At 44.3% G+C, this 126,770-nt stretch overlaps 4 protein-coding genes and 1 long non-coding RNA gene across 9 annotated transcripts; 3 read left to right on the top strand and 2 right to left on the bottom strand.

The window, feature by feature from the left end:
- The first annotated feature begins 11,241 nt into the window (after positions 1–11,241).
- LOC116979867 (extracellular calcium-sensing receptor-like) lies at positions 11,242–22,820 on the top strand. The gene is made up of 5 exons (XM_033031769.1): positions 11,242–11,526; positions 15,240–16,043; positions 19,097–19,324; positions 20,171–20,294; positions 21,913–22,820. Exons 1-5 carry the CDS (start codon positions 11,269–11,271, stop codon positions 22,818–22,820), a joined length of 2,322 nt encoding a protein of 773 aa, XP_032887660.1. The 5' UTR covers positions 11,242–11,268.
- A 6,120-nt stretch (positions 22,821–28,940) lies between these two features.
- Positions 28,941–41,414, top strand: LOC116979485 (extracellular calcium-sensing receptor-like). Its single transcript, XM_033030998.1, has 7 exons — positions 28,941–29,161; positions 30,940–31,077; positions 32,737–33,114; positions 33,626–34,430; positions 36,300–36,524; positions 38,092–38,215; positions 40,194–41,414. Exons 1-7 carry the CDS (start codon positions 28,941–28,943, stop codon positions 41,096–41,098), a joined length of 2,796 nt encoding a protein of 931 aa, XP_032886889.1. The 3' UTR covers positions 41,099–41,414.
- A 3,451-nt stretch (positions 41,415–44,865) lies between these two features.
- LOC116979484 (matrix metalloproteinase-23-like) lies at positions 44,866–65,110 on the bottom strand. Its single transcript, XM_033030997.1, has 9 exons — positions 64,980–65,110; positions 63,540–63,558; positions 59,555–59,697; positions 57,974–58,110; positions 52,547–52,714; positions 50,623–50,787; positions 47,958–48,068; positions 45,932–46,061; positions 44,866–45,338 (listed from the first exon to the last, which is right to left on the bottom strand). Exons 1-9 carry the CDS (start codon positions 65,108–65,110, stop codon positions 45,089–45,091), a joined length of 1,254 nt encoding a protein of 417 aa, XP_032886888.1. The 3' UTR covers positions 44,866–45,088.
- A 644-nt stretch (positions 65,111–65,754) lies between these two features.
- Positions 65,755–68,010, top strand: LOC116979866. Its single transcript, XR_004413793.1, has 2 exons — positions 65,755–65,809; positions 67,668–68,010. It is a non-coding gene; the product is annotated as an uncharacterized LOC116979866 (long non-coding RNA).
- Positions 68,011–68,348: 338 nt separating this feature from the next.
- On the bottom strand, positions 68,349–125,747 carry ap2m1 (adaptor related protein complex 2 subunit mu 1). Of its 5 annotated transcripts, none has more exons than XM_033031764.1 (13): positions 125,627–125,747; positions 111,761–111,877; positions 98,301–98,566; positions 95,648–95,730; positions 92,597–92,602; positions 92,219–92,354; positions 86,866–87,007; positions 84,887–84,952; positions 83,206–83,325; positions 81,129–81,264; positions 76,237–76,334; positions 72,391–72,502; positions 68,349–69,566 (listed from the first exon to the last, which is right to left on the bottom strand). In XM_033031764.1, the coding sequence occupies exons 2-13, from the start codon at positions 111,832–111,834 to the stop codon at positions 69,432–69,434; spliced, it is 1,374 nt and encodes a 457-aa protein (XP_032887655.1). In that variant the 5' UTR covers positions 111,835–111,877; positions 125,627–125,747; the 3' UTR covers positions 68,349–69,431. The 5 variants fall into 5 exon arrangements, with proteins under 5 accessions (XP_032887655.1, XP_032887657.1, XP_032887658.1 ...); XM_033031766.1 differs by having other exon boundaries at positions 84,887–84,904; XM_033031767.1 differs by lacking the exon at positions 84,887–84,952.
- Between the last annotated feature and the right edge of the window lie 1,023 nt (positions 125,748–126,770).

The following is a 126,770-nucleotide window of genomic DNA, read 5'->3' as shown; positions in this document are numbered from 1 at the left end:
TCCTCAGAGGAGCATGGGTGAAGCTCAACAGACTTGGTACTGGAGTTGGGCGTTTCAATGCCAGCATGTGGAGATGGGGACTCCGCCAGAGCCCAGCCTGTGAATGTGGAGCAGAACAACAGATGTCATCTCTGGGTGCCCGCTCCACCACCCACCAAATGGAGCTCAGGGCCTGGCAGGCATTGACGCAGAGACAACAACCTGGCTGCTCAACACCAGGCTTGAGATCTAACTATTACTATTCCTTCTACCGCTGCACCACAGAGAGCATATTAACGTATGGCATCTCTGTGTGGTATCTCAGCTGCACGGAGGCGGAAAGGAGAGCTCTTCAGCGCGTCGTCCACAGAGCGCAGAGGATTATTGGGACACTGCTATCAGCCTTGGAGGGCATCTACCACACACGGTGCCTCAGGAAGGCCGTCAGCATCCATAAAGACTCCTCACACCCTTGTAATGGACTGTTCGAACTACTTCCCTCTGGCAGACGTTACAAGGCCTTCTACGCCCGAACCTCCAGACTCAGAAACAGCTTCATTCCCAGAGCTATAGCGGCTCTGAACCGGCCCTGCTGAGTGCCCCCCATCCCACCTGGACTGTCACCCGCAGATGGTCACGTCGCACAGTTTATTTATTTATTTATTTTTTTGACATCGGTTGGAAGCTGCATACAAAATCTCGTTGCACTGATGTGCAATGACAATAAAATATATTATTATTATTATTACTATGTTTCATTCGCAAGAAGAAGAAGAAGGAGATCACAGGACTCAAAAATTAAGCTTTGCTGAATCTCTCTGCCGAATGTATCCTTTCTTAGGTTTGGAAACCAAAATTGCACACCAGATATGTCCAGTGCAATTGCAGCAAGGCCGTTTATGATTGTAGCAAGACACCCTTGCTCCTCTCTTGTTGTGAAGGCCAACATACCACCAATTGCCTTAACTACCTGCACCGCCTCAAGAAGGTGGCATCGATCATTAAGGATCTATACTATAGAGGCCATGCCCTCTTCTCCTTCCTACCATCAGGCAGGAGGTACAGAAGCCTGAAGTCCCACACCACCAGGTTCAAATAACCCTGTGCTGATCAATGGAGTAGCTGTTAAGATGATCCGAGGCATCCATATCACTAGCAACCTATCTAGGTCCCTTCAAGTGGTGTTCTCTTCGACATCTGAGAAGATTCAGCATGTCCATGAAGATTCCTTCAAACCTCCACAGATGTGCAACAGAAAGTATTCTGGTGGAATGCATCTCAGCCTACATGGCAACTGCCCTGCTCTTGACCTCCTGAACCAGCAGAGAGTGGTGAACACAGCCCATCACTGGCTTGTCACTTCCTTCCAACTGGTCCATCTCCACGGTGCAATACATCAGGAAGGCTGGAAGTATCGTCAAGGATGCCTGCCACCCTGGCCATTCCCTTCTCCCTCCTCTTCCTTCTGGGAGAAAATACAGGAGCTTGATGGCTCAGACGACCAGACTGACTGTTATCTGACCCTTGTACCAATCACCTCTTTCATACCTCTGCCTTTAAACTTTACACTTTAGATTTTAGAATTTAGATATACATCATGGAAACAGGCCCTTCAGCCCACTGAGTCCGCGCCCATCTGCGTTCACCCCGTATACTAACACTATCCTGCACGCTAGGGACAATTTTACAACTTTTCCAAAATCAACTAACCTACAAACCTGCATGTCTTTGGAGTGTGGGAGGAAAGTGGAGCACTGGGAGAAAACCCACATGGTCACAGGGAGAACGTACAAACTCCGTACAGACAACACCAGTGGTCAAAATCGACCCCGGGTCTCTGGCGCTGTAAGACAGCAGCTCTACCCGCTGCATCACTGTGCACTCCCAGAGATGCTGCCACATACTATTACTCGTAACTCTACCTCATCCATTTATTGCACCTAATATTTGTATGCACCACTCTGATTTTGCACTGTAATCCTGCACCATTCTATAATTTTGCACTCATCATTGTATTTTTTGTTGTATCTATCATTACCATATGTCCTGTGTACTCTGTAAACTTCATGTGAACAAGCAATTTCATTGCACCTTGATGTGTACGATGATAAAGTATTCTGATCTGATCTGATCTATTCGCCCCCTATGCTTATTAGTGAGTTATCCCATGTGTGCATTAAAACTATTCAGAGACTCTGCTTCCACCACCCTTTGAGGAAGAGTCCTAAAGAGTCACAACATCTAAAATAAAATAAATAGCCTCTTCTCCATCTCACATGGCAAACTCCCGAGACCTTTGAACTATGTTTAATCAGACTTTATCTTGCACTAAATGTTGAATCCTGTATCTGTACACTGTGGACGACTTGATTGTAATCGTGTGCGGTCTTTTCTTTGGCGGAATAGCACGCAACAAAAGCTTTTCACTGTACCTCGGTACAATTGATGATAATAAACTAAACCAAAATGAACTAAACAGTGACCCTGAGTTCTAGAAATTCTCACCTCTTCCACTTCTATCCCCCAGGATCTTTCCAATAAGTCAACAGGTGACGTAAAAGCAAGATTTGGAGAGAAAGATTGTTCTCAGAGTGACAGTTTGCAAGATGAGGGGATAAGATCAACAGTGCACAAGGACTGTGGCCATGAGGATTTGTGCGGAACTGCAAAGAAAAAGGGTGCCCAATCAATTGATCAGGATATCAAAGAAGCCACTTGGTAAGTAAGTGCTAATAAAATAAATCAATAAAATCGCAAAATCTAGGACCCTATCTTTATGCGTTAGGTATCAGCAACTAGGGCATTATTGCTCCGTAGGTATCAAGTCCTAGCCATGTATTCAAGTCAAGTCGAGTTTATTGTCATTTGCAGAAGTACAGTGAGGTACAGATACAATGATAACCTCGCTTGCAGCAACATCATGGACACAGGTATCGTCCAAAAACATCAATTATCCAAGACAACTAAAAGAAAAAGACACTGAAGAGTCTCAATCCGAAACATCAAATTATTCCTTTTCTCCAGAGATGTTGCCTGACCCGTTGAGTTACTCCAGTTTTTTGTGTCTATCTTCAAAATAAAAAGACAGTTGGCTGTAAATAGGGTGTTTTTGTTACAGGTTCAATTTAGCATCTCCTCTGAAAGGCAGTAGTGTTCTGAAATTGAAACATGTAATTATTGCAGCACTAAAATGTCCACATAAGAAGGATTGAAGAAGTCCAACAAAATGTGCCTGTCAATTCCCTCCACAGATGCTGTCTGACCAGCTGGGTTACTCCAGCATTTAGTGTTTTGCTCAAGATTGCAGCATCTGCTGTTCGTTGTGGGTCCGTATAGGCAATCAAAAAGGTTTTAAATTAATTATTTTCTCACAGTACTTTTGTTTTAATGGCAGTGCTTAATCTCGTTTCCAGGTTTCTCCCACCTCTACTCCATCAGTCCGAAGAAGAGTCCCGAAATATCAAACACAGACTGAAAGCGCACCTCATATTCCACTTTAGTAGTCTGAAACCCAATGGTATGATTACAATCGAGCCATCCACAGTGTACAGATACAGGATGAAGGGAGTTGACATTGGGTTTTCCAGTTTCAGGTAACCTCCATCTCCTGTGTTTTTTTAATCTACCTGTCCACCTGGGTTCTCTCTCCCTCTAATTTACCTTTTCCACACCCACTCTCCCCATTACAAAGATTTGTTACCCATCTGCTCCCACTTGTCCATAATCCCCCCCCCCCCCCCCTTTTCATGCTCCACAAATCACTTTCCAATCTCTGTCTCCACCATCCACCCCTCTCCTTTCCCCCTACCTGACTCCAACTTCCCATTGCCTCCATTTCACCTGGTTCCACGTATTACCTACCAGTCCCTGCCTCACACCTCCCTCTCATCTCTTCATACTGGCTATCTTCTGTCCAGTTTAGTTTAGTTTAGTTTAGTTCAGTTTAGTTGTTTAGTTGAGTTTATTGTCACATTAATGACAAACATAATTACAATCGAGCCATCCACAGTGTACAGATACAGGATGAAGGGAGTTGACAGATCTGTGAGGAGATGAAGAAGTGCACAGATAAGAAATGCTGTTGTTGGAGTAGAGGTTTAAAAGAGTGAAGTAATTGAAATGTGATTGCAGATCCACTTCTGGAACCAGCACGCAGACAATCCTGCAGGGTCTTGATCCAAAATATCCACATCCATTCCCTCCACAGATGCTGCCTGATCCACCGAGTTCTTCCAGAAGCGTACAAATTAGCTAGAAAAAGCAGCCTACCAGAGGACTGGGAGAAATTCAGAGTCCAGCAGAGGAGGACAAAAGGCTTAATGAGGAAAGGGAAAATAGATTATGAAAGAAAACTGGCAGGAAGGAAGGAAGACATAAATAATCTGCCGGAAATAGCAAGGGACCGGGGGTTAAATGAGATGGAGGAACTGAGTGAAATCCAGGTTAGCCGGTGTTAGGTAAATTGAATGGATTAAAGGCCAATAAATCCCCAGGGCCAGATAAGTTGCATCCCAGAGTACTTAAGGAAGTAGCCGCAGAAATAGTGGATTTGTGATAATTTTTCAAAACTCTTTAGATTCTGGAGTAGTTCCTGAGGACTGGAGGGTAGCTAATGTAACCCCACTTTTTAAAAAGGGAGGGAGAGAGAAAACGGGGAATTACAGACCAGTAAGTCTAACATCGGTGGTGGGGAAAATTCTGGAGTCAGTTATTAAAGATGGGATAGTAGCACATTTGGAAAGTCGTGAATTCATTGGACAAAGTCAGCACGGATTTATGAAAGGTAAATCATGTCTGACGAATCTTATAGAAATTTTTGAGGATGTAACTAGTAGAGTGGAAAAGGGAGAACCAGTGGATGTGTTATATGTGGACTTTCAGAAGGCTTTTGACAAGGTTCCACATAAGAGATTAGTATGCAAACTTAAAGCACACGGTATTGGGGGTTCAGTATTAATGTGGATAGAGAACTGGCTGGCAGACAGGAAGCAAAGAGTAGGAGTAAGCGGGTCCTTTTCAGAATGGCAGGCAGTGACTAGTGGGGTACCGCAAGGCTCAGTGCTGGGATCCCAGCTATTTACAATATATATTAATGATCTGGATGAGGGAATTGAATGCAACATCTCCAAGTTTGCGGATGACACAAAGCTGGGGGGCAGTATTAGCTGTGAGGAGGATGCTAGGAGGCTGCAAGGTGACTTGGATGGGTTGGGTGAGTGGGCAAATGCATGGCAGATGCAGTATAATGTGGATAAATGTGAGGTTATCCACTTTGGTGTCAAAAACAGGAAAGTAGACTATTATCTGAATGGTGGCCGATTAGGAAAAGGGGAGATGCAATGAGACCCGGGTGTCATGGTACACCAGTCATTGAAAGTAGGCATGCAGGTGCAGCAGGCAGTGAAGAAAGCAAATGGTATGTTAGCATTCATAGCAAAAGGATTTGAGTATAAGAGCAGGGAGGTTCTACTGCAGTTGTACAGGGTCTTGGTGAGACCACACCTGGAGTATTGCGTACAGTTTTGATCTCCTAATCTGAGGAAAGACATTCTTGCCATAGAGGGAGTACAGAGAAGGTTCACCAGACTGATTCCTGGGATGGCAGGACTTTCATATGAAGAAAGACTGGATAGACTCGGCTTGTACATGCTAGAATTTAGAAGATTGAGGGGGGATCTTATAGAAACTTACAAAATTCTTAAGGGATTGGACAGGCTAGATGCAGGAAGATTATTCCCGATGTTGAGGAAGTCCAGAACTAGGTGTCACAGTTTAAGGATAAGAGGGAAGTCTTTTAGGACCGAGATGAGAAAATCATATTTTACACAGAGAGTTTTGAATCTGTGGAATTCTCTGCCACAGAAGGTAGTTGAGGCCAGTTCATTGGCTATATTTAAGAGGGAGTTAGATGTGGCCCTTGTAGCTAAAGGGATCAGGGGGTATGGAGAGAAGGCAGAGATGGAATATTGAGTTGGATGAACAACCATGATCATATTGAATGGCGGCGCAGGCTCGAAGGGCCGAATGGCCTGTTCCTGCACCTATTTTCTATGTTTCTATGTTTCTATCTTTGTGTTTTGCTCAAGATTCCAACATCTGCAGTCTCTTACATCTCTCTTACCCAGTCTGCCAGTACGTGACTCCAGATCCCACTAATATAGCCTTCAATCTTAGCCAGTGTCCACGATCGAGGTGAGAACTAACAGGTGTGTTAGACAGAGACACAGGGAACTACAGATGCTGGAATCTTGAGCAAAAATACAAAATACTGGAGGAACTTAGCTGGTCAGGCATCATCTGTGGAGGGAATGGAAGGGCCTCGTTTTGGGTTGGTACCCATCTTCAGAATGTTCTGAAAGATTCAATGTGTTTGTTTAAGGCAAAGGGATCCTTCAGTGTATGGATGTCTTCTGAGCGGCTGTAATTGTTGTGTACCATTGTACTAATTAGTTAATTTATTGTCATGTGTACCGAGAAGGTTCACCAGACTGATTCCTGGGATGTCAGGACTTTCATATGAAGAAAGACTGGATAGACTCGGCTTGTATTCGCTAGAATTTAGAAGATTGAGGGGGGATCTTATAGAAACTTACAAAATTCTTAAGGGGTTGGACAGGCTAGATGCAGGAAGATTGTTCCAGATGTTGGGGAAGTCCAGAACAAGGGGTCACAGTTTAAGGATAAGGGGGAAATCTTTTAGGACCGAGATGAGAAAAACATTTTTCACACAGAGAGTGGTGAATCTCTGGAATTCTCTGCCACAGAAGGTAGTTGAGGCCAGTTCATTGGCTATATTTAAGAGGGAGTTAGATGTGGCCGTTGTGGGTATCAGGGGGTATGGAGAGAAGGCAGGTACAGGATTCTGAGTTGGATGATCAGCCATGATCATATTGAATGGCGGTGCAGGCTCGAAGGGCCAAATGGCCTACTCCTGCACCTATTTTCTATGTTTCGATGTTTCTATGTACAGTGAAAAGCGTTGCATGCGATCCACTCAAAGACTATACATGATTACAATCAGGACGCCCACAGTGCACAGATGCACAGGTGATGTTTCGGGTTGGGATCCTTCTCCAGCCCGAAGAGGTAGTTGAGGCAGGTACTATTACAACATTTAAAAGCCATTAGGGCAGGTGCATGGATAGGAAAGGGTTAGAGTGAAAGGGACCAAATGCAGGACCAACGTACTGTATAATTAGTTCCAATTTACATGAACCACAATAAGACTAACGTGAGTCCACCTGTAAATGTACACCGCCATTGGGATTTCTAGTTACTTTCCTAAAATATCCAGGCAATTTGAAAATCGCCAGTGGGAGCCCGGAATGATGTTACAGAACGGTGGCCCTTTACGCGTGGTTGCCAAGTAACATGTTTAAGGCTGGGCCCACATATGGACCCAATGCTCCCCAAGTTGTGCTGCCCACGAAGGAATATGTGCAAATCTCCTCGGGAGACGGTGGCAGAATCTTGTACTAATTCTCTTGGAATTGTTCCAGTTCCCTGATATTTTAATCAATTCATGGCAATGTTGGCCAAATATGCTGTCATTTGCGCATCTGTGGAGCCTACAAGGATACATATATTGAGCAATCCAGGAACTACGTTCCACCAGCTCTTGGCAACCGCTCTCTGCAATGGTCCGCTATCTGTATCTCATTCCCCTCTTGCCTGCCCTCATCCTGGGCCAGAATGATTCGCTCTGTCGGCTTCGAGGAAAGTTTGACCTGCCTCGGATATCAAAGGACGGAGATATCGTGGTCGGTGGGTCCTTCAACATCCACTACTACCGAGAAGAACAAGTTCTCGACTTCCGATCTCCTCCCGGGCCGCCCGAATGCAAAAGGTTAGTCCTTGCACCCAAACGAGTAACGGAACATGGTCTCCTTAGAATGTAGAAACAAGAAACTGCAGATGCTCGTTTACAAAACACAAAGTACTGGAGTAACTCAGCGGGCCAGGCAGCATCTGTGGAGGGAATAGAGAAGCGGCTGATTGGTACAGAGGAGTTTTGCTATTCTGATACAGTACCATACTCTACTTGTCTAAGCTCCGTGTGAAAATTGAGGGAGGTGGATATATGGAATGAGTTGCAAGAGGAAGACACAACGTGCTGGGATAACTCGGCGGGTGAGGCAGCGTCTGTGGAGAACATGGACAGGTGATGTTTCGGGTAAGGACCCTTCTCCAACCCGAAGAGGTAGTTGAGGCAGGTATTATCACAACATTTAAAAGGCATTAGGACAGGTGCATGGATAGGAAAGGGTTAGAGTGATATGGACCAAATACGGGCCATCTGCAGATGCCGGTGTACAAACAAAGTAGCAAGTGCTGGAGTAACTCAGCGCGTCAGGCGCGCAAATGCGACTAGCTCAGATGGGGCAGACAAAATGTATAGGAAGGATCTGCCGATGCCGGTTTACACCGAAGTTAGACACGAAAAGCTGGAGCAACTCAGCAGGTCAGGCAACATTTCTGGAGAAAAGCTTCGCGTCGAGACATTTCTTCAGACTGAGAGACAGGGGAAAGGGAAACTAGAGGTGTGAAAAGGTACAGATCCAGGTGGGGCATCTTGATCGGCATGGAGCAGTTGGGCCGAAGGGCCTGTTTTGTGCTGTATGATTCTATGGCTCTATTTCGTAAGAAAAGGCTTGTGCTGTTTCAATGTTGAACCCTTCAGGCCCGAATCGGATACTCTACAAAGTATGTGGCGTGGAATTGGAAGAGGCGCTGGAGCGCCAGACCCAAGCTGGTCATTATAAGTTTTGTCCAGCATTTGGTTATGTGGCTTTATTAGCCCTGAACACCCCCACACTGTCTGCCTCTGTTAATTCTACTCCATATGTCCTCTCACTTAAAGCTGACTCAAAACCCCACGCAACCGGGTGCTTCGCCGAGTTTCCGAAGGTTTGGCCAGTTCGTGTATTGGAAACGAATGACACGGCGGCGCAGGTGGTAGAGCCCCTGCCTCACAACGCCAGAGAAATGGGTTCGATCCTGACCTCGGGCACTCTCTGGTGTGTGGAGTTTGTACGTTCTCCCTGTGACCGCGTGGGTTTACTCCAGGTGCTCCTGTTTCTCCCCCCATATCCCAAAGACGTGAGGGTTTGTAAGTTAATTGGCCTTCGGTAAATTGCCCTTCGGTAAATTGCCCTCAGCATGCAGGGAGTGGATGAGAAAGTGGGAGCTAGTGTGTACGGGTGATCGATAATCGGCGTGGACTTGGTGGGACGAAGAGGAAGGCGAAGGGAAAGGGAACGTACAAACTCCACATACACAGACAGCGCCCGAGGTCAGGATCGAACCCAGTTCTCTGGCGCTGTATTGGGACGAAGGGGCCGTTTCCACGCTGTATCTGGAAAATTAAACTAAATTAAACTAAATTAAATTAAATTAAGACTCGACATTTTGCGTCCACCCTTCGCTCCAAGGAAGTGTCTGCAGTCTCGGGTCATTTTACTCTCGTCTTTTGATTTCCTTCCAACTGAAATCAGAATATACTAACATCAGTATATCTAACTCGTTATTGTAACGGGTATCATCTTGGTAAGAAGAATGTCTTCGTTGCTTTAATATTGCGTAAATCCAATCGTTTTGATTTAGAGAGGCAGCGCGGAAACAGACCCTTCGGCCCATCGAGTCCATGCCGACCATCCATCACCCGTTCACACTAGTTCTATGTTATCCCGCTTTCTCATCCACTCCCTTCACGCTCGGACCAATCTACATAAGTCCAATTAACTCGTAAACCCATACGTCCTTTGGACGTGGGTGGAAACCGGAGCACCCAGAGGAAACCCACGAGGTAACGGGAAAACGTACAAACTCCACAAAGACTTTGTCGGGATCGAACCCGGGTCTCTGGCGCTGTGAGGCAGCGCTCCACTAGCTGAGCCATCGTGCCGTCGCAAGATGTTCACGTTTGCTGCCTCATTCATATATACTGTATTGGTATAGTTTCTGAAAATCGAACTAACCCCAGAATTTGGAAATGTGAAATGTTTAAAACAAAAGCGGAAAATGCCAGAACGTCTCCGCTGATCAATCCGCATCTGTGTTCCAAGATTCCAAGGACGTTACTCAGAATTGGGAAAGATAGTTCAAATCAGTCTGAAGAAGGGCCCCAACCCGAGGCGTCGCCTGCCCATCCCCTTCTCAGATGCTGCCAGACCTGCTGAAATCCTCCAGCACTTTGTGATTTTGCCCAAGATTCCAGCATCTGCAGTTCCTTGTGTCTCGATCTAATACACCTGTTAGTTCTCACCTCGATCGTGGACACTGGCTCGGGTAACGAGAAGGTCGCACTTGTTCCTTCTTGGCAACAGACGTGGCCCCTTGATCCTCTCTTAATTTAAATCTTCATGGAGAAATAACGCGGTAGAAATTTGGTGAAAGAAGCGGGGAATATTTGGTGAGGTCATGTGTAGGAAAATACTAACTGAACGAATAAATGCTCGCTTTAGATCGATATCTCAATCGAAACAGCACATCGTGTAAACCAGGACACAAGTGCTGGGGTAACTCAACGGGACAGGCAGCATCCATAGAGGACGTGGATAGTTGACGTTTCGGGTCGCGACGCATCTTCAGACTCCCCGAACGGTCTCGACCAGAAACGTCACCTATCTATGTTCTCTTGAGATGCTGTCTGACCTGCTGAGTTACTCCAGCACTTTGTGTCCTTTTGTGTATTAACCAGCATCTACAGTTCCTTGTTTCTGACAAACCGTGTCCTTATTAAGCAGGGATCTGCATGAATTATTGCCACCCCGTTTTCATTAAGAGTCACCCCAATTTTCCTTGTTCGTGAGATATCCTACAGGTCTGAAGAAGGGTCCCGACCACGAACATCGTCTGCCATTCCCACCACAGATGCTGTCTGGCCCGCTGAGTTAGTTACCTTGCAAAAAGAAAAGGCACGAAGTAACTCAGCGGGTCAGGCAGTATCTTTGGAGAACGTGGACGGTTGAGGTTTCAGGTCGGGGACCTTCTTCAGACTAGTCAAAAGTCTGAAGAAAGGTCTCGGCTCGAAACGTCGCGTATCTATGTTATCCGAAGATGCTGGCTGACCCGCTGAGTAATACCCCAGCACTTCGTGTCTTATTTTGTAAACCAGTATCTGTTCAGTTCCTCGTGCCTGAGTTGTGTTTTGCTCAAGATTCCAGTGTCTGGAAGTTCCTCGTGTCTCCTTTCTCCTGAAAATCGCTTCTGTTTGCAACGGACAACTTCTAACCCCGTCTCACATTGTCTCCCAGTTTTGATTTCACGCAGTTTCAGTTCGCTCAGACCATGATTTTCACCATCGAGGAGATCAACAGGAAGCAGATTCTGCTGCCCAACATCACCCTGGGTTACCAGATCCACGATGGCTGCGGAGATCCGGCCATGTCCACCAAAGTGACCACTTTGCTAATCAGCGGGCAGGAAGCGACGCTGGCTGACCCCAAGTGCAAGACCACCACCAACATCCCGATCATCGTCACGGACGCGGAGTCCATGCAGTCGGTAGCTGTGGCGAGAGTCATCACCCCTTTCAATGTCACCATGGTAGGGCGCTCAGTAACATCCCTCCCCATCATATCAACTCCCACCGTCTAGATACGCGTCCATTCGGTTGCTCTACATGGCCGCTTCATCTCCTAAATCAGTTTCTTTCGTATCGTGGCTGGCAATGGTTGAGAGCGACACGGTTAATTCGGCAGCTAGGGTCCTGAAATTGAATAAAGGAGACTCTTAAGATATGAGACGGGAATTGGCTAGGATAGACTCGCAAATTATACCTAAAGGGTTGACAGTGGAGATGCAATGGCAAAGATTTAAAGACCGCATGGATGAACTCCAGAAATTGTTCATCCCTGTCTGATAAAAATGAAACTGAGAAGGCGGCTCAACCGTCACTGACGAGGGAAGCCAAGGATAGTGTTAAATCCAAGGAAGAGGCATTTAAATTGGCCAGAAGAAGCGGCAAACCAGAGGACTGGGAGAAATTTAGAACTCAACAGAGGAGGACAAATGGGTTCATTAAGAGGGGGGGGAAAGAGCATGAAAGAAAGCTTGCGGGATATAAAAACTGACCGTAAAAGATTCTATAGGTATGTAAACAGGTAAAGATTAGTGAAGACAATGTACGTCCCATACAGTCAGAGACAGGTGAATATATATTGGAAAATAAAGAAATGGCAGAACAGTTAAACGAATATTTTGGGTCTGTCTTCACTAAGGAAGACACAAATAATCTCCCGGAAATACTAGGGGACCGAGGATCATTCAATGGGTGGGAGGAACTGAAGGGAACCCACATTAGTCAGAAAATGGTGTTAGGTAAACTGTTGGGACTGAAGGCAGATAAATCCCCAGGGCTTGATGGTCTGCATCAAGGAGGTGGCCCGAGAAATAGTGGATACATTGGTGATCATTTTCCATTGATCTCTTGACTTTGGATCAGTTCCTGTGGACTGGTGGGTAGCCAATGTAACACCACTTATTAAAAAAGGAGGGAGAGAGAAAATGGGAAATTATAGACCAGTTAGCCCTACATCGGTAGAGGGGAAGCTGCTGGAGTCGAATATTAAAGATGCAATAGCGGCGCATTTGGAAAGCAGTGATGGGATCGGTCAAAGTCAGTACGGATTTATGAAGGGGAAATCATGCATGACTAATCTTTTGGAATTTTTTGAGGATGTAACAAGTAGAATGGATAAGGGAGAGTCAGTGGATGTGGTGTATCTGGACTTTCAAAAAGCCTTTGACAAGGTCCCACACAAGAGATTAGTGTGCAAAATTTGAGCACGTGGTATTGGGGGTAGGGTATTGACATGGATAGAGAACTGGTTGGAAGACAGGAAGCAAAGAGTAGGAATTAACAGGTCCTTTTCAGAATGGCAGGCAGTGACTAGTGGGGGTGCTGCAAGGGTCAATGCTGGGACCCCAGTTGTTTAAAATGTATATTAACAATTTAGACGAGGGAATTAAATGTAACAACTCTAAAAGTTTGCGGATGTCACAAAGCTGGGTGGCAGTGTGAGCTGCGTGGAGGATGCGATGAGGCTGCAGGGTGACTTGGATAGGTTGGATGCTATGAGCTGCAGGGTGACTTGGATAGGTTGGGTGAGTGGGCAGAAGCATGGCAGATGCAGTATAATGTGGATAAAGGTGAGGTTATCCACTTTGGTGGCAAGAATATGATGGGAGATTATTATCTGAATGGTGTCAGAATAGGAGAATGGGAGGAGCAACGAGACTGGGTGTGCTTGTACATCAGTCAAGGAAAGTTAGCATGCAGGTACAGCAGGCAGTGAAGAAAGCCAATGACATACATAGAAATGTTGATACATAGAAAATAGGTGCAGGAGTAGGCCATTCGGCCCTTCGAGCCAGCACCGCAATTCAATGTGATCATGGCTGATCATCCACAATCAGTACCCCGTTCCTGCCTTCTCCGCACATCCCTTGATTCCGCGAGCCCTAAGAGCTCTATATAACTCAATTTTGAATGCATCCAGTGAATCGGCCTCCACTGCCTTCTGAGGCAGAGAATTCCACAAATTCACAACTCTCCGGGTGATTTTTTTTCCCTTATCTCAGTTCTAAATTGCCTACCCTTTATTCTTAAACTGTGGTCCCTGGTTCTGGACTCCCCCAACGTCGGGAATATGTTTCCTGCATCTAGCGTGTCCAATCCCTTAATAATTTTATATGTTTCTATAAGATCCCCACTCATCCTTCTATATTTCAGTGAATCCAAACCCAGTCGCTCCATTCTTTCATCATATGAGAGTCCAGCCATCCGGGGATTTACCTTGTGAACCTACGCTGCACTCCTTCAATAGCAATGTCCTTCCTCAAATTAGGAGACCAAAATTGCGCACAATACTCCAGGGCCTGGTATAACTGCAGAAGGGCCTCTTTGCTCCTATATTCAAATCCCCTCGTTATGAAGGCCAACATGCCATTAGCTTTCTTCACTGCCTGCTGTACCTGCATGCTTACGAACCAACATACCCCATCAACACTAGTACCACTTGCCTGCATTTGGCTTATATCCCTCTAAACATATCCTATCCATGCACCTGTCCAAATGTTTCTCATTTTCCCCTGCACTTTGTGGTTGGGGAAACTACTGGGATAAACCATCCTTTTGTGTAAATAAGTTGCCCCACAGTTTTCCATTAAATCTTTCTCCCCTCACCTTGGACCTATGCCCTCTGGTTCTTGGTTCCCCTACGCTGAGTAAAATTTTCTGTGCATTTACCCAATCTATGCCTCACATAATTTTGTACACCTCTAATAGGATTCATTTAACTTGGTATCAAGGACACTACAGGCAGCGCGGGCAGAAGGGTCCTGTTCCTCACCGCTGGAGGCTACAGACCATGTGTGATGTTATATTTATAAATTTATATTTTACATGTAAATTATTTATTCTTGAGTATTCCCTGCCTCAAAGATTTTCTATGAGGGACCAGTGAAGTTGGAGAATGGGGACTGCTTATTTTATATACTGCATATAATGTATATTGTTATATAATTAAACATTTAGTGCTTTAATTATATATAAAAGGTTATATCATTCGTGAAAATCTTCATAGATGGGTCTGATAATCCATTTTAGCAGAGTTGGTAAATATACATAAAATCACATTGTTTCAAAAGATGTGCAAAGGTTGAACGGTTTGTCGTTGCTTTATTTGTCACATGTATGAAGTGTTAACACACAGTGGCATTCTCTTCTTACAAACAGTCCAGGGAGGATTGCCACACCCGAGCACATCCCGATTAACAAATGGTGCAGAAATAGCCGATGGATCCCGCATGTAAGAGGCATGTAGGAAGAAGAAACTGGGTCGATATTTTATGAAATTATATGGCATTAAATAACTTTATGCCATTGAAGTTGATGGTAACTCCTTCCCTGTTCTTCACCCACTTCCTCGTGCGACCAGAAAGTCAGTCATAAAGCACAAAAACAGGCCCTTTGGCACAACTCGGTCATGCCATCCCCAAGTTAGTCCATATCCATCTAAACCTATGCTATCCACGTACCTGTTTAAATGTTCTCAAATGTTGCAATAGTACCTGCGTCAACCACCTCCTACGGTAGCTCGTTCCATACACCTACCCAAGTTTTTCATTTATTTTATATACCCTTAGGTTGAAATCCTTCTCAGCGGGCACTTGGTTTATGGATATCCTCACCGTGTCAGGGTTCAAATCCAACTTCCAATCACAATTTCTAATCTTGCTTCTGTTCACTCTCCCAGTTTAGTTACTCCGCCGCATATGACTATCTCAACAACATGTATGAGTTCCCAACGTTCTTCCGAACCATTCCCAATGACTACCACCAGGTCGATGGTTTAGCCCAGCTTGTCCAGTATTTTGGATGGAATTGGATCGGGACCATCAGGAGCAACACCACGTACGGAGCCCTGGCAATGGACGAGATCATCAAGAGTATGAAGAGCTTCGGTATCTGCATCGCCTTCTCGGAGGCGGTCCATAAAACTGACTCCAAAGACAAGCTCCTGGATCTCATCAACACCATCAAGCGGGCCACCACGAGGATCGTCGTTGCCTTTGTCGCCCAGGCCGACATGGCAGTACTGCTCAAAGAGATTGTCCGCCAGAATGTGACGGGGATCCAGTGGGTCGGCAGCGAGTCCTGGGTCACAATGCCCAACCTCTCCCCCAAAGAAGCAGCCAGATTCCTGGCCGGGACGGTAGGCTTTGCCGTTCCCAGGGCAACGCTGCCAGGATTGAAGGAATTCCTTCTCGAGGTCCATCCCTCAAAATATCCAGAGAATGATTTTGTGGCCGAATTTTGGGAAACTACATTTGAGTGTTCATTTGAGAAGCCAGTGAACTTCAGTCAAGAGAACGGAGGGACTCGGGGAAAAATATGTTCTGGTGCAGAAAGGTTGGAAAATATACATAATCAGTACACGGATGTGTCGCAGTTGAGGATAGCTTACAACGTCTACAAGGCAGTGTATGCCATAGCACATTCACTCAACAGCATGCTAATAAAAACCAACTTCACCTACTCACAACTCGACCTTTGGGAGGTAGGTGCTTTGATTTCCCAATGATTTCTTGTCATTTTATTTCAGTAAGTTGACCTTTGTTCCCCGAGAGAATTTAGGGTCCAAAGCATTTCTGAAAATATTACTCATCTAATTTGGAATAGAATACTTTATTGTTACTTGTTTGTAATACCTAAGGTAAGCACATAGCGGCCACCCACAGCGCTGACCAAGTTACCAAGTACACCGGCTCCTCCTTTGTTCTCCCCCCCCCCCCCCCCCCCCCCCCCCCATGCCGGATCTCCATTGTCCATTGTTCTTCACTTCCTGATCCTCCAATGTTCTTCCCTTCCCCCCTCATCACGGTTCCCCCACGCTCTCTCATCGACCGCCGACCGTGGTTCGACCCGCAGTGCTTCACTGCCGCCGCTGCGGTCCCACCGCCGCAAGGCTTCACCGCTGACGAGGCCCCACTGCCATGCTAATAATTGATGCATTCGTTTTTTGTTTGTATTTTGTGTTAGAGTCGTCGTTTGAAATAATTGCACTTCGTTGGAGATAGACACAAAATGTTGGAGTAACTTAACGGGTCAGGAGGCAACTCTGGAGAAAAGGAATAGGTGACATCTCTGCTCTAGACCCTTCTTCAGACTCTTGAAGACCTTCACATCTTGACCTGAAACGTCATCTATTTCGTTTTTCCACAGATGCTATCTAACCCGTTGAGTTACTCCAGTATTTTGTGTCTATCTGCCGTATAAACCCGCATCTGCAGTTCCTTCCTACACAAGTTAGCCCCGGACTTAGATGACCTTGAACTTTCCTAGTCTCTGGGGAGGAAGTTTGTGTTCTCAGTTTTAGCATTAGTGCCAAAAGACTGCTCTAGTTAAGGATGTCAACAGTTTGGAAGGGGAGCAGAAGAGATTCACCAGGACGTTACCTGGGCTTGCGGGCTTGAGTTATAGGGAGAGGTAGGTTAAGTAGTGACTTTTTTCTTTGGAGTGTAGGGGGCTGAGGTGTGACCTTATTAGGGTGTACAAGATCACTAGGGACAAAGATAAAGTAAACGCTCAGAATCTTTTTTCCAGGGTAAAGGATTAGAAAACTAGGGGGCATAGGCCGAAGGTGAGAGGGGAGAGATTTAAGAGAAAGCTTTGGGGTTCTGTTGCTCGTTTAGAAGGCCACCCCAGATCACAATGCTTTTAAAATAAAAAGTAATACTCATTCTAAATTAGTATTGGCCTTCTAATTTGCTGAAGGTTCTTATACCGTATCTTTTGATTGAGGAATTTTATTTAAATTTTTATGTTAATCATCAGCTGCAGAACCAGTTCTGTTACCCATAAAGTCATGGAGTTGTCCAGCATAGAAACAGGCCCTTTTGCCCAACATGCCCACACCAGCCAACATGCCCCATCTACACTAGTCCCACCTGCCTGCGTTTGGCTCATATCTCTCTAAACCTATCCTAACCATGTACCTGTCTAAATGTTTCTCAAACATTGCAACAGCACCTGCCTCGACTACCTCCTCCGGCAGCTCATTCCATACACCCACCACACTTTGTGTTAAACAGTTACCCCTCAGGTTCCTATGAATTCTTCCTCGCCTCACCTGAAACCCAGTGACTAGTGGGGTACCACAAGGCTCGGTGCTGGGACCGCAGCTATTTGCAATATATATTAATGATTTAGATGAAGGGATTACAAGTAACATTACCAAATTTGCAGATGTCACAAACCTGGATGGCAGTGTGAACTGTGAGGAGGATGTTATGAGAATGCAGAGTGACATGTAGGGTGAGTGGGCCGATGCATGGCAGATGCAGTTTGATGTGGATAAATATGAGGTTATCCACTTTGGAAGCAAAAACAGGAAGGCAGATTAGTATCTAAATGGTGTCAAGTTGGAAAAAGAGGAAGTACAACGGGATCTGGGGGTCCTTGTTCATCAGTCAATTAAAGTAAGCATGCAGGTACAGCAGGCAAGAAAGCGAATGGCATGTTGGCCTTCATAACAAGAGTAGTTGGAGGCCAAATCACTGGATGGATTTAAGAGAGAGTTCGATAGAGCTCTAGGGGCTAGTGGAATCAAGGGATATGGGGAGAAGGCAGGCAAGGGTTATTGATTGGTGACGATCAGCCATGATCGCAATGAATGGAGTGCTGGCTGGAAGGGCCGAATGGCCTCCTCCTGCACCTATTTTCTATGAGTTGAATATAGGAGCAAAGAGGTCCTGCAGTTGTACAAAGCCCTAGTGAGACCACACCTGGAATATTGTGAGCAGTTTTGGTCTCCAAATTTGAGGTAGGACATTCTTGCAATTGAGGGACTGCAGCGTAGGATCACAATCACAAGGTTAATTCCCGGGATGGCGGGACTGTCATATCCTGAGAGAATGGAGCAGCTGGGCTTGTACACTCTGGAATTTAGAAGGATGGGAGGGGATCTTATTGAAACATATAAGATTATTACGGGTTTGGACACGCTAGAGGCAGGAAACATATTCCCGATGATGGGGGAGTCCAGAACCAGGGGCCACAGTGGATATGGGGAGAAGGCAGGAATGGGGTACTGATTGTGGATGATCACATTGAATGGCGGGGCTGGCTCGAAGAGCCGAATGGCCTACTCTTGCACCGATTGTCTATTGTCTATGTCCTCTGGTTCTTAATTCCCCTACTCTGGGCAAGAGCTTCTGAGGTTTACCCGATATATTCCTCTCATGATTTTATCCACATCTTTAAGATCACCCCTCATTCTCCTGCACTCCTAGAAATATAGTCCCAGTCTGCTCATCCTCTCCCTATAGCTCAGGCCCTTGAGTACTGGCAACAACCTTGAAAATCATCTCGGCACCCTTTCCAGTTTGACAACTTCTTTCCAATATCATTGTGCCAAAAACTGACCACAATACTCTAAATGTGGCCTCATCAGTGTTTTATATAACTGCAACATGACCTCCCAACTTCCATACTCAATACTCTGACTGTCGAAGGCCAATGTGCCGAAAGCCTTTTTGACCACACTATCTACCTGTGTAAATGGAGTTCTCACCAGTAATATATTCTCTTATATTTCTCCATTTTTTCAAGCTACTTCATCATATGTATGCAATAAACTTCACAGCTAAGAATGGGGAGTACATATATTTCGACGAAAACCTGGATACAGTCCCGTTGTACGAACTGGTAAACTGGCAGTCAAATTCTGAAGGAGTGGGTCACATTGTTACAATTGGAAACTATGATGGACTTCTAGAATTTGAGAAAAGACTGCACATAAGCAAAGAGGATATTATTTGGATTGATGGAAAGAAAGAGGTAAGTTCATGTTTACCAATAAACAGGTAATAATCCATAATGGTCTTGGAATGACTTCATCATTTTTTTTAATTTTTAGAGATGCAGTGAGATACTGTGTGTGTCTGTTTGTTTGTGTGTGTCTGTGTGTGTCTGTGTGTGTCTGGGTGTCTGTATCTGTCGGTGTCTGCCTGTGTCTATGTCTGTCTGTCTTAAAACCGTAGATTTCTCTATTCCAATTACAACCAATTCAACCATTTTGTGGGTAGATGCAATGAAGTTGACCAAAGGAAAATCTGTATTTTGATCATTTTAGTTTTCCTTGATTGTAATTATTATAATGAAGCTACAATTACAGTCGGGGGGTAAATTTGTAATTAAGATTTACCCTCTATTTATGATTGAAATTTTATTATGCTAATTGTAATTAATGAAGGCTCAAAACATAAAATATAGATCTTTCATTGGTCGCCGTTATTGTACATTATACATAATCATGTGCAAGACAACCAACATTAGAATTTAAACTTTAGAGATACAGCGCGGAAACAGGACTTTCGGACCACCGAGTCCACGCCGACCAGTGATCACCCCGTCCACACTAGGGAAAATGTACCATTTTTTACCTAAGCCAATTAACCGACAAACCTGTACATCTTTGGAGTGTTGGAGGAAATCAGAGGTTACAGGGAGAATGTACAAACTCCTTATAGACCGCACCCATAGTCAGACTTGAACCCGGGTATCTGGTGCTGTGAGGCAGCAACTCTACCATTGTGCCATTATGGCACCCTGCAAAAGCAGATGTTCTGCTTTCAACTTGTAAAGCTCACTGGACTGAGCTGACTATTGTTGCTTTGATCCCAGGTTCCACGTGGAGTTTGCTCTGACAGCTGCCTTCCCGGCACATGGAAAACGGTCAAAAAGGAAATGCCATTGTGTTGTTTCATCTGCATCCCATGTGCTGATGGGGAGATCAGCAATGTGACAGGTTTGTAAGCATGCATTGTGTATGGTTGAGAGATCGCCATTGTGATAGGTGTGTGTGCATGCCTTGTGTGTGATAGAGAGATCGCCATTGAGATGGGTGTGTGTCCATGCAATGTGTCGATAGATCACCAATATGATGCATGTGTGTGCTTATCATATCAGAGTCATAGTCATACAGCACAGAAACAGCCCCTTCGGCCCAATTCGTCCATGCCGACCAAGATGCCCCATCTAAGCTACTCCCACCTGCCATTGATTGGCCCATATCCCTCGAAACCTTTCCTATTCATTTACCTGTCAGGTTGTCTGAAATGTAGTTATACCTTTCCTGTCAAAACCTTTCATGTCCATGTACTGTCCAAATGTCTTTAAATGTTGTACCTACCTCAATTACATCATCTGCTAGCTCATTGCACACACTCACCACCCTTTGTGTGAAAACGTTACCCCTGAGTTCTCTATGAAATCTTGCCGACCTCACACTAAAGCTATGTCCTCTTGTTCTTGATTCCCCTTCTCTGGGTAAAAGACTCTGTGCATTCACCCTATCTATGCCCCTCTGTGTTGGTAGAAAAATCACAATCGGATAAATGTGTGCCCGTGCATTGTGTTGATAGCAAGGTCACCAATGTGTTAGGTGTGTGTGAAGACTTGCCCAGAGTTTGCCAATGAGCATCAAGGTAGACCATGATGCTCATTGGCTCATCCGCGATAGAGAGAGGGTAAAGAAAGTTATCAAAATCATGTCAGTTCACAAACTTTCAAATCACTTTAAGTTGGAATGCAATCATCTTAAATATTTAGCAAAACACAAAGTGCTGGACCAATTCAGCGGGTCAGGCAACATCTGTTGATGGAATGGATAGGCCACGTTTTGAGTTGGGTCTAGACCCGGAAACATATCCCTCTACAGATGCCGCTGAGTTTCTTCAGCACTTTTGTGTTTTGCTCAAGATTCAGGCATCTGCAGTTCCTTGTGTCTCTATCCTAAATATTAACTCCTCCTTCGCACACACTCATCTCAATATTGCATATCTGAGCCTGAGATACAAAATTATCCTTTGGTTGCTTTGGTGACAGCGACTGCCCTTGATACGCCAATAGATGTTGTCAAGTTGGAAAGGGGACAGAGAAGATTGACAAAGATGTTGCCAGAACCCGAGGGTCTGAGCTATAGGGAGAGGTTGAGCAGGATGGGATTCTATTCCCTGGAGCACAGGAGGATGAGGGGTGATCTTATAGAGGTGTGTAAAATCATGACAGGAATAGATCGGATAGAAGCACAGAGTCTCTACCCAGAGTAGGGGAATTGAGAAACAGAGGGCATAAGTTTTAAGATGAAGGGCAAAGATTTAATAGGAAATTGAGGGGTTACTTTTTCACACAAAGTGTGGTGGGTGTGTGGCAAGGTCTGACAGAGGAGGTAGTTGAGGCAGGGACTATTGCGATGTTTAAGAAACAATTAGACAGCTACATGGATGGGACAAGTTTAGAGGGATATGGGGCAAACGGAGGCAGGTGGGTCTAGTTAGTCATTGTGGGCAAGTTGGGCTAAAGGTCCTGTTTCCAGGCTGTATGACTATGACTCTATAATAACATGTCCCATTGTTTTCTCTTAGATTCAGTGTCTTGCCTGAAGTGTTCTCCAGAGTTCTGGTCCAATGAGCTGAAAACCCAGTGCGTGCCCAAGAGAGTCGAATTCCTTTCCTTTGATGATGAGATGGGAAGTTCGCTTGTGACCCTGGCAGTAATCGGAGCCTTCTTAACCATGGCAACGGCTGTCGTTTTTTACAAACACAAAAGCACGCCTCTTGTCAAAGCCAATAACTCGGAGCTGAGCTTCCTTCTTCTCTTTGCATTGACCCTATGCTTTCTCTGTTCCCTCACCTTTATCGATCGCCCTTCCACCTGGTCCTGCATGTTACGCCACACGGTTTTCAGTATCTCATTCGTCCTTTGCCTCTCTTGTATTCTGGGCAAAACCGTTGTGGTGTTGATGGCCTTCAAAACCAGACTCCCCAACCGCAAGAAGATTAAATGGTTTAACCCCATGCACCAACGGCTGAATGTCTTTAGTCTTACCTCTGTTCAAACCGTCATCTGCATCATTTGGCTCACCTCCTCACCTCCGTTCCCTGTCAACAGCACAAAGTACTACAAGGCTATCATCATACTGGAGTGTAATGTTGGCTCCATGGTCTACTTCTGCTGCGTGTTCAGCTACATTGGTGCCCTTGCATGTCTCTGTTGTGCCCTTGCATTTTTAGCTAGGAAACTGCCCAACAACTTTAATGAAGCCACCTTCATAACCTTCAGCATGCTGATATTCTGTGCCGTGTGGATCACCTTCATCCCCGCGTATGTCAGTTCCCCAGGGAAGTACTCAGTGGCCGTGGAGGTTTTTGCAATCTTGGCGTCCAGCTTTGGTCTGCTCTTCTGCATTTTTGCTCCCAAGTGCTACATCATCTTGCTCCAGCCGGAAAAAAACACCAGAAAATATTTAATGCAGAGAGGGATAAAACAATGAGCGGCCGACGGGATTGGTGTCGGCTGCCGTTTGTGGCGACCCTCTCCATTGCTTTGAACCAGTTAAACCTGTGGCGGCAATATCTGTCTCAGTGCAACATTCAGGAAAGATCTGGGAAACATTCATCAGGTCAGGCAGCATCTGTGGAGAGAGAAACCAAAAAAGGACACAAAGTGCTGGAATAAGCCAGCAAGTCAGGCTGCATCTCATGAAGGGGGTGACGGTTCGAGTCAGGAGCCTCTTCTTTGATAATTGGTAGTGGGGGGGGGGGGGGGGGGGGGGGAAAGGAAGTAGGGAGATAAGAAAGGCAGGACAAAGCCTGGCAGGTAAAAGGTGGATCCAGGTGAGAGGGTTGGTGGGGTTCATAGGCAGATGGTTGGACAATGGACAGACATGAAAAGACAGAAGGTGTGCAATAAAAGGATTGAAGTGTTGCGAATTGTGAAGCTAAGGAGAGGAACATAGGTGGAAGAGAGGGGGGAGGGAGAAATAAATATGAGTAAACCAAGTTAGTATTTCAGGTTTCAGACCCTTTGAGAGAAGTAATCTAAAAGGTTAATCTCCTGCTAAACATTTCTCTGTCCACAGATGCTGAGTATTTTAAACATCCAGTTCTTATTTCAGTTGCCTTATTTTGATTAAGTGTCAAATTAAGATAATTTTTAAAATAATATACATCAGTGAAGAAACACAAGATTCCACATACAGTTTTGAGAAAAGAGAAAAGATGCAGTCTCATTCTACAATTACATTACCCATGTATTTCCAACACTGCAGTTTATACACTCCAATTGAAACTGAGTGTTACACTTTTCAAGCAGCTTTATATTTTTCCTGATGGCAGGAGTGAAATGAGTGTGTGGCCAGGGTGGTGTGGGTCTCTGATGATGTTGGCTGCTGTTAAAGTTAGTAATACATTTGTGAAATGCTCCATGGCTCTAGCTGCTTTATCCCTGTTAAAATATTTGTTGTTGTGGATGTTGAGATCTTGTAAATAAAGTGGTTGTGATTAAAGTTTTATGCTCATCTTTTAACTTATTCTAGTTTAGTTTATTGTCACATGGACCGAGGTACAGTGACATTTTTGTTGTTGTGTGCTATCCAGTCAGCGGAAAGACTATACATGATTACAATCGAGCTGTCCACAGTGTACAGATACATAATAAAGGAAATAATGTTTAGTGCAAGATAAAGTCTAGTAAAATCCGAATAAAGATAGTCCAAGGTTCTTTAATGAGGTAGATAGTAGGTCACGACTTCTCTCTAGTTGTTGGTAGGATGGTTCAGTTGCCTGATAACAGCTGGGAAGAAACTGTCTCTGAATCTGGAAGTAGTCATTTTCATGCTATCTCTTGCCTGATGGGAGAGGGGAGAAGAGGGAAAGACCGGGGTGAGACCGGTCCTTGAATATGCTGGTGACCTTGCCCAGACTGCATGAGGTGTAAATAGAGCTAAATAGCCTTCAGCAAACTGGAGGTAGAGAATATCCCGCTTTCCTTACACAGTAAAATTAATTGGCTGTAAATCACGTTGACAATAACATAAGTTGTCAATCATCGTTAACTGCCTTTGAATTAAGACACTTGCAAAGTCATTTCAAGAGTCATGGAGACATAGAGTATGGAAACAGGCCCTTAAGACCAACCATCTATGTTAGTCCATATTTCACCCATAACATTCTAAAGCTTTCCTATCCATGTACATGTCCATTTAGGTTTAGGTTTATGGTTGTCGTGTGTATCGAGGTACAGTGAAAAGCATTGTTTTGCATGCTATCCAAATAAATCAGGTAATACTCCACATAAATGCAATCGTAGTTTTTTCATTCGGATTGGATAGGCCAGGATTTATTATTGTCACGTATACCAAGGTCAAATTAAAAGCTTTGTTTTGCAAACAGATCAGATAATACCATTAATAATTACAATCAAATCAATCTCAAGTACAACAGGCAGAGCAGAGGGGAAGATACCTGATGCACAAATGTCTTCATATGTTAGTTACTGAAAACAAAAATGCAGGTTCAGTGGTCAGTTAAGAAGGAAAATAGCACTGAGTCTAAAGGGCCTGTCCCTTTACAGGTGACTGCCGGCACCCCTGATATACCCGGCAGTTTCAGCGGCGACCAGAAAGATGCTACGACTCTTTGGAGACCTCTCACGACCATAGGAGACCTCTCACGGCCATAGGAGACCTCTCACGGCCATACAGGCTGTATGGTCGTGAGAGGTCTCCTATTCTACTGCATGTTGTAAATGTTCTACTGCAGTTGTACAGGGTCTTGGTGAGACCACACCTGGAGTATTGCATACAGTTTTGGTCTCCTAATCTGAGGAAAGACATTCTTGCCATAGAGGGAGTACAGAGAAGGTTCACCAGACTGATTCCTGGGATGTCAGGACTTTCATATGAAGAAAGACTGGATGGACTTGGCTTGTACTCGCTAGAATTTAGAAGATTGAGGGGGGATCTTATAGAAACTTACAAAATTCTTAAGGGGTTGGACAGGCTAGATGCAGGAAGATTATTCCTGATGTAGGGGAAGTCCAGAACAAGGGGTCACAGTTTAAGGATAAGGGGGAAATATTTTAGGACCGAGATGAGAAATACATTTTTCACACAGAGAGTGGTGAATCTGTGGAATTCTCTGCCACAGAAGGTAGTTGAGGCCAGTTCATTGGCCATATTTAAGAGGGAGTTAGATGTGGCCCTTGTGGCTAAAGGGATCAGGGGGTATGGAGAGAAGGCAGGTACAGGATACTGAGTTGGATGATCAGCCATGATCATATTGAATAGCGGTGCAGGCTCGAAGGGCCGAATGGCCTACACCTGCACCTATTTTCTATGTTTCCATGGTCATGAGAGATCACCTGCGACATGTCGCCAGGCCTCATCTATTTGGTCGTGAGAGGTCTCCTATGGTCGTGAGAGGTCTCCAAAGAGTCGTAGCATCTTTCTGGTCGCCGCTGAATTTTCAACATGTTGAAAATTTTGGCGACCTATCACGGGTGCCAGCAGTCGCCTGTAAATGTCTCGTAAGTGGGACAGGCCCTTTAGTCACACCACAAAAAAACAGGCACTTTAGCCCAACTTGTCTCCTTTGCAGAATTTCACCCATGTCCCTCTGAACCATTCCTATTCATGCACCTATCCAAATGTCTTTCATAAAAGTTGCTATTGTACCTACCTTTAATGTATAATCAAACAGGACCCTGGCGGAAACACCTGGAGTATTCTGTGTGGTTTGATGACCTTGCCTGAGAAACAATGCACTTTTCATGCAGGGGCGACAGTGGCGGGGTGCTGTGTGAGGGGCATCTTTTTCACACAGAGGGTGATGGTTATATTGAAAGATCGGCCAGAGGAGGTACTTGAGACAGGCACTATAACAAAATTTAAAGATATATGGACAGGGACATGGATAGGAAAGGTTTAGAGGGATATGGGCCAAATGCAGGCAGGTGAGACGAGTGTACATGGGGCATCTTGTTCAGCATGGGCGAGTTGGGCCAAAAGGTCTGTTTCTATGGTCTATGACCCCATGACTGTTGGACTGCAGAGTGGCGCAGCTGGTAGGGCCGCTGCCTCACTGTGCCAGAGACCCAGATTTGATTCTGACCTCAGGAGTTGTCTATGTGGAGTTTGCACGTTCTCTCTGTGATCGCGTGGGTTTCCTCCGGGTGTTCTGGTACCTCCCACATCCCAAAGATGTGCAGATTTGTATATTAATTGGCCTTCTGTAAATTAGCCTTCCTGCGTAGGTAGTGGATACGAAAGTGATAACATAGAACTGTTATCACATTTCCTAACGGTCCTTCCATAAGCTAAAGGTACTGTCCCATTCACCTCTACCCCTCTACTCTCTGCAGACATTGGATTTTGCCTCTGAACTAATGATCTCCAATGCTGAGAACTATATTCTGCCTTCTGTATCTTCCCCTTTGTCTCTATCTATTGTGTTTGATTGTACTTATGTGTACTATTATCTAATCTGTTTGGGTAACATGCAAAACAAAGCTTTTCATTGTACCACCGTACGTGTGACAATAATAAATCTAATCCCAAAAGAAACAAAGCTTTTCACTGTAACTTGGTACATGTGACAATAAAAATACTAAACCTGAACCTAAACCTAGTTTGAACGGTGATCGAATGTCAGCGTGGACTCGGTGGGCCGATGGGCCTGTTTCCATGCGTAGGAAGGAACTGCAAATGCTGGTTTACACCGTAGATACAAAATGCTGGAGCAACTCAGCGGGTCAGGCAGCATCTCTGGAGAAAAACAATAGGTGATGTTTCTGGATGGAGCCTTTTTCAGACTGAAAGTAGAGGTTTTGGGGGGTGGGGGGGGGGGGGGGGGGGGGGGGTGGGGGGAGGGGGGGGGGTTAAACTGGCGATAAGGAAAGGCCAGAACAAACCACGGCGGCCGGCAACAGATGACCAAGGAATGGTAGAGGACATAATGGTTCATTGTTGTCTGGGGAAGGTGTGATAAGGAGACAGATACACGGATGTGAACAGTGGAATTGGTAGGATAACTAGGGTGGAGGAGGGGGAGGGGAGGGGAGGGGGAAGCAGGAGTTACTTGAAATGAAAGAAATCAGCGTTCATAGGACTGGGTTGTAAGCTGCCGAAGCAAAATGAGCAGAGGTAGTGTTGCTGCCTTACAGCGCCAGAGACCTGGGTTCAATCCTGACTACGGGTTCTGTCTGCATGGAGTTTGTACGTTCTCCCTGTGACCTCATGGGTTTTCTCTGAGTGGACCAGTTTCCTCCCACACTCCAAAGACGACTATTGTAAATTGTCCCTGGTGTGTAGAATAATGCCAGTGTACAGGGTGATTGCTGGCCGGCGTGGATTCGGTGAGCCGAAGGACCTGTTTCCGCACTGTATCTCTGAAAAAATGTCTTTTAAATTACGTAGTGTTTCTCCAATTTGCGTGTGGCCTCACTCTGATAATGGAAGAGGCTCAGGACAGAAAGGTCAGTATGGGAAAAGGAGTTAAAATGTTTGGCAAATGGGAGACCACATTGGCCAAGGCGGACAGAAGGTGTGTCTGCGCTGTGTCTTGCAATCGATAATGGCAAGCAGTGTCTAGTGAGTGGACGGCTCAATGTCAAAGGCAGAGGCTAATGAGTTTAGTTTATTGTCACATGTACAAAGTCAAGTCGTCAAGAGAGTTTATTGTCATGTGTCCCAGATAGGACAATGAAATTCTTGCTTGCTGCAGCACAACAGAATATTGTAGGCAGATCAGATCAGTGTGTCCATATACCATAGACTATATATATACAAACATAAATAAACAGATAAAGTGCAATAGGCTGTTATAGTTCAGAGTTTGTCTGAAGTTGTGTTTAATAGTCTGATGGCTGTGGGGAAGCAGCTGTTCCTGAACCTGGATGTTGCAGATTTCAGGCTCCTGTACCTTCTACCTGATGGCAGCAGAGAGATGAGTGAGTGGCTAGGATGGTGTGGGTCCTTGGTGATGCTGGCAGCCAAGGTACAATGAAAAGCTTTTATGTTGCCATCGATCCATCCACAGTGTACAGGTACAGGATAATGCAAGATAAAGTCCAGTAAAGTCTGAACAAAGATAGTACGAGGGCCACCAATGAGGTAGATAGTCGCTCAGAACCGCTCTGCCTCTGTGCTGTCAGAAATTCAATGGGGTGATCACGTATTCAGCCTTCACCGACCAAAGTGTGATCCTACAGCTGTGTAAACTAACCCCCCCCCCCCTCCCCCCCCCCCCCCCCCCCCCCCCCCCCCCCCCCCCCCCCCCCCCCCCCCCCCCCCCCCCCCCCCCCCCCCCCTCTCCCCCCCCCCCCCCCCCAAGAGTGTGGTTCTGGGGCCAAGTTTATAATTAATTGTACCTAGGTGCAGCTCTGTTCACGGGGCGGATTTGGTTGGTTTTACCTGTTACTTGTTTTTTTCCCCAGATACCCAGTTATCCTCGTTGTTTTTGTGCAGTTGGAATCGATCCAACACCTCTCCCATTGCTCATCTCCTTCCTCGTCACAGCGTTGCCCAACTATTTTCTGGGAAAAAGATACATAAGCGAGCTGGCGAGCGGTGGCGGAGACTAGAGGCTACTTAGTCCCTGCCTGCGCTACGGGGATGTGGGGCATGTTGCTGTTGGGATGGGGTTGGCTCGTCTTTGTCCCCAGACCCGCAATAAATCAGGCCAGCTGTAGACCTCGCCAGATCTTTGACATTCCGGGCTTGGCGCAAGACGGGGACCTTATCATCGGCGGGATCTTCCATTTCCACAGCCACGCGGCCAAGCAATCCCAACCTCACCCCTTCACAACTCAGCCTCGATCACCGGACTGCGGGAAGTGAGTAGTGGTATCAGAGGGACAGAGCTAACCAGCGTCGTGTGCCCAGAGATTATATTGTTGGTGTACAAGAAAAAAGGCACAAAGTGCTGGAGTAACTAAACAGGTCAGGCAGCATCTCTGGAGAACATGGATAGGTGAAATTACGGTCACGACCCTACTTCAAACTGAAGTTACTCCAACACTTTGTGTCTATTTTTGTAAACCATTATCTGCATTTCCTTGTAGAAGCATAGAACTGCAGATGCTGGTTTATAACAGCGACAGACACAAAATGCTGGAGAAACGCAGCGGATCAGGCAGCATCTCTGGAGAACATGGACGGGTATGGTTTCGGTTCGGGACCCTTCGTCAAATTGAAGTTACTCCAGCACTTTGTGTCTATTCTGTAAAGCAGCATCTGCAGTTCCTTGTGCCTCTAAAAAAAATGCTTAAACGAAGACACAAGGAACTGTCAATGCTGCTGCAAGTGGGAATGGCATTGTTCCGTTGTCAGTGTATTTGACTCGGAAACATTGGGGATTTGAATGTTTCAGTAGTGCGTGTGTGTGTGTGTATGCGTGTGTGTGCGTGTGCGTGTGCGTGTGCGTGTGCGTGTGCGTGTGTGCGTGCGTGTGCGCGCGTGTGCGCGCCTATGTGTGTGTGAGAGTGTGTGTGTGTGTGTGTGTGTGTGTGAGCCTATGTGTGTGTGAGAGTGTGTGTGTGTGTGTGTGAGCGTGTGTGTGTGAGCGTGTGTGTGAGTGTGTGAGTGTGTGTGTGTGTGTGTTTGTGAGTGTGTGTGTGAGCCTATGTGTGTGTGTGTGAGAGAGTGTGTGTGTGAGCGTGTGTGTGTGAGCGTGTGTGTGTTTGAGTGTGAGTGTGTGTTTGTGACAGTCTGTGTGTTTGAGTGAGTATGTGTGAGAGTATGTGAGTGTGTGTGTGTGTGTCTGTGTGTATGTCTGCCTGTGCAGTCTGAAGAAGGGTCTCGACCCGAAACATCGCCCATTCCTTCTCTCCAGAGTTGCTGCCTGTCGCGCTGACTTACTCCAGCATTTTGTGTTTATCTTCGGTTTAAACCTGTTTCTTCTTACACATTTTGAAAATACTCGCCCGTCCGGGCAGCGTCGGTGGAGCGGGAAGAAATTAACTGCAGATGGACACAATGTGCTGGAGTAACTCAGCGGGTCAAGCAGCATCACTCGAGAATGTCGTTCATCAAGTGTCACATCATACAGATCCACTTAACAGCTCTGTTCTATGTTCTAGGCGTGTGTTGGGACCAAGTTCTCGATAAGATTGCAATTCCAAAGTGTTTTGTGTATAACATTATGATAGGAATAGATTTGATAGACAGTCAGAAACCTTATTTTTTCCAGGATGGAAAAATCAAATACCAGAGGACAAAGTTTTAAGGTGAAACGAGCAAAGTTTAAATGAGATGTGGGGGGGAAGTTTTGTTTTACACAGATGGTGGTGAGTGCCTGGAAAATTCTGCCACGGATGGTGGTGGTGGTAGAGGCAGATATGATAGTGGCTTTTAAAAGAGTTTTTAGTAAAGGTCTACCTTGAAGAATTTACATCGGATGATTAGGTGGGGTTATCTCAGAGCAGCTGTGTAAAGTGGCTGTTGTGTCAAAGTGTAGGAAGGAACTGCAGATGCTGAATCTGAATCAGACTCAGGTGTGAGCCTGAAGAAGGGTCCCGACCCGAAACGTCGCCTATTCCTTTTCTCCAGAGATGCCGCCTGACTCGCTGCATTACTCAAACATTTTGTCTATCTTTGCTGTTGTCAATCTCAGGTTTAAAGCGCTGACAGGAATACTCAGGCAGGCAGTGCCCATGGTCCTAGTGTGGGATGGGCTCATCTCACTGGAATATGAGCCGGCCCTCGGCACTTGGGTTCGAGGCTTCCAGGCCACTGGTTCATCTTGGATCCAGTAACCAAGCTAAGAGCATGTTAGAGACGGTGACACACGGAACTGATGGAATTTGAAGCAAAACACAAAGCACTGGAGTAGCACGGTGGGGCAGAGGTAGAGCTGCCGCCTCACAGCGCCAGCGACCCGGGTGAGATCCTGACCTCGGGTGCTGTCTGGACGGGGTTTATAAGTTCTCACTGTGACCGTGTGGGTTTTCTCTGGGGCTCCGGTTAGTAGGTTAATCGACCTCTGTAAATTGTCCCGAGTGTGTGGGATAGAACTAGTGTGGTCGGTGGTCGGTGCGGACTCGGTGGGCCTGTTTCCACGCTGTATCTCCAAACTAAACTAAACTAAACTAATCTCGGATTCACCTCGGAGCCGGTAAGCGATCTGAGAGCATGTCAGAGATGGACACACAAGGACCTCCAGATGCTGGAACCTTGAACAGAACGTATAGTACTGCAGAAACTCAGCGGGTCAGGCAGCATCGATGGAGAGAAATGGACAGGCTACGGGACCAGTTCGGGTCAGGACCCTTCTTCTGGCCGATGGAATAGTGGTTAGGAAGTTGTTAGAGAGAATTAGGGGAAAGAGCTGGCTAATTAACTAATTATTTTTTTAAAACGCCGCACAACTTTGGGACTCGACCCAAAACGTCGCTTGTACGTTCCCTCCACAGATGCTACCTGGCCCATTGAGACCCTCCAGAACTTTGTGTAGTGTTTAAACTTACGAAACTCAGTTTCGTGCAAGTGAACTCGCAGTTTCACAAACATGTGTTGGAGGAACAATTCCCGGGCACATTTCACGTAACACGAATATGCCATAAATGTAAAGCTTTGTAATTGAAGGCGTGATGATCAGAGTACAGATCCAGTCATAGCTTTAGGGTGAGAGGGGAGAAAGTTTCAAGGAGATGTGCGGGCCAAGTTTGTTTTACAGAGAGTGGGGGGGGGGGGGGGGGGGGGGGGGGGGGGCTCGAATGCGCTGCCACTGGTGATGATAGAGGAGGCACGATAGTGGGCGTTAAGGGACATTTTAGATAGGCAATTGGATGTGCAGGGAATGAGAGGGATATGGATTATGTGCAGGCAGGTGAGGGTTGTTGGTATCGGATTGGGTACGGACATTGTGGGCCGAAGGACCTGTTCTTGTGCTATAAAGTTCTAAGTTATTAATTATATATATATAAAAATTATAATAGTCATTAGAATATATATATAATTTTTCTTTTAAGCATCGACGTCCGAGTATTCCGGTCAACACTTTGAACCAGAGACGGAGAAAGCATCTTTTTTACAAAGTCACTTTAACATGACTCCACAATAATAACATAGATCTGTTCATATATATATATATATGTGTGTGTGTGTGTGTGTGTGTGTGTGTGCGCGCGCGCGTGTGTGTGTGTGTGTGTGTGTGTGTGTCTGTGTATAACAGCAGAATATAATTATATACTATATATATACGAATAAACAAACAGTAATAGTTCAAATACAAAATTATGCCCCAAGTCTATGTAGCTCGGAGCTTATTTGGAGGATGCAGTGTTTAATAGCCTATTCGTTGTTGGGAAGCTTTAATGCTCTGTTTGATTTTGAAAGAGACGTGGAAGACGCTGTATAACATTATTTTCTCTCTCCCTCTGGTAACGATTTGCCTCTGTACTTCTCACAGCTTTGACCTGAAAGAATTTCAGCTGGCGCAGTCCATGATCTTTGCCATTGAAGAAATCAACAGCAGTAACAGGCTGCTGCCGAACGTCACCCTGGGCTATCGGATCTACGACGGCTGCCGCAGTGAGACGCTGTCGGTGAAGGCGGTGATGGCTCTCATCAGTCTCCAGGAGGAGGATGTGGTTGAGTCGCCGTGTACAAGCGCCCCCCGAATGCCCGCTCTACTGGCCGACGCTGGTTTCATCAGCTCGCTCGCCGAGACTATCCTGACCGCCCCCTTTAACATCCCGACAGTACGTACCACAGTGACAAATCCTATCTTAAATTCCCTCTCATGTGGTGTTGCTCTATTTGTTTTCGGGTTGGGACAAACTGAGGAGTAACTGTGACGAGGAGGGTACTCGTATGTGGTCTCTTTCTAAAACACACACACACACACACACAGGCATATATACAATTACACACACACAGGCATACATACAATTACACACACACACACACGGGCATACATACAATTACACACACACGGGCATACATACAATTACACACACACACACAGGCATACATACATTTACACACACACACAGGCATATATACAATTACACACACACACACACACAGGCATACATACAATTACACACACACACACACACACGTGTACAGCGGGTCTTTAAATAGTGGTGGACACAGAATGCTATAGCAACTCAGTGGATCAGACAGGCATCTCTGGAGAACATGCTGGTTTTTAATCAAGGGTCCCAAACGAAACGCCGCCAATCCGTTCTCCAGAGATGCTGCCTGGTCTGCTGAATTACTCCAGCACGTTGTGCCTTTGTTCTTCTTTGGATTCCACTAACGTGGTGTTCTTTTATCTTGTGCCTCCAGGTCAGTTTCTCTGCCATATGCGAATGCTTCGGCGACAGGGATGTCCCCACGCTGTTCGAAATGGTCCCCAGCGATTCCTATCAAATCCGAGCCATCTCGTTACTGGTGGAGTATCTCGGGTGGAACTGGGTGGGACTCATTCAAAGCAATTCCACCTACGTCGCCATGGAGAGCGAACATATTGTCCACAACTTCCAAAAATCTGGTATCTGCATCGCCTATCGGGCCTCCGTCTCAGAGACTGACCCCCCCGAGAAAATCCGCGAGGTGGTCAACACAATGAAGAAGGCTCCCACCAAGATTGTCATCGTGTTCGCTGCCCTGGCCGATATGGAAGTCTTACTACACGAGGTGGTGCGGCAGAATGTGACAGGGATCCAGTGGGTCGGGAGTGAATCTTGGGTTACCAACCCAATCTTGAGTCCGGAGCAGAGCGCACGGTTCCTGACAGGGGCTTTGGGTTTCGTGGTTCCCGATAGAAATGTGCCGGGCTTGAATGAGTTCTTGCTACGGGTCAGTCCTCTCCGGTCCCCGCGGAACCCCCTGGTGGATGCGTTCTGGGAGAAATCGTTCGGATGCGCCATGCCAAGGCCGCAAGATGTAGCGGGTAAAGACACATCGTCTCCGCTTGGACAATGCACAGGGACGGAGCGCTTACAGGACATTACCAACCAATACACCGATACCTCGCACCTACATGTTTCCTTCCGAGTGTTCAACGCCATGTTCGCCATAGCTCAGGCACTTCACGATATGTTATCCTGTGAGAAGAACGGGTGTGCCGAGACACAGGACTTCCTATCCCACCAGGTAGGAGGACTTTGGAGGTGGCCTGATCTGTAGAACATGGATCAGCAGAGAAGATAGACACAAAATGCTGGAGTAATTCAGCGGGTCATGCAGCATCTCTGGAGAAAGGGTGTAGGTGACGTATCGGGTCGGAACCCTTCTTCAAACTGAAAGGTAGATGTGGTGAGTTAGAAGAAGGGCTCCAATCCGAAACGGCACCTATTCCTTTTCTCCAGAGATGCTGCATGATCCGCTAAGGTACTTCAGCGCTTTGTGTCCATTTTCTGTGTGAATCAGCACCTACATTTCTTTCCTACACATAGATCAGTACAGCACAGGAACAGGCCCTTCGGCCCACAATGTCCGTGTCCAACATGATGTCAAGTTAAACTGATCTCGCCTGCCTGCACGTGATCCATATCTCTCCAGTCGTGTTTTCTCTCAGCCTCCACCTTCCAGAGAAAACATAGAAAACCCAACAATCCACGTTTGTCCAACCTCTCTTTATAGGTAATGCCCTCTAATCAAGGCAGCATTGGGGTAAACCTCCTCCACACCCTCTCCAAAGCCGCCACATCTTTATAGTAATGGGGCACCAGAACTGTATGTAATACTTCAAACCAAACACGCAACTCCAAATGTATTTAGTTACATGTTAAGAAGTTTAGGGTGGCACAGGGACACAGCAGTAGAGTTGCTGCCTTACAGCACCAGAGACCTGGGTTAGATCCGGATCTGTCTGTGTGGAGTTTGCACGCTCTCGTTGTGACCGCGTGGGTTTCCTCCAGGTGCTCCAGTTTCCTCCCACATCCCAAAGACGGATTTGTAGGTTAATTGGCTTCTGTAAATTGTCCCTATTGTGTAGGGAGTAGATGAGAAAGTCGGACAACATAGAACCAGTGTGAACGGGTGATCGATGGTCGGCGTGAACTCGGTAGACCGATGGGCCTGTTTCCACACTGTATCGTTTAATCAATCGATCAAGGAGTGTTTATTTGTTTATATGCACCAGACGTCAACCAGAACAATGAGATTTTAACTTACTACAGCTTTCCAGACACATTGGACCCATCAGCAACAATAAATAGAGGACAGTCCTGACCTCCCATCTACCTCACTGGAGATCCTTGGACTATCTTTAATCGGACTTTACTGGAATTTATCTTGCACTAAACATTATTCCCTTTATTGTGTATCTGTACACAGGGCACCGTACAAAGTTACACCTCAGTCCCCAATTGTCCTTTTTGTTCTCTCGACGGCACGTCCTCAATGGAATTAGGGGGGTTGCACGTAAGGTCATCGGGTCAAAGGCCATGATGCACTTGAGAACCATGGGCGATTTTTAAATTTTACACCCAGATTTATCACTTCAGAAACTTTTTAGATACCAAAGGAATCAAGAAAAAACACGAATAATGCCTTCTGTTAATGAATGCAGTGAGCAAACGCGATAATTCCCAATATTTTCAATCTTGATATCTGCACGGCCAATGTTCGCCAAGCACTTTAGCTGTTGTTGTCCCTTCAGCTGTTGCTTCTCTCTACCATCATTTCTCCTCACCTTTGGAATTCTGAAGTAGGATAAATGTTTCCCATGCTTATCCCAATTTCCACAAGTTTTTACAGCGCAAAAAATGACCTATTCAGCGGTTTTTAATGGCCCCGCTACACTGGAAATAATGGTAAGTGCTTACCTGCAGTTCATGGCGTGTACTCCAGATGGCGTAGCGTGGCAACAGTACGGGTCATGGGTCGTGACCCCACTGCCATGCAACCTCCCTATAGATGGACATTTAATAGGATGAACGTGATGGGCTGAAGAGCCTATTCCTTAGCAGCATGAATTATTATTCTGAGTTGTACCTCTTTTTCTCACCTTTCTCAAAGCTGCTGTATTATTTGGAAACATTGAACACCACGGTGATTAATGGTAGCAGCATGCACTCTCATCAAGATGGAAGCTGGGTCCCAAAATATGACCTAATAAACTGGCAAGAAAGCGCCAGTGGTTATGCTGCCATAATGACCGTCGGGAAATATGATGGCTCTGCGACCTTTGGCAACGAGTTGACGATAAATGACCAGGCTATTGTCTGGAGCTACGGCAGAGAGGCAAGTCTGAGCCGTGAATCGCTGTGTTAGTGAATGATTAGTCAGGGTGTCAGGGGTTATGGGGAAAAGGCAGGAGAATCGGGTTGAGAGGAAAAGATAGATCAGCCACGATTGAATGGTGGAGTAGACTTGAAGGGCCGAATGGCCTAATTCTGTTCCTAGAACTTATGAACTACGGAAGATAGAAACATGGAAACATAGAAAAATAGGTGTAAGAGTAGGCCATTCAACCCTTGGAGCCAGCACCGCCATTCAATATGATCATGGCTGATCATCCAAAATTGATTCCTTTGGCCCGAAGAGCTAAATCTAACTCTCTTGAAAAAATCCAGTGAATTGGCCTCCACTGCCTTCAGTGGCAAAGAGTTCCACAGATTCACAACTCTCTGCATGAAAAAGATTTTCCTCATCTTAGTGCTAAATGGCCTACCACTTATTCTTAAACTGTGACCCCTGGTTCTGGACTCCACCAACATGGGGAACATTTTTCCTGCATCTAGCCTGTCCAATCCTTTAAGAATTTTATGTTTCTATAAAATTCCCTCTCATCCTTCTAAATTCCAGTGAAAACAAGCCCAGTCGTCTCATTCTTTCGTCGTGTATCAGTCCCGCCATGCCGGGAATTAACCTGATGAACCTACGCTGCACTCCTCAATAGCAAAAATGTCCTTCCTCAAATTAGTAGACCAAAATTGCACACAATACTCCAGGTGAGGTCTCGCCAGGGCTCTGTACAACTGCAGGGTCCTAAACCTTCTTGCTCCTAAACTCACATCCTCTCGCAATGAAGGCCAACATGTCATTAGCTTTCTTCACTGTCTGCTGTACCTGCATGCTTACTTTCAGTGAATGATGTACAAGCACACCCAGGTCTCGTTGCACCTCCCCCTTTTGTAACCTGACTCCATTCAGATAATCGAAGGTGGACACATAATGCTGGAGTAATTCTCTGGAGAGAAGGAGAGTGACGTTTTGATTCAAGACCCTTCTTCAGACCTCTCGACCTGAAACTTCACCTATTCCTTCTCTCCAGAGATCCTGCCTGTCCCACTGAGATACTCCAGCATTCTGTCTACATTTGATTTAAACCAGCATCGGCAGTTCTTTCCTACACCATTCAGTTAATAAACTGCATTCCTGTTCTAGCCACCAAAGTGGATAACCTCACATTTACCCACATTATACTGCATCTGCCATGTATCTGCCCACTCATCCAACCTATCCTATAATTGGCAACGGTAAAACATTGTAAATTTGTCCCTAGTGTGTATGCAGTGGCAGTATATAGGGATAGCTGGTCGGCGTGGACTCGGTGGGTCGAACGGCCTTCTTCCACGCTCCATCTCTAAACTAAACTAAACTAAAAAATTAAACCTCCAGTAGCAGTAGCACGTTCTAGGACTGAAGATGGAGGGGTCGTATCAAACTGAGGAGTTGGTGGACAAGAGAGAGAATGTCCATAAAAAATGTTTTGGAGCGCATTTATAACTTACCCAAATATTCACTTTTTAGTAGACAAGACACTTGATCTAATAGGAAGACTAACCATTTTTACTTGTTATGTAAGGCCCCTCGAGGAAGATGTTCAGACAGCTGCTTCCCTGGAACAAGGAAGGAGACAAGGCTTGGAGAACCCGCGTGTTGTTTTGACTGTGTACCGTGCCACGATGGTGAAATTAGTAACGTCACAGGTCTGTAGGAATATTTGTGGTTGATTTTTACGGGGCATTCTGCTCCTCAAACACATGCCCTTAGGTAATGGGCTGTTCCATATCTTAACCACATGTTAATGGAAGCTGAAAGACAACTTTATCACAGAAGAGAGCAGTATGTCCTTGCAATGATTAGTTTAGTTCAGTTTATGATTGCCCCGTGGACCAAGGTATAGTGAAGAGCTTTTTGAAGCCTGCTATCCAGTCAATGAAAAGACTATACATGATTACAATCAAGCCATCCACAGTATTCAGATGCAGGATAAAGGGGATGATGTTTAGTGCAAGATAAACTCCAGTAAAGTCTGGTTAAAGGTAGTTCTAAGGTCTCCAATGAGCTAGATGTGAGGCCAGCACCTCTCTCTCTAGTTTGTTATGAGGACAGTTCAGTTGCCGGATAACAGCTGGGAAGAAACTGATTTGGAATCTGGAGATGTGCGTCTTCAAACTACCGTACCTCAAAACCTGGTGGGATAGGGGAGAAGAGGGAGCGACCAGGTTGAAACCAGAATGAGCTGCCAGAGGAAGTGGTTGAGGCAGGTACAATAACAATTCATTAGATATTTTGAAAGTTAATAACTATTTTTAAGTTGTGGAGTAATTTACTAGTTCCAGCAGCATCTCAAGAGAATAAGATTTGAAGTGTCCTGATCCATGTCCTACAGAGATACTGCCTGACCCATTGAGTTACTCCAGCACTTGGTGTTGCACACAAGATTCTAGCATCTGCAGGTCCCTTTGTTAACATTTAAAAGACATTTGGACAGGTACATGGATAGGAAAGGCTTAGAAGGATTTAGGTCAAATGTGGGGAAAGATTAGCTAAGATAGGGCACTTAGTTGGCATGGACGAGTAGGGCCGAAGGGCCAGTTTCTGTGCTTTAAGGTTCTACAATTTCATTCCTTAACCATCATTGCCCTTGATTGGATCAACTCTGTCATTCTAAGTGTTTCCAAATTTTAATCTGTGCTTAGACTCAACAGTTTTGGGGAGAGTGTCCAGATATCTGTTACTTGTTCTGTACAAATGTTTTCCGATGCCCTCTTGAATAAACCGAGTTGGATTCTGTAATGTTATTTATTTTCATCTGGCATTTCTCAATGCATGTGCAGCTGATGTGACTTCATGTTACAGTAAATTGGGATACGAGCCATTGTCCAGGAAAACAGCCTCACCCCTCCCGTAATCCAGAGGGCAACTGTACCTTGTGTAGGAAGGAACTGCAGATGTTGGTTTGTACCAACGATAGACACAAAGTTTTTTAGAATGACTCAATAGGTCAGCAGAATCTCTGGAGAAAAAGGATAGGTGATGTTTCAGGTCGTGACCCTTCCTCAGACTGAAGAAGGGTCACCTGTACCTTGGTGGATGGGATGTCCACTGAGGAAAGGCTGGACAAAAGGCTGAAAGATTAAACTGGTTTTTGTTTAGTTTAGTTTAGTTTAGGGATACAGCATGGAAACAGGCCCTTCGGCCCACCAAATCCCTGCCGACCAGTGATCCCCCCCACACTAACACTATCCTACATACACTGTAGGAACAATTTACAATTTTCCAAGCCATTTAACCTACAAACCTGTATGCCTTTGGAGTGTGGGAGGAAACCAGAGCTCCCAGAGAAAACCCACTCAGGTCATGGAGAGAACATATAAGCTACTTACAGACAGCACCCATAGTCAGGATCGAAACCGTGTCTCTGGCGCTGTAGGGCAGCAACTCTACCTCTGCGCCACTCCTCATCAGGTAGTTGATAGTAAACTAGTATCTTGATTAGTAAGGGTGCAAAAGTCGTGGGGAGAAGGCAGGAGAATGGGGTTGAGAGGGAAAGAAAGATCAGCCATGACTGAATGGCGGAGTAGACCCAATCGGCTTAATTCTGCTCCTATGAAAATGAACCTAGAAACTTATGAACTTAGAAGCATTGGATCTAATATTATTGTGTTTTATTTTTAATAGATGCTATGTTTTGTACCAGTTGCCCATTGGAATACTGGCCCAATCAACCGAAGACTGAATGCCTACTGAAGGATCTCGAGTACCTCTCCTTCGAAGACACAATAGGTGCCACATTGGCCAGTTTTGCAGTTGGGGGTACCTGCCTGACCATAGCCACCATTGTGATATTCTACCACTACAGGCACAGCCCACTGGTCCGTGCCAATAACTCGGAGCTGAGCTTCATCATTCTTTTCTCCTTGGGACTCTGCTTCCTCTGTGCCCTGGCATTTATTTCCAGCCCGTCCCACTGGTCCTGCATTCTCCGTTTCACGGTGTTTGGGGTGACCTTCGCCATGTGTCTGGCAGGGGTCTTGGGCAAGACGATTGTTGTACTCATGGCCTTCAAGACCAGATCGCCCAAAAACCAGGCAATGAGATGGTTCAGCCCCAATCGCCAGCGGTTGGCCGTGTTAATCCTCACCTTTGTCCAATGTATCATCTGCATCTTTTGGATCATCCAGTCTCCTCCTTACCCGTTCAAAAGTTCAACCTACTACCCAAACGTGCTGAGCTTGGAATGCCAGGTTGGGTCCGATGCCTACTTCTGGGGGGTTTTCATTATCATCTTCCTCTTGACTGGGATAACTCTGTTCTTCGCTTTCCTCGCTCGGAAACTCCCCGATTCCTTCAATGAGGCGACGCACATAACCTTCAGTCTGCTCATCTTCTGCGCGGTCTGGATCACCTTCTTCCCCGTGTACGCAAGCGCCCCAGAGAAGTACGCTGCCTCCGTGCATGTCTTCGCGATCTTGGCCTCCAGCTTCAGCCTCCTGCTTTGTATCTTTGCCCCCAAGTGTTACATTATCTTGTTCAAGCCAGAACGTAACACTAAGAAGTGTCTCTTCACCTACTCATCCCCATGAATTAAACACTCCAGAAGGCTGGGTGCAGATAAATGGAATTAGCATGGATGGATTGGGCCGAAGGGCCTATTTCATAAGTTCATGAGTTCATGTTATAGGAACAGAATTAGGCCGTTCGGCCCATCATGTCCACTCTGTCATTCAATCATGGCTGATCTACCTTTCTCGCTCAACCCCATTCTCTTTTCCCCATAATCCTTGACACCCTTATTAATCAAGAATCTGTCACTTCCTGCCTTAACAATACCCAATGATCTCCTTCACCATCTGTGGCAATGCATTCCATGCTTTGGAGATACAGTATGGACACCGGTCCTGCGGCCCACCGAGTCCATGCAGACCATCCATCACATGTTCAAACCAGTTCTATGCTATCCCACTTTCTCATCCACTCCCTGCACACTAGGAGGAATTTTCAGGGGCCAATTAACTTACAAACGCGCATGTCTTTGGGATGTGGGATGAAACCGGAGCACCCGGAGGAAACCCACGTTGGACATAGGGAGAACGTGCAAGCTCCACATACAGACAGCTCCCAAGGTTAGGATCAAACACACGTCTCTGGCGCTGTGAAGTGTGGCTATACCAGCTGCACCACTGTGCCACCTCCCACATCCCAAAGATGTGCAGGTCAGTAAAGGAACAAGCCCTTCCACCCATGATGTCCGTGCTGAACTTGATGCCAAGAGAAGCTAATCTCCTGCACGTGATCTGTATCCTTCCATTACATATCCATGTCCTATCTAAAAGCCTCTTAAATGTCATTATCATGTATGCCTCCACCATCAGCCCTGGCAGCACGTTCCAGACACCCACCACCCTCTGTGTAAAAAACATACCCCGCACATCTCTTTTAATATTTGCCCTCTCACTTTTAAAGCAATGCCCTCTGGTCTTTTGGTATCTTACAACAAATCCATAATGCCAATCCATTACGCAAATCAACCTCCCTTCCATTAACTCCGTCTACACCACGCTGCCTCAGCAAGGATACCTCTTCTCCCCTCTCCATCAGACAAGAAGTACAAACATTTGAAAACGCACACCTCCATATTCAGGGCCAGTTTCTTCCTACTGCTCTCATCAACTGGAGAGCAGTCCTGACCCCCCATCTACCACATTGGCGACCTTCAAACTATCTTTAATCAGACTTTACTGAACTCTATCTTGCACTAAACCTTATTCCCTTTATCCTGTATCTGTGCACTGTGGAAGGCTTGATTGGAATCATGTGTGGTCTTTTGGCTGCCTTTGATAGCACACAACAACAATGCTTTTCACTGTACCTCTGTAAACGTGACAATAATAAACTAAGCTAAACTAATGTTTTCTCTCCCCATCAGTTTCTTTATTTCATCTTGAACTTTGTAGAGTTAGACTGGCCTTTTGGCCCACTATGTCTATACTAGCCATCAAGTATCTACCTATGCAACCCCATTTGCCAGCACTTGGTTCTTAGTCTTTGGGTGTCAATGTTGTGGATTTTTTCTGAACTGTTTTAAAGTGAAATCTAACTGTAACCCTGTATTGTTTTAACAAACTAAATCATTCAATGTTCAGCTCTCCCATTTTAGTGTAACAGATAATCGCAAACACACCCCTTTGCCTGTCACAAAATATATTGAACTGTGGGATTATTTTACCCCATTTGTCTAGAGCTTTCTTATAATGCCACAAAAGTACCAGAATAATTCTTCAAATTCAATAGGACTTGAATTGACAATTCAGCGCTTGAATTGTGTGAGGCTGCTGGAATTCAAGCATATACTCAATCTGTATTGTACCAAACTAATTGAACTGTATTTTGACTGCTAATGTAGATATTAATACACAATTAAAACAAACAAGGCTCTTGTGATTAAGTTTCTGTGCAGACACTGAAATTAGCAAGATGGAAATAATTAACGGAGAATTATTTTTAAGATTTAAACTGTGATTATATTGTTACTTAAACTTCCAATGTAGGTTTTCCTGCATTCCAAACCCAGGCTGGTTCTTTCAGTATTGGGTAGTGTTGTATTGTTGGGGATGCTGGCTTTACAAGAGACAACAGAGTTTGGGCGGCCTAGTGACGCAGAGGTAGAGTTGCTGCCTTACAGAGCAAGAGACCCAAGTTCAATCCTGACTACAGGTGCTATCTGTATGGAGTTTGTATGTTCTCCCCGTGGCCATGTGGGTTTCCCCCGGGAGCTCTGGTTTCCTCCCACACTCCAAAGACGTGCAGGTTTGTAGGTTAATTGGCTTCTGTAAAATTGTAAATTGTTCCTAGTGTGCAGGATAGAACTAGTGTACGGGATGATCATTGGTCGGTGTGGACTCAGTGGGCCGAAGGGCCTTGTACCACGCTGTATCTCTAAACTAAACTATCCACTACACAAGATGCATAAACAAATATTCTGACTTTGAAATGGCCTAGGATGTTTCTCTGTTTTAACAAACGATTAAACGGCTGATATCAAATGCTCCCATCCAGCCAACAAATCCAATAATGGTCTAATAATGCCCCATCACCTTGGGGCTCCTTGATTTTTCCTGATGGTCACTTCTGTCCGCTGACTATGTTGACCTTTACAAGAAATACATTGACGCTGGAAGTGGCTTTGACAGGTCGAAAGTATAATTGGCATCAATAACGTCAGGAATAAATTAATTAGATGGCAAGGAAAGCCATGGGGAGACATCAAACATGTAGCTCTTTGTTGATGAGGTGGCAGAAGCCCAAATATTTCTTCTCTCATTTAATGCATCAACTCTGCAGAGTATTCAACTAGAAATGAGCATTTATGCCACAATTTTTGGCACTGAAATATTTAACTAATAACTGTTTAGTGCCGCAAGGCAACAGGAGTGAATTTAATCATCTTATGAGAGAACCTAGTGAAACCTCCAATGATTTCTGGATGTCTAAGTATCAAAAAGAATGGATCGACTGGGCTTATAATCACTGGAATCTAGAAGGATGAGAAAGGATCTTGTAGAAACATAAGATTCTTAAGGGATTGGACAGGTTAGATGCAGGAAAAATGTTCCCCATGTTGGGGGAGTCCAGAGCCAGGGGTCACAGATTAAGAATAAGGGGTAGGCCATTTAGGACTGAGATGGGGAAAAACTGTTTCACCCAGAGAGTTGTGGATCTGTGGAATTCTCTGCCACAGAAGGCAGTGGAGGCCAATCACTGGATGTTTTCAAGAGAGAGTTAGATTTACTGTGGCTCTTAGGGCTAACGGAATCAAGGGATATGGGGAAAAAGCAGGAAGGGGGTACTGATTTTAGATGATAGACAATAGACAATAGACAATAGGTGCAGGAGTAGGCCATTTGGCCCTTCAGACCAGCACCGTCATTCAATGTGATCATGGCTGATCATCCCCAATCAATACCCCGTTCCTGCCTTCTCCCCATATCCCCTGACTCTGCTATTTTTAAGAGCCCTATCTAGCTCTCTCTTGAAAGCATCCAGAGAACTTGCCTCCACTGCCCTCTGAGGCAGATAATTCCACAGACTCAGCCATGATCATATTGAATGGCGGTGCTGGCTAGAAAGGCCGAATGGCCTACTCCTGCACATATTTTTTACGTTTCTATGTTTCCAAAAAGGACTAATTAAAAGTGTTCCGGGTTCAATGGTTCTTTTTCATTTTAGTTGTTAGAGATACGGCGCGGAAACAGCCTTTCGGCCCACCGTGTTCGTGCCGACCAGCGATCCCTGTTACACTAGCACACACTACAAACAATTTTTTTTACATTTTTATTGAAGCCAATTAACTTCCAAACAGTACATCTTTGGAATGTGGGTGGAAACTGGAGCACTTGGAGAAAACCCATGTGGTCACAGGGTGAACATACTAACTCCGCACAGACTGATCGTGTCGACATGATTGAATCCGGGTCTCTGGTGCCATGAAGCAGCCACCCTACAGTGAAGGCGCCACTGTGCCACCCATTAACTCGGAAGGGCGAATAGCCTCTTTCCATGCTGCATCTTGAAACTTACAATGGATTGGGTTGATCTGGGAAGCCGTGTCCTCGATGCAAGTTGGTGTTCTGTGGGTCATCGCTATTATTGTCATCCTTGACCCTGATCCACCAGGAATTGGCTTGGATGGTCTTGGTCTTGCGTTGCACTTGGCAAGTGTACAGTCCCTCATTGTACTCGTTTGCCACTATGCTGAGGCCTTGCCCTTTCACCATGAAGTACCCGGGCACGGAATCAGCCAGCAGCTCCCCATCCTTGTACCAGCTGCAAGGGACCAAAACAAAGGGCGTTCGTTGCAAGAGCAAGAGGAAGGGTGTACATTTATACAGCAATTTATTGAGCAACTGGAAGTGAAGACAGATATAACATTTAATTTAATTTAATTTATTATTGTCATGTGTACCCAGGTACACAAAACTCCTTTATTGTTGCGTGCTATCCAGTCAGCGGAAAGAATATACATGATTACAATTAAGCTGTCCACAGTGTACAGATACAGTATAAAGAGAATAATGTCTTAGGCAAGGTAAAGTCCAGTAGTCTCATTAAAGATAGATTAAAGTCTGATTAAATATAGTCTGAGGGTATCCAAAGAGGTAGATGGTGGGTCAGGAACACTCTTTAGTTGGTGATAGGTTCTTGATTAGTAAGGGTGTCAAAGATTACGGGGCACGGCAGGAGAATGAGGTTGAGAGGGAAAAATAATTCAGTCATGATTGAACGACGGAGTAGACATGATGGGCCAAATGACCTAATTCTGCTTCTATACCTTATGATCTTATGAACTGCTGTTCCGCCAGGTTGCGCGTGGCCTCACTGGCAATGGTGGAGGCCCAGGACAGATTCAATAAACTCACCTGACTTTATGGGAACTCAGCCTCGAGACGGCCTGGCCACAACGGAAGGTCACGATGCGACCTTTGGACACATACTTCATCTTAATGTTCTGAGGGAGTGCCGTGGTTGTAGGCACTGCATCTGGTGGCTCTGGAGGAGAAAGATTAGTAGTGAAAGACAAAATAGTCATTGGATTATTGATCGGCACGGACAAGATGGGCCGAAGGGCCTGTTTCCATTCTGATTACTGTACGGCCACTGATCTTTGTGGGGACATTTTTTGGTTCAACATTCACAGAGTGGCACACTCGCACGGAGGTAGAGTTGCTGCCTCACAGTGCCAGAGACCCAGGTTCAATCCTGACTAGGGGCGCTATCTGTGTGGAGTTTGCACCTTCTGCCTGTGAATGCCTGGGTTTTCACCGGGTGCTTTGGTTTCCTTCCACATGCCAAAGACATGCAAGTTTGTAGGTTAATTGTCTTCTGTAAATTGCCCCTAGTGTGTAGGATAGAACTGGTGGGAACGGGTGATCATTGATGGATGCACACTAGATGGGCTAAAGGGCCCTTTTTCATACTGTGTCTCGAAATTTAAAAAAACAAGACTTTGGAAATAATTCTTTAGTATTTCATGCTTGAGATTAAAGTGTGGATGAAAAGTGGGTATATACACAAAGCTGTAGGCAAGTCTAAACAAGTAGGTAGGAACTGCAGATGCTGGTTCCAACCAAAGATAGACACAAAAAGCTGGAGTAACTTAGCGGGTCAGACAGCATCTCTGGAGAAAAGGAATATATGATGTTTCGGGTCGAGACCCTTCTTCAAACTGAGAGTCAGGGGAAAAGGAAACGAGAGATATAGATGGTGATGAAGAGTGATATAGAACAAATGAATGAAAGATGCAAAAAGTAATGATGAATTGAGGTGACGAGTCTGGGTTGAAATGTGGTCGTAGAGTCGGCGAGCAGGAAGAATAATTCTACACTTTTATTGGCAGTAAATAGGGCAGAAAACTTTGAATTTATTTCATTATTATCCCTGGAGTCTCAGAACTCAGCAACCGAAGGTTAGAGGGATATGGGCCAACATGGGCCGATGGGTCTAGTATAAATAGGTCTTCTTGGTCGGCATGGCCAAGTTGGATGGAAGGGCCTGCTTCCATGTGGTATGATTCTATGATTATATTTGCTGAATTGATGAAAATAAACCAATTATCACTGCTGTTCCCGATCATATAACAGGTTAGAATTCTTTAGCAGCGACCTCTTGCCAGGCTTTGTCCTGCCCCCACCTCGCTTTCACCAGCTTTCTCCTCCCTACTACACTCAGATGGGCTGAATGCCCTAATTCTGCTCCGAAGGGGAAGGTCCGGCGAGCCGTGGCCTATAGAGGGAACCTCCCCTGAGGACCCGAGAACTTGAGAGGAAGACGGAGGGAGCCGTCGATGGTGGACACGAGAGCAAGAGCCAGTAAGAGAGTGAACCAGGGTCTTACCTTCTGCTCCCTTAAGGTCGGCTGCGGGAGGCTCCCCCAGGGCACAAAGGCTGGAGGTGGCTGGGCGTGGAGAGGGACGACAGTTCTCTGGAAGCGATGGCTGGAGGCCCTACAGCAGCTCAGGGTTCTTCTGGATCAGGTGCCGCTCCAGGTGACCGAGCACCAGGAGTGGACTGGACTTTGAAAATGTCGCCAAAACCTGGCAACTCTTGCACACGGTCTCAGTGAACTATTTCCATGCACTTTGTACTAATTGGGGATTTTGCTTAGGTATGGCAATACTTCACTCAACTGCATGTAACTGTATGTACTTTTCACTGTACATGTCATAATAAGGAACCATTGAACCATTAATCGTGTCTTATGGTCTTGTGAGATCGGAGCACCTGGAGGAAACCCACGCGGTCACAGGGGGAACGTGCAAACAGACAGCACCCGAGGTCGGGATCGAAGCAGGGCCTCTGGCTCTGTGAAGCAACGACTCTACCCACTGCGCCACTGTGCTGCCGTGACTCACTACTGTTGCATTAACCAGGTTACAATCAAACTCACCAAAGCACAAGTCACACACTTTCGGGCAATGCCTTTTCATGAACGACCGTCGCCGCTCACAGAATCCAACACGGGCCCATGGATCGCAAAGCCTCTTCTTATCAATGCAGCCTAGAATGATGAACAGGCACATTATAGTCGGCACACCATGGCTGCCAGGTGAGGTAGTTGAGGCAGGTAATATAACAGCGTTTAAAAGACACTTGGACAGGTTCATGAAGATAGAAACAAAAAGCTGGAGTAACTCAGCGGGACAGGAAGCATCTCTGGAGAGAATGAATGGGTGACGTTTCAGGTCAAGACCCTTCTTCAGACTGGTTAGGGATAAGGGAAACGAGAGATATAGACGATGTTGTAGAAAAATAAAGAATAATGAATGAAATATATGCAAAAAGTAATGATGATAAAGGAAACAGGCCATTGTTAACTGTTTGGTAGGTGAAAACGAGAAGCTGGTGCGACTTGGATGAGGGAGGGATAGAGAGAGAGAGGGAATGCCGGGGTTACCTGAAGTTAGAGAATCAATATTCATACCACTGGGCTGTAAGCTCCAATTTGCATTTAGCCTCATTCTGACAATGGAGGAGACCTAGGACAGAAAGGTCTGTGTGGGAATGGGAAGGAGATTTAAAGAGTTTAGCAACCGATGATCAGGTAGGTTCAGGCGGACTGAGCAAAGGTGTTCAGCAAACCAATCGGCCAGTCTACATTTGGTTTCAGTGAAAGATCGTGGATAGGAAAGGTTTAGGGGATATGGGCCAAACGTGGGCAAGGGGGACTAGTACAGATGGGGCAAATTCTTCAGCATGGATGAGTTGGGCTGAAGGGCCTATATCCATGCTGTATGACTTGACTTATTATTTGTTATATATGTGTTATCATGTTTATGGGTCTAAGCACATGAGGTTAGCAAAGATCACCCATGATCATATTGAAGCGAAGGACATGATTGTAGAGCCGAGTGGTCTACTCCAGCTCCTATTGATGTACAGAGGAATCTTAGGGTCCAAATCCTTAACTCTCTGAAAGTGGAAACACGAGCAGATAGAGTGGTAAAGAAGATGTATGGTGTGCTTGCCTTCATTGGTCGGGGCATTGAGCATAAGAGTCTTGATAGAATAGAATAGAATAGAATATGTTTTATTGTCATTGCACAGCAACTGTACTACGAAATTTCAGTGCATCTCCTTCAGTGGTATACATTAGAAGGCACAGGATAAAAAGATTTAAAAGAACAAAAACACAATCAACCATTAACTCTCATATTACTGGCAAGATCAATAAATAAAATAAATAAATAGATAGTAGAAATATTGCACATTATATTGCACACTCCAGCAGACAAATGTTTATATTGCACCACGAATTGTGTTGTGTTGCCCGCAGTGTTGTCTATTTGAGTTTAGTTCTTTAATGGCACATGGGTAGAAACTGTTAATTCGTCTACAAGTGCGGGCCTTCAGAGACCCGTGTCGCCTCCCAGAGGGCAGCAGTGAAAAGGTGGGTGGGAGGGTGGGATGAGTCCTGTTTGATGTTTGTGGCCCGGCGTAAACATCGGGCCCTGTAAATGTCTTCCAGGGAGGGTAGTTGAGCGTTTGTGATGCTCTGTGTTGTTTGATGCAGCTTTATAGGATTTTGGTCAGTCCGCATTTTGGAATATTGCATGCAGTTCGGATCACTCCATTACAGGAAGGATGTGGAGGCTTTGGAAAGGGTGCGGAAGAGGTTTACCAGAATAAAGTGTAAGAAGGAACTGCAGATGCTGGTTTAAACCAAAGATAGACACAAACAGCTGGAGTAACTCAGCAGGACAGGCAGCATCTCCGGAGAGAAGCAATAGGTGATGTTTCGGGTCGAGACCTTTCATCAGACTGATGCCTGGATTAGGGGATATTAGCTACAGGGAGCGGTTGGACAGACTTGGAGATGTTTTCTCATCAACACCGGACATTGAGGGGAGACCTGATAGAAGTATATAAAATTATGAGAGGCACAGATAGGTTAGAGAGTCAGAACCTTCTTCCTAAGATGAAAATATCGAAGACTAGAGGGCATAACTTTAAGGTGAGAGGGGACAAAGTCCAATGGAGATGTTTAAGGTAAGCTATTTTTTCACAGAGGTTGGTGAGTGCCTGGAACATGCTGCCAGGGATGGTGGTGGAGGCAGATACAATAGTGACATTTAAACACTTTGGGAATAGGCACATGGATATGCAGGAGATGGAGGGATATGGATCTTGGCATCGTGTTCAGCAGAGACATTGAGGGCTGAAGGGCCTATTCCTGTGCTGTACTATGTTCTATTTTAGTTTGGTTTAGAGATACAGCGTGAAACCAGGCTCTTTGGCTCACCCAGTCCGTGCCGACCAATGATCACCCGTACACTAGTTCTATCCTACATCCCAGGGACAATTTACAGAAGCCAATTAATCTATAGGCCCTCACTCTTTGGAATATGGGAGGAAACCGGAGCACCCGGAGAAAACCCACGCGGTCACAGGGAGAACGTACAAACCCCGTTCAGACAGCACCCGAGATCAAGATCGACCTGCGTTTGTGGCGCTGTGAGGCAGCAACTCTGCTGCTGCGCCACTGTGCTTTCTTGCATGCAGCCAGAATTACTGCCAACCATACGCATGCCCATGTTGGTACAATGTTCACCCACCGTACAGTCTCTGGATGCCCCAGATGTCGTCCTGTGTGATCCGCCGCTGCCCAGTGTACGTCGCATTGGGGTGCATGAGTGCACTCATGTTGCGGGAGTGCATCAGCCCAAGTGCATGTCCAATTTCATGAGCTGCTACCTGCACAAGGTCATTGAGCCAAACACCTGCCAACAGTGCAGAATAATCCATCCAAGGAGTTAGCAATTAAACATCAACAACTCTGGGGTGGAGGAAAAGTTTAAACGTCAAAAATACTTTTTAGTTTACTTTAGATTAAATAGATAGGCTAGACAATCAGAACCTTTTCCCCCATTGGAAATATCAATTTAAGGTGAAAGCGGAAAAGTTTGAAGAATTTTTCTCTGGGTGCTCTGGTTTCCTCCCACATTCCAAAGACATGCAGGTTTGTCGGTTAATTGGCTTCTAAATTTTCCCTAATGTGTGGAATGGAACTGACTAGACCCCATACAGCTTGCTTCTAGTCTGGCATTGTGCAGTGGCCTGCTGCCTAACAGCAACAGACCCAGGTTCAATCCTAACCTTGCGTGCTGCCTGTGTGGAGTTTGCACGTTCTCCCAATGAATGCGTGGGTTACTTCCAGGTGCTCCATTTTCCCACCACATCCCAAAGACGTGCGTGATTATAGGTTAAATTGCTGCTAGTGTGTAGAGAGTGGATATAATAGTGGGTGATCATCATTGGTTGGCATGGTGGGCCGAAGGGCCTGTTTCCATGATTTATCTCTAAATTAAAAACATACCTAAACTGAACTAACCAGTGCACAACAAGTTCCCACCAGCTGCTATGAATCAAAGGCCAGATACGTCCGTTTTATTGATGTTACTTTTGATTATTAATAACTGGGGTCTGGAACATGAGGGAATTCCTGCCCTTCTTCGGAGTAGAGCCTTGCGATGTAGCTTTAAAGATACAGCATTGAAACATGCTCTTTGGCCCACTGAGTCCACGCTGACCAGCGATCACCTGTTCACACTGGTTCTATGTTATTCCACTTTCGCTACCACTCCTTATACACTAGGGACAATTTACAGAGGGCCAATTAACTTACAAACCCGCACATCTTTGGAATGTGGGAGGAAACTGGAGCACCCGGAGGAAACCTATGCAATCACAGGGAGAACTTGCAAACTCCACACAGACAGCACCCGAGGTCAGGATCAAACACGGATCTCTGGTGCTTTGAGGCAGTGGCTCTACTGCTGCACCACAGTGCGGCCCAGTCTAAAAGGGCAGATAGATCCTTGGTCTAATCTAACATACATCCATGTTCTCCAGAGATGCTGCCTGAACCACTGAGTTACTCCAACACTATGTGTGTTTTCTATTTGCAGGCAAATGGGAATTTCTCAGGTAAGCACCTTGGATGTTGGGCGAAAGGGCCTGATTCCTTGCTGTGTGACTCTATGACTCTCTTCCATCCCTGCAAGCTGCGGCCATATCATAACGGCAGACCTGGCTCACCCGCAGCAGATCCGTGAACCCGCCCAGAGAAGGAAGCCACGGTGAGGAGGATAGAGGGAGACGGTGGCGGGCGCTGGACAAAAGTCCCAGCAAGAAGAACCAGGGGTCTTACATTCTGCGCCCTCAAGGTCGGCTGTGGGAGGCACCCCTGTGGAACAAGGGTTGACGAGGACCATGCAAGGAGTGAGAGGACAGTGCACGGGACAATCGGAATGGAGGCGATGGCTGAAATGGTGCCCGAATGATGCCTCTTGCATACAGACTCAGAGGGTTTTCTGTACGTTCTGTACTAACTGGGGAATTATACTTATGTATGGTGATAGTCTTGCTGAACTGTATGCAAAAAGATTATTTCACTGTACCTTGGTACACTTGATAATAAATAAATAATTGGGACAACCCAGCACCCACCGAGTCATTGCAAACATCTCGCTACATTACCTTGCTTCCAGCTGAATCGAGACTTGCCCAGAATCCAGAATTCGTGATTATCAAAGTGAATCTTGCCGAGGGGGGGCAGGAATGCGTGTGCCAGCTCCCCATTGAGTCCGTCGAAGCAGGGGTGAAGCGGGGCAAACCAGCAGTCAGTGTGATTGAACGTGTAAAACCCTGCAACAAATGCACATTTAGATTTTAAACGGAATAGATACACTTCTCTGTGGAAGTTGGGAGGTCATGTTACAGTTATATGAGATATTGATGAGGCCACATTTAGTGTTATTGTATTCAGTTTTAGCAACCATGTTACAGGAAAGATGTTGACACGCTGGAAAGGATACAGAGAAGATTTATGCGGCTGTTTCCAGGACTTGAGGGCCTGAGCTATATGGAGAAGTTGAGCAGGCTAGGAATTTATTCATTAGAGCTCAGGAGGACGAGGGGTGATCTTATTGAGGTGTACAAAATTATGAGAGGAATAGATTGAGTAAACGCACAGTCTTTTGCCCAGAATAAAGGGCCTGTCCCACTTCGGTAATTTTTGGGCGACTGCTGGCGACTGTCACAGTCGTAGCGGGACGCTGAAAAACCAGCTTCTCTGGACACACCCTACGACAATGTCTACAACAAACTACCACCTAGTCGACATCAAGCTACGACAAGCTACATCACCGGCGACACAAGTCCTCGCGACTTGGGACGTCCACCTACGACCACACCTACGAGAATCTTCGACCACACAGACGACAACCTACGACAACCTACAACATCAACTTACGTCCACCCACGACAAGATAAGGCAAGCTACGACCCTGTCGGCGACAACTGAAGACAATTCAGTCGCCGGTACGTGTCGCCGGTTGACGTGGGTGATCGCCAATGGAATTTACCGAAGTCAGCACCTGGCAACAACCAAAGTCACCTGGCGACTACCTACGACAGGGGAAGACAGGCAATGTCAAGCCCACTGTCGCCGAAAGGTTTTGAACATTTCAAAATCCAGTGGCGACAGGAAAAACGTTACGACACTTGAGGAGACAACTCATGACAACACAGGCGTCACCCAGCGACCATGTGGCGACAGCCTATTTCCTGGCTATCGCCGGAAAAATGGCCTAAGTGGGCCTTAAGGGAATCGAGAAGCAGAGGGAGTAGGTTTAAGGGGAGAAAGATTTAACAGGAAGCTGAGAGGCAACTTTTTTTACACAAAGTGTGGTTGGTGTATGGAAAAAACTGCTAGACGAGGTAATTGAGGCAGGTAATATCGCAACATTTAAGAGGCATTTGGATAGGTACATGGATAGGATAGGTTTAGTGGGATATGTCAGGCAGGTGGGACTAGTGTAGATGGGACATGTTGGTCGGTGTGGGCAAGTTGGGCCAAAGGGCATATTTCTACGCTGTATGACTCTAGCTATGACTAGACTAAGATTTTCTTTCAGTACAGGTAGTTCTGCTGCAATATGTTTCCATGAGACGAATTGGATATAACGTGGGTGATGAGTTAGGGAGACACAAGAGACTGCAGAATCTGGAATCTTGAGCAAAAAGCAAAGTGTTGGAGGAACTCAGTGGGCCAGGCTATGTTGTGGAGCGAATGGACCAGTAACATTTTGGATCGGAACACTTCCTCAGGTTCCAAGTCCCTCAAGAAATTGGGAGTGTTCTGATCCGAAACGTTGTCTGATCATTTTCCTCCAAATATGTGTGGATTGGTAGGTTGATTGGCCTCTGCAAATTTCCCCCGGTGTATAGTTGAGGGGTAGAAAATGGAAAAGGGAAGTTGAGGAAAATGTCACGAGAATTTGTTTAAATGGTAGGTTAATTGGCCTTTGTGAATTACTCCTTCATGGAGGCAAAGGAGAATTGATGGATGTGAAATTGTCTCAAAGGCAGAATTTAAGGTGAGAGGGTCAAAGTTTAAAGGAGATATGTGGGGTAAATTTTTTTACAGAGGGTGGTGGGTGCCTGGAACACGCTGCTGGGGGTGGTGGTGGAGGCAGATACGATAGTGGTGTGTCAGAAGCTTTTATATAGGGCACGTGGATATGTGGGGAATGGAGGAAGATGGATCACGTGCAGGCAGGGGAGATTAGTTTAACTTGGCATATGGTACAGATATTGTGGACTGAAAGGCCTGTTCCTGTGTTGTACTGTACTGTTCTATGGAAATACAAGGAACTGCAGATGCTGGTTTACAACAAAAAAAAGACATAAAGTGCTGGAGTAACTCAGCGGTTCAGGCAGCATCTCTGGAGAAGGCAGATGGGTGAGGTTTCTGGCCGGGATTCTTCTTCGGACTCATGGAGATAACTGGAAGGGAGACGAGGCAGGACAAAGCCTGACAACTGATAGGTGGCAAAAAGGCACAAAGTGCTGGTGTAACTCAGATGGTCAAGTTTAAAGTGGAATCGTGGGGCAATTTGACTGATTCAATATTGAAGAAGGTTCCTGACCCAAAACATCACCTATCCATTTTCCCCAGCGATGCTGAGTTATTCCATCATTTTGTGTCAGTACTGTTCCATATTTTACGAGAGAGAATCACGAATAAGGGATGGGAATGAGGGGATTGCTGCCCTTGGAGCAAGAACGGAGCTGGCGCGAACCGCGGACAAATAACTGCAAATGCTGGTTAACACACAGAAGGACACAAATACCAGTTCCCAAAACATCACCTATCCATGTTCTCCAGAGATGCTGCCTGACCTGCTGAGTTACTCAAGCACTTTTTTTTTTAACTCTCATCTAAAAGCCATGCACCGGAAGTCTACCCTTTCTCTGCCTCTCACAGTTTTATATACTTGTAACAGGTCTTCCCTCTACTCCTGGTGTTCAATCCAAGTGTGTCCAACTCCCTAATCATCAGTCATCTGGCTTCACAATTCACAGCATCCACTAGGATAGAAAATTGGTTGGCAGACAGGAAACAAAGAGTAGGGATTAACGGGTCCCTTTCAGAATGGCAGGGTGCCGCAAGGCTCGGTGCTGGGACCGCTGCTATTTACAATATACATCAATGATTTAGATGAAGGGATTCAAAGTAACATTAGCAAATTTGCAGATGACACAAAGCTGGATGGCAGTGTGAACTGTGAGGAGGATGCTATGAGAATGCAGGGTGACTTGGACAGGTTGGGTGAGTGGGCAGATGCATGGCAGATGCAGTTTAATGTGGATAAATGTGAGGTTATCCACTTTGGTATAAAAAACAGGAAGGCATGTTATTATCTAAATGGTGTCAAGTTGGGAAAAGGGGAAGTACAACGGGATCTGGGGGTCCTTGTTCAACAGTCAATGAAAGTAAGCATGCAGGTACAGCAGGCAGTAAAGAAAGCGAATGGCATGTTGGCCTTTATAACAAGAGGAGTTGAGTATTGGAGCAAAGAAGTCATTCTGCAGTTGTACAGGGCCCTAGTGAGACCACACTTGGAGTATTGTGTGCAGTTTTGGTCCCCTAATTTGAGGAAGGACATTCTTGCTATTGAGGTCGTGCAGCGTAGGTTTACACGGTTAATTCCCAGAGAGTGGTAGCGGTGTGGAATGAGCTTCCAGTGGAAGTGGTGGCGGCAGGTTCGTTGGTATCATTTAAAAATAAATTGGATAGGCATATGGATGAGAAGGGAATGGAGGGTTATGGTATGAATGCAGGCAGGTGGGACTAAGGGAAAAAAGTTGTTCGGCACGGACTTGTAGGGCCGAGATGGCCTGTTTCCGTGCTGTAATTGTTACATGGTTATATGGTCTCTCTAATCCTTTTGTCTCACACCATATAACCATATAACAATTACAGTACGGAAACAGGCCATCTCGACCCTTCTAGTCCGTGCCGAACACGTATTCTCCCCTAGTCCCATACACCTGCGTTCAGACCATAACCCTCCATTCCTTTCCCGTCCATATAACTATCCAATTTATTTTTAAATGATAAAAATGAAACCTGCCTCCACCACCTTCACTGGAAGCTCATTCCACACAGCCACCACTCTCTGAGTAAAGAAGTTCCCCCTCATGTTACCCCTAAACCTCTGTCCCTTAATTCTCAAGTCATGTCCCCTTGTTTGAATCTTCCCTACTCTCAGTGGGAAAAGCTTGTCCACCTTGTGTGTGTTCATCTCTGTCCTTTGTCCAACCATCCCCGTCACCTGGGTTGACCTATGACCTGTCGTGCTTTGAGCTGCCCCTCCTCTCCTCCAACTTTCTTTCCCCCCCACCCCTGCACTCAGTCTGAGGAAGGGTCCCAACCCGAAATGTCACCCTTCCATGTTCTCCAGAGATGCTGCCTGACTCGCTGAGTTACTCCAACACTTTGAGTCCTTTTGTGCGATATGGGGATCGAGTGCATTGGGTAAGTCACCATCTCCACTGCCAGCCAGTGAAGGATTAATCACCTTGTATTAAGTCAGTCGCTGGGTGAGAAAGCCAAGTTTCATTCCTGCTATTTTCCAGACCGGTTAAATCTTTACAGCAATCCACAGCTTTATTGCCTTCAATTTGGAATCAAGCTATTGTAGATGGAATTTGAATTAATTTTGCTGGAATATTACTCCAGGCTACTGGGTTTACTGATAAAACCCCATGGGACTTTTTTCCTTTTTCAGCATAGGAGGCTGAGGGGTGACCTTGTTGAGGTGTACCAGATCACGAGGGGCATGTATAAAGTGAATGCTCAGTCTTTTTACCCAGGGTAGAGGATTCTAAAACTAGAGGGCACAGGCTTAAGATGAGAGGGAAGAGTGTTAAGAGGGATCTCAGCGGCAATTTTTCACTCATAAGATAATTAATATCTGGAACGAGCTCGCAGAAGAACTTATAGAAGTTGATACAATTATAACATTTAGTTTATGGGCACAGCAGGGAAACAGGACCTTTGGCCCATCGACTCCACGCCGATCATTGATCACGTATACACGAGATCCATGTTATCTCACTTTCCCATCTACTCCCCACACACTATGGACTATTTACAGAAGCCAATTACTAATGAGAATAGTCTTTTAGCAGAGTAGGGGAATCAAGAACCACCAGACATGGTATTATGGTGAGAAGGGAAAGATTAAATAGGAGTTTGAGGGGCAACTTTTTCCACAGAGGGCGGTGGGTACATGGAACGAGCTGTCAGAGGAGGAAGTTGAGGCAGGTATTACCACAACATTGAAAAATATACTTAGACTGCCGCATTGCTAGGACAGGTTTAGAGGACTTTTGGCCAAACGCGGGCAGGTGGAACTAGTGTAGATGGGGCATCTTGGTCAGATTGGGTAAGTTGGGCTGAAGGGACTGTTCCCATGCTGTATGACTGTGTGACTCTATGACACCATGGGCCTGTGTAGTTTCAATAGGCTGAATGGCCTCCTTCTGTCAAACTATGAAGGCAGAGCATGATGTAAAATAGTTGAGAGTATCATGAAGTAGGAGGTCGCAGCGCACCGATTGTGATATCCGCATCCTTGTGTGTTGGGAGCTCGGTGAAGGTGAGAGGTGAAACGTCACTCCACATTACGAAGGCTATCGCGATGGCTTTCCTGGTGTCAGCTTTGTTCAGAGTGCTTGGAAACTTCACAATCCTGGAGAGACAATGATAGAATCAGTCATTGATTGCATTAGACATTCTCCCTCTGGTCTACTCTATGAGCGGTAGTGTTACTGCCTTACAGCACCAGAGACAGGGGTTTGATCCTGACCATGGGTGCTGCCTGTAGGGAGTGTATGCAGTGCGTTCTCCATGTGACCGCGTGGGTTTTCTCCAGGAGCTCCGGTTTCCTTCCACACTCCAAAGATGTACAGGTATGTAGGTTAATTGGCTTGGTAAAATTGTAAATTGTCCCTAGTGTGTGTTGGATAATGTTAGTGTGCAGGGATCACTGGTTGGTGCAGATTCAGTGGAGTGAAGGGTCTGTTTCCATGCTGTATCTCTAAATTAAATTAATCTACTCTTCCATCCCAGTCTGGAATTTATCATCAAAGTACAGAAAAAGGCTCTTGGCCAACCTTGTCTATGCCGGATCATTTTGTCTCTCTATTAATCTCTTTTGCCTCCATTAGTCTCCTACAACTTTCCTATTCAAGTTCTTGTTTTACAGGGTTACAGGGTTTCCTTTATTGTCATTCAGACCGAAGTCTGAACAAAATTTCGTGCCTGCAGTCATACATACATACAATACAATAAAAAAACAACAATAAACACATATTAACATCCACCACAGTGAGTCCACATAGCACCTTCTCACTGTGATGGAGGCAAAAGTCTTAGGGCTGCAGTCTCTTCCCTCCTCTTCTCTCTCTGCGCTGAGGCGATACCCCACTGGGCGATGTAGCAAACAGTCCCGCGGCTCAAACACCGCGGCCCCGGGGTGGTCGAAGCTGCCGCCCACCAGTCCTGCTGACACAGCCGCTGGTCCGCGGCCGAACCCCGGACTCAGGTCACCGCCGCCAGAACGCCATCCCAGCCACCGGAGCACCGTTCCAGCCCCGAGCCGGATCGCTGTTTAGAGATACAGCATAGAAACAGATCTGTTGGGCCACAGTGTCCACACTGACCATCGATCAACCGTTTGCACTAATTCCATGTCATCCCTCTTTCTCAACCACTCCATACACACTAAGGGCAATTTACAGAAGCCAATTAACCTACAAACCTACACGTTTTTGGGAAACCAGAGTGCCTGGAGAAAACCCACGGGATTTCCAAACACACAGGGTTTGCGTTTCCGACCCAAGTGCGGTCAACACGGAATCGATGGGCCGAAGGGCCACACTGTACCTCTCTACACTCGAAACTCTAAATGTGAACTTGACTTCTCTCCGTGTGATGATGCCTAACCTGCCGAATAATGTTGGCATAATCTGTCTTTACCGGATTTCCACACCTGCAGTAGTTCGCTTATAGACTAACGGTTTGACTATCTACTTCCTGTTTGATTTTTCCCACAGCTTTTTGAAGACCAGTTTTGTTTACATCCTGGCAAGCGTACCCCGGGTAAGGTCTACCTAAAGTTCCGGTTCACTTACTTGTAGGTGATGTTGAAATGGTCCCATTTATGGAGCAAGGGGTTAATGGCGTAACGCTTCCTACGCAGCAGAAAGGACTTGGGCAGCTCTTCGGGTGAGGTAGGGATCAGGTAGGACTTCCTGAGTGCGGCACTCCCTCCTTCCTGCAAATGTAAAAATAGTTTGTGACAATTAAGTATCATTCATTCTGACATTCATGCATGTAATCGACATGATGCAGTTAGAAAGAGGTTCTCGGTGTTACAGACTCTGACGTGACCATTCCCAACATTAACTGCTCCAGATTTTCAGCCTTTAATCCACATTTCCCACCTTTAGTCTACAAGCAGACCACTGTGGGTGCTGGCCCAGCGTGGAAACAAGCCCTTCCCTGGCACTGGGGAACCCGGGTCCCTGGTGCTGTTATGCCCCTGTCCCACTTAGGAAACCTGAACGGAAACCCCTGGAGACTTTGCGCCCCACCCAAGGTTTCCGTGTGGTTCCCCGGGGTTGCAGGTGGTTGCCGGAGGTTGCAGGTAGTGGAAGCAGGTAGGGAGACTGATAAAAATCTCCGGGAACCTCCGGGAACCGCACGGAAACCTTGGGTGGGGCGCAAAGTCTCCAGAGGTTTCCGTTCAGGTTTCCTAAGTGGGACAGGGGCATAAAGCAGCAACTCTACCGCTGCGCCACTGTGCCGCCCCATTCCCGAGATGGAAAGGACACAAAAGCAAGCAGCCATACCACGCCTTCATTACAAACAACTAACGTGTCAACATCCCTTGCAGGCTCCTGCCGCTCCTACCCCACCAAATTATATTATAGTCGGAGATTTGAAATCATGTCCAATAATTTGGGTTCTCCTTTTTCACATGAAACCCGCCATTAATCAAACTCACGGCCGCTAATCACGATGAATATAGTGATTAACAGGCCCTTCAGCCCACAATGCCTGTGCTGACCATGATGCCATGACCAACTCTTATCTGACTGCACGATCGATATCATTCCATTCCCTGCACATCCATGTGCCTTTCCAAAAGTCTCTTAAACACCACTGTTGTATCTAGCTCCACCACCATTCCTAGCGGCTCGTTTCAGGCACCCACCACTCCCGTGTAAACAATTTGCCCCGCACATCTCCATTAAACTTTGCCCCTCTCACCTTAAAGCTTTACCCTCTAGTCTGATTTTTCCTGATATCTATAATCTATCCTCAAGGATCCTCACCATCCAGGCCGTGCCCTCTTCTCGCTGCCACCGTCAGGCAGGAGGTACAGAAGCCTGAAGTCCCTCACCACCAGGATCAAGTAGAATTATACAAAATCATGAGAGGAATAGATCGGGTAGATGCACAGTCTTTTACGCAGAGTTGGGGAATCGAGGACCAGAGGACATAGGTTCAAGGTGAAGGGGAAAAGATTTAATAGGAATCCGAAGGGTAATGTTTTCACACAGAGGGTGGTGCGTGTATGGAACAAGCTGCCGGAGGAGGTAGTTGAGGTTGGGACTATCCCATCGTTTAAGAAACAGTTGGACAGGTACATGGGTAGAACAGGTTTGGAGGGTTATGGACCAAACGCAGGCAAGTGGAACTATGGTAGATGGGACATTGTTGGCCATTGATGGGCTAGTTAGGCCGAAGGGCCTGCTTCCACACTGTATTACTCTAGAGATTTTGCATGTCACTGAATACTCAGTTTGTTAAAACTACTACAGATGCGCTGTAGAAAGTATCTGGACTAGTTGCATCATGGCCTGGTTCGGCAATTCCAATGCAAAGAAACGCAAGAGGCTGCAGAGAGTGGTGGAATCAGCCCAGTCCATCACAGGCACAGCCCTCCCTACCATCGAAAGCATCCAGAGGCATTAGGAAGGCAGCATCTATTATCAAAGATCCCCACCATCCAGGCTGTGCCCTCTTCTCACTGCTACCGCTGGGCAGGGGGTACAGAAGCCTGAAGGCCCACACCACCAGGTTCAGGAACAGCTACTCTCCTACAATCACCTTGAACCTACCTGTACAACCCTAATCCTACCTCGACCACGGAACACTACGGACCACCTCTTGCATTACCGTCGACTTATTTATTTTTCCCGATTGTGTGTTGCAATAATGTCGTTTTTTTCTGCAGTGCCTTCATGCTATAAGAAATTGTACGTGTAATTTAGATATGGTTTAGTTTAGTTTAGAGATACAGCATGGAAACAGGCCCGAGTGCACACTGACCATCGATCGCCTGTTCACACTAGATTTACAGTATGTTATCCCACTTTCTCATCCACTCCCTACACATTACAGACATTTACAGAGGGCCAATTCACCTACAAACCCCCATGTTTTAGGGATGTGGGAGGAATTTCTGTGCTTATCATGAAGCAAATCTCCTCTGCCTGCACATGATCCATATCCCTCCATTTCCATGTGCCTATCTAAAACCCACACGGCCACAGGGAGAATGTGTAAACTCAGCAAACAGACAGCACCTGAGGCCAGGATCGAACCCGGGACTCTGGTGCTGTGAGGCAGCAGCTCTACCTGCTGTGCCGCTGCGCTACCCCAAATTTAGGTATAATTTGTTTGCTTGTATTTGTCTGGGTCTCTGTGCCTGTGATGCTGCTGCAAGCAAGGTTTTCATTGCACCTGTACCTCACCGTACTTGTGCAGATGACAATAAACTCAACTTGGTTTGACTTGGCGTTGTCTGTAATTACGCTAGCTCTGTGTAGGAAGGAACTGCAGATGCTGGTTTACACTGAAGGTAGACACAGAGTGCTGGAGTAACTCAGCGAGTCAGGCAGCATCTCTGGAGAAAAGGACGAGGTGACGTTTTGCTCCCCCTCCTATTCGTTGTCCTACCCCACCCATCCTGTGTCGTGCCCAAATTGGGAAGAGGATCCGCGCTCTGCTCCCTGCTCAGATGATAACTGATTACCAGTCCAACTGCTTTCATTCCACCTTCAAGATCTTTCAAATTAATGAAGACATTCGAGGAAAGTATAGTGCCAAAAAAAAAATTGCACATCTCTGATCTTTCTCCAGGGTTTTGCTTGCCTTAACAGTTTATTCCTGCAGTCGATCTTTCTGAGTTGAACAAAGATTAGTGGAAACCACAGAGAAAATAGTACAATTTCCAGAAGGGAAGAATTTATCCTGGTCCCTGAAATAATCAGGAACTAAACATCTTGATCAGATATTACTGCCGAGAATGTTGTAGAAAACTAACATTTGGACACAGTTGAAAACAGGGACTTACTGACAGCTGCACCCGCTGAGTTTCTCCAGCATTTTTGTGTAGCTTCATTAATATGTATTATTTTATGATATATCTTCATTATATATTTTTTTTAAATATATCTTAAAAATATCTTATATCTTTAATCTTTGTATATCTATATATATATATATAATAGTTACATATCTTTAAAATGTCTTCAATATATCTTTAATATCTTCCTTAATATATATTATTCTATGAAATATCTTTTTATAGCAAGTCAAATATATATCAAAGTAGTCAGACAAGCTTTACAAAAATTGTAAAGTTCCTTAATCTTGATTCTACACCTTTCCCCATGGAAAATATTAAACATTTCTCTTTCTGCGGTTTGAATGCTGGTTTATTTTCCTGGGCAAATGTTTCTAAAAATTCACTCTTACCACCTCGATCTTCCACGCTGGAAAAGCTTCAACCTGACTGGGGGAGAACGAGAGGTTCCCCAGCCACAGAAACAAAGGCAAGTAGCAAGAAAACGATTCAAAATTAGCTCCTCTGCACCGGTAACTCATTTCCAAAGACTCCTTTCACCGGAGGCTGAGAAACGTCCCTTAAGCAAATGCAAACTTCAAAGATTCGCGTGTAGCTGAGACGATACTCGGTTGAGTCCTCGTTACCAGCGGGATTGCAGCAAGTTGTTGCATATTTCTCTTCTCAGTATTGTTATTACATTTGCAGATATGCCAGAAGTGACTTCGAGCCTGCAAAGGCCAGCCTGTTCTCAGTCTCACCTCTCCAGATTGAAACCAGCTGTAAGAAATCAGAGAAGACAGCTCAAGCTGCCACATGCCAGCACAGAAATCCTGTCTCTTTGTTTAATTTGTAAATCCTTTCTGTGGAATATTCATGCTGGTGGAAGGATTAAGAGACAAGGTCCTAATGGTGACTGAATATCACCAGTATTAACTATACAGTATAGAACATAGAACAGTGTAACACAGGAACAGGCCCTTCAGCCCACAATTTCGGTGCTGGTCATGAAGCTAATCTCCTCTCCTGCACATGATCCACATCCCTCCATATCCTTGTGCCTATCTAAAAACCACAATCGTATCCGTCTTCACCGCCACCCCTCGCAGCATGCTCCAGGCACCCACATCCCTCTGTAAAAAATGTGCCCCCCACACATCTCCCTTAAACTTTAGACAAAAGGAACTATAGATGCTAGTTTACAAAATAAAAGAAATAAAGTGCTAGAGTAACTCAGAGGGTCAGAGAGCATCTGGGGAACATGGACAGGTGACGTTTCAGGTCGGGGTCATTCTTCTCAAAACATCACCTATCCATGTTCCTCAGAGATGCTGTCGGCCCCACTGAGTTCCTCCACCACTTTGTGCTGTTTTTTCCTTTAGAAGAAAGGAGAAAGGAAGAGGAGGAGCCAGCGGAGGAAATTGTAGGAGCAGCACCTCATATTCCGCTTGGGCAGTTTGCACCCTAGTGGCATGAACATTGACTTCTCCAATTTCCGGTCGCCCTTGCTATCTCCACCCCTTCTCAGCTCTCCCTCAGCCCTCTGGCTCCTCTGAAGAAGGGTTTCAGCCCGAAACGTTGCCTATTTCCTTCGCTCCATAGATGCTGCTGCACCCGCTGAGTTAATCCAGCACTTTTGTCTACCTTTAATATATATACCCTAGGAAAAAGGTTCTGACTGTCTACCCTTACTATGCCTCTCATAATCTTATATAACAGGTCCATCTGGCGATCCAGGGAAAACAATCCAAGTATGTCCAACTCTCTAACCATCAATTGTTTGGCTTCCCTATCCGCAACACTCTAATCCTTTTGTCTCACACCTTGGGTATTCATCGCTGGCTTTTGTTCAACCATCTGCCTATCAAACCTTCTCGCCCTTGCATGTGTTTATCTAAGACCAGTCATGCTTTGCCCCCCCGCCCCTCCTCCAGCTTTCTTCCCCCCCCCCCACCCCTGCAACCAGTCTGAAGAAGGGTCCCGATTCGAAACGTCACCTATCCATGTTCTCCACATATGCTGCTTGGCCCGCTGAGTTACTCCAGCATCATGTCTCTTTTTAAAAAGTTCCTGTGCTGTCATTTTAAACTCTCCTTCCCATCCTCTCGCCGACCAGGAACACAACCTGGAAGAACAGCTTCCAAAGCAGTGGGAGAAAGTGAATGGGAAATTCAGTGGCTACGTATGGTCTGCAAACTCACCTCTGCGCGCTCAGAAAGCGCCCTGAAGTTCCGTGATCGGCTGAGGAAGCGGGACACAGTGACCTTCGTGCACGGAAGCGGAGGGGTGACCGCTGGTGGTGACTCAAACTGGCCTCACTCCCCACCAACATCCTCAGGACCTTTTACAGGGGCACGGTGGAGTCTGTACTCACATACTGCATTAACATGTGGTACTCCAACTGCAAATGCTCAAACAGGAAGTCTCTGCAGAGGGTAGTGAGGGGTGCAGAGAGGATCATTGGCGTCTCCCTACCCTCGGTACAAGAACTGTTTCAGAGCCACCGCCTGAAAAAAGCACTGAGCATAGCAAAGGACAAACTGCACCCCCTCCACACACATCTGGATCTCCTGCCATCAGGCAAGAGATACCGTAGCATCAAAGCCCGGACAACCAGACTGCTAAACAGCTTCCTTCCACAGGCTGTGAGGCTGCTAAACAGTCACTCCACATGATTCTGCGGCTTTTTTGCACTGACAATTTAATTACAAACTCTGGCACTGGCCACTTAAATCAGCTGTCCTGGACAATTTATGACTGTTTTTACTTGTATTTTAATGTTGCTGTTTTTTACCTGCACTTTTTAACTATTCGTATTGTTTTTATCAGGGACTGGATTGTTTTTATTATTTTTATTTATGTGTGAAATGTTTAAGTTTTATGTGCGATGCTCTGGTATTCCCTGGGAAACGTCTTCTCATTTTGCACTGTACAACTGTTGCTTTGCAAGATGACAATAAAGGTTGATTGATTGATTTTGCAGTGGTCGCGGTGCTGGCAGGGGCAGCCGTGGGAGGCCTGCAGCAACTGGGTGAGCGAGCAGATCGAGTGCAGCCTATTGCCGTTGCACAGAGCAGTGGTGGAAGTAGCTGACGGCATTGAGTTGGGTCAGGCCGACCCCTACTTCAGACACCCAGAAACGACTCCTGAATCCTGTGGTCATGGATTTCTGACTCCTGTACCTTCTTTCCGAGAGCAGGAGTAAAATGAGAGCTTGGCCAGGGAGGTGTGGGTCTCTGATGATGTTGGCGGTCTTCTTCAGGTAGCAACTCCTATAGATTCCTTCAATGGTGGGGAGGGCAATACCCAAGGACCTCCTCAGAATCTCATCATGATACAAGGCCATTTGTGGAATACATAATTTGTTTCTTGGAGTAAATACTGTGCATTAATATTGCTCACTTCATCCATCATCCAATTTTTCCTTAAAGCTTCCCTCTTCGTATTTTTTTCACCCCCCCCCCCCCCCCTTTAATCAGCCTGGAGAAGGGTCCCTAGCCCAAAATCTCACCTATCCAAGTTCTCCAGGGTTATTGCTTGAACTGTTAAGTTACTCCAGAGTTTTTTCTTTCTCTCATTAAAGTTGGGCAGCACAGTGGTGCAGCATTGGAGTTGCTGCTTTACAGCACGTGATCCAGGGTTGATCCTGCCCAAAGATCTTAGATCCTGCCTACGGGTGCTGACTGTATACTTTGTATGTTCTCCCTGTGACCACGTGGGTTTTCTCTGGGTGCTTGGGTTTCCTTCCACATTCAAAGAAGTACAGGTTTGTAAGTTAATTGGCTTCTGTAAATTGTCCCTAGTGTGTAGGAAAGAACTGGTTTATGGGGTGAACGTTGGTCGGCGCGGACCCGGTGAGCCGAAGGGCATGGTTTCCACGTTGTTTTTACAATACTAAAAACGTGCAAAGTACCTCACTGGATTGATGCATATGATAATAAACTCAACTTGACTTGAACATATTAAATACTTTTATTTTATGATTTGGAAATAAACATTTCCTTCTCTGGCATCATAAGTTTATAAGTTCCAGGAGAATACGGCCATTCGGCCCATTAAGTCATGGTTGATTTTTCTTTCCCTCTCAACCGCATCCTCCTTCCTTCTCCCCATAACCCCCGACACCTTTACTGATAAGATTCTTTATTTGCTGATATACTTGCAAAATCTTCTTCCTCAAACCATTTTAGTTTGCCATGCCCTTCATTCCCCTTAAGTTTTTAATCAGAACAATATTTTGAATCAGAACAAAATTGTAGTGATGTTATCTTATAGCAGAAAATGATCCATAAGTGTTAAACTAAATAAAACTTTTTATATAGGCACATGGATGTGCAGGAAATGGAGGGATTTATGACTTTACTTTATACAGAAACAGGCCCTTCAGTCCTCTTGAGTCCACACCGACCATCGATCACCCCGTACTCAAGCACCATCCAACAACTTCTTCTTCTTGCGTATGGCGTGCACAGCCTAAAGTTGTAGGACAACTTGTTCTATTTGATCTTGTTTGATTGCACACGCCAGGTTGATTGCATTTGTCGAAACAGGGCAAACCACTTGCAGGTTACAATCTCCCACTCCATCCAACACACTAGGGACAAATTACAATTTTGCCGAAGTGAATATATCTGTTCTGTTTATTTTACTGTCATATACCAAGGTACAGTGAGAAGGCTTTTGTTGCATGCTAACCAGTCGGCAGAAAGACAATTAATCTACACGTCTTTGGAGTGTGGGAGGAAACCGGAGCACCCAGAGAAAACCCACAAGGTCACAGGGAGAACGTACAAGTTCCAAACACACAGCACCCATAGTCATGATCGAACCTGGGCCACTTGCGCCGTAAGGCGGCAACTCAACGACTGTGCCACTTTGCATTTTTCCAGCTAGAGGAGAGGATCAAGGCTTGGTCATAATGCAAGACAATAATTAGCGCATCAGCAGCAACTACTAACACATGAACAACTTCATCTGGGAAGGTGAGAGGCTTCATTCCACAGGCTACGAGTCAACCCTCAGATGGAGATTGAAGGGGGAGAAAAAAATCTATTTGCAAACTTTGTTCACTCGGCCAAATCTCCCCAAGATTCTTCACAGGGTAAGAGGGAACCAAGGAAGGTATGCAGGTAATAGGAACATTTTGTCAGGGCAAAGGTGATCTGTACCCAAACTCCTATTTTCCACAGAGAAACAGGAACTGCAGGTGCTGATTTAAAAAAAAAAGTGCTCGAGTAATTCAGCGGGTCAGGCAACATCCCTGGAGAATATGGATATGCGACATTTGGGGACAGGACCCTTGTATGGACAGAAGAGTCCCAACCCGAAACTTCGCCCATCCGGGATATCCAGGGATGCTAGGTTACTCCTGCACTTTGTGCTTCCCCCCCACCCTGACATTATTATCTGACAAGAATCTATCCTACACGATTTTCAGGTCACCAAGAGGAAAGATCCAAAGAAAGGCCACTGAGGACAACTTTGAAGATAAAAGCAAGACAATGTTTGCGTTGAGAAGCAAAGGAAATTGTAAAACACTCAATTGAGCCCCTCAATAAAGTTCCACAATCTGTACTGATTCTGTATGGTTTATTAAGATTAACTGGACAATCACAAAAAGTTGCTCAAGAGGAATCACACCATCAAGCAAAAGGATTTACAGACGAGCATCTTCAATATTCGTCCTTTTAAGACTTCCCTTCTTTAAAAACGGTGCAGGTTTGGGTCACCGACTGACCAAGTAGCCATGATCAGACACACATATTACACAGTACTCAGGCTCACTGTGAACAGACCTGTGTGGGGTTACGCAACTCTTGTGCTGTAATGTAAAGTCGTGTGCATCAATAGCTCCCTGGAGACAGGCCAATAGGCAGAGGGACCAGGGAATGGAATTTGCAGGGGCCACTAATGCATGGGTTACCCCCTTCCATCACTCTTGCCCTTCCTTAACAAGGTCCTGGTCAGTAGACCAGAGATTAATAAAGATGCCATTTCTCTTTCATAAACATTAAGTGCACATTTGATCAGTAACTGTGTACTGATACACCCTCATGCTCTTTCCTGTAAACCAAGCAATGGTTCCATCTGCATCTCCCCCCCAGTGGCAAAGCTCAAGAATTCTACAGTGAACGTACACTCCATTGCATGAGACAGACAAGTAGTATTTTTGACAATTATTTTGGTCACAGAGTTAATAAATCGAAGAAGACACTGCAGCAACTTGACCACAGGTTGGTGGGAAGACCAGCTTGATTGCACACAACATTCATTACAACATTGTTACCATTACAGTTCAGTCTCTACAGGTACGCCCTGTTACATTCTATATTCTATTGAACTACAATATGCTTACATTGTTGGAAAATACACTGTATGAGTTGAATATCAAGTAGACATGAAATGGGAGCTGCGTTCAGGGTTGGACATGGCCATCGGGGAATAGAACAGGTAGGGTGGGGAAATGAAATACAAATTCAACGGAAAAGTGGGATTTTTGTCGACTGGGTCTCCATCGTTGGTGGTGCAGCCACAACCGAGAAGGTGTGGCTTATTGTCATCTCCTGGGCCACGTCAAGTGCATGGTGTGGTGTGGTGGCCAGCCAGAAGAGTGTCTGGTGTGTTTTAGTGAGCGCCGCGGGCTAGGCCTGCTCTCAGCATCTGGTCTCGTAGATCCCGCTTCTCCCGATGTACCGGACCCATTTTATCACGTCGTGGTCGCTGTAGTTCAACTTTGGCTCGAACACTTTCAGATAACGCACCTTCAGTCCAGAAGGAGCAAATGGAACCTGTGGACAGCAATGGGAGAAGGCCTGTTAGTGCGGCTGGTAATGGAAGGCATGGCTTTTACATTGTGTCGCTTTGTCAATGGAGGAAAACCTAGGCGATTCTGTGGAGAGAAGCGCAATATCAGCGCTGCCAAGTTTTGTCAGAGCATTTCAGTATTCTAGTACCTGGAAATCAGTATTCTGCTGAGGAAATCAGTATTTTTACATGGTGCCATTTTGCTGAAAAAATGTTTTTTTTTTTAATGTGCAATCATACCCATGTAAGAGTACAAGAATGCATATCTTTACTACCAATTGACATGTCTTCTACGCACCTTCATTGCCATCTCTTTGTATACTGCTGTTTGAACAGCTGCTTCCTACTTTTAGCACCAGATGATGGTGTAGAAACCATTATGGAAGCCTCCCTCTCCTTCCCTCCCTCCATCCCTCTCGCCCTCCCTCCCTCCCACTCACCGTCCCTCTCTCCTTCCTTTTTTTCGTCCCTCATTCCCTTCCTCCCTCTCTCCACCCCTCCCTCTCTCCCCCTTGAGCCCACCCACCGTTCTGTAAAATCAGGGCCAATCCCAATGTAACTGCAATCCCACTGGTAACCTTCCACCACTAGGTTTATCCAGATTTCTACCACTGCCTGAAAAATAATCAATGGCTCAACTACCACTGAGAAAGAGAATTCCAAAGACTCATTGTTATACGAGAATTTTCCTGAACAGTCTGTGACCTATAGCCCTGCGGCCATAGCACTATGTGTAAAGCGCATGGCGCTATGTTTAAAGCCCATAGCTCTCCAGCTGGTAGCGCTAATTTTTTGAACCCACAGCGCTGTAGCCAACAGCTCTTCGTTTAAATTCCCACAGCTTAAATTGACAGCGCTCTGTTTAAACCTGGAGCGGGACAGGCAGCCTGGAGAGAAGGAATGGGTGACGTTTCTGGTCGAGACCCTTCTTCAGACTGAACTGAACTCCGTATTTAAAATCCATATTTAACAACACAAAACCGTACATCCGTATTCTAATCGCATTTCCGTACAAAATACCGAAATTCCGTACTACTTGGCAGCTCTGCAATATGTAAGAGGGTATGAAAACAGCAAAGTTTAATAAATATACTGAAAAAGAAAATTACATCATAAATTTAGTCAGAAAGAGTCAAGATAAGGAGACAGCTTTATTCTCAACACAGTGCTGTAGGAACTCAGCGAGTTGGCAGCATCTGACCACACAAAGCAACCTCCTTTCCACTGATTCTATAATTCATGCTGCCTCAGGAAGGCCACCAGCATAATCAAGGACCACTCACCTGGGTCACTCCCTCTTCTCCCCTCTCCCATCAGGCAAGAGGTACACACATTTGAAAAGGCATACCTCCAGATTCAGGGACAGTTTCTTCCCAGCCGTTCTCAGGCAACTGAACCATCCTCTCATCAACCAGAGAGCGGTCCCGACCTCCCATCTACTTCATTGGAGACCAAACTATCTTTAATCGGACGATACTGAACTTTATCTCGCACTAAAAGTTATTCCCTTTATCCTGTATCTGTACCCTGTGAACAGTTGATTGTAATCATGTAGTCTTTTTTGCTGATCGGATAGAACATGACAAAGCCCAGTTTATTGTACCTCACAACACGTGACAATTATAATAATTTAAACCAAACTTAATCTGTGCAGGGAATGGACAGGCGACATTTCGTGTCGGGACCCTTCTTCAGACTGATCGGACAATCTTATTAAAAAGCGAGTGCTGGAGTAACTCGGCAGGCCAGGTAACATTTCTGGACAATCTTATTACCTGGGTCGTGCAGGCGAGACCTTGGGAAGCATGTCGTACAAAGAACCACAAAAGGGTTATTTCACCAAAAAGCCATCAACTGAAGTTATTAAAAGTGAGTGTGATTGACTTTGTTGGGCAAAAGTGAGTTATTGAACGTCAGAATAGATTTAAGGCGCTGAGTAGCTTCCACCCACTAACAAAACCAAGGAGCAAACTAAACCATTTTCTACAATGTGGAACAGGGCCCAAAACCCAAGTTTCATTGAGAGAAGCAATGAATTACATGCAAGTTTTTGGAATAAAAAGCTAATGGAGAAAGTAACAGGACCGAGAAAGGATTAGGTAACTAGACCTATATTCCCTGAAGTTCAGAACGCAAGGTGGTCTCACCAAAATGTACAAAATTCTTATAGGATTCCATGGTGAACAGGGAAATTATGTTTCTTTTGGCTGAGGAGTCTTGAATCAGGTATATGCCATTTAGGATTGATGTGGTGAAATGTCTTCACTCAGAGGGTGGTGAAGATTTAGAATTGCAGATGGAGTTAGTGGAAAGGAGGTTGCTTTGTGTGGTCAAATGCTGTCAGAGGTTCACTCATTGATCACAACAAATGGTGTCAGGACCGAATGGCCTAATTCTGCTTCTATTACTTATGATCTAAAAGGAAAATGGTGTTAGGAGGGAGGGATAGATCAGCCATGATTGAATGGTGCAGACATTTTTAGCCGAATGGGCTCCTTTCACTTCTGATCGTTGTGTTCATTTAAAACAAAGATCGATCGATTTCTGGACACGAGGTGAATAAGGGTACATGTGTACAGAACAAGAAAGTGGCACTGAGGTAGTAGTTCTGTCATGAACGATCAACAGCAGAGAAGGCTGGCAAAGCCATGTTGCTGACTCCTTCCCCAAATTCCTATCTTCTTATGTTCCTCTGCGGGAATACAACTTTAGGCAGATACAGCAATCATTTGTATTAAAGAATTCACAAGCTGTTTAACACTGACAATCTCACTTGGGCATTAGTGCCCAGGAGACTGTGATACTTGCCTCAAAGTTCATAGAAATGGGTGGTCGAGCCCATTTCTTTTTATCATTAGTGGGTAGAAGCTCAATCTCAGCACTGATCTGCGATTCCTTCATTCCTGCCATTCGCTTTATCCTGTGGGGAACAAGTAACAAGGGAGATTAATGAATTGCGGAAACATCTGCTTTCCAAATAAACCTCGTGCCAACTGACAAATCATCCCAACATGTATAACACCAACCACAGCTGCAGGATATTCTGTCGTCCACATCTTAGATTTTAATCAGAACATGTTACAAACAAATATGGCCGACAGTGGTAGATCTGCTGCCTCACAGCGCCAGAGACACGGGTTCGATCCTGTCCCCGGAAGCTGTCCAAGTAGTGTTGCACTTCTCCCAGCCATCGTGTGGGATCCTGGTTTGTCGTTTAATTGGCCCTCTGTAAATTGCCTATAGTGAGTAGGCAGTAAATGAGAAAGCGGTATAACACAGAACTAATGTGAATGGACGATTGATCGGCACAGTGGGCCGAGGAACACGTTTCTCTGCTGTATCTCTGAACTAAACACGTAGCTCCTGTCTTGCTTCCCCTCCCCGCAGAGGCAATAGGGACAGAGTCAGCCTAGTCCTCACCTTTCACCCCATCTGCCATCGCATATAGCACATAATCCTCCGACATCTTCGCCACCCCCAACGGGATCCACAACTTCCCATCTCCATCCCTTTCCGCTGAGGCTGTTCCCTCGGCAACTCCATGGTCAACTCATTCCTTCCCACCCAAACCACCCCCTCCCGGGTACTTTCCCCTGCAACCGTAGGAGATGCAATACCTGCCCCTATACCTCATTCCTCGACTGTCTTTTCAGGTGAGGCAGAGGTTCACTTGCACCTCCTCCAACCTCATCTACAGTATTCGCTGTTCTAGGTGTGGACTCTTATATATCGGCGAGGCCAAGCTCAGACTTGCCAATCGTTTCACTGAACATCTCCGCTCAGTCGGCCTGGGCCGATGCAATCTCCCGGTTGATAAACACTTTAACCCCCCCCCCTTCCCATACTACCTTTTCTGTTCTGGGCCTCTTCCACTGTCAAGAGTGAGGTCAAAGGAACAGCACCTCATATTTTGCTTGGGTAGTTTACAACCCAGCAGTATGAATATTGATTTCTCTAACATCAAGTAATGCTTGCATTCCCCCTCGCTCTCTATCCCACCACACCCTAGTTCTACTAGTTTCACTGTCCTCCTGTTAATACACCTTGTTGCAACTTTCCTCTCAGCCAACAATGAACCATTGTACATATCCTTGAAGAAGAGTCTCAACCCGTAACGTCACCGATTCCTTTTCTCTAGAGATGCTGCCTGTCCCACTTAGTTACTCCAGTATTTTGTGTCCATCCAGTTTAAATCAGCACCTGCAGTTCCTTCCTACACAAATAATCTGTTAATCTTTTATGATAAATCGTGGGTCATAGATTACACTAGTCAAATACTGGCATTTCCAGCCAAACATTGTTTTATGGCTGCATACTGTCAGCCGCACCCTGAACTGTCACTGCAAGCAGGGACAAAATAGCACTAAATCAGCTGCACTGGGTTGCAATATTCCAGAACGCTAACGTCAGGTAAATGTCGAAGGCACCGAGATTTATACTCATTCCTCCTTTCTAAAAAGTCTCAATTGTATAGTAACGCTCCCTCTAAACTGGCCCAGGTAAACAATTAACTGGGGAAAAATGTGTTCAGCAGGAACTTGACTGATATTCAACATCATTTTACACAAGAGCTTGGACGTTCTGATGTTCTGACTTCATTAATTACCATTTCCTCCGTCTCGTGCAGTGATTTTTGAGGTCATTGTGCTCTGCGGGTATATGTTCAGATGGATTGTCACCTTGTCGTGGTGGAGTAGGTTGTGTGGTCCTGAGAGCGATGCCGTCTGGAGCTATGCTCCTGGTCGGGCCACACATGGCGGTAAGGTCGAGGGTGAGGTCTTTGACAAAGAGCAATCCAACCAAGACCTTATTGGTGGAACAGGCAGAGGACTTTAGTGGAGCATCACAGCGGCTGGGAAGACGGATGAAGGCTGCAGCAGGAAAGGGTCCCCGGTCGTCTTGGATTCCATGTCACTAGATTCTGACCCAGATCTGTCAAGGACCGTGTGGTGGCTGTCTGTGCACCAGTCTCCCCACGTTAAACAAATTCATGCACAGGCGTCTTCCATGAGAGGACAGTCATCGTTTCGAGTGACCGCTGATGATGATGACAAGATACACAAGAGCTTGGACATTCTAAGGGACAGACCAGCACACTGATGCAGCAGTGGAGCCACTGCCTTACATCGCCAGAGACCCTGGTCTGATCCTGTCGATGGATGCTTTTTTTACAGAGTTTGTACATTCTCCCTGTGACCACATGGGTTTTCACAGGATGTATCCTAGTGTGTAGGATAGTGCTGGTGTATGGGATATTCACTGGTCGACAAGGACTTGGCGAGCCAAAGTGCCTGTACGTCTAAAGTCTAATTTCACAACAATTTAAGCCTCTGAAGTTGAAAAGGATTTACTGCTGATAGATTAAGGAAGGATTTAATATAGTTGCACCTATTGATATGCCGAATGACAACTTTAATTGCTAGTGCTGGTTAATCTGCTGTGCTGACCTTGTTTCAAACTAGTGGACAAATTAACAGACTAGCTGTCGGTAGAGAAGCCTGTGCATGTGAACCTACTGTACAAAGACGTCTTCAAATGTTGGATGGAAGGAATTCATGCATCACTATTGGTGGCATTGAGATTAGCTCTACTGATGAGCTCTTATAGAGGGGGACAAAAGGAACTGCAGGTGCTGGTACAAAAAAAATGGACACCTTGTTAGAGTAACTGAGTGGGTCAGGCACCATCTATGGAAGACATAAATAGGCAACGTTTCAGGCTAGACCCCTCCACGCAGTATACCTGAGCAGACATCTTCTGTCTGAAGAAGGGTCCAGACCTGAAACGTCACCTATCCATGTTCTACAGAGATGCTGCCTGTCCTTCTGAATTACTCCAGCACTGTCTCTTTTTTTTTAAACTATAGAGGGAGCTTAGATCTGAATATAACCCATAAGGCAAGAAGATTTATAATTGTGGAGATCCAAAACTGATATTTATATTGATGACAATGCAAACTTTTGAAGTCAGATAGCATGGTAACAGGCCCTTCAGCCCGAGTTTGTAACAACCAATGATCCATTTACACGAATTGCACATGAGGTAACATTTACATTAGGGAGGCACGATGGCACAGCAGTAGAATTGCTGCCTTAGAGCACCAGAGACCTGGGTTCAATCCTGACTACAGGTGCTCTCTGTACGAAGTACGTTATCCCTGTGACCATGTGGGCTTTCGCTGGGTGCTTTGATTTCCTCCAACACTCCAAAGACATGCAGGTTTGAAGGTTAATTGGCATCGGTGAAGATTGTAAATTGTCCCTAGTGTGCAGGATGGTGCTAGTGTGTGGGGATTGCTGGGCGGCACGGACTCGGTGGGACGAAGGGCCTCTTTCCGCGTTGTATCTCCAAACTAATATACACCAATCCCATGTTATCCAATTTGCATTCCATCAAATCTTGCGGATGTTTCACTCTCTACACTCGGGGCACATTACAGAGGGCCAATTAACCTACAAGTCTTTGGGTTGTGGGGGGAAACTGGAGCAACCGGACGGAATCCACGCGGTCATAGGGAGAACATGAAAACTGCACACAGATTCAACCTGTGAGGCAGCAGCTCTACTAGCTCTGCCACACCTAACTTTGCTATGGAAATCCTGCAGCACAATTACAAGAAGGCAAGGTATAAAATAAAAGTTGAAGATCACCTACTTCCACACAATTGCATTCTCACTAGCCTTGTACTTGGCCTTCCCTTTCATGCAGATGACTTGAACTCCACTGGTGTTGAGTGGGGTTGGAATACGCACCTGCAAAACACAGAAGGATCAATCAATGGTACTTTGTCATGTGTACTGAGGTACAGCAAAATTAATTTATGTATACAGTTCAGTACAAGTATCACTATACATAAGCACTTAGATACATCTTAGATAAGCATCTCAAATACAGTACAAGTGTATAGCAGTAGTAGGCTCAGACAGTAGGAACTAGAGAAACAATATTATATCTTCAGATATGATCAACTTGGCTAGAATCAAGTCACACTAGTCAATGATCATGTAATGAATGGCAGTTGACACCTTAACAACTTAAAGAGCAAGATGGAGACATAAAGCATTGTAGACGCAGGGATCTTGAGCAAAACACAAAGTGCAAAATTCAGTGGGTCAGGCAGCATCTGTGGAGAGAATGATCAGACGATGTTTTGAGCCGGGACCCTCCTTCAGGAAGGAGATGTTTGGAAATGCATTTTTCCCTACTCTGTGTGCAACATCAGCAGATAGAATACAAATGTTGGAGGTGCCAGCTCTTCACTACCTTCCTAAGGGCACTTGGGGAACAGGCAATAATGCTGGCTCCTTGATATGCCCCGATTGTAAAAAATGAAAAAGTTAATGTAAGACTCGAGTTATACAGATAATGCATAGTGATATTTAATTTATAACCATGGGAAAACCTGTAATTTAGGGGAAAAAAGATAACCGTCTCGAAATGTCACCTATCCATGTTCTCCCAACATGCTGCCGGACCAGCTGAGTTATGCCAGCACTTGAGTCTATCCATGCTACTCCATTGCACAATAAATAAAATATAAACACAAGCTTAAAAAAAAGGGGTACGGTCCGAAACCCTACCTACTTGCAACCCCTCCATGGCAAGTTTTATCATTTGCAGCCAAGCTAAGAGAAACCACTACAGGTGCTGACCACGTTGTAATAGGTAGCACATAATGGGTGAATGCATCAGTTCATTGAATGCCATTTTGTATTGGAACATGAAGAAATGCCATAAATAAGATGGATTCTGTGCAGAAGAAACTTCTCACCGACTATTTATTTTTGGACAAGATCAAACTAACAATTAGACAGCAATAGACCAAAGACTAGAGTACAACATAGACCATTTTTTCCAATCTAACTATTCAATCGTCTGGGTACTGAACAGAGTTGGGGATAGCACTACTGTGCGAGCTCCCAAGCTGATCTCCATTAGATATGGCTGCCCACGTACTGTAGATGTAGGTGTTTATCTTTGAGTGGGGAATGAGTTGGTGGCACATAATGCAGAATCTTCACAATACAAAAAAAAAGGATCAAAAGAAAAAGCAGATAATAAAGTAAATTGGACACGTTGAAAATTGTGAAATAAAAAATAAATATATCAGATCAGTTTTATTCCCCATCTAAAGAGAGAAAACATATGGAAGTTTCAAGGAAGCGAAGTAATTTATTCCCAACGCTCTATCCCATATTTCGAACTTTCTCTTTAGCCTGGAAAGTAGTCTGGACTTGAGATCTCCCTTTGCAGCCAGATGAATATTTAATCATAAAAACACACCATTCGGCTTCCTGACACTTCATTCGGTTTAGAAGCAGCACGTCCAAATGTGAGAAACAGCTCAGCACTAAATGCTGGCAGAGGTCAAACCACCTGGCTCCATGCAGTTTGAAATGGAGTGTGAACTTCCTCTGCAAAGGTAGCTCGGGGAAAATTAAATGCGGCAAGCTCAACAGAGAGACTGCATTTTAATTTAAAGTTCACCATTGTGAAGAAATGTTCAGAACTGCCCAGATATCATGCTGTTCCATACAAACTCAATTAAATGCTTCACAACTGGGACTTCCATTTCCTTTCATGCCTACCCATATTTCAATGCTTCACTAGTTTCCTTCCCCACTAGATGCACTTTCAGGGGCGGTGGTGGAGGCAGATGCCATAGTGACATTAAGAGACTTTCGGTTAAGAACATAGCGATGGAGGGCTATGGATTAAGTGCAGGCAGATAAGAGTCGGTCTTGTTCCGCATGAACAGTGTGGGCCAAAGGGTCTGTTCCTGTGCTCTTCAATGGATAAGACTGCAGATGTTGGAATCTGGAGCACGAAACACAGAACGCTGGATGGCAAAAATGGCGAAATGAGGACATACATCTTTTTCCTCCACAGATGCTGCCTGACGTTCTTAAGGATTCTTTAGGATTGTCTCACATGTACCGAGGTACAGTGAAAAGCATTTTTGTTGAGTGCTATCCAGTCAGCGGAAAGATTATACATGATTACAATCAAGCCGTCCATCGTGTACAGATACAGGATAAAGGGATTAACGTTTAGTGCACGATGAAGTTCACAAAATTCCAAAGGTAGATAGCCCGAGAGTCTCCAATGAGGTAGGTAGAAGGTCAGCACTACTCTCTAATAGGAGATAGGATGGTGCAGTTGCTTGATAATAGCTGGGAAGAATCTGGAGGTATGTGTTTTCACAGAGGGAGAAGAGAGAGTGACCAGGGTAAGATAGGTCCTTGGTTATGCTGGTGGCCTTGCTGAGAGAGCGTGAAGTGTGGATGGAATCAATGGAAGGGAGGTTGGTTTGCGTGATGGTCTGTGTTAACTTACAGAAGGGAATCAGATATTGGAAACTGCCTTCATCATTCATTCATTTAGTCCAGTGCAGACCAGAGCAGGCTGCAAACAAAAGCACAATTGCCTTCAAGGTCATTAGTCAATCATCGATCTGTGAACCCCAGCAATCATTCTTGAGTGTAAGCATTTCTTCCCATTTCATCACTCAAGAGTAAATCAAGGTCATCAAGGAAGGTCTTGAATTGCCCACAATTTCCCTGCTCAATAGGATAAGACACCCAGCTCTACGAGATGCTTTCATCCCTGCCATCTTTCAGCAAGTGTTTTTCTTTTTTTAACAGCTTGCTTGCCCTGCTTGAATTTCAATGGCATAGCAGTTTGGAAAGGTTTATATTTCAGTGTTTCCTCCATGCTGGATGCATCTTAAAACAGAGATCAGCAACTTGAGATGAAAAGTAATAGGTACTAGAATTCAACTATATGCAGCCCTCTCTCTGAACGCAGCCACATCCTCCAAGGTACAAAGAATGAACCTGATTATCTTAGTCTTCAGTATTTGGGGATTTATTAATAAGCTCTTTGAAAGACTGATATAGAACAATTATGTCACATTCAAACAGCTGTAAGCCTGTCTTTAGTACTGTTAGTGAGATTGGTGAGCTGTTATGACATCTATGTAGTAAGTTAATTGGCCTCTGTACATTTCCCCTAGTGTATAGTAAGTGGATATGAAAGTGGGATAATATAGAATGGTCAGTGTAGACTCAGTGGAACGAAGCATCGGTGTTTCTTGCAATCAATCCAAAAATCTTGCCAGTTTATGGGAAAAAAGACAACATTCTCCAGGGATGCTGACAAACCCGCTGAGTTACTCTAGCACTTTGTCCACCCATGGGAAGAATGTCAAATGAGCCAAATGCCGTTTTCATAGTCTTGTGAGCAGGGCTAACCACGCAACAGTGAGCAGTGTTCAGGCCAACTGTGCTGAGGTTTGAAAATCCATGCAACGTGTACACTCCCGGGAGTGCAGGCTCAATCTGGAAATCCAAGCCGCTGCCAAGAAGCAGACCATGTGCAGATGCTTTTCTCAGCTGATGCAGATTTCCTGCTGACTGTCGGCACATGGAACCAATCATTTTTAAGGCGGCTCAAAAGAAATCCAAATATTAGGAGCCGCCAAGTGCATCAGGCCTGATGCTGTGCATTTGGGATTGAACAGCAGGGCTAGGATTACCCACTGAGGTCCCAGCTTACTTCTCAGAACTGACGGGACATGAGCACACTTGAAAGAGGATGTGCTTGCACAAGAGCTGTTGCCGAGCAGATTTAGGCTGGATATGGGCAGAGACCCTCTTGGTTGTGTGCTTTGGAACCAAGGATAAGGAAATCTCATTTTGTGCAAAATTACAAGGGGCCTCCACAACAACATTTTTTTTTCTTAGCAACAACTAAGATTTACGTAGATTTATGATAGGTATAACAATTAGGGGAGTAAATGGATTGTTTTCTTACCCCGAGTAAGGGTCTGGAATTTGGTGTCTCAGCAAAGTGCTCACTCGTATGAACACTTTGAACTTTGACCTACAAGGCTAATACCAAAAACTGGGAAATGGAAACAATCTGGTTACCTCCATTTATGGTCAGCCTGGACATGTGCAAGTTGGTTCCTGTGGTGGGTTTTCTTTAATCCTGTATCAACTGTTTGTTCAATGTAAGGGTGGCATAGGGGAGGAGTGGGCAACACAGTGGTGCAGCGGTAGAGTTGTTGCCTCATAGTATCAGAGAACTGGGTTCGATCCTGACCACGGGTGCTGACTGTACGGAGTTTTTACATTCTCCCCGTGACCGCGTGGGTTTCTCTGGGCGTTTCGGTTTCAGTTTTACAGGTTAATTGGCTTGTAAAAATTGTAAATTGTCCCTCATGTGTAGAATAATTTTAGTGTATGGGGTGATCGCTGGTCAGTGTGGACTCGGTGGGCCGAAGGGCCTGCTTCTACGCTGTCTCTCAAAAGTACACACAATTAAACCCAAGGGCACCAGTCATCCTCTGCATGAAAGAGATTTGACCTGCATAGCTCCTTTAAACTTTGCCACTTTGACCATAAGACTATGCCCGCCAGCCTTTGACATTCCCGCCCAGGGGAAAAAGGCTAGCAGAGGTTGTTCAAAGGGCAAACCATAATTGCCAAAATCTTACAAGGCAGGTCTGAAAGGAAGCAAGCAGATGTTTGGAAATATTTTACCTCGATCTTCTGAGCCAGCAGTGATGGTTTGAAGTTTGATTTAATCACAACTTTCACCTCGAGTTTAGTGCGACCCACTTCTCTAACCAATGGGATCACTCGGAACGGCAGGATGATATCTTTAGTGGTTCGATACCTGAGAAAAATTATTAAATCAGTTATAAACAGTTGAAAATAAACAGATTCAATAGTACTCTTGACCAGCCTAAAGAGGATAGTAATTTAATCTAACGACACAAATCCTTTTGCTTCATTATGCAAATTTATAATTACAATCTGCATTTGAAGCAGAAACAATATTATATTAACAATACTTTTTACCACCAAAGCAATTAAAGGTTACAGTAACTACACAAGATCATATTTACTTTAAAGGCAGTGTAGCCACATTCCAAAACGCAAATTGGAGGAACAGCACCTCATATTTTGCTTGGGCCGCTTACAACCCAGTGGTATGAATATTGATTTCTCTAGCCAATTAACCCTTGCATCCCCTCTCTCTCCGGCCCTCCCCCACCCGAGTCCTCATATTAGTTTTACTGACCTCCTGTGGAGTTTCATTGTCTGTATAACTTGTTATCACCTAGCCCACAGCCAACAATGGACCATTGTGGGCCCCACCTTTCCTTGATCATTGTTACTTTGTGCATATCTTTCATTCATTTGTTCTATACCTCTCTATATCACCGTCTATATCTCTTGTTTCTCTTTCACCTGACTCTAAGTCTGAAGGAAGGTCTTGACCCGGAACACCACCTATTCCTTTTCTCCAGAGATGCTGTCTGACCTGCTGCGTTACTCCAGCTTTGTGTCTATCTCTGTGTACATTGATGGAATGCTTAGATGCGAGAAGGGTTATTCTACAAAGGTGAGTAAGAATAGCTTCTGGTCACTGGGGAAGGAGACCAAGTCATTGAATACATTTGGGGTAGATAAGTTTTTAAATATAAAAGGCATCACAGCGTATGGGGAAACTGCAGGGACAGAGGATCAGCTGCAACAACATTGATTGGTGAAGCAGGCTTGAAGGGAAAATCACCTACTTCTGCCCCTATTTTCTGTGTATCTGTGGTATCCAAGAGTATTTCCTGCATTTTTTACTCAAAGCCCAGTTGATACAGTGTCAGTTTCATGCACAGCAATAAATGTGGTACCTAATGGGTAGATTAACTCGGTCTGAAAAAGGGTCCCGACCTGAGCATCACTTATTCTTGTTCTCTAGGGATACTGCCTGACCTAGAGTTACTCCAGCACAGTGTGTCTTTTTTAGTAAACCGGTATCAAGAGTTCCTTGTCTCTAAATCTGCTGACCGGTACATAGAATGCCCAGTTACTTCAAAGTAATCTTCCCCTCACCCTGTGACATTATTTGATGTCTCGGATTCATTTAATCATTTGTTAATGCATTGGCATCCCACTTGCTTGTAAACAGAAGTTGCCAACTTTCATTTCAAATTTCAACCACAATGCATCGAGGTGAAAAGACTGCAGTAAGCTGAGGTACTTAAGCAAGTCCAACTGTAGCATCTTAAATACTTAACCATATTTCATGGAGGTCTTAAGAGAGAAGGATAGATTCAAAAACCTTGTCAATATTAGTTAGTTTAGTTTAGTTTAGAGATACAGCATGGAATGAGGCCCTGCAGCCCACCGAATTTGCGCCGCAAACTCCGTACACTAGTTCAATTCCACACACTTGGGACAATTTACAGAGGCCAATTAAACATGCCACCTGCACATTTTTGGGATGTGGGAGGAAACTGGAGCACCTGGAGAAAACCCACGCGGTCACAGCGAGAACGTATAAACTCCGTACGGTCTCCACCAGTGGTCGGAACGAACCGGGTCTCTGGCGCTGCGCCACTGTGCTAACCCGTTACTTTATAGTCATCCTAAAAATAATTACTTATTAGGATTTCAAATTGAATATTTTATATCATGTGAATGAAATTTTACATTGTACAAAGAGGAACTTCGAGAGTTAACTGTAAAAGGAAGGCCAAACCTATTTTGAAATCTGAAGCTAGCCCCCATGTTTTCACAGGCCCCTTTGTTCCACACACTGCTGAGTATTTACCTCATGAGTTCATATTCTCCATCTGGTGGAATGAAACTAATGCTCCTTTCAGATTCAAACTTGCTGAGCCGTACACACTGGTGGAATGTGCAGTCATCAATTGCTATGGATTGCTTACCACTGCAAAAAAAAAAAAAAGGTGGACCGAATTTACATTTAAATTTCATAAAATACAGTCCACGTTAATTACAGTGTTCATGTTTCCCCCTTCATATTACAATAATGACAAGCTGCCTGGATAAAAATACTGTCTGGACCACAGTGCAGACTATAAGGCCTCCCCCTCAGACAGGGAGAATGTCTGCTCAATCACACAGTGAACCAGTGCCATTAGAATAATTTCTTCAAGAAACAGAACAGGTAGTAGTAGAACAACTGAATTTCGAGGTATTTTTGAGGATAGAAATAACAAGGAGAAACACCGAGCAAAAGCATCTGTAATAAAAATCAATAATAATTTGGATTTGAAAAGCAAAAAAATCTAAAAGATTGGAATGCTGTAAATGCTCAGCAGGCCTAAATTGTAGGAATGTTACAAAATGTTGAGATGTTAAAAATCAAGCCCATCAGATAAAGCATAAAAAGAACTTTAATTTGATACCTAATTCGCTTTCATATCTTCAGTATTAAAAAGGTTATGGTCATTTTCATACTCAGATAAAAGCCCATAACTTTCTTAAAAATTAAGAGAACTGAATGAAATTTTCAGTTATTATAGATTGAAGCATTATGAAACAAATATGATACATCTTACATGGATGACCTGAAATTAAAGTATATAATTAGTTAATTACCTGATTAAGTGGCGAATTACAAAATTAACCGTTGTGACGGAAATAGTAATAATCAGTCAGGCACACACCTAGAGCTAAATATTTATGCCTTGAAAATTCAAAAATGTGATATTCTCAAGATCAGAACTTAATATTATTGTAACTTTAAAACAAATAGTAAATACCCCCAAAAAAAAATCATATTCATCAGTCATCAAATCTATTAAATCCATCTAAATTCAATTACTAGATTTAACATCTATCCCATTCTTAAGAAAAGGCTAAAAAAAAAAATGTTTAATAGCCAAAGTATCCAAATAACAAACTGATCCCATTCACACAAGAATTCACAATATAACATGATTTTTAAATCTCACTTTGTCATGAATTTCTATGCCAAATCGAAGGAATTGAATGTTTAATTCCCATAAATTTTGGTTTATAACACTGCAGCAGGCAAGGGCCGTTTTGCACAGACATGTGTTCAAAATCCACAAACATCCACTGTCAAGATAATCAAAATCATTATTTTTTGCACAATCATGTCATAAGAACATCTAAATGATCTATATTTTGTGTAATTGTCTATCCATGATCAATATTTTCATACTAAATATCTGACTAAAAACTATGTACTGTGGAAGTTTTTAGCCAGATATTTATATGAAAATATTGGTGACATGATTGTGCAAAAAATAATGAATGTGATTATCTTGAGAATGGATGTTTGTGGATTATGATACAGAGATCGGATTGTGGCCGCCGCTATGATTTTGCTCACACTCACAGCCGGCAGGCAAGACACGGCCGATATCGGGGCCTAAATAACATATTTTGCATCATCAGATTAAAATTAAATTACACCAAAAACTAGATAAGATGTTAAATAAACGTCCTACAGTGCATACCTTTTGTTTTGTCCTGAACTTGCGATCCGTGATTTTGAAGGCGTTGAGGTTGGTCCGATTTTCATCCAGCGATTCAATAGTTAAGCAATGTTTTTTTTAAAATCGCGAACGGGATGACAGAACAAAATTTCCTCATAAGCTTGTCTTACGAGGAAATCCCTCGACAACCAATAAAAACCTGCATTTTACCACCCCCTCCCCCCCACAGCCTTCTCGTCGCACACACAGGCAGTGAGCAGATCAAGAGCGCCACTGATGGCAGGAATTTGTAACAACGCTATAAATTGTATACCATTTCTTTTCCCCACAGATGCTGCCTAATCTCAAGAGTATTTTTAGCGTTTCTTGTAGATTTTCGATGTATTCATTTAAGCATTACTCAATTTATTTGATCCTCCAGTAGTTCAACAAATGGGAATCATTTTCAAATATCAGGATTGAAATCGAAAATCCTTGTTATTCCCAATCCTCTGCATTCAGCTCCTCTTCCACTCAATTCCTCTCCAGCCTCCAAGCTTACTACAACTCGGGCAATCTCCAACCACCTTCCTTCGAACACCACATGACCCCTCCTCCAAGAGAGAAGTTCCAACTTAATCATTCCTATCCAGTGATCCCAAAGTACATTTACAGCATTCCTAATTGCTGAATTGTTTTCCCAACAGAACCATCAGCCCGTTTGCTCTCCCTCAAAACCACTTTTCGAATCCTTTTGCCTACTAATTTATGAATGTAATTTTATAGGCAGTTTGGTCTCTACTACCTTGATCAATTGCCTCTCGATTATCCTGAGGCTTTTCCAATATCTTAATTTATCATCCTCCAGAGTGCAAAATGTATCTATGCTTCTCAGATTAATTCCTGCTCAATTATCACTTGCGTCTTTAATCTATTCACTTTGTTTCTCCATTCCAATGTACTTTTCATTTTCTTCACATTGGTCCTGTCCCCAACCGATCGCCTCAAATCAGTCTAAACATTGCATGCTTTCCTTCAGCCTGAGAGTATGACTGCCTCCTTTCTCCTAACTGCACCGCCCACAGAGCTTCAGTCAGACAAAAATTCATAGAACATAGAAAAGAAGAGCACATAGAGAAGTACAGCTTTCGGCCCACCATGCCTGTGCCGAAAAGGATGCCAAGATAAACTAATCACATCTGCCTCGAGCCATCAGTTAATGCGAGGTAAATTTGAACAAAACTCATGATTGTCCCAGAGCTTTATTGCTTGGTCGGTCAATGTGACTTTGGGAGTAGCTCAGGTGAAGGATATGCAGCCATATGGTCAGATACAAGCAGCAGAATAATTTCTTGCCACAGTAGGAAACCAGTGACTGCCATAACAAATTAGAAATGTTTCAATCTCTGACATGGAATATCTGATTTCTCCCTACTTTACACAAAACAGTTGCTTCATAGCCATTTGGTCAGGGTTTCTTTTATTTATATTACAAGAAACAGTATGTTTTTCATCCACAAAAACAATCAAAGGCATAAATAAACCCGTGTGAGGGGGAAAAGAGTGGAATGTAAAGGTTAATCATTGACCTGTGGGTTTTTGTTGTAATATGTTTTCAGGATGATTGGGATTAATCTAATTAAGGGACAATAAAAGTAATCTTTTGAAAGCCTCAAACCCTTAACAATCAGAACTGTTATGACTGCATGGCAACAAAATTTCATTGAAACAAAGAAATTCAATTCAATAAGTCATTAAGATCTAGCTGCCTAGGCCAGACCACCAAGTTTGATTGTTTGTAACCATATTATATATTTCTTATAACCTTACAATAGACTCTGAGCTGAATAGTCTCCCATGCTAGCCATATTCCCCCACTTATTTATCTATAACTTGTTCACTCATGTATCCATCAAGTCTCCCCCAATTTCCCTGCCATCTACCCCCACCATTATAATTTACAGGGGACAATTAACCTCCCAACGAAGCGTACTCTGGCAGAACTGATGCTACTCCCTCACCTTTTTGCGGCCTCATCAGAAGTTCCTTTTCCTTGCTTCTCGATAACAATCTTGTCGTTCATTCCAAACTTGCACTCTGGCATTCCACTCAAATAACTCTTCATTACCACCCTACCCGAGACATGCGCACTTAGAACCTGACCTGAAACAAAGGTAGAGGTTTAACATTAGCAAACAACACTCCCTTTATAATAAAAATTCACAAACCTTAGGGGAAGGATAGGTTTAAGTTTATTATTATCACGTACCAAAGTGCAGTGGCTTGCAAAAGTATTCATACCCCTTGAACTTTTCCACATCTTGTCATGTTACAACCACAAACGTAAATGTATTTTATTGGGATTTTATGTGATAGACCAACACAAAGTGGCGCATAATTGTGAAGTGGAAGGAAAATGATACATGGTTCTCAAATTTTTTTACAAATAAAAAACTGAAAAGTGTGGCGTGCAAAAGTATTCAGCCCCCTTTACTCTGATACCCTTAAATAAAATCCAGTGCAACCAATTGCCTTCAGAAGTCACCTAATTAGTAAATAGAGTCCACTTGTGTGTAATCTAATCTCAGTATAAATACAGCTGTTCTGTGAAGGCCTCAGAGGTTTGTTAGAGAACATTAGTGAACAAACAGCATCATGAAGCCCAAGGAACACACAGACAGGTCAGGGATAAAGTTGTGGAGATGTTTAAAGCAGGGTTAGGTTATAAAAAAATATCCCAAGCTTTGAACATCTCACGGAGCACTGTTCAATCCATCATCCGAAAATGGAAAGAGTATGGCACAACTGCAAACCTACCAAGACATGGCCGTCCACCTAAACTGACAGGCCGGGCAAGGAGAGCATTGATCAGAGAAGCAGCCCATGGTAACTCTGGAGGAGCTGCAGAGATCCACAGCTCAGGTGGGAGAATCTGTCCACAGGACAACTATTAGTCGTGCACTCCACAAATCGGGCCTTTATGGAAGAGTGGCAAGAAGAAAGCCATTGTTGAAAAAAAGCCATAAGAAGTCCCGTTTGCAGTTTGCCACGAGCCATGTGGGGGACACAGCAAACATGTGGAGGAAGGTGCTCTGGTCAGATGAGACCAAAATTGAAGTTTTTGGCCTAAATGCAAAACGCTATGTGTGGCGGAAAACTAACATTGCACATCACCCTGAACACATCATCCCCACTGTGAAACATGGTGATGGCAGCATCATGCTGTGGGGATGCTTTTCATCAGCATGGACAGGGAAGCTGGTCAGAGTTGATGGGAAGATGGATGGAACCAAATACAGGGCAATCTTGGAAGAAAACCTGTTAGAGTCTGCAAAAGACTTGAGACTGGGGCGGAGGTTCACCTTCCAGCAGGACAACGACCCTAAACAAACAGCCAGAGCTACAATGGAATGGTTTAGATCAAAGCATATTCATGTTAGAATGGCCCAGTCAAAGTCCAGACCTAAATCCAATTGAGAATCTCTGGCAAGACTTGAAAATTGCTGTTCACAGACGCTCTCCATCCAATCTGACTGAGCTTGAGCTATTTTGCAAAGAAGAATGGGCAAAAATTTCCGTCTCTAGATGTGCAAAGCTGGTAGAGACATACCCCAAAAGACTTGCAGCTGTAATTGCAGCGAAAGGTGGTTCTACAAAGTATTGACTTAGGGGGGCTGAATACTTTTGCACACCACACTTTTCAGTTTTTTTATTTGTAAAAAAATTTGAAAACCATGTATCATTTTCCTTCCACTTCACAATTATGCACCAATTTGTGTTGGTCTATCACATAAAATCCCAATAAAATACATTTACGTTTGTGGTTGTAACGTGACAAAATGGAAAAGTTCAAGGGGTTTGAAAACTTTTGCAAGCCACTGTATAGTGAAAAGCCTTGTTTTGCAAGCTGTCCAAATAGTACTCTACATACATACAATCAAGTCAAACTCGCATAAAAGAACAGGGGTGTTAAATAAGGTTCAGATCTCATTGGGGTGCAAAATACTTCACTCTAGATTTTGCCACAATAAAATAAATTCTGTAAATCCACAAGCATCATGGAAGGAAGAGAATTCAGACTCGGAACATCACCTGAAGGTAACCTACAATAGCTTGTCAGGTGCAGAGACACTGCTTCCCCATTTAGTACTACCTACAAGACAGCAACATGCTACAATATTCCTGGGCCTGCAATGTGAAAATTTACAGGTGTTTACTCTTCTTTACTTCAAAAAAGACATCTGCTCAGGTTTGTCAAGAATCCGGCATGAAACCCAGTGTTGAGATGAGGGGTTGGGGTTGCACCTTGGATAGCATGGTGTTGCAGAGCCTAGAGTGTTCAGACCTGTTCTTGTCATCTATTGTTGGATATAATGGAAGGTGCTGTCTCCCCTTCTCTTTATTGGCTTCACAGCTCTATCTAACGTGGAGATTTCTCCTCCAGCTCAAAGGTGGCTGGCTGTACCCACACACAAAATCCATCAAACCCAACAGGGGGATGTGGGTACTGTGACAACAGATGGAGCAGGTTCTGCCAGTCCCCAATAATGACCTGCACTCACCATCAAAGTGCAGCCTCTGAACCCTGCATCTCAGCACAGAAGCCTCCAACATACCCAGCAGCAGTCCTCATGAGAATGAGTTGAGAATGAATTGGTTGAGGTTGAATGTGGGGTTATTGAACGAGCATTTCTTAATCTCTAAGTACAGGCTATAATTTCTTAAACTCTTCACAGGATAATCTATTGATCACATGCTGTGTTGCACTGCCTACAAGTACAGCTTTCTTTATGGGCAGGACATCTCCTGTAATAATAATAATAATACATTTTATTTATGGGCGCCTTTCAAGAGTCTCAAGGACACCGTACAAAAATTTAGCAGGTAGAGGAAAAACATGTAAGGGGAATGAAATAAATAGTAGAGACATGACTAGTACACAAAGTAAAGACAGAATTCAATTCAAAACACAATATGAGGCAATTAATGCACAGATGAAAAGGGAGGGGGACGTGGGGCTAAGGATAGGCAGAGGTGAAGAGATGGGTCTTGAGGCGGGACTGGAAGATGGTGAGGGACACGGAATTGCGGATCAGTTGGGGGAGGGAGTTCCAGAGCCTGGGAGCTGCCCTGGAGAAAGCTCTGCCCCCAAAACTGCGGAGGTTGGACTTGTGGATGGAGAGGAGACCGGCTGATGTGGATCTGAGGGACCGTGAGGGTTGGTAGGGGGAGAGGAGGTCAGTGAGATATGGGGGGGCCAGATGGTGGAGGGCTTTGTAGGTGAGGATCAGGATTTTGTAGGTGATCCGGTGGGAGATGGGAAGCCGGTGAAGTTGTTTGAGGACTGGAGTGATGTGATGCCAGGATTTGGTGTGGGTGATGAGTCGGGCGGCTGCGTTCTGGACCAGTTGGAGTCGGTTGATGTAGGTGGAGCTGATGCCAAGGAGAAGTGAGTTGCAATAGTCCAGTCAGGAGGAGATGAAGGCATGGATGAGTCTTTCAGCAGCGGGAGGTGTGAGAGAGGGTCTGAGTTTGGCGATGTTGCGGAGATGAAAGAAGGATCATCAAAGACCCACACCATCCTGGCCACACACTCATCTCCCTGCTACCTTCAGGTAGAAGGTACAGGAGCCTGAAGACTGCAACAACCAGGTTCAGGATTAGCTACTTCCCCTCAGCCATCAGGCTATTAAACCTGGCTCGGACAAAACTCTGATTATTAACAACCACTTTCTGTTATTTGCACTTTACCAGTTTATTTATTCATGTGTGTATATATTTATATCATGGTATATGGACACATTTATCTGTTTTGTAGTAAATGCCTACTATTTTCTGTGTGCTTAAGCAAAGCAAGAATTTCATTGTCCTATATAGGGACACATGACAATAAACTCACTTGAGGTTTTAATGACATGGTTGATGTGAGGCTCAAGGGAGAGGGTGGAATCAAAGATTGAATTGAATTGAATTGAATTGAATTGAATTCCTTTGTCATTCAGACCTTACGGTCTGAACGAAATTCCGTGCCTGCAGTCATACATACAATCATACAATAATAAACAACACTAAACACAAATTAACATCCACCACAATGTATCCTCCAAGCACCTCCTCACTGTGGTGGAGGCAAAAATCTTAGGGCTGCAGTCTCTTCCCTCCTCTTCTCCCTCTGCGCTGAGGCGATTTCCCACCGGGCGATGGCACAAACAGTCCCGCGGCTCACCGAACCCCGCAAACGGGCCGGCTCAAACACCGCAGCCCGGGGTGGTCGAAGCTGCCGCCCTCCAGTCCAGATCACGCCAAGGTTGCGGGCCTGGGGAGATGGGGAGACAGTGGTGCCGTCGATGGTGAGAGTGGGGTTATTGATTTTGCTGAGTGTGGCTTTGGAGCCTATGAGGAGGAATTCTGTCTTATCGCTGTTGAGTTTGAGGAAGTAATGTTGCATCCAGGTTTTTATAGCTGACAAACAGGAGTTGATATGGGAGAGGGGGGGGGTTGTGGGGGGATTTGGTGCCGAGGTAGATCTGGGTGTCATCGGCATAACAGTGGAAGTCCAGGTTGAAGTGGCGGAGTATATGACCAAGGGGGAGGATGTAGATGATGAAGAGGAGGGGGCCGAGTACGGAGCCTTGGGGAACGCCTTGAGTGACTGTGGCTGTAGCAGAGGTGTGGTTGTGGAGAGAGATGAAGTGGGATCTGTTGGAAAGGTAGGAACGGAGCCAGCTGAGTGCAGAGCCTTCAATGCCGAGGTCTTTGAGTCTGGTGAGCAGGATGTTATGGTTCACTGTATCGAAGGCTGCGCTCAGGTCGAGGTGGATGAGGATGTTGAGGGAACCAGTGTCAGCAGAGGTGAGGAGGTCGTTGAGGACTTTGAGGAGAGCAGTTTCTGTGCTATGGAGGGGGCGAAAGCCAGATTGGAGGGGTTCGAATAGGTTATACGCAAGGAGGTGGGAATGAAGTTGCCACGCAACGATACGCTCCAGGGTTTTTTAAAGAAAGGCGAGGTTTGAGATTGGGCAGTAGTTAATGAGAGAGGAGGGATCAAGACCAGGTTTCTTTAAGATTGGTGTGACAGCAGCAGTTTTGAAAGTGGAGGGGACAATTCCTTGGGACAATGAGGAGTTGAAGAGATTAGTGAGGTAGGGGCAGAGAACGGGGAGGCAGGACTTCAGCAGGGGAGCGGGGAGAGGGTCGAGGGAGCAGGTAGTGGGTTTGGAAGAGCTGATGAGCTTGTCCACAATAATGAAGTAGAGACATGCATGTGAAATTAATCCCAGGACGGTGATTAGGAGCTGGAAAATGACAAAGAAAAAGGGAGCAAGCACTAAAAGCTAAACCTTCAATAGACAGCAGCACCTAGTTATTCCATACCTTGAGGTGACATTAATAGGTTGACACTCTCCAGAACATCCAGGAAAAGTTCATTTCGACGATACTTGATCCCTTCACGCCTCCATCCAATCTGCCCGGTTACCTGGCTTGTGATTTGTGACTGCTCTTCCTTGGTCTGCCATAAAAAACATATCCCCAAATTCCTGTTAAAATATTTGCAGTGGTGCTGGGTTACAAGTATAGTCCACTGTCACTATCTAGAGCAGTAAGACAACACATCCACATGTTAGACCATAGCAGATGTCAGCAATGCCTTCCCCTTACTTCAAGTGAAACTAGATTCAGGCACTTCTGTGAGCATAAGGAATTCCCTCCCCCACCACCATAAGCAACACAGATGCAGGCGGATTATCCTACCTGGTGCTATAAATCAGATCGCCAGTCAAAGGTGGAGAAAGAGAAAGCAGTACAGCAGGATTACAACCAGGAGCACCACACACACGGTTAAGAGGCAAGCAGTCAGTACACAGAAGAGTTGATAAAAAAGGAGAGAATAAGTTAGCAACAAAAGCAGATGCAACATTAAAAATTAACATGCACTGATTCAGCTGCCTATCATGCTCCTCCATGTTCTCAAAGCTATTTGTATTCAACTGACTGCTTTGCAATCCAGTAATCATCACCCTTTAGTCACACTGTCATTATAAACCAGGTTAATTATAACTATCCACTATTAAAGCATCAATAATCCAACTTCCATGAAGATCAAAGTACAATGTTATAAACATCCTCTAATTGGTACATTTGAAAAATACATTGTTGGTCTTGAGGGCTAACGGAACCAAGGGATATGGGGAGAAAGTAAGAACAGGGTACTGATAATGGATGATCAACCATGATCATATTGAATGGCAGTGCTGTGTCAAAGGGCTGAATGGCCTACTCCTGCACCTATTTTCTATGTTTCTATGGTGCTAGATAAGGTTAACTCTAACACTGTTTTATTGAATGCCTGTGGAAGACTGCTGACATTATTTTTAAACTCGGGCCCATGTTTAAATAGTGTTCCATTAGAACGAAACAGGATTTGATTAAATAACATTACCACTCATTCTTCCTCATTGTTCTTTTTCAGCAGCATAAACAGAAGGCTTCATTAACGACAATGATTCTGATACGTGTGGTGGTGGGTTCATGCGGGTAGTTTTACTGCATCTGACAACCCACTTGCCTGGACAATTAAGTAGCTTGCTTGTTTTTTTTTAAAATATCGCTATATGGAGAGAGAATGGAATAGGTCTAGTGTCACAATTAAAAAACTGTTTGCTTCTCTTGTTTATCTCTTCCTTGGTGAAAGGTGACCCTTTCTTTCATCACAAGATTTCCTTTCCTAGTATGATTACTCACTTCAAATTACAAATCCCCAGTGGGAGAATATAATCTTCATATTATGTGAATAAGAGACCTATCCTGAAGATCCAGTGACAACCTGCCCTGGCTGTGCTGAACATGATGGCAAGATCAACTCTTACCTGCCTGCAGATAATTCATATCCCTCCATCTCCTGCATATAGAAACATAGAAATTAGGTGCAGGAGTAGGCCATTCGGCCCTTCGAGCCTGCACCGCCATTCAATATGATCATGGCTGATCATCCAACTCAGTATCCCGTACCTGCCTTCTCTCCATATCTCTGATCCCTTTAGCCACAAGGGCCACATCTAACTCCCTCTTAAATATAGCCAATGAACTGGCCTCAACTACCCTCTGTGGCAGAGAGTTCCAGAGATTCACCACTCTCTGTGTGAAAAAAAATTTCTCATCTCGGTTTTAAAGGATTTCCCCCTTATCCTTAAGCTGTGACCCCTTGTCCTGGACCTCCCCAACATCGGGAACAATCTTCCTGCATCGAGCCTGTCCAATCCCTTAAGAATTTTGTAAGTTTCTATAAGATCCCCTCTCAATCTCCTAAATTCTAGAGAGTACAAACCAAGTCTATCTTATATGCTTATCCAAAAGCCTCTTAAACACCACTATTATATCTGCCTCAACCACCACCCCCCAGTGAAGCATTCCAGGCACCCAGTAACCCTATGTAAAATATAAACCTGCCCTGCATATTTCATTTAAACTCTGCCCCTCTCACCTTAAAGCAATGCCCTCTGGTATTTGATTTTTCCATTACATTTGATTGGAAGTGAGTGAAGCTCAGACCCACGACTGTGCAGGATGCAAACCAGTGACATCAAATCCTCAAAGCTCTTTGTTATATTTAGTGACTTCCTGCTGAGTCAGGGTATTCCTCTCTGCAGTGGCAGCAAACATAGGATACATTCCTAACCATACTTCACTGGGTCTCCACCCCAAATCTACCAACAACATATAATCCTATCTGCAACAGCCAGACTTTCCAAACAGGAAATGTTATTAGTTTGCTGGCACCAGCCCTACCTCAGGAAGATTATCACATTATTGAACTCCTGGGAGCAGAACTATGGAATATCTGGTTATCAGGCATGCCCCTGGAGAAAGTGCTTACATCTCAACGAACGAAAGTCAACACACTACTTGTTGTTGACAGGATCTATTTCCATTTCTCATTCAACATCCTTAATTGAAGAGTAAATTTAAAAAAATCACAGCAGTTTTTAAAAAGGAAGGGGCGATTTCCCAGTTAACTTGATTACTACGGGTGTCACGGGTTATGGAGGGAAGACAGAATGGGATTGAGAGGGAAAGATAGATCAGCCAGGATTGAATGGCAGAGTTGATGTGCTGAATGGCCTAATTCTGCTCCGACAGCTTATGACCTTTCCTCAACCGGTGTGCTCATCCACCAGGCAGCATATCAGCACAGTGGTCAAGCTCAGTAGAAGAGTTTGGGTTGGTGGATGGTGCAGCTGGCAGGATCATCCTGAAATCCTGCTGTGAAGACATCAACTCCCATTGCAACATGTGCGTGAAAATGTATGAAGACCACAATGCAAGAATAGGCGAGTGTCTCACACTCAGTTTATTGCTATAGCCCATATAGAAAGAATAGCAGCCCTTCAGAAGTGGAGAAAATTCAAAGATAAGAACATGTATAATAACAGTAGACCATGCGACCCCTTAGGACTAGCCCATTGAACAAGATTACAGCTGATTTGACATAAAATATTGTATTGCACTATCCCCAAAACTCTTTGATATCCAGAAATTAATTGATCCCTATTTCAAATGAACTATTACTGAGACTAGAACATTTCAAAGATCCACCAAAAGCAAGTCAAGAAATTTCTCCTAATTTCAGTCCTGAATAACCTACTCATTTTGGGTAGAGTTGAAGGAATATGTCTTAAAGTTGCCTTTTAATTATAGCTGTTAAATATGGCCATTATTTAATCTGTAGCAACTCATCATGACTAGCAAATGCATAAATAACTCTGCAGCAATGCTGCTTTCTTCAAACTACTTGATACTGCTTACCTGACTTTTGATTCCTTGTTGGGTAATGAACGTTTTCAATGCTCCGGTCTCAGAATTTTGTGGGTAACCAAAATCCAGGATTTCTGTGTGGAAAGACAACTTCTTTTAATCACAAGGCTCAAGGTAAAAGATTGATCCAAGGCAAGTTTATATTTCCTATTGGAAGTAAACAAAAAAATCATCAATTTGGAGGAACAAAAAAAAACCCAGTAGGTGCTGGTTTATACTGAAGATAGACACAGTGCTGGAGTAGCTGGTCAGGACCCGAAACGTCACCCATCATTTTTCTCTAAAGATTCTGCCTGACATGCTGAGTTAGTCTTGCACTTTAATTTATACATTTTCCCATTTTCCATCCAGGCTAAGAATTTACAATAGCTATTATTGGTCTCTAAAACCAAGGTTAGAGTGAACCCTTATGCTCTCTTACCTAGTCTGGCTCGATGTCTGATAACTCCTAGGTTAAAAATTATTTATTTTTATTTCCAAATCTGTGTCTCTTCAACTTTCCCATAATCCACTTTTTATATTCTGTTGTATTTCCTGCATCTGAAGTATTTCGCTTATGAGTCTCAATTTTAAAAATTTCTGTTCAACTCCCTTCAGTCTTAGCCCTTCCTATCTTTAACCTATGTTCTACAAGCTCAGCATTTTTGCTTTGGACATATTTTCATTCTTAATTTTACTGTGCTATCACTGGCACTTGTAACTCCCATTATAAAAAATCCAAGTGCCAGAATTATTTCTGCTTACCTTCCTCCTTAAAACTGACCAGTTTGACCAATGCCCATCACTTGTCCAAATCCCTCCTTTTGGCTCAGATTTTTTTTTTTTTAAAGTTTGAAGCCTGCACTCAATGTGAGTTCGACATTCATTGCATGCTAAAGTCCTTTATCCTCTAATTCTCTGTTGAATTTGTTAGTCCAGGCCCACCGCCAATTTTCAAGCAACTGATGGGCCGACAATTACTTTAATCTGGAAAAAAAGTGAGGCGGCCGATCTCAACCTCATTGGGGCTTTCAAGGCCGATTTGTGGGTCGGTATCTCGAACTGTCTAAGTGGACCATTCTGGTACCGTTTAACTCCTCTCTGAGACCATATCTTCTGATGGTCCGGCAAAACAAATAATCCAGAACCATGGGTCCCGAAAAATTGGTGGTGGATCTGTAATTATTTTCTATTTATTGTCTCTCCTTTGGGCTTGCCATATGAAAATTCCCTGTGGGATAAAGTATGAAATAATTCACACTTTGCAACTTTCACGTAAAAGATGTGGGAAGAAAAATCAAACCCAATGAGGCTTCAGATCCAATCCATAAACTTAACTGAAAACTAGTATTATTTGTATTCATTACCTCGATTTTTTTGTTAAAATACTCAGGCGTTGCTTTCATGGAACAGTACAGCACAGAAACAAGCACTTTGGGCCATTATTTCTGTGCCAAACATGATGCCAGGTTCTCCTCCTCCAGCTGGTTGGGATCCACATCCCTGCAGCTCTCTGTACCTATCTAAAAGCCATTTAAACGCCACTATGATATCTGCCACAACCATCACCTCTGACAGTACATTCCAGGCACCCACCTTTCTGCATAAGAAACTTGCCCCACACATCTCCTTTAATCTTACCCCATGTGACCTGAAAGTTATGCTCTTTGGCATTTTCACCCTGGGAAAAAAAGGTTCAGACTATCCACCCCAACTACCCTCCTCATTATTTTATATACTTCTAACAACTCCCCCCTCAATCTCCAACAGTCCAGAAAAAACAATCCAAGTTTTTCCAAACTCTCCATATACAATACAATTCAATTTATTGTCATTATAATTGAATATAACCAATATTCTCAAATCCAGACAACATTAGCATGGTTAATATTTACTGCTCCTTCCCGTGTCCTGAAGGTGGCAGTGGCCATCTTTGAACCATTAATAAGATGCTGAAAATGCCCAAGTCAGCATGTGTATAGTCAGAGAAACAACGTTAAAGCTTCAGTTGGCGAGGTTTCATCCGATCCAAGGTTAGTGACCTGAAATATTGACTGTGGTTCTCTCGTCATGGATGCTACCTGACTTAGAGCCCTTTCAGCACCTCCCACAATATAATATTCACAACGACTGGCTTTTAGACTTTACAGATACAGTACAGAAATAGGCGACCAGTGACTACCCATACATTAGCATTATCCTACACACTAGGGATAATTTACAATTTTACTGATGCCAATTAACCTACAAACTTGTACGTCTTTGTAGTGGGGAAGGAAACCGGAGCACCCAGAGAAAGCCCGCGTGGTCACAGGGGGAACGCACAAACTCCATACAGACAGCACCCATAGTCAGGATCGACCTGGATCTCTGGCGCTGTAAGGCAGCAATTCTATCGCTGCGCCACCCCATACTTTGTATTCCTTTATTCTGGTCACGATCACCAGATTTTCTCAGTGGACTCTTAAGTACCTCAGTGAAACACATGGGATAGTTCATAGATAAAATAATAATAAATCATACAATTAATGTCAAATCATACTCTGGTGAATTGCATTTTATGGTACAATTAATTATAAGAGCTTTAGGACTCACTCATATTCAGCACCACCTACACATTGTTCCTTCTGTACACACATATTCCATCAATATAGATTGCACCTACCATCCAGAAGCTCATAGATGAGGACAAAGTTGTTCTTGATATTTTCTTCACTGATCTTTCCAAAGTAGGAGGTCATAACATCACACATTTTGTACAGGAACTCAAAGACCATGGCTGCATTGACATTCTGCTTGGTGACAGCAGCCAGCCATATATTCGAACGTTTAACATGGAAGAAGCTGGTACGTGCAATGTTGGTCACTGGGGAGCGCACTTGTTGCCTGGCATGGATGACATTGACGCGGAAAGCATCCACTGCATTCCGTCTGAAACAGAAATCAAAACTCGGTCAGGTTACACAAAACAAGCCGCCATTTAAATATAATTTACAATTTCATTTTTAGACATGTGAAACTCATGAACCCAAGAAGAACAGAAAATACTGGTAACACTCGGATCAGGGAGCACCTGTGGATAAGAAACATTTCAGTTTCTGGTCCAACACCATCATAACTGGGAAAGAGCCATTGTTTCTATCTTTCCCAGTTCTGGTGAAGAATCTTTGACTTGAACCAATCGCTATGTTCTCTTTCCACAGATTCTGCTTAACTAGTAGTTACACCAGTTTGTGTTTTTATTTCATATTCAGCTATTGACAGTTTTTTAAATTTTCAATTTATAAACTGTAATGTTGTTGCTACGTTTGTGTACAGCTATAGACTGAAACATACAATACGAGATCCTTTTCTAAAATTCATAATCAAACTCTTCTGGTCTAAAAGTTGTGTTGAATGCAGATCCTAGACCTGTAACTCAAGACAAGGATTTGCACAGTCATGATACAATGCTAGTTCAGCTAGTAAAAAAAAAAAGTTACTTCACTTCATAGTTCACTATGGTTATAAAAAAAAAAAGCAAGGTCATGCAGTGCAAGAACAGAAAACACTTTTTATTTAAAAAGTCTCTAATTTATCAAACCACTTGGTTATATTGACCTGTTGTGACACCTATAAGCTGGTAGCCAGATCAAGGGGACTGGGGAAAGTGTTTTGGCAAAATAACAACTTTACAAACAAAAGTTGCCTTTGAACAAATGTATAGTCCTTTCTAAAGTTAAAAGTTACTCTTGGTCAGGATGAGGAGACAAATGGGTGTGAATTCTGTTTTCAAATTGGCCTTCAACAAAATAACCCTGATCTAAAAGGTCACATATCCCTGTTGATCCGTACCAGTACATACTTCCAGCAATGGAGAGTTTGAGGGAACGAACTACTAAACTGACTCAGAAGCGACACTAACTAATTTGAATCTCCAAACCTGGGAATATAAGGAAGAGAAGAGGGAGTTAAGATCAAGTAGAGTTATCAATACCACAAAAGCTCAGGATTGTTAAATTAGGATGCACGCACTATGGAAACATGCAGGTTTTCTTTTTAGATAATTTTCAGGCAGCCACAGACTAGATTCAAATTTATTTAGATTTCTGTCACTTCTGCTTACATCCCTGAGAGTACCACCAACTTCTCATCTTTTTCACCTGGGCTCACACCTATTTCTCCCCTCTCCCTCTCCTTCCACTTACATTTCTTTCTCTATCTTCCCAATATCGTTTTGTCTCACACCTTCTGTCTTTTCACCTCTGGCATTTGTCTAACCATCTGCCTCCCCACCTCGCCTGCATCAACATATAACCTGCCAGGCTTTAAACTGTACCTCCTTTCTTCAAGCTTTCTTCCCATTCCCCCCTCCCCTACAATGTCTGAAGAAGGGTCCTGACTCGAAACGTCACCTATCCAGAGATGCTGCCTAACCAGCAGAGTTACTCCAGCACCATCTTTTTTTGTAACCAGTACCCGCAGCTCTTTGTTTCGGTATGTTTCATTCGATAGGTCTGCTAATGCTGACAAGTATCCTGCCATGGCACAAATCCACTTCCTGCCAAGTCTTACAGCAAGATCCAACATGCATGGCTGATAAGCTGTCACAGATTGTCTGAACATGCACAAATTCTCAAACATTAGCAGAAGTATACTTAGCTCATTTTCCTGAGATATAATCAACAATATAAATAACATTGTTTTAATGTAATGGCTGGACTCCAGTAAAGTGACTCAAGTAAATGAAATTGTTGCAATTAACCTTGATTTTCTACTAGAATTTAATTGGAATGAAATATTGATTCTTTGGCTCAGTCACAGGTCACAGCCCATACCACAGCTTGGTGAGGCCAATTCTGGAGTATGGTGTACAATTTGTCGCCAAATTATAGGAAAGATGTCAACAAAATAGAGAGAGTACAGAGGAGGTTTACTAGAATGTTGCCTGGGTTTAAGTTACCGAGAAAGGTTGAACAAAATAGGTCTTTATTCTTTGAAGCACAGAAGGTTAAGGGGGGACTTGATAGAGGTCTTTAAAATTATGAGAGGGATAGACAGAGTTGACAAGCTTTTTCCATTGAGAGTAGGGAAGATTCAAACAAGATGACATGATTTGAGAATTAAGGGACACAAGTTAGGGGTAACATGAGGGGGAACTTCTTTACTCAGAGAGTGTGGAATGAGCTTCCAGTGGAAGTAGTGGAGGCAGGTTCGATTTTATCATTTAAAAATAAATTGGATAGGTATATGGACGGGAAAGGAATGGAGGGTTATGGTCTGAGTGCAGGTAGATGGGACTAGGTGAGAGTAAGTCTTTGGCACGGACTAGAAGGTCCGAGATGGCATGTTTCCGTGCTGTAATTGTTATATGGTTATACATTGATACCCCACTTGGCACCATCCTACAGAGCACCAATTCTGAACGATGCCCTTGGATCTGCAGTTTGATCACTCACGAAACACACCTTGCTGCGCTTTAGAAAGACATCTGCTTGGATTGTGCAAGAAATCTGGTGGACCACCTGCCCTTGCCTAGCGCCCTCCCTCCATTTAGCCATTTAGAACGGAGACGAGGAAACACGTTTTCTCACAGAGAGTGCTGAGTCTGTGGAATTCTCTGCCTCAGAGGGCGGTGGAGGCAGGTTCACTGGATGCTTTCAAGAGAGAGCTAGATAGGGCTCTTAAAAACAGCAGAGTCAGGGGATATGGGGAGAAGGCAGGAACGGGGTACTGATTGGGGATGATCAGCCATGATCACATTGAATGGCGGTGCTGGCTCAAAGGGCCAAATGGCCTACTCCTGCACCTATTGTCTATTGTCTCCCCAGCAGGGAAGCAAGCACAAATCCCACCCCCTCCATTGACCCCCATGGCTGAGTGCAGGGGAGATGCCTGTGAATGATGGCCAGTACTGGTGACCTGTAACATCTGGTCCACACGTTCAGAGACCACCTAGATCTGAGTTCTCTGCCATCCCCACCTGGAGAATTCAAAGGAAGCTGCCATCTCTCCATCACTTAGCTTGAGTACACAGTTCCCACCAGCCCACAGACTTCCCCATGTTAACATGTTCAGCAGTTATTGCTGCATTTTGACCATGATACAATAGAGAAATCTGTGCAACGATGGTTAGCTGTAGATCTAGAGGGTAATGCAGCTTCTCTGACATCCAACAAGAAACAATGGGATAGAAGAATCCAAGTGGTCCAGCCATATATGGAGCAGCTGCTGTGAGAACCAGGTATGATCCTCACTCACTGTGCTGAACACCATACAGTACCAGGCAACACATCTACACATCAAGTAGCTGCACCACCCAGCATCACCCTCGCAGGTAGCCTTGCCACAAGCTGTGGGGGCCTTCTTGGTAGATTCCTCCAGGTTCCTGACTCAGCAGCATACGGAGGTGGTAAGGAGTTCCTACTATGCTCCCAGCAAAATTACAATATCAGTAGTTCTTCTCTATATTTAACATTAATAACAATGCCTTTTAATGCTGAATTCATTAATGCTTGTGCTCCTGTGCTTGAAACAAGTAACAGAGTAGTCTGTGCTGGAGTTAATACTTCTCTTGAACCTCCTACCTGAGCTCAGCCTACCATATTCCTTCCTCTCATGCATACAAACTTCCCTTAAAAGTATTGCATTAAACCCAGTGGAGCTAAATTTCCGTAACAGATTTGAATTCCTGCCAACTACTGCTGCTCAAAGACTTCCCCCATCATACCAACCCCGGGTTAATTACTTCAACTATGTAACAACTACCAACATGCCAAGGCAAAGCTCAAAATAGGTCAAATCACTGGTTGCATAGCACAAAGGTGACAAATGACTCTTACCTATTCCTAGTGCAGCCAATGAGCACATGATGAGATGAGGGGAAAATGAGACGTCAGCAAGGAAGGGGAAGTGACAGACCAAGGAGAGAGGGTTAGAACATACAAAGCCCAGAAAGAAAAAAAGACACAGATGAGAACTACAAAAGGACTATTCACAGACATCTAAAGGAGAACAATGGACAATCGAGAGGTGCAAATCACCAGCACATGCAAAAGCATTAGTCAATAATTGAACATATTACATGCCTCATCCAAAACAGATCTGTAACCCTATGCATGCTAGAGATGGCTTTTATAACTCGCATTGTTTTCAAACTATTTTATCTCCACTGATCTATCAAGAAACTGGCACATCCATATTTGAATAGGTCTCAGATGGGGAGATCAGACTTTAGGGAATGCATTGGGTAAGAACTAAAGGTTATCGCAATATAAACAATTTATGCTGGGGTAACCAGCCAATAGATTCTGAAACACTGCTGCCTCACACAGATATTGCAAAGTGTTCCCCATCCACATAACAGATGAGATTATTAACATTTTACTCCCGAAAGAGAATTGGAACATATCATGTTTAAGAAGGAACTGCAGATGCTGGAAAATCGAATGTACACAAAAATGCAGGAGAAATGCAGCAGTATCTATGGAGCGAAGGAAATAGGCAACGTTTCAAGATGCTGCTGCACCCGTGAGTTTCTCCAGCATTTTTGTGTACCTTGGAACATATCATGTCTCAATTTGTCTCCAACGTAGCACATTTGTCCCTCACCCCCAGGTCAAATGATCCACAGTCATCATCAAATGCCATGCCATCTTATTTCCTCATTATTTATGACAGGAAGTCAAAGAACAACAATATGGAATTCACTGCTGAAATTTTGGCAGAATTCCAATTACAAGCAGTGCTATCCTTGCTAGAAACTGGGCATAAGCAGAGAAAATGGAAAATAATCATTGGAAATGAAAATGTGATAGAAATAATAGGAAATGAAACTCACTGCTAACCATTGCAGATGAGTGGAAAAAAATAAACTGATTTTATCTAAGGTATTAAATTCCATTAAATCATCTTATTGTGCTTCACTTCAACCAAAATGAGGCAAATATTAGGGCAGATGGTCAAAAGTCTAGGTGGCTGGTTTTAAGATGCATCTTAGAGGGGAGGGAGAAGTTTTGGCATGGAATGTGGGGAAAGACTGACTGTGGGATAAATTAAAATTAAAACAAATTAAATTGGAGCTTATTCATTCCAAATTGTAAGGATCAATGAACTGGGGGTGATAACATATTGGATTGATGCAAATTTTAAATTCAATGAGGATGTTTTAGCAGGCAGCAGATATTGATATCCAAGTACAAGATTAGATTAGTTTATTGTCACTTACACCAGGGTACAATGAAATTCCTTGTTCACAGCATATCAGCAGATCAACGGTGGATGCAATCTCGCTGGCCACTTGCACAACAAAAACTCATATGTCAGGCTGTTATTCATTGATTACAGCTCGGCATTTAATACTATCATCCCCTCCAAGCTGGTTACCAAACTCGCAGAACTGGGTCTCTGCGCATCCCTCTGCAATTGGATCCTCGACTTCCTCATCCACAGACCACACTCTGTTCGTATTGGTGGAAATGTGTCAGACTCGATAACAATCAGCACGGGAGCACCTCAAGGCTGCGTGCTCAGCCCCCCTGCTGTACTCACTCTATACTCATGACTACGTAGCCGGTCATAGTGCGAACTCCATCATCAAGTTCGCTGACGCCACCACTGTATCATTGATGGGGATGAGTCCGAGTATAGAAGAGAGATCGAGCAACTGTCCATATGGTGCCAGCACAATAACCTGGCCCTCAACACCTGCAAAACCAAGCAACGGATTGTGGACTTTGGAATTAGTAGGATGGGGACCCACAGTCCCATTTATATCAACGGGTCAATGGTTGAAAGGGTCAAGAGCTTCAAATTCCTGGGCGTGCACATCTCTGAAGATCTTTCCTGGTTCGAGAACACTGATGCAATTATCAAGAAAGCACATCAGCGCCTCTACTTCTTGAGAAGATTACGGAGAGTCGGTTTGTCAAGGAGGACTCTCTCTAACTTCTACAGGTGCACAGTAGAGAGCATGCTGACCGGTTGCATCGTGGCTTGGTTCGGCAACTTGAGCGCCCTGGAGAGGAAGAGACTACAAAAAGTAGTAAACACTGCCCAGTCCATCATCAGCTCTGACCTTCCTTCCATCGAGGGGATTTATGGAAATCACTGCCTCAAAAGGCTGGCAGTATCATCAGTGACCCACACCATCCTGGCCACACACTCATCTCCCTGCTACCTTCAGGTAGAAGGTACAGGAGCCTGAAGACTGCAACAACCAGGCTCAGGAATAGCTACTTCCCCACAGCCATCAGGCTATTAAACCTGGCTCGGACAAAACTCTGAACATTAATAACCCATTATCTGTTATTTGCACTTTATCAGTTTATTTATTAATGTGTTTTGTAGTCAATGCCTACTATGTTCTGTGTGCTGAAGCAAAGCAATAATTTCATTGTCCTATCAGGGACACATGACAATAAACTCACTTGACTTGAACTTGAACTTGATATAGAGTGCCCTCCATAATGTTTGGGACAAAGACCCATCATTTATTTATTTGCCTCTGTACTCCACACGTTGAGATTTGTAATAGCAAAAATCATGCGGTTAAAGTGCACATTGTCAGATTTTAATAAAGACCATTTTTATACATTTTGGTTTCACCATGTAGAAATTACAGCCGTGTTTATACATAGTCCCCCCCCCCCCCCCCATTTCAGGGAACCATAATGTTTGGGACACAGCAATGTCATGTGAATGAAAGTAGTCATGTTTAGTATTTTCATTTCCTTTGTCATATCCTTTGCATGCAATGACTGCTTGAAGTCTACAATTCATGGACAATAGACAATAGGTGCAGGAGTAGGCCATTTGGCCCTTTGAGCCAGCACCGCCATTCAATGAGATCATGGCTAATCATCCCCAATCATTATAGAGAGAATTCTTCTGTAATCAGCTGTGGAGGTCTTCCTTGGCCTGCCAGTCTCTTTGCGATTAATAAGCTCATCAGTGCTTTCTTTCTTCTTAATGTCCCAAACAGTTGATTTTGGTAAGGCTAAGATTTGGCTGATGTCTCCAACAGTTTTATTCTTGTTTCTCAGTCTCATAATGGCTTTGTTGACTTTCATTGGCACAACTTGGTCCTCATGTTGATAAACAGCAATAAAAGTTTTCAAAGGTGATGAAAAGACTGGAGGAAAGACTGGGTGCTGAGAGCTCTCTTATACCTGCATTAAGGAAGCATTTAAACACACCTGAGCAATTACAAACACCTGTGAAGCCATGTGTCCCAAACATTATGGTGCCCTGAAATGGGGGGACTATGTATAAACCAGGGACGTGCGGTCAGGGGAGGCAGAGCCTCACCTGTCATACTCCCAATGAAAATAGCTGTTAAGAAAAGTAAAGAAAAATAATAATAAAATAAAATAAATATAAAGATTTTTCCACTGATCGCTGTTATGTCATTTCTAGAAGAATCTTATCATTTTTTATAGTCAAATCGCAAATACAGGGAGAGATGAGAGGTAAGGCAGCGACAAGCTGAGCCTCCCCTCTGATTGCGCAACCCCTCAGAAACTGCATGGAGCGCGGGCAATAAGCGTGTGCCTGTTACTATCTCTATGTATGTCACCAAAGTAATGTTTGTAACCCCCTTCATTACATGTCCTCACCTTCCATATTCCAGGTAACGTATTTCACATATAAAGATATTAAATTTGTGCTTGCTGATCTCACATAAAACTGCAAAGGAAAAGCTCCAGGGGAGGCAGCGATCACATCTGCCTCACAAGGGGGCTCAGCCCACGTAATTGACGCTACCTCGCTCTCCCTCCACGTTAGCTAGCTTCAGTAGCGGCAGCACAGTACTGCATTCCACCGCTGGCGGCGCTGACTTTCCAGCCGCGGGCCGCGTTGACCCGTTGACCTTAACATCGCGGGGATTACCAGCGTTTAATCTCGGCCCAGCTCGGTATGTGGACTTCGGAAGCCGCGGTCTCCGGTAGGGAAATGGCTGATTCTGAGGCTCTGGGCCGCAGCGGCGACTGCAGAGGCTTCAATAGGCCCCGACTGAAGTTGAACAGAGGAAGAGGACTGAACTTTGAAAGAGGCCTGTTCAATTTTGGTGCCTTCCCTCACAGTGGGAAACGTTGATTCTGCTAGGGGGGGGGGGGGGGGATTTCTGGGCTAGATTTGAAACATAGAAAATAGGTGCAGGAGGGGGACATTCGGCCCTTCGAGCCAGCATTGCCATTCATTGTGATCATGGCTGATCGTCCCCAATCAATAACCTGTATGCATGCGTTGTAAAGAATGCTGATATGAAATATGAAACATTAAGTAGTCATTGTGCAACCTGCCAATTGGATGGTGAATTTAAGCTACCTCTATCGGGTTCATATGTGTGTAAATCTGGCTCTGATACTAGCCAGTGCCTCCCCAGCCATTGACCTCGCCGCACGTCACGGATATAAGCTGTTATTTCTACATGGTGAAACCAAAATGTATAAAAATACCCTTTAATAAAATCTGACAATGTGCACTTTAACCACATGTGATTTTTTTGTATTACAAATCTCAAATTGTGGAGTACAGAGGCAAGTAAATAAATGATGGGTCTTTTTCCCAAACATTATGGAGGGCACTGTATAGTAAATATATAGTAATAAAAAAATATGGAGACGAGAAAAAAATAGCAAAATGGTGCAAGATTGTAGTGCACAGGGCTGTGCAAAAGAATATTTAAATACAGTAACAAGATAACCAAATGAGGTAGACTTAAGTGTAAGATTATGTGAAAGTACTTCTGGGAAAGGAATGTAAAAGAGGCGAGAGGTTCAAGGCTCAGGCATCAGTAGTGAAGTACTCAGCCAGATCCAGATTAGCCCACAGATTATATAAAAAGAGACAAAACCACTTCACCGAGTGACATTCAGCTGCTAGTGCAGAGTAAAACATAGCTTCAGACAAGTGAAGCTTTCTGCACAGATGCAAACAAGGGAAGATTTTGACTCAATTCTAGCCAAATGGTGTCAGGACCTGAGGACTACCACCATTGGGAATCTGTAGAATAATATGCATTGAAACAAATGTAAAAATTAAAGAATAAACCCATTCAGGAATTAGTTGAATCAACAAAATCTTCAGATATTTGAATAGGAAACAATGACAGGGTTGAAAATTCAAAAGCAGGTGCTTGAAATTAGAAATAAATGCATAAAGTGATGGAAATATTCAGCATTTCGGGCAGCATCTGTGGAGAGAGAAGCAAGCGACCCTTCAGACTGATGGCCTTGCATCAGAACCAGAAAAGGTTAGAAAGAAACATGCAAAGGTTACAAAGGAGCTACAGGTGAAGAGAAGAATGATATGGAATTAACCAACCATCAGGCATAATAACTACCTCACATTAGCATCTCAGTTTCCACCCATCATTAACGTTCCCTGTTCCCTGCACCCATGTCCTCCTGCAACTTGAAACACGGTCATGTTCTAACTTTACCACTTCTGATGAAAGTGTATTGATCCAAAACCAACTAATTTATCTCTCCACAGATGGAACCTCATCTGCTATCTTCAGCACTTTGTTATGATTATTGACAGGGCTAGTCAACAGCCATTACTCTCCCGATAATACACACACTAAAAATATGCCTGACGTGGAAAGTATTTCTCTGCGGTAACATATCTCGTCCTGAGAAACATGTTAATAAATTTGTCCACTGTAAGAGCACTTAATCTTGCAGCATATTTATCCCCCCCATGAGGGAAATGGCTATCGATTTCACCATTGATTGGCCACCACTGTTCAAGTGCATTACTTCAATTTTTATTCTGTAGATGCTATTAATATTTCTGAATTTTCCATTTATACTATTTAAAGATTAACTTATCCCACAGATCTACATTCAAGCAAATATCCCACAAAATTACATCTGAGTAAATATCCAATATCATATTTGAATTTGCTTCTGCAACTCTTAACACGTCAATTGTACATGCCAATAGATAGGTGAAAAGGATTCTGTCTCCTAGCATCCCATCCTCAGTGTAACCTGACTACAGCTTGAGAAGATTATGTGGCTACCTTTTAGAAGCTGCACAAGATATAATGAATGGATTTGAATAAATAATACACAGGTGGTTTAAGTTTGTTCGCTAAAATGTGGCCAGCACTGTCTACATTGGTGGAGCGCACTGACCTAGTATCACATAGGATGACCTGATAAAATTTCAGGAGAACAAGTCTCAGTCAGAAAATTATAAACAGGAATCTGATTGGCATAATCAGCTAAGTATGTATTGGTAGCCCTGTGCTGAGAATGATGTAGTGCCCAGGTCAATTGAATATCAAACGGAGTGTGATATTGATTATTTAAAAATAAATTAATTTGAGCCAAGGGTTGTTACAACCAGCTTTAATGTGACAAAATTTGGAAGATATGGAGGGTAATGTTGGTAAATTAAGCAGAGTATTCTTGATTACCATAAAATGACACCTTCTGGTAAGTACATAAGGATGATCCCATTGCAACACAATAGGACCATACATCCTCAATGCACTTTCCTAACCCCATACTGGTAAGCAGTCAATACCTAGATTTACAAGAGCAGCAACAGTGTGGTGGTAATGGGCTGCTGGCTATATTCGACAGGAAATGGCGCCGACCTGTAGGGGGTATGGCTGCCTAGCCTGCAGCTGTCTGTTTTTTCATATTTTTTCTTATTTTTAGTTAGTTTAGTGTTTTGTATTTGAGGAGTTCTAGCTTTTTTATGTGTGGGGGAGGGGGGGGGGGGGGGGGGGGAAGGGGGAAACTAATTTTCAGGGTCCCTACCTGGTCGGAGATGCAGCTTTTCTCCGGGCTGCACTTTCGACCCGTCCTCGCGGCCTACCAGCGGGCCTGGAGCGGCGTTTCCTGAGGGGATCGGCCGGGGCATCGGCGGCGGCTGCGGACCTGTGGGTCCGAGGAGCAAGGGGACCGCCCTGAGCCTCGGCATCGGCGGCACCGGCATCGGCGGCGGCGGCACCGGCATCGGCAGAGCTGCGGGTGTGAGGACGGCGGTGCAGCGCTGGAGCGCCATTGCGGGGCGGGCGGTGCCTTGCCTGGGTCGCCACGCTGGAACTCCGGTGAGCTGTTAAAAACATCGCGGAGCTGCGGACGGCGGCGCTGAAACTTTCCATCGGGAGCCTGGGATCTCGCGACGAGATCGCCAGTTGAGCTCCATTCGGCGCGGCCTTGTCGGCTCCGGAAGCCACGGTCTCGAGTAGGGAGGCGGCCGTTCCAGGGTTCCCAAGCCGCTGAGAGGACTCTCCCGACGCCGGAACACCATCACCCGGCGAGGACGGCCTGGAACATCGGGCCTCCGTGAAGGCAACTGTGGAGGCCTCAATAGGCCCGACTATGGGTGAACATTGGGGATGGGACTGGACTTTGTGCCTTCCCCCATAATGGGAACCATTGTGGGGGGATGTTTTGATGTTTTGATGTTTTTATGTTGAAGCTATTTATTATTGCTATGTTTGTATTCTTTTTTATGTGCTGCATTGACAAAAAGAATTTCACTACACCTAGGTGTATGTGACAATAAATACAACCTTTGAACCTTTGAAATAAAATTAGGGAATGATTTAATAAGATTTTCAAGGATGCGCGTTTTCAATGAAAAAATAATCCCGCCAAAAAAAGAAAAATTCTCATTTGTATATAACTGTTAGAAAAGGAGATATAAACTCCTTCAACATGCAAAGATTAGAAACTTTATTAAGTAATAGTATGATAAATTATGACCACAGCACGGACGTAGGAAAGGTCCATCAGTCTGAAGAAGGGTCTCGGTTGAAATTCCTTCTCTCCAGCGATGCTGCCTGTCCCGCTGAGTTATGGCAACATTTATGTCTATCTTAGGAAATATCTACCATGATTGGATGGGGTTTAAAAGTGATGAGAGAGCTAAGCAGCGATGGAATTGGTTCTACTGATGGGCATATTGAAAATAACAGAGGCATTTACTGCAGTAATAACAGTAGGGATTACTGCAAGAAAAGGACTGTGGAGGATAGAAATAATTTTATTACGGTACAATAGGTGAGGGCAGGGGGAAGAGAAATGATGGGAGAGCGAAAAGAAAGGAGGGAGGGAAAAGATGTTTAAATTTAGAAGTTTCACGATTGTTAATCAGAGCTCTTGACAAAGAGCCACAAGACCTTCCACCCTGCATTTTAAAAGCCATTCTTGAAACACGGTTCATGCATCAATGATATTTGGAGATAAGACACTACAGATGCTGGAGAAAAAAAAAAACTGCTGCAGGAACTCAGCAGGTCACGCAGCATCTGTGGAAGGTGATGGACAGTCAATGTATCGGATCAACACCCTTCTTTGGACTGCAACAACAGTAATTTGGTTGAAGGAAAACAAACAGGAGTCTGATGCTTCTAAGCTTTTATCATTCAGCCTAACACATTTAGGTGACACACTCAATATTAGTTTGCAGAAATTCTAAAATCCATTTCAAAATAGTAACAAAGCCACAATGGTAAAACCACAGCACCAGTACTTAGTGATGGAAAGAGCAATGTTGTGAAAAGACTGTTAGAAAGTTCCCTTTTTTCTTCTTCACAATTTTGAGCGGCTCGAGATTTTTTTTAAGTACAGATAAAAGCAGTCAAATAAATTTGATGCAAGTCAGCATTCTGGAAGCAGAGAATGGATGGCATGGACGTCACAATTATATCTGGGTTCAAAAATAATAATAAGCCGAATTGCACAATTTTGCTTTGAAATTTGTTTTATGAGTAAATCACCTGTGGTTAGAATTATTTTAAGTTTACATTAGAGTACTAGTTATGCAAATCTAATATCTATTGGATACTGTTTAAATCATTTACTATGTATGCACAATTGCTTTCAAACTATTGCCATAATCTCTGGCTACTGACCTTCAAAACAATCCCCCAAACGCAGGTAGAAAATTATTTTGTTCATCTTATTTACGAGCCCACTGCCAACCATCCAAACAATGATGGCATGTAGTAGTTATTATTCCATGCATAAAGAACCGCTGACTGCACGTGACCAGTTTTTCGGGAAATTCACCATGGTTCACGGCAATATCATATCAGTAACAGTACAAAGCAAAATGATCTTAAAGGTAGACAAGTTACAAGAAAGAAAAGACTGCTTCAATAACAATAGTACTTACCCAATGTCATCCCTGTAGACTCTGGAGATAAGAACTTCCCCCTTGTGATTGTAAATGAACAAGCCTCCAATCATGTTAGAATCTTGATTAGTGCTTCCTTCCCATGTTGATTAAGACCTAAAGCAAAGTAAAGAAAATATCACTGCAGGTACAGCTTTTGATCTCAGCCATGTTACACTTTTTTTGGTTTGTATATTTTCCAATTATTCAGATTTACCTTAGATAATGGCTGCTACTCTACTCTTGCACATTAATGATTCAACTTTGACCTCAGATTGCTTTACTTCATAAAGAATAGAGTATAAATTTAGCAAACACAGATGCCATTTAGTTTAATTCCATTTCCCAGCAAGGTCACAGAGTATTTAACACAGTATTAACATGTGAAGAGGCAAAACATTCTCACAGTCACACAAGGACAGTAGGGAAAGATTCACCAATGAAAACTTCTTAATTGTATATAGGTTCCCATTTATATGACTTTTCTAAATAAGCAGAGCAAGAATAACAGTGTTAACAATCACAAAGGACTTTGAAACTTTTAAAAGTGGTGAAAAGTACTACACAAATGCAAATCTATTTTTTCTACTCAACAATTCACTCAGTGCTGAAATCAAATGCACGTTGTTGCAGTCCTGATTATTTTTTCCTGGAACATTGGATTAACAATTCCCTTTCTTGTCCCTTGAATTTTATATTCAATGGACAATCAAATCCACCCAAGCATCATTTATCTCATTGGTCTCGTTGTTTTACATCAGCCATCCCATTACTGTGCTGGGCAATGGATTAATCATCATTTCAAAAACGAAAGTGCAAAATGATTCATCTCAGCAGAGACCACAGCTTCTGTCATAATTTACGACCCTATTCCCAAAAGTTATGCATTGCTCCAGGCTGAGGGTTTTAGGATATGCAGCGCCAATTGAAATCGGTACACCACATTCTTAATCAGGTAGCAATATCAAATTTACACAAATTGGATTGTAAAGGAAGCAAATGGATAAAGTCTCCTTGATTAAAAGCAATCACATTACCATAAATAAATAAACCCATAAGAAAATTAAACTCGTTAGATACCACCCCAGATGTGGGCTTTTAATATCTCTGGATTTACCCTCGAGAAACTAAGCATTTCCACAAATACCCGATCAATGCACAGGCCAGATCAATGTTGAGTTTAGACTACAAAATCAACCAACTCTGCTCGTCACATCAGCTGAAGACGAATCACACAGGCAGTTTACAATTGATGCCGCACGGTGGTCTCATTCCTCAGGGATATAATGTACCATTTCCCCCAGAACGAGCTCTCTCGCGAAATACAGACGCGCCCTTTAAAAGGAGATGCTTTTCCAACCGCCTCGCGTACTATCCGCAAAACACCCTCTCGCAAAGTCATCTAATGTAACAGAGCAGGGGCGGTGGCCTCATTTGAATATAAGGGTATTAGCAGTCGGATATCGCAGCAGTGTGCTATCCTCTCGCTTCTGATAGAGGTTGCAGTGACCCTGCTTTGCAAAGCGTTCGTTTCAACCTCGATGCGGCGTTTATTGCCTGCAATGTGTTCTTGTTATAGAAAAAAAATGTTAAGCCTGGGCGTGGTCTGCTCCCAAAAAAACTCACACTTGAATGAATGGCAGCTCCGGGAAATGGAAGTCTGCAATGCGACAAAGCAGCCCGACCCATGCAGCGGGATATCTAAACCAGAAACTGGCTGCGGGTGTGGAAGTCGAAAACACTCCGTGGGGATAGAATTAAGCATCTCATCAAAGCGTGTTGGCGTAACATCATTCCTCAACCGCCAAACGATAATATTTTAAGGACAGACTCATAGTGCGGGAGTAACTTAGCGGGACAGGCAGCATCTCTGGAGAAAAAAAAGGATGGGTGACGTTTCGGGATCGTTGAACGACGGGGGTGGGGTGAACACAGCCGGAGGCGAGAAGAGCTTGCCCCCTACCACTTTCTTTTAGCCTGAAGAAGGGTCTCTACCCGAAACGTCATCCATCACTTTTCTCCAGTGATGCTGCCTGACCCGCTGTTACTCCAGCACGTTGTGTCTATCTTTGGTATAAACCTCTATCTGCAGTTGATTTCTTCCACAACATTTTAAGGACAACTGAAATTGGGTGATATCGGATATTGGCTTCACAGGAGGCTAGATGCTGGAGTCCGATGCAAATAAAAAAACTAACTGCTGGAGGATATCCGCGGGTCGAGCAGCATGGGGGTGGGGGTTCGGTGGTTTAAACGGAAGATAGACACTAATAGCTGAATTAACTCAGCGGGCCAGACAGCATCTCTGGAGAAAATGAATAGGTGACCTTTTGGGAAGGGACCTTTCATACTTCTTTTTCAACTATCAGCGTTTTACAGCTGTGCTTTCACTCACTCAATGGTTACGCTGAACTCAAACTGGTACACAAATGTTTCACCTCGGGGTGAATCTGTGGAGGCTGTCACTGAATTATTCAGTACAGTGGTTATTGAGTTGATTGAGCACATTCTTCTCGATTCATGGCCAAGTTCGCAGGGACTTGTATCCCCACTTGCTGGGGGCGTTAACCGTGCCACTAGGAGACTGAACCAAACACCGTGTGGTTCCGGGGTACAGTATTGGAACCTTATGTGGCAGAATGAGTCCATCAGTCTGGGTCACCATTCAAAGTTCAGCTGAAAACTCGCCATGCTATCTTAGCCACGACTGGAATTAAGTTTGTTGGATAATCTTGGTCCTTTACATGCCATGCAAAGCCAAGTTTTTGTACACGTCATTTCCGGCTTCATTTCCAAAATATGATACATAAACTTAAGCTCACAATTTAATTAAGTGAAGCCGATGGGTTAGCCATCAATAAACAGCCTACTCAGATATTACACACACTTCAAGTCCAAATTATATCTCTTGGACAGGCCATCCAACTAACTGATTAAACGATAATAAAGACTACAAATGCAGTCAGAATCAATGCCTCAAGCTTCAGATGTCTCGAGGGAATATGTAACATCGCATATGGAACAATGAAAAACCACTAAAATATGCAATGGGGTGAAGTCTGATCAGATATTCATCATGCAAACCGCCCATTAGAAAACACAAGATATGGTGAGTACCCAACATAATTAATCAATTCAAAACAGCTGTTATAAAATATTTTGTGGGGTGGGGCACACAGTGGAAGAACTGGGATGAGAAAGGGAAGAGCAGAAGAAATGTAAAACAATTATTTAGACTCCTGCATAAAGCAGCAATGCTCCAAGTTCTCAATGCTCAACCATGCAGTCACTCCTTGGAGAATGTGGTTGCATAAATTGTATGAGGGAACAATGATTATGCCAGTGTTGGGGGGCAGTCACAAGTTAAGAGAAAACTCACAGGAACAGCATACCATGTAGGAAAGCAAAATGGTTAATACAATATTTTCCTTTGTAATAAAAAGTTACAGAACAAGAATATTTGGAAACAGATCGAAGTACTACACGTAATGCCTTTAGACAAACACATTTTCACAAACCTCTTAACATGGATGATAGCCAAATGGCCTAAATGATTACCACCAACACCTACACTTGGGCAGCTAACAACCCAGCGGTATGAATATTGACATCTATAACTTCAAGTAACCCTTGCTTTCCCTCCCCATCCTAGTTCTCCGACCAGTCTGACTGTCATCCTGATTAAATTTTTACCTTTCTATGCTTCGTTGTCAACTTTCCCTCGCTAACAATGATCTATTCAACATTTTCCTTGACCTTCGTGTTCTTTGATGACTTGTTTTCACACCTTACCCTTCCATATCTGTCTCCCTCTCCCCTGACTCTCAGTCTGAAGAAGGGTCTCAACCCAAAACATCACCCATTCCTTCTTTCCAGAGATGCTAACCACCCAAATGTTGGTCCCTTGCAGTCAGAAACAGGTGAGTTGATCATGGGGAACAAGGATATGGCGGACCAATTGAATAACTACTTTGGTTCCGTCTTCACTAAGGAAGACATAAATAATCTGCCGGAAATAGCAGGGGACCGCGGGTCAAAGGAGTTGGAGGAATTGAGTGAAATCCAGGTTAGTCGGGAAGTGGTGTTGGGTAAATTGAATGGATTAAAGGCCGATAAATCCCCAGGGCCAGATAGGCTGCATCCCAGAGTACTTAAGGAAGTAGCTCCAGAAATAGTGGATGCATTAGTAATAATCTTTCAAAACTCTCTAGATTCTGGAGTAGTTCCTGAGGATTGGCGGGTAGCAAACGTAACCCCACTTTTTAAGAAGGGAGGGAGAGAGGGAGAGAGAAAATGGGGAATTACAGACCAGTTAGTCTAACATCGGTAGTGGGGAAACTGCTAGAGTCAGTTATTAAAGATGGGATAGCAACACATTTGGACAGTGGTGAAATCATTGGACAAAGTCAGCATGGATTTACGAAAGGTAATTCATGTCTGATGAATCTTATAGAATTTTTCGAGGATGTAACTAGTAGCGTGGATCGGGGAGAACCAGTGGATGTGGTGTATCTAGACTTCCAGAAGGCTTTCGACAAGGTCCCACATAAGAGATTAGTATACAAACTTAAAGCACACGGCATTGGGGGTTCAGTATTGATGTGGATAGAGAACTGGCTGGCAAACAGGAAGCAAAGAGTAGGAGTAAACGGGTCCTTTTCACAAAGGCGGGCAGTCACTAGTGGGGTACCGCAAGGCTCAGTGCTGGGACCCCAGCTATTTACAATATATATTAATGATCTGGATGAGGGAATTGAAGGCAGTATTTCCAAGTTTGCGGATGACACTAAGCTGGGGGGCAGTGTTAGCTGTGAGGAGGATGCTAGGAGACTGCAAGGTGACTTGGATAGGCTGGGTGAGTGGGCAAATGTTTGGCAGATGCAGTATAATGTGGATAAATGTGAGGTTATCCATTTTGGTGGCAAAAACAGGAAAGCAGACTATTATCTAAATGGTGGCCGATTAGGAAAAGGGGAGATGCAGCGAGACCTGGGTGTCATGGTACACAGTCATTGAAAGTAGGCATGCAGGTGCAGCAGGCAGTGAAGAAAGCGAATGGTATGTTCGCTTTCATAGCAAAAGGATTTGAGTATAGGAGCAGGGAGGTTCTACTGCAGTTGTACAGGGTCTTGGTGAGACCACACCTGGAGTATTGCGTACAGTTTTGGTCTCCAAATCTGAGGAAGGACATTATTGCCATAGAGGGAGTGCAGAGACGGTTCACCAGACTGATTCCTGGGATGTCAGGACTGTCTTATGAAGAAAGACTGGATAGACTTGGTTTATACTCTCTAGAATTTAGGGGATTGAGAGGGGATCTTATAGAAACTTACAAAATTCTTAAGGGGTTGGACAGGCTAGATGCAGGAAGATTGTTCCCGATGTTGGGGAAGTCCAGGACAAGGGGTCACAGCTTAAGGATAAGGGGGAAATCCTTTAAAACCGAGATGCGAAAAACTTTTTTCACACAGAGAGTGGTGAATCTCTGGAACTCTATGCCACAGAGGGTAGTTGAGGCCAGTTCATTGGCTATATTTAAGAGGGAGTTAGATGTGGCCCTTGTGGCTAAGGGGATCAGAGGGTATGGAGAGAAGGCAGGTACGGGATACTGAGTTGGATGATCAGCCATGATCATATTGAATGGCGGTGCAGGCTCGAAGAGCCGAATGGCCTACTCCTGCACCTAATTTCTATGTTTCTATGTTTCCTCTAGCATTTTGTGTCTACCTACAAATCCTAAGGCCAGCTGATCTGCTATCAAATAGACATATTACAAGGACTCAGTTTAATCTCTGAAAAACAATCACTCATTCTTAGGTAAAGCTGGTATTAATTTCAACAAATAATATTATTATAGATAGCCTGAAGAAGGGTCCCAACCCAAAATGGCTATTCATTCCCTCCACAGATGCTGCCTGACCCATTGAGTGCCTCCAGCAATTTGTGTTTTGCTCAACATAACGGTAACATGAGAATTAGTAAACACAAGATAGATCAACAGAAATGTAACCCTCAAGATACTCCAGTGTTTCAAATAGAGTGAATCAGCTAGATCTGCTGTGATGATCAAGATCCAAATAGTAGTAATGTAAAAAAATCCCATCTGTCTTTTTATGAAGTGCAGTTACCACCATCTTGGTCAAGACCGTGGGAGAGCACCATTCGTTAAATAGTGTTGTACGATCTTAACATTAATTACTCAAATCACATCACAAAAAACAGCACTGGCTATGCTGCATTCTCCAGTTTTATGCAATGAAACAGGAGCCCAGATGATACCATGAAGTGGGACCTGATTAAAACAGCAGAATTTAGCCAATACTCCTGATCCAAGCTTCTAATTGTGGGATTCAGAGGGATGAAAGAGCAAAAAACTTGGAGGAAAAAGATTGGGGACTAGCTAATTTGCAACTGAAAAATGATTTAGCCAATACTTCTGATCCAAGCTTCTAATTATTAGGTAGACAAAAATGCTGGAGAAACAGCAGCATCTACGGAGCGAAGGAAATAGGCAATGTTTCAGGCCAAAACCCTTCTTCATACTTCTAATTATTAATGTGGGGTTTAGAGGGATGAACGAACAAAACAATCTTGGAGGTAAAAGATTGGGGACCAGCTAATTTACAACTGAAAAATAATTTGCAGTCATACAGCTGCTTAAAAACTGTCACCAAGTTGTGGTAGGTTTTGTTCAGTACTTCGGGTGGCACAGTGGTGGAGTTGTTGCCTTACAGCACGAGAGGCGCAGGTTTGATCCTCGGGTACTGTCTGTACAGTTTGTACATTCTCCCTGTGGTGCTACGGTTTCTTCCCACTCTCCAAAGACATGTATACAGGTTTGCAGGTTAGTCTGATTCTGTAAATTGTCCCTATTACATATAATAGAACTAGTATGAACATGTGGTCACTGGTTTGTGCTGACTCGGTAGGCTGAAGGGCCTGTTTCCACTCTATCTCTAAACTAAACTTTATGGTTTTCCTGCTCATTCATGACTTTCTCTGTTCAATTATTGTTTTACTTGCTGAACTCCCTCAACCCCACACAATTTACTGTTTGTCTTGAAGAAGTCTGATTAGCTATCTCTCTGACAAATACAGAATTCAAACCAGAAACAAGGTCATGACATGGTTATCTGATTCAAATAAAACACGTACATTCCATTTTCCACTGATCTCAAAATGCTGCAGAGCACTTTGGACAATGATATTTAACATAGTCCAATGCTCTTATCATCTCAGACCATTCTCCAAACAAGTGCAGTCAATTGTATGTACAGACCACTATGTCATATTCCGAACTGTTGCCGTTTATGAAGCCCTGTCCAACACTGCAAACTAAGGATAAGCAAGATTTTGTTTCACTGCAACCTTTATTTCCCAAGAAAAACGTAAAAAGATCTTAAGGTATAAAAATCTTGGGGTGGGAGATTGCAACCTTCACCTGTTTTGACTAATGCAATCAACTTGGTGTGCACAAACATATAAGATCAAATAGAACAAGTTGTCCTACAACTTTAGGCTGTGCATGCCATACGCTAGAAGAAGAAGAAGTATAAAAATCTATTTTATAGTTTGAAGTTAAAATGTCCAAACAATTTTAAAAAATGATCGACCCAGATTTATTATTCTAATTTTCCAGAGATCAAAGTCACAAATTGATACAAGACAACTTTTCCAAAACAAAATTGAGCAATTAATCCACAAATGAACATTGTACTAAATTCATCGGCATTTCTGGAGGTATATCAAACAGAAGATGGAGAATATCTCTTGTCCTCCATCAACTAAATTTGAAACAAACAACAGAGTCATTGTCACGACAAAATTATATATAACACCAGTTCACGACTACAAGATGATATATCATACATCAAGATTATATGACATCATACAGATTGTTCTGCTATAATGTGATAGTTATGTTCCCAAGAAACCTCGTGCTATTGAAAACGGGGTTATAAAAACCATTGTGTTATTTTCAGCTTATTTTCAGCGTGTCAATTGGCAAAGTAACTTTTAAGTGGTTCTCTAAATCCCAATCAAAATCACATAATAACAAATTAGGTATGCGCAATACAAGTAGTGTTCCTAATTCATCGATTGCATTAGATCCAATTCGCATTGTGGATACCCATGTTATCACAGAACTACCTGCGCATTCCTCTGAATTAATCAGTTCCCATTTAAGCATGTCTGAAGTAGGGTCTCAACCCGAAGCGCCACCTAATCCTTTTCTCCAGAGATGCTGCCTGATCCGGTGAGTTACTCCAAAATTTTGTGTCCATCACCATTTAAACATATTCTCTATAAACAAAACATTTTGCCATATTTCACAAAAAGAGACACAAAGTACTAGAGTCACTCAGTGGGTCAGGCAGCATTTCTGGAGAACACGGATAGGTAAAGTTCCAGGTCGGGAGCCCTTTATGGTCCTGACACCACCTATCCAAATTCTCCAAAGGTGTTGCTATATTTCACAGGAATACTGACAAGATTTGACAAGGGCCACCTGATCAAGTTAGCAGACATGACCGAACGTTTGACTGAAGAATAGCTTCAAAAGAACAACTTGCAAAGGGAGGAACGAAATGGAAAAGTTGAGGCTCAGGAATAATGGAGGACAGACCCAGAGGTGGACCGAGGTCCTCCTTGGATTACAAATGCCCGGTTTGTACATACAGATGAGCATTTGGGAGACTGTCACAATGGATGGGGATGGATTTGTTGGTTGCTGCCATGCTGCAGGCATTTTCTACTGGGTGGGAGCAGAGTATTTCCACATGCCCTCTCTCTAAACCCAAACCCCTGAACTGCACCAATCAGGATAGGTCGAGCCAGGCAGACTCATTTGCTCACTTACGGAGTCTTTGGGGCTGGCTTGCTGGCAGACAGCTCCACTACCCACACTTATTTGCTCTCCTGTGTCTGTGATCCTCTCCCACACATTGGTTTCATTTATATCCAACTTTAAAAAGTTTGCGTTCCAAACGATTTTCAGGAACTGAACACAGTCTTAACTTGGGGACTGCTAGTATTTACATTTAAAGACTAAGAGGCCTGGATCTGTTAAACAGGGTGGTTATACATCTGGGAGAGATAGATTATTGGAGACATGGTCAGGGATGTGGCATGGTTTGAAAGCATGAACCTTTTGAAGTTGTTCATTGCTAATCAGAAAGCAATACTGATCAGCAAGTACAGATGGTAACTGGACCTGGTGTATGTCAGACCATAGCAACAAAGTCATTGATTGAGACCTGACGGGAAGTTGACCAGAATGCTGGAATATTATGATGTCCAGAGATTTTTCCAAGTATTCCATGAGTAAATTTATGCAGCAAAGTAGCACAGGTGTTAGAGCTACTGCCTCAATCTCCAATGACTTGGTTTCAATCCTGAACTCCAAAGCTGTCCGTGTGAAATTTGCAGGCTCTCTGTGACTGTCCCCAGTTTCCCTAGGTGCTCCATAAGCATCCCCTTTCCCAAAGACCATTGGATTAATTAGCCACAATAAAATGGCCCTATGTGGAGGTGAATGGTACAATCTGTAGAAGTTGATGAGAATGAAGGGAAAATAAATTGCACGTGATATTACCTTGAAAATGGGAATACAAAGAGCTAGCACCGGGCCTTTTGATGGGCCTCCTATGTCATAAAGGGAAATGAGACATGGAAATCAACTAAGGGAAGGTTGAAATCACAAGAAGCAAAAAATAGATGCTCTTACTGGTGGCAGAAAAATTAGTCTGAGGATCACTGGGGATTAAAAGAACAACATGGAAGGCAGCAAAGTTTCAAGTTACTCGTCAAGGTATGGAACAGTCTAAGACTGGACAACATAGATGGTAACTGACAACTGCGGCTTCAGATTTCACAACATTTAGCTGGAGGACATGTTTGTTTATTCAGTAGTTTAGAGATTCAGCGTGGAAATAGGCCCTTCAGCCCATCGAGTCTGCGCTGATCAACAATCACCTGTATACTTGTTCTATTCTACACACTAGGAACAATTTACAGAAGCCAATTACCTTACAAACCCACACATTTTTGGAATGTGTGAGGAAATCGGAGCACCCAGAGAAATCCCATATGGTCACAGGGAGAATGTGCAAACTCCGTACTGACAGCACCCGTAGACAGGATCGAACACGGGCTATGGTGCCGTAAAGCAACAACTCTACTGCTGCCCCACTGTGCCGCCCGCACCCCAACTTGAAAGACTAGAGTGGTATAGAAATAAAAAGACACTGGATGTTGCCAAGAAGCAACACATGGATGAGAAAGAAAGTCAGTTAATTTTAAACTATTAATTAATTCACCTTTTACATGAAGACACAGCCACCACATGTAGCACAAACAAAAATGCAATAGGCTTTGTTTAGGCAACTTAATGTTGTAGGCTGGTTATTTACTTGTACTTTATTGCAAACTAACAATGTGAAATGCAGAGATCAAATCTTCCTCAAGGCTAAACTAATGTTTCAAATGTGCTGAGCAACCAGAAAGTGATCTTAAAACAAAGCAGTAAAGGTTCTTAAGGGTTTCACATTACCGGAGAAGAGCAGAATCAAAATACACTTTGTATCCCATTTTCTCCCAAAGTAGATTCTATATCCTTGCAAACCTACTAGTATCCACCAGCTAGAAGGGCAAGGACAGCAAGAACACTGGAACATCACCAGCTGGTAGTTGCCCTCCATGTCACACATGTGTCCAAGTTGGAAATACATCACCATTCCTTCACCGGCACTGGGAAAAAATCCTGGAACTCTCTCCCTGCACCGTGGGTTTACCCACACCTTAAGATCTGCAGCAGTTCAAGGCAGCAGCTCACACCAACTTCTCAAAGGTAACTTAATGGTCAATTAAATGCTGCCTTAGTTTGGAAAGAGCACACCCCTTAAATGAATTAAAAATATACAGATTTTCATTCAATTGAGCGCATTTGTACATTCGCCCAATGATGGCAAGTATTTTCTTAAAAATTTAGTAAAAAGACATCTGATTTCTGATCACCTACTTACATTGGTGGCAATGTACGTTACAGTACACTGCCTCTAATGTAGGTGGGTGATAGAAAAAACAGGATGGAATTGATTAACTAACACGTTTGAACGGAAAAAAGTGGGAGCGTGGGACTGCTCCGAAAACTGGCATATAGACTCAATGGTCCAAATGGCTTCCTGTGTCATAAGGAAATATGAAGTAAAGATGAAGCAGCTATTTGTTACTAAGGTATACTGTTCCAGTTAAAGATATTGCACCGATTTAATACTGGATCAATGCAGCTGCCAACATAATTTAATTATAAATGCTAGTAAATTTCAATCAATTTCTAGCCTTCTTGATTTCTTGTGACTGGTGCAAAATTGCACCTTATTCAATGTGATGACAATATCAATATACCAATATCAATATGACAGATCAATATACAAAAACTATTGTGTCAAATGTAAGTTTACTAGTAGGCTATTCCATTATATGCCCAGTCCCAATGCATGTTTTGTCATTCAATGAGATAATGGCTGATCCATGACCTAATTCTACATACCCACCTTTACCACACGTGCCTGTAAAGGTGCAGCAAGTCTTCCATTATTTCTGTTCAGATCTGGTGCTTATGATAAATATACACTTGAAATTATTGTTTAAATTATCTTACAGATTTAATTATTAGTTACTACTTGCAGAAAGACCTCCAAACTTCATGTTATAGGAGCAGAATTAAGCCATTCAGCCAATCAAGGCATTTAATCATGGCTGATTTATCTTTCCTTTCTCCCCTTCTGCCCATAACCCCTGACACCCTTACTAATCATTTATACCACTCTCTGCAGGTAAGTGGCATCCTAATTACACCCCACATGGACTAACTCTAATTTTAGGACCTCCTAGTTTCAGACATTCCATCAGAGAAAAATGTTTCCCACTATATAGCCAACTGATTCCTCAGTTTCTTGAAAGGTTTGACCAAATCACCCCCTAAACTAAATGCTAAGAAATACAACATTAGTTTGTATGATCCCTTCTTCTAACTTCCCCCTTCTAATTTCCTGTCCTATTTACTATTCCCTGACATATTACAGAATGTTTAAACACTGCCAATGGACAAACTGATACTGGGCGTGGATTACCTTTCGGCCAGTTAAATATACAATAGCTGAATCATATTACTAGTCTCCACAAGTCTCTGGGTCAGAGAATTCCAAAGGTTCACTTTTCCCAAGCAAAATTAGTGAAAGCCATCACTCAAGCGAAAGCACTCTCCAGAGCTAGAAAGTCATTGGTTCAAGTTCTGAAGAACATATAAAAAAATACCAGGCTAACATTCTGATGTCAGCGAATTCACACTCACAGAGCTAGATGCTACAAAACAGACATGAGGCAAAAATCGAAAAAATTCAATCTGGTGGCATTGAGATGGTAATGCCACCTAATTAACTAGAGGTACACTACCCTTCAAAGGTTGTCAATCGATCTTGGTATTCAATCGAGTTGGCATGGAGAGGGGCAAGGGAGAAATTGAGTACATAGCCCATAAATGGAACACACAAATAATACATAATAAATAAAAAATCAATAAATCAATAACCACAATACTGTAGTACAAAAAACTGAAGTCCTTAGTGCAACCAAAGGCAGTTCACAGATGTTGAGGTCAGTGTTGTGTAGTGTTCAAGAGCCTGATGATGGTTGTTGGGAAGAAGCTGTTCTTGACCTGAAGGTCATGGTTTTCAGACTCCTGTACTTTTCCCCCCAATGATAGGAGTAAAATGAGAGCGTGGCCAGGAGCGTGTGGGTCTTTTATATTTGTTGCCTTTTTCAGGCAGAGCATCTATAGATCCTTTCAATGATGAGGAGCTCAGTGACCACGATGGATCAGGCACCTCTCTGTAATCTACTTCACTCCCAGGGTTTCAAGTCACCATACTAGGCTGAGATCAAACCAGTCAATATATTTTCTACTGAAATGCCATCCAGTTAACTAGAGGTACCCTGCCCTTCAAAGGGTGTCAACAGATCTTGGGGGAAATAAAAGACGCAAAGTGATGGAGTAACTCAGAGGGTCAAGGCAACATCTCTGGATAACATGGTTAGGTGACATTTTGGGTCGCAACCCTCCTTCAGACCAGACCCGAAGCATCGCCTATCCATATTTTCCAAATATGCTATCTGACCTGCTGAGTTACTCCAGCACTTTGTCTTTTATTTTGGAAACCATCATCTGCGGTTCATTGTCATTCAATGGAGCTGGCATAGGGAGGAGAGAGTGCGCAAACTAGTACATGACTTGATGTCTCATTTCAAGGAAGGCTTCTCTGAGTGCAGGGGATGGATGTGGGATCTGGGGTTGGGTGTGCTGCCCTTTGGTGCTGCATTTATTGGTAGTCGGAGGAGAGGGGCGGGGAGATAATCTCCCCCAAATTACGATGTGGTGAGAGGAGAGGAGAGCGTGGGAGGGAGGAGTGAACGTGGGGAGAGAGGGGTGGAAAGGGCTGGAGGGGTGGAATGGGAAGGAAAGGGAGACACTCCCCAGGATTAATGGAAGCCCTCCCTCTTACTAATCACCTCCACCCTCCCACATCCCACCCCCGGGATGCCCACACTGCCCCCAACCCGGCTGACAGGGTGCAGCTTGGGGCAGAGCTACGGCCTCAGCCCGGGGGTGTCCTCCTGCCCCCCAAATCCCCCCCGGGACCACCCTCCACAAAATGTCCGCCGCAGTCCAGTGCTGCGGCCACTGCAGGAGCTGCCCCATCCCGCGGCCACTGCCACTGCCGGGCGGAGGGAAAGAAAAAGTCTCCGCGGAGGTTGAATCCAAGGGAGAGACCCGCCGGAGCTCCCGTACACTCCCCCGGCTCTCACCTGCCGCTGCTCTTCCCTTCGGCCGCCGCTCACAAAATGTCCGCCGCCGCCCTCCTGCCCGGCCTCAGCTGTCGCGCCGGTCACATGACACGCCCACGCTCGGACGACGCCAACGTCATGACGCAGGTGCATGTCTAGTCATGTGACCCCCCTCCCCTCCATGGAACCTGTTGCTCTACTCCTGGGATTGGTGGTGGAGTGGACTTGTTGAAAATCTGAAATACAAATTGTTATTTTTCATTTTTTAATTTCATCCCTGATCTTTTCTTCTCCACATTCCTTACTGCCCAACCCCATTTGTGAAGCCACAAATGGACACAAAGTGCTGGAGTAACTCAGCAGGTGAGGCAACATCCCCGGAGATCGGCACCCTTCTTCAGACTCAAACTGCTGGAAGAACTCAGTGAGTGGTGAGAGGAGAGAAAATCTCCCCAAAATTAATGGTTGGTGAGAGGGGAGGGGAGAGTTGGGATAGAGGGGTGGACTTAGGGAGAGGGTCTTAAGAAGGGCCCAGCAGTTGTATCCTTTTTAATATTAACCAGCATCTGCAGTGGGTTGTTTCTATGTCTTGTTTCACCATTTCTGACCCCCTTAGCTCAATGCAACGCACTTCATGGAGAAACAAGGAACTGCAGATGCTGGTTTACAAAAAAAAGACGTAAGGTGCTGGAATGACTGGGTCAGGCGGTACCTCTGGTGGATAGAAAGTGCTGAGGTAATTCAACAGGTCATGCAGCACCTCTGGAGAACATGAATAGGTGATGTTTCATGTTGGGAACCTTCTGCAAACTGATTCATAATTTCCCAACATCATTCAACCATTATCCTTCCTAATCATGTGTTGCCACCCCCATTTTCTTTTTGATGGGTGGCGCTCATTCAAGAAATCCGCCACATTGATCAAGTAGATTGTATATTTTCATGAAATCTCCATTGAGGTCATTTCTTGAAGGTAAATAACTCTTCCTCCAATAGGGTGATTTCACGAAAGGTCACTGGAGCGTAAATCCCCACTCACGTGACCGAAAATTTTAACTGGGGGACAAGCGTCACTTCCGGTACATGTTAGTGGATGGGAAAACACGCGCTTTCACACCCGTTAAAAACATCGAAAACGGCCAGGTTTTGAGCTGCAATTTACGGA

Source organism: Amblyraja radiata, chromosome 13 (genome assembly GCF_010909765.2).
Source record: "Amblyraja radiata isolate CabotCenter1 chromosome 13, sAmbRad1.1.pri, whole genome shotgun sequence".
NCBI lineage: Eukaryota > Metazoa > Chordata > Chondrichthyes > Rajiformes > Rajidae > Amblyraja > Amblyraja radiata.
This window is presented reverse-complemented; position numbering and strand designations above follow the sequence as displayed.

Excerpts from the sequence above, each read along its gene's own strand:
- LOC116979867 (XM_033031769.1), top strand. The coding sequence starts at position 11,269 with ATGATTTTCACCATCGAGGAGATCAACAGGAAGCAGATTCTGCTGCCC. Across the intron at positions 16,044-19,096 it reads CACAACTCGACCTTTGGGAG|CTACTTCATCATATGTATGC; the intron begins GTAGGTGCTTTG and ends CATTTTTTCAAG. Across the intron at positions 20,295-21,912 it reads GGAGATCAGCAATGTGACAG|ATTCAGTGTCTTGCCTGAAG; the intron begins GTTTGTAAGCAT and ends GTTTTCTCTTAG.
- LOC116979485 (XM_033030998.1), top strand. The coding sequence starts at position 28,941 with ATGTGGGGCATGTTGCTGTTGGGATGGGGTTGGCTCGTCTTTGTCCCC. Across the intron at positions 31,078-32,736 it reads ACTGGTTCATCTTGGATCCA|CTTTGACCTGAAAGAATTTC; the intron begins GTAACCAAGCTA and ends TACTTCTCACAG. Across the intron at positions 36,525-38,091 it reads TCTGGAGCTACGGCAGAGAG|GCCCCTCGAGGAAGATGTTC; the intron begins GCAAGTCTGAGC and ends TTGTTATGTAAG.
- LOC116979484 (XM_033030997.1), bottom strand. The coding sequence starts at position 65,110 with ATGTTGGTGGGGAGTGAGGCCAGTTTGAGTCACCACCAGCGGTCACCC. Across the intron at positions 52,715-57,973 it reads GGATGCGGATATCACAATCG|GGTTTTACACGTTCAATCAC; the intron begins GTGCGCTGCGAC and ends CATTTGTTGCAG. Across the intron at positions 46,062-47,957 it reads AGTGTGTGACTTGTGCTTTG|AGCCACCAGATGCAGTGCCT; the intron begins GTGAGTTTGATT and ends TTTCTCCTCCAG.
- ap2m1 (XM_033031764.1), bottom strand. The coding sequence starts at position 111,834 with ATGATTGGAGGCTTGTTCATTTACAATCACAAGGGGGAAGTTCTTATC. Across the intron at positions 95,731-98,300 it reads CATCTATGAGCTTCTGGATG|AAATCCTGGATTTTGGTTAC; the intron begins GTAGGTGCAATC and ends CTTTCCACACAG. Across the intron at positions 83,326-84,886 it reads AGTTCAGGACAAAACAAAAG|TGGTAAGCAATCCATAGCAA; the intron begins GTATGCACTGTA and ends TTTTTTTTGCAG.